Raw genomic sequence first — 144179 nt, forward strand, 5'->3', positions numbered from 1 at the left:
TCAATTGCTGCTGTATTCTGCAAAATTTGCTTGGCCGATTGCCTTATTAATCCTACCTACCTACCCTAACCAATACTTTCTCTGTTGTTAGGTGTAATGAACCAGCGAATGCAGCCACTTAAGCATTATAAATATGAATGGCCCCTGCTGCTTATGCTTGCTGTTACCTAAAATGGAGATCTTGCAATCTGATATGGCTTTATTAATCTTTGAGAAGATCAGGAAGTTGCTGACCTTCTTTGTTGAAACAAGAAACTGTACAAAAGGGTCCTGTAGCATATATACATTATTTCTAGACTGACTTGAAGAACTGTACAAAAGTTTGGGATAGTTATCATGCTTTGAAATTGGTGAATCATCCACAGCTCGATTTTGAGCTTTGCAACCTGCTAGCGGAGAAGAGCAGTGATTTACCTCATCACACAACTTGCCCTCAGATGGGTTGTGCAACACATGGAATGGAACCTATAATTCTTTGAAAGCGTGCTCAGATGGCACCTGACAGATTTGTGCTGACTGTTCTTTTTCTTCTTCAAATATCCGAGATGGCTGAAAATCAACAGGCAGGGAATCCAGTTGGATTTTTTGGTCACATGTTGCCGCTTCTGAGTCTTTTGCAATCTGACACTCACTGGCACTTTGGGGCTGCAAATCTAGTGTTAATGCATTAAGAGTGGGGCCTGGACTCTCCTCTAGCCGGTTAACATCAAAATACGGTGATACTCGATTATAAATGGTATGATGATTTCCCCTAATACACTGAAAAGACTTGAAACAAAATGGTAAAGTTCCTTCGCTGAACTCAGCGCCCTCTGCATTTTCCTCCTTTTCTTCACAGCTAAACTGGGCCCGCTGATCATTGGGTTCAAGCAAATGAGCCTGAACTGTGCTTTCTGCCAAAATAGGCTCTGATTCCTCTGCGAAGCTGATTTGGTCATTAGGTTCATAATCATCGTCATACTGATCATATTTGGGCGGATAGTTGAAAGAAGAGAAGCTATTATATTCATGTGTTATATCAGGAGATTGCTCTATCATGTATGGCTGCATGAATAAGTCATCTGTTTTGTAGTAGGTTTGTTCAGGAACACCATTACTTTCCCTTTGCAAAACAGATCTTTTGTGGTGCTCTAAACCTTCAACTTCTATTGTGAATGTCTGCTTTAGTTCCTCTGCTTTCTTTAGCAAGGTATCCAGTTTACCCTCTTTTTCTGCTTTCAACTTCCTCTCCCTAACTTTCAGATTAACCTCTACATCTACCGCCATGTTCTGCATCTATTGCATAGTAGAGGGGCCCCTTTCTCTCAGATGGAATTCTATTTCTGGATCAAATGCTGCTGGATAATGTAATAGGGCCAAATCAGGGGGAGGTCTTATATTCAATTGTATAGAATGATAAACTTGATTGAATCAGTCAGAAAATTGTTGAACAGATTCAGATGGGATCCTTTTTAACTGTTGATATTCTTCTATGAGCATGAGAAAATTGACTTTGGTCATCCATCTATCAAGGAAGAGTTTGAATAGTTGCTGGAGATTTGAGATGCTTGCCTCAGGAAATGCTTTAAACCAAGTCCTAACTTCACTTTGCAAAGAAAGGGCAAACAGCCTAACACTAACATCCTCATCTTCTACCTCGAAAATGTTTAAATAATCTTCAAAAGCCTGGATATGCTTTTGGGCAGTAACTCCATTCTCTCCATCAAATTTTGGGAGTTTCATGGGATGATTTTTGGGCGAAGGATTAAGCACGGGAGGCAAAATGAGTGGCTCATATCTATCAGGAACCTTACGAGGCACGAGATTGTGTACAGGGGCTAAATGATTGGGTTCGGTATGAATAGGGATAGGATGATTGGATTTGATGGAAGAGTCCCCCTTGACCATGAGGTGAGCATCAACAGCATTGAGAGGTTGTTGTTCTAATGTGCAAGGAGGGCTTTCTTCAACATTTTCTAAAGGAAAAGCATAAAAGTTAAATTTAAACAATATGTACAGCAAAATTTTATGGAAGAGAAAGAACATGACCTCTTGGATCAAAATCCAGGTCAAAAGCCTGATCTGCTCATACATTTCTTTTGGGTTCCTTCCTCCAGTGGAGCCTTTATTATGAGGATGATGTGGAGTCGCCAGGTGGATATATCAACTTTGAGTGCCTAATCTCTGTCCACCATCAACGATCATAACTAAATTTGAAGAATGGTTGTGAAGGTTTGGTTCCTCATAACGGAGCTTTCGAAATTTCTTCGTGAAACTTTGTGAAATTATCTGAGGAAGTTCCCCAGTGGAGTCGCCATTATGTTATCACTCAGGTTGTCCTTAAAGCTCCAGAAAAGGATACGGCCGAGGTAACCACAGACCAACTTTTGGACTGCAGGTTCTAGCCTGCCTGCAGTCAGAGAGGGCTCTCTCTTTTAGATTTAGCTTTGTTTAATGGATGATTTTAGGCTATGTATGATGCACAGGGGTTTTGTATTGTTTTTGGTGGGAAGGAAGACATTTCAAGTAGATAGGCAAGACATAGTCTGGTAAGTTTTCAAACCATTGGGCGTGGAGTCAAGGAGTGGGACTGCTAGTGCGTTTTCTTGGTCACATGAGAAATAAGGAGCAAGGTAGCTTCTCATGAAACAACACTGAAAGCTTATAAGGATGGGATGAGGGATAAGGAATGAGAGGCAACAAAGAATCTCTCATTAAGCTTAAAAGGGGGAAAGTGAATGAACTCTATCTAGGAGTAATTAAGAATTCCTAGACAACTGTCAAAGATGAATGGATTAGGGGAAATATGAGCCGAAGGGAATTCATATTCATGACTGATCCAGAGGAAAACATAAAGAAAGAACAAAAAATGAGCATAGAGGGCAGTTAACCAATTCTATACTATTCTTTCTTTCTGCTATTTAGACGGTATATCAATGAAAAAAAAACAGAGATAGGAAAACTTATTGAGTCATGTTGCAGCACAAGAATTCCAAATTCACTTCTTGAAACCATTAGACACAGAGCAGACAGTCTTTCCTCCAAGCTTTTCAGCAGTCTTTGATTACAGAAAACATGTCAGGTATACAGTGCGAGTCTCTACTGAAAAACTATCAACCAACCAACCCTTAAAACAATACAGAGGGTGGTATATATAGGGAAGATATATCCGAAATTATCTATTACAGCCGACCTAACAGGTCCGACAGAAAATTGATTACTTTAACCTAATCTTATCCAGAAATAAATGCCAGAAAATATCTTTGAGCTGTGCTGGGGGCAGCTGTATCAAAATGAGTTAATATCTGTCCAGGTGGCTCTGTGCTTTTCATCTGTCATAATTGTGCATTGGTCTTTGCACCATTGCTGTTCGACGGTATTGAATGCTTTTGACTGTGATTTGAGAGCTAGGATGGGCCTACTCCTCTTGATTTTACTTTCAGGGGGGCTCATCAATGTTCAAGTGCTTCGAGCCCCTAAAAAATTTTCGGCGGATACTCTTTGGCTCTCCTTCCTCCTCTGATACTCTTTGGCAATAAATTGATGTTGTTCTGCCGTGCTGTGGGTCTTATTCACAATTTAATGGCTGCTGCTCGGCCTCTATTTCTTTCAAAACCGTTTTCTGGTCCTTCCGGCGAGATTCGTGAAGAAAAATGGGTCATTCGGCGCCTTTCGGGCTTGCTGGGCGCCGCAGAATAAAAAGATTCCCTGAAGATTCCCCATTCAGGCCCAAAAAATCTAGCGATTTTCGCTCATCGCTCATCGCAAATTGCCTCAGAATTGGATTCCAGGGCTCCGAAGTGTGATTTTCGCCTCTGCGCGCAAAAAGGTTGATGATGACATCAGCATGACGTGACGCTGACGTGGCAGGGACGTGGCAGGAGGCCACGCAGGTAGGTGACTCGACATGGTGACTGGGCAAAGGGGGTGATGCAAGCGGTGACAGGGCAGAGGGTGACGTGGGATGTGACGTCACGGGAGGTAAGCGGTTTTGTGGCGCACCGCTTATGGGCAAAGGCGGTCTCAGGGGAGGGGGCTCCGCCACACCCCAGAGCCTGACGCGTGGCGGGAGCACGACGGCAAAACCGCCGAACTCTCGGACGCTAAAGCCCGGGCGTGTTGTATATAGAAAAGCCCGCCCACCGTAGATCTGTGGCGGGCCAGATCTAACAGTTGGCGGTAGATGGGTAGCGACGGCGGGTTAGTGGGCGGGGATATTCGTGGGAATATTCCCTTTTGAATATATCGCAGAGGTGGGTTAAAACATAGGGAATGGCGGGATTTGCATGTTGTATGAATATTAGGAGCGCGGGTTGGCATATTTTCACTCGGGTTTTAGGGATAGGGGCGAAATATGGGTTTTTGAAGGTTTTTTAGGGGTTTTGGGGGGAGGTTATTAATCTATCCATGTGTCAGATTAAACCCTGCTATGACTCGGATGGGTTAAAGACAGCCCCAGATGGACTGTGATTCCCCGGACTTATAGGAAATATGGCTATATTGCCAGGGAGGGGTATTTACATAGGGGAGTTTTATATACATGATTTTAATAGTGAAAGGGAAAAACTGATAGGGAGTTACATAATAAAGTTAATAGTTAATATGGAGATGCAAAAAGGGCGCTAAGGTATGAGACCTTAGGCTTTGTTGGGGAAAAGAAGGCTCACAGATGATGAGTGAGCAGTCCTTGAGTAAAGCAGATCCTTACCAAGGCGAATGTCATGGAGATGATGAACCTGAGAGGCTCAAGCAGATCTTGACCTCTTGGGGGATGTTAGTAAGTGACTTGGGGGAAATGAGAAGAAGGGGAGGTTAGTGAATTCCAGCTTGAGTAGCTCCTTTGAATGCAAAACTGCCTGATAACTGTGATAAAAAATGGAATACAGCAGTGGCATTTGGACCAGGATACTTTCATGGCATCTTCATTGGCCTGTTCTGGAAATATGGAACACTGCAGCCTGCAAAGTATGACATATTTGGCATGTTAAAATGTCAATCATGAAAAACGAATACCTGCTGCAGCAGGAGGCTAACAGTAGGAATAGGGACAATTCAGGGAAATTCTTGTCAAATACCCCCACTGCATCCAACAGTCAACCTTCTCTCTTCTTCAGTGACGGTGAATTGGAAGACCCTTTAGGTGAGAAAACTTACATATTTGAGGAACCTACAAGGGAAGAAGAAGAGGAAGAACCCATTCCTACTGAACCAATGGTTGAAAACCAAAATAACAGAGGAAATAGAGAGAGAATTGAGGGTGCCTTCCCCATCAGGGAGACCAATGGGGACACTAAGATGAAGAATATAAACCCCTCTGCTCTACCTCATTTCCATGGCCTTACCACAGAGGACCTTGACACTTTCCTATTTGAGTCTGTTGTTATATGCCGAAACTATGACTATACAGATGATGAGCAAAAGTAAAAACTGTTTCCATCTACTCTCAAGTATGCAACATTGTGCTGGTTCATGGGTTTACCTGGAGATAGCATCACAAATTGGGCTTAGATGCAACAGGATTTTAACAACAAATATAGGGACTACTGTAGGTCAAAGGATACTAAAGAAGAGATTTTCAGGATGACCATAGGCTAGGATGAATCCTTAGAAGACTATGAAGAAATATTCCAGCTCAGTTACAAAAGGGCGAGGTGCACACTTGACCCTGAGTCACTAAAGCTGGTCTTGCTTAGAGGAGTAAGGGAGGATCTTTTGGATACCTTACATACGATAGCAGGAGGAGATATCTACCAATTACCCTATGAGGATATAAAGAATGTCTTTAGAAACCATTCTAGGGCAACCATGAAAAAGGGTAGGGGTAGTCAACTTATGGCCAGTACATCATCCTCCAACTCATCCATCAAGGGTGAAATTGGAAATATGTTGGAATATTTCAAAAGTGATATGTTGCAAACCCTTGCCTTACAATTGGACACCATGAACATCAAAAGGAAGCAAGAGGAAGCATAAAGAGCCCTGGCCATCTTTTGTCCTAGATGCTCCAGGAGGCATCCTAGGAATGAATGTCCATTGAACTGTGTTAAGGTTTGCTCAGTCTGTGAAAAAAATCACTCCATAGACAAGTGCTTTTCTTTACTTGGACTCAAAGTTGTATATCAAGGAGCTGAAGGGGTGACTGAGCAGCTTTGCTACATCAACCAAAGGAGACCTCCTGGGCCTAGACTATACCAGCAGGGTATGCAAGGGTCATCCCATGCATATTACAACCCCAACCAAACCACAACTATACCTTCTTGGGGACCCCCTGCTCATCCTTTCTGGTCTACACCCCCTCCTTGGTCCTATGCATCTCAGTATCATTCCCAGCCAGCCAGCCAGTCATTTCAACCTTATGTTCAACCACAACCTCAGTGGAATACCCCACTCCAGGGGTGGAGGCCCCAATTCAACAATGTTCTAGCCCTATTGCCTCCACCACCTACCCAACCACAACTCCTGCACTTTGCTCCACCTAAGCAACCCCAGATGCCTGCCCAACCAAATCTGAACCTGAACAATAGGCAGGCTCAACAAGTCTATAGTGGCGAGACATCATACCCAGCTTATGTTGTAGAAATCCAGGAGATCAACCTAAGATTTGGGAGAATTCTCCCTGATAACTAACCTCCCTCTCCACACAGGGAGGTTGAGGAAGAAAGAGAGGAAAGTGACCTTAAAGTAAATCCACCCTTTCCTGAGAGATTAGCCCAACCACTCCAGCCTACCCAAGAAGAAACTGAACTTACGAGAGAATTGAAAAATCTATGTGTAAAGATCCCCCTTCTCCAGGCAATCAAGGATGTTCCCATTTACAATAAGTTGATTAAGGAGAAGTGCTTCAAGCATCCATGAAGAAGAAAAAGGGATGCCCCTACCATTAATGTCATTGGGTAGTTGTCTGACTTAATGTTGGGGCAGGTAATATGTCCAAAATGTTTGGACCCTAGAAGCCTTGTAGTAGATGTGCACATCAATGGCACCATTGTCCCACAAACTCTAATTGATCTTGGGGCTATCATTAATGTGATGACCAAGGACACCATGCTCAAGCTCAACCTCCAAGGGTCATTGAGGAAGACCACAACAGTTCTGCAACTTGTAGACCATTCCACAGTCACCCCTGAGGGAATTATGAAGGATATGATGGTCTCCATTGACTCCTGGGAGTACCCTGGAGATTTCCTAGTTCTCCAACCTAAGGCTAAGCTTACTGGTTACCCTCTCATGCTTGGGAGGCTATGGTTGGCCACAGCTGATGCTTACATTAGCTGCAGAGCTGGGAATATGACCATCAAGAATGGACATATGTCCAAATAGTTAGTCTTTTACCCTCCTGCTCAACCTACCTTAGAGCATGATTTACTTCTTCTGCCCAACTTTATGCTTTGGAAGCAACCATAGGAATACAACAAGATGAGGATGACTTAATTGAACACCTGCTCCAAAGTCCAACTCCTAGTTCACTACCATTAGAAGAAGAAGTAAGGGAAACTGAGAACAATCATCCTATTGACTTATGCTTGGCCAATTCCAACCCACTCCATGTTAAAACCATAGAATTTGGCCCAGAGAAAACTTTGAAAATTAATCCATCTCTTTCTGCTTTAGAAGAGGAAAAGTTATGCAACATGTTGAGAGAAAACCTAGAAGCCTTCACTTGGGGTTATAAGGAAATGAAGGGAGTACACCCCTCAGTGTGTACTCACCACATATACATCAAAGAAGGTTGCAAGCCAGTTAGGCAACCACAAAGAAGGATGAATCCAGCTCTTAATGACATAGTCAAAGAAGAACTGCAAAAACTGCTAGATGCATGCTAGATGCAGGATTCATTAACCCTATCTCAGACAGTGAGTGGTTCTCTCCTTTAGTGTTAGTTCCCAAGAAAAATGGTAAGTGGATGATTTGTGTTGATTATAGGGAGTTTAACAAAGCCACAAAGAATGATTATTTTCCCCTACCCTTCATTGACCAAGTGCTAGATAGCCTGGCAGGGAAGAAGTTTTTTTCCTTCCTAGATGGATTCAGTGGGTACAACCAAATCCAAATCTACCTAGAAGACCAGGATAAGACCACATTCACTTGTCCTTAGGGTACTTTTGCCTATATGGTCCTTCCTTTTGGCCTATGCAATGCTCCTGCCACTTTCCAAAGAGCAGCCTTGAGTAATTTTGCTGAATTAGTACATGATGCTGTGGAAATCTATATGGATGACTTTACACCTTATGGTTGTGATTTTCAAGAAACCTTGACTAACCTAGGCAAAATATTTCACAAATGCATTGAAATGAACCTGTCTCTCAATCTAGAAAAATGTGAATTTTTAATGACTGAAGCGACCATGCTAGGTCATTCAATATCTGAGCAAGGGCTATAGGTGGACCCAAACAAAATAGCAATCATCCAAAGGGTCCCACCTCCACAAAAGCAAAGAGATGTCAGGAGTTTCTTAGGGTTAGTTGGATACTACCGAAGGTTCATAAAGGACTTCAACAAGTTGGCCTCTCCTTTGTTTGGGTTGTTGGCCAAAGATTCTAAGTTTATATGGTCAAATAGTTGTCAAGAGGCCTTAGACATTCTAAAGGGTAAGTTAACCACTGCACCAATCCTTAAAGGCCCAAACTAGGCTCCCTTTTCATATTCATGTTGATGTCTCACACAAAGCCATAGAAGCAGCCTTAGGTTAGGAAGAGGAGAAATTGCCCTATGCCATATATTTTATTAGTAAGAACCTCTCAAAGGCTGAGCTAAACTACACTGTGACCGAAAAGGAACTCTTGGCTATTGTGCATTCATTAAACAAATTTAGGCATTACATTACAGGCTATCAAACATTTGTGCATACTAATCATGTTGCAATCAAATATTTAATGAACAAACCAGATGTGAATGCTAGAATTATAAGATGGTTGCTTTTATTACAACAGTTTGATCTAACTATTGTTGATAAGCTTGGTAAGGAAAATGTTGTTGTAGACTTTCTATTTAGGATGAATATACCTGCATGTGAAGAAGGAATGGTGGATGACTAGTTACCATATGAGCATTTGTTTGCCATTTCAGTTCTCTCCCCATGGTTTGTTGATATAACAAACTATTTGGTATCAACACAGTTCCCACCAAACTTGCCCTCCAAATAAAAGAGCAAGATAGTCAGGAAAAGCACCCCCTTCACCTGGATTGGGGGCAATCTGTTCAAACTTGGCCCAGATCAAATCTTGAGAAGGTGTGTAAGGGAAGAGGAAGTTTTTGACATCCTTCTGACCTATCATGATGGGCCTTGTGGAGGTCACTTTGTAGCAAAGAGGACAACATTCAAAGTGTTGCAAGCAGGCTATTATTGGCCTACTCTTCATCAGGGTGTGAAAAAGTACATTAGTCAGTGTGATCGGTGCCAGAGGATGGGAAAACCTACTCTAAGAGATGAAATACCCTTACAACCTCAAGTGACTTTCGAGCCATTTGACAATTGGGGCATGGACTTCATTGGGCCTATCAACCCTCCTTCAAAGAAAAAGTAGTACATTATTGTGTGCACTGATTATTTGACTAAGTGGGCTGAAACCAAGGTGATTAAGGCAGCAACAGAAGAGAAGGTGGTTGAGTTCCTAAGGGAGAATGTATTCTATAAATTTGGGTACCCTAGAGAGCTAATCATAGACCAAGGCAGCCAATTTACCTCCAGCATGATTGAAGAACTGCTTAGCCATCACAAAATCAAGCATAAGACCTCCACTCCTTATCATCCACAAGCTAATGGGCAAGTGGAGGTGACCAACAGGGCACTGGAGAACATCTTAACCAAGGTAGTGAGCAACAACAGGAAGGATTGGGCAAAGAGACTAGTTGAGGCCACCTGGGCCTATAATACAACATGGAAGACCACCACTGGATTTACACCCTATGAGATGGTCTATGGAAAAAATGCTTTGTTGTCCATTGAGTTTGAATATAACACATTGAGGATGGCAGCCCAACTAGATTTGGATCTCAGTCATGCACAAAAAGAAATATTGTTCCATTTGAATGGCTTGGATGAATTCAGAATGCAGGCCCTCCTACATATAGAGATAGTTCAGCTTCAGAGGAAGATCTGGCATGACAAACATATCAAGGAGAAGCAATTTCAAGAGGGAAACTGAGCATTGTTATATGATTCTAGGTATAAAGACTTCAAGGGCAAGCTAAGGACAAGATGGCTCAGACCTTGTGTGGTTGAAAGATGCCATGACAACAAATCAGAACTATAGATGAAGAAGCCATTCCATTTCTTGTTAATGGACATCGATTGAAAATGTACAAGAGGCCTTTATCAAAACAAGAGTTCGTTGATAATATTAATAAGCAATGATGATGGTGGATCAAGTTCCAACTCTTCCCTCATCAGGGCAGTGAAAACCTCCATGAGGTGCCTGAGTCCCATATTTGGGTTGAAAACCTCGTGAGGCGGCCCAAGGATGAGAAAAAATGAAAAAGAGTAAGAAGATCCCTGGGTGAAAACCTTCATTGAGGCGCCCAGGGTAGATATCTAGGGTGAAAACCTCTATGAGGCAGCCTAGGTGTTTTTCAAAAAAATAATAATAATAATAAAAGAAAAAAGAGAAAAAAAAACATAATTTTTATTTGCAGGTGGGTGAGAAAGACAATCAAGGAGCAAAGAGAAGATCCAAAGGGAACCCTGCCTCACATATATTCATCTCCTCCACTCCTTACCATGCATCCCTCCATCAATTCCATTTCTTTTCAATTCACGTAAAGATTGTGTTTTCTATAGGATCCCCTGAATGGTAGATTGGTTAGGTCCCCAAAATTCATACTAGACATGATCTAACCAATCACCTCAACTATTATCATCACCCTATCCCACATAATAGCAATCATCAGCTACAAAGTCTTCACTAGGATGATCCAGGAGATCCACAGCAACAGTAGCAGCATCAGATCTTCAGTCACAGACACCTACAAAAGCTAATAAACCATCAGCAAACAACAAAGGAGGAAGAAGAATGACCATCAGCAACACCTCTGATCTTCAACAACTACAACGTGGCATCGAGACCACAGGTAAGTATCCCACTCACTCACTCATATGCATCATTTGATCAAAAGTTGTAAAGGGTATGAGGTAGTTGGTTTATAAGTGAAAAGGTGGCAAAAAGGAAATTCTTTAATAAGTCAAAAGAGAATGCAAGAGTTCGAAAACAGTGACGTAAGGTGGGGCCCCGACCCATATTAAATTTCGAGCGGTAACACAAGATTTAAGTAAACGTGGGTTCGAGAGGCAGATAAAGTGCTCTACGGGGAGCAACGAGCACGAGTTATAACTCAGGCTCAACCCCCACAGTTGACCATGACGTCACAGTGTTTGACCGAGATCTACGGCCTGAGATTGCTGCGGGGGTTCAAGCCTGATGACCATCCTGTACACTCCCTACCACCGCAGCGGGCCACCACCATCGCTCCACTCCATCTCATCTCCTCCACGTCATCCACCACCCTCATTCATTACCGTCCACCTCATTCACCATACCCTGTCACCTCATCTGTCATTCCATAGATACAGTGTTGTTATGGCAACCATTTGAGAATGCTTGAAGAATTAAGACTTGGGGTAGAAACACCAGTTCACCAAAGACTCAGCATACCCTATTTCTTGATGCAATCACTCATAGACTCCAACAGCAAAGTAAAGGAAGGGAATTCCCAACAGTTGGCTCACCATGGTTTGATCAAAATCCTCATTGAGGATTCCCTCCAAAACCTCAAGATCCCTATAAAATGGTCAATCTTTAGAGACTTACCAGCAGAGGATGACATCAAAACCCTCATCTGTGATGTCAGTCCTTCTGTCAGTGAGGAGGAGGAAAAACAAGAAAAAGAAGATACAAAGCTAGATGGGGATGAGATGGATGAAGAAGAAACTAATCCAGAGGAACATGATGAAAGAGAACACAAGGAGGACGATGTTGAAACAAAGGAGGAAACGAAGGAAGAAACTGATGGAGATGAGAAAGAACAGAAAAAGGAAGAAGATAAGAAAAACAAAGAGGGAAAATGCATGGTTGAGAGGACAACTACAGGAAAATGAAAACCAAATAGCATATATGGCCAACCTCTCCTTGGAGGCCATCCAGTGGAGGATGCTAGCTAAATCCTATGCTATTTACCTCAGAGAACAATCGCTGCAATTTCATATTAAAACACTAGCACAAAGGGGCACAATGCCATTTCAGGAGTGTAGGCAATTTATTGATCTTTGTGATCAAAGTGCACTAGAGGATAGGCCCAAAATGGCTGAGTTTTACTTGCACAACATGGCCCTCACATACATGAATATTTGGGATCCTAATGCATAGCTAGGAGATCTACAATTAATGGCTTTAGCATCATCGATGAACCATGAGAAGTCAAGGGCTGCAGAGATGAAAAGAATATTGGCCAGAGAGCAAAATGAACCTCTTTTCATTAGAGCTGAACAATCAAATCCCATGGCCCTAATCAACACCCATAATCTAATTGAAAATGATCCTCAGTTGGCACCTAGATATCTTGTTGCCCAAGAGCAAGCAATTTCAGATTTTGAGGATATGTTTACGCTGCTAAGAGATGATAATATACATTCCTACTAAAGGAGATGGAAAACACTGCCACATAAGATCAAAGAATATCACTCCCCTCAAAGGTTGAGAGAGGCACTCAACAGGACACCTATGTATAAGCAATCAATGCAAAGGTTGAATGTCAATTGGATAGGCCTAAAACTTAGTCCACCACTACTCCTAGGGATGCTAGAAGGGAGAAAAGAAGAAGAGGAAAAGAGGCAATGGGAAGAAGTAGAAAGGAAAGTAGGCTTCTATAAACAAGAAGAAGAGACCACAACAGAAGCATGGGATGTCAAAGAGGCTACTAGAGCCATGAAGGACATGGACATTGACTAAGTTGCTCAGAGTATGAGAAACACTTTCAGTAGGGGGTGATGATGAACCTCATCATTAGGTAATTATATGGGCCTTAATTCACCTCCTAGCTTAGTCAAGCCAACTATTCTCACAACTTATTGCATACTTTTGATTATATTTTGTTTATGAGATGAGTTAGAGTTGGATATTTTGCTTTGTGGTATGATGTGCATGTAATGCAGGAATAAAGGATAAAAGCAAAGAAAAATGTAGGAATAAAGGATAAAAGCAAGGAACTATGGCAAAGACCTTAGTCAAAACTCGAATGGGACAAGGGAGAGGAATTATAGGAGGTGAATCCTCCTCATTTACTACCCTTCCATTTGAATATTCCTCCATTAGCTAGGAGTGCAAACAACCAAATCGTGAGGACTAAAAGACAGCCGAGCAAGTGAAAGTGACAAAAACCAGTTTATCTTGAGTGGGGAGCCAAGCCTCCCTAAGGGGAAGGAAGTCGTTGGAGACTTTAGAGATATAAGTAGAGAGGCTTAGGACCTCAGTGGGATTTAGATTCTTATTTTAAAACTCTACTTTATTTATGAGCTGCAAGACTTGTGACAGTTTGTTATGTAATCCATGGTTTTTATAATAAAGATGAGTTCTGTTTTGAGCTAGCACTGAGTTAACTCAGAGGGTTGAAGCTCTTGGATTAGGGCCCAACTCGAGCAGCCAAAGCTCCTCTTTATTGTACATGTATGCTAGCATAGATTTCTGGTTCTGTTCATTTGCTTAAGTAGCTTCTTGGTTTTCTGTTCATTTGCTTAAGTAGCTGCATTTTCATTACAACAGTATAGTGTAGATTTATGGTTTTTCTATTCATTTGCTTAAGTAGTTGCATTCCGCTTATAGTAGTATAGAGTAGATCGGTTGTACTTTAGTTTACCTCCATTTGTGCCTTATTTAAGTTCACAGGTTAGCTAGGAGAAAAATATCACCATAAGGTTGTCTACAGGTGTCTCGACCTCACCTCCTCACTCTGGGACCATGACTTGAGGAAGAGACCCTTTAGCAACCCCCAAAACACAGGTTTCTAGTTCTCGCATGAGCTTTGGAGTTTTTTGTTTGGCACAGTTACTTATTTCATTTCACTGTCATCGTTTTCCACCACTCTTGGTCCACCCTCACCCTCACTTGTTTTTCTGTCGTTTTCATTTGAAACCTCCTTCAGCACATTCTTCATGCATCGTTTCTTCACCGTCTGATCCACAACAAACCTGACCAATTGATGAGCCCCGGAAATGGGTAACTATGTGGGCTTATTTTGCCTATTATTCTCATTTAATCCACCATTCTCCAAAGTTTTATGCATGCTTTTGAATATATTTATGTTAATTGAGTGAATGGGAATAATCACTTTACCACAAAGTCTAATACGTGCTCATTGCAGATTTTTGGACATTTTTGGACCAAGATCAGGAATTTATGAGCAGATTGGCAGCCAAACACGAAGAAACAAGGCTGAGGATTTATAGGATGGGTGTCTCCTGCACTAAATTACCCCTTCCTCGAGTTATCCACCATCAGCTCGGAGTTCAACAGCCCACCAAAGATGATTTCAAGGGGCAGCCGAGCAGGTCTAGTGAAGTGGCTGTTAACTGCAGTTTTGGGCAGCCAAGCTCCTAAAGTTAAGGAGGATTGTTGAGAGTCCTCATTGGCATAAATAGGAAGGCTTCAAGCCTTAGTAGTTTAGTCATTTGATAGTCTATTTTCACACTTTAGCGCAGCCCTGTATCCACACATTTTTGAGCTTCTTCTTGTAGACAGTTTTTGTGATGTGACTATTATTTTTTATCAATGAAGATGAATCCAGCTTTGAACCAGCTCTGAGCTTTCTTAGGAGGCTGTAGCTCTTGGGGTTGGGCCCAACCCAAGTGCCAAGTACCTCCTTTGTGTACTTTTATGTGTTTTTCTTGCATTCATAAAATAATTTCTGTTATTTAGGTTAAAATCTTGCTTTGTTACTTAGGTTGTTTTTGATGATTAAGATAGTTGTTCATGCTTCAGGTTGATTTGATAGTTTGATAACAGAAAAGATCCATAAAAAGGCTACCAAGAAATCCTTGATCTCCTTTCTCCCTCCTTGGGACCATGAATTGAGACCAAGGCACACTTGCTGCCACAAAAACACTGTTTTTGCCTTCCAATGCAATTGCTAGTGTTAGATTTTGAGTTGGAAAATTTGATATCAGTTGTGTTTTTATGCTTAGATCTGTTCTTGCTTAGTTTCCATAGCTTTCTTGCATGATTTCATGTCTATAAACTTCTGTTCATCATGTTTCTGGTTTCTAGGTCAGAATTAGGTCAAAGTAGATAAATCTTTGTTTTTTTAGTCTTTACTTGGATTAGTTTTGGAAAGTGGTGTGTAGAACACCTGTAAGACACTCTAGCCTATCCTTCCTCCATCATACAACCTGCTCTAGTCCCTCGCTCAAGATTTCTTTCCCTCATTCACCACACTTTCCCAACTTGCCCTAATTTCCACATTTTTGTGCAACATTGCTTTCCTCATCCTTGAACAAATCCAACCATATTAATCACTCCTGAGCTTCATTTACCATGTCCTAGACCACTTAACATCCTTATCCATCCTTTATTTCCACTTTCCCACCATTTTTCCTCCATCAACCCTCTGAAAGCCACTTTCGGCCTGTTCCTGTAGAATTTCCTGCAGATCCCCTGTAGCCTCCTATAGAAGTTCACGCGAGCGATTTTTTGAGATCTGAGCATGGTGGAAATCTCCAGAAGGGTGCTGGGGACCCCTTAGGTCCTCTCACACCTTCCCAACCTCTTGCAAACGCCCACTCCATTTCCTTTCGCCAATAAACCTTTGCACAGTAAAAAATAGTTAAAACACATGCATAATAATTCTGCATAAAATTACTCAAAAATACAAAAAGATGATTTTTCCATATTTTCCTTCAGAAGTAGCTTAAACACATGCATTTTACCTTTGCAATAGTCAATGGCATCCATTTCAGTAGTTTACATCTCTTTTCTTGCACAAGTAGGGTTAGTCGGTAAAACTAGGGTTTGCTAGGGTTTGCATTTCCTTTAAGCTCTTATCTTCTTTCTGCAAGTAGACTAGCCTCTTTGAGTTAGCTTTCATCCATCACAGTTAAAAGCTTCTTCTAAGAACTCATAGAAGTTGGCTTAAGCTCCTAGCGAACTTGTGCCAGCTGATCAAGTGACAGCCTGCAGTAAGAGCTAGTACTTGTGCATATAGCACCGTCGCTTCCAAGTTTGTTACGAACTACCAGGTTGATAAAAGTAAAGTAGGGAGTCCCAAGAGTTGCAGCATCATTGCTGCAATACTGGAGCTCACCACCAATCACCGTCCAATTCATTAGTTTACCCAACAGCCATGGCACGCGAAGTCTTCCACTTACTTTATGCGCTCTAATCTCTATCGTCGATCTGTGTCTTGATCCAACGGCTATCGCATCACTTGCTTGCCAACTAGCTTGGCTAATCTCCGTCGTCGATCGGTCTAGCCTGATCCAACGGCTATCGCGCAATCTCGCGCGGATTCTTGCATGACTGTTATCTGCTCGAGAGCACGCGATCAAAGTGGTTTTCTCATGCTACGTGTCGCTCAATTAGGCTAATTGCGTGAAATTTAGAAATACAGCTTACAACTTCGAGGGCGTGTGAGAAACTACTTATTGCCTTCGAAACCCGCTCCATCATTTCCGCATGTTTTCTTCCTGCGATACGATCTCTGCCATCCATCCTCCGATTAATCCTGTTCGTCCATCTCTTGACTTAATCTCCACAATAAGATCTCTGCCATTCATCTCCTGTTAACCCTGTTCGTCCATCCATTCACTTAATTCCTCGCGATAAGATCTCCAACGTTCATCTGCTTTGTTACCCAGTTCGTTCACCTATTCACTAAATCGCCCATGATAAGATCTCTGTCATTCATCCTGTTCGTTAACCCTGTTCATCCATCTATTCGCTTAAGCCCCCGCGATAAGATCTCCACCGTCCATCTTCTGGTCGTTGATCGATCCAACGGTCCCTATGCACTACTGCGTCCTTACGTCCTCCTTTCACCAATTTCGATCTCCGACTGCTCTTCTGCTTGAAAACATATTTAGTATAGTTCCTTTGCTTACACCTTAGTATAGTTTAATGCCCTTTACCTCTACAACTTATATAGCAACAGTAGGTTAGTGTTGATTTAGCAATTATGTTTAGCATCGTTGTTTAGATGGTTAGTTAGGTTATGGTGTGGTTTAGCATTACATGTTGTTTTCTTCATCACCGTAGTAGAGTAGCTCTCTCTTAGAATAGATTTTCTCTTATTCCATCAAAGAATTAAGCTTCTTCTGACCCTATAGAAGTCTGGCTTGGAACCCCTGGGGTCTCTTTCCAGATGAGCAGTGACAATAGGAAGCACCTTCACTTTTACTTGTGCATATAGCACTGTCACCTCCAAGTTTGTACGAACCCTGGGTTGATAAGTAAAGCTGGTAGCCCTGGGAGTTGCAACATTCTTGTTGCAATACCTAGGCTTATCAGATACCACACACCTCCCACGGAAGTGTTGGCCATGCATGCAATGATATAGAAATCAAGTTCGAATTGTTAAGCTAGAGCTTCACCTACTGTTGTTATTGTCGGCACCTTCTTGCTTGCTTTCTTCTGTGGGCAATTCTTGGCATAGTGCTTGTGCTCGTGACAATGAAAACAATTGACTTTCATCAAGTCCATCTTCTTTCTGCCCTCCTTGCCTTGGGACTTCTTTCCCTTGGCCCACTTTGCCTTACTCGCCAAGGAAAAATTCTCTTCCACTTCGTTGGAAGAGGTCCCACCTCTGGTGTTCCTCCTGATCTCATCCTTCATCAAATCCAACCATAGCCGTTCCCAATCTGGCAGCTTCTCCCAACCATTGACAGAATCTTGATAACTATACCAACTCTTTGGGAGTCGAAGAAGACCAAGACTCACCATATCCTCCTCGGCAACCGTGATTCCAACACTTCCAAGTTCATCCCTACATTGAGTGAACTTGGTCAAGTAATTTGGAATTGAGTCGCTTGCCTTCATCTTGATTTTTTGAAGTTTATCTTTCAGTGCCAACTTCCTTTGGTCACTGTTACTCTAGAAAAGGTCCTTTAATGCTTTCCACATAGCATGTGGAGTTTCCTTCCCATTGAGACTCAAGACAATGTGGTCTCGAACTCCCTCAAGGATTATCTGTCTCGCCCTTACCACACACTTCTTCCATTCAGCCAGATTCTGAGCATCCGATGTTGGTGGCTTAGGAATGTCGTGACCAATGAATTCCTTCAAGCCATTATCCTCCAACACGACTTCCATCTTGTCCTTCCAGGCTATATACTTCGAGCTGCCATCCAAGGCATACTCGAGTCACAAACAGTAGAAAGCCATCTGTCGATCCTGAAGTATGTATTGCAAATTCGAATTTCACTTGTAACCCATAACTCAAAACTTCGAAATCTTCTCTAGTATATTATTCTCAGCTCCGATACCATGTAGAATTTTCCTATAGATTCACAAGCTCATGCATTTAACTAAAGCACGGGATATGAATCTACTTCTACTTTCAACCAACAAAATCTAATAGATCGATGAAAACAATAATAGCAAGAGGAAGAAAAATCAATGACACATAACACAATAAGTTTTCCCAGGGAAAGCCACAGCTCAAAACCCATTTTATCTCTATTGCATTAATCAGAAATCCAAGATGATAATACAATGCTTGTTCTCACAAGAACAATCCCAACACTCAGTATGATCAATCTCCTAGCTCACAAGCTAGCTCAAGCCAAACCTCATCCTCTTCTGTTGCTCTCCAAGCCCCTATTTCCTTGCGCAATTCCTATGGCTGAATAGCCCATATTAATGGGAATCCAGTGCATCCAAAATTGTGCAATCCAACCTAGGTCGAGTTCCTAATTGCATGCATGATCTGTACAACTCAGTAAATCATACAACTGATAGTGCACTGTCCCTGTACTCTAGTCTCAACTGGATCTTTCTTAAAATCGACATGCATGAGTTTCTGATGAGGGAATCTTTAGTTAACTTGAGTAGCACTAGTGAATGCATTAGTGCATCAATTAAATGTTAACTCTCTATTAGTTCCACAAACATTTTGGAACTAATTTAACTTAACATAACTCAGTAAACTGAGTTATCTAATTACAACTCACAATTAAACTCATACTGGACCCCTAAATTTTAGGGAGAACATATGCATGACTACAGAAAGACTTCCAACTCAAAATTCCTAAGCTAATTAAGTTAATTAAGTAAATCAACTATTTACAAGTTGCTATGAGAATAGAATTTTATTTTAATTCACAATTTAATTCAAGGACAAATTAAATTGGAATTTCTGGATTCTATTTTTAACATTTCTTCTTCTTATTTTCAACACCAAGTGATCAAGTTGCCGCTCAACAGTGTTGTCAATCTTGGAAGATTAAGGAAAAATCACATCTTTAGACAAAAAAAACTTCTTATTTACCTCATGGTAAAGACAACATAATTTGGTGGTACATGAATACCCCAAGAAGATGCATATTCAATTCCTTGCATCAAGATTGCTCCTTTGTTCCTTGGGGATCAAGGAATAACAGGTGGAACCAAAGACCTTGAGATGCCTTACAAAAGGAATATGGTCATACCACATTCCACAAGGAGTCTTATTTCTAAGAGCACGAGATGGACAACTATTTTTGACATATACAACACATAGAACTTCATCAATCGAAAACAACAACCTCACGTTTTTGAAAAACATCATTTCGAAAACCATATTTAGTATATTCTTATTCATTCTTCTGGCTACACCATTTTGTTGAGGATTTTATGGAACAATAGTTTGATGTTGAATACCATTGTCGGTGAAGATAATTTTCAAATTCATTAGAAGTATATTCTTTTCAACCAGAGCAACAATAGATACAAATAATATGAAGCCATGGAAGGGTCGAGTAAATGCTAATTATTTTCAATGTGAGATAGAGAGGGTTTCAACATGAGAGATATCACACAAGAGAGTTTTCTAGGATTTCCGATGGTGTGAATTAGAGAACAAGGGATTATAGCATGACGAGTGATGCAACCAAGGTTTTTCATGCATACACAGAGAGACAAACTTGCATCGTTCATATGTCAAGCAACAGGGACATGATTGTCGGTATGTAGGGAGCATTAAGTTCTATGAACAATCAAAGCAATACCATGGAAACTCACAACAAGAAATGGACATGCGCAAGGGTTTTCTGGGCAGAGGGAATAAATAGCAAACAAGCCAGCATGGCAGAGAAAATAGAGAGATAGGTATGAGCCTAGGGAAATGGAGTTATGTCGAGCAATAGTGATGTCCAAACTTGGCCTTGATACCTTGTCAGGCCAGGAGGGTAACTCCTGAAATTTGGATGTTATTGCATTTATGAGAATTGAATTATATAGCATAAAAGAGCGACCCTTGAGATTCATCTTTCAAGGTCATTTCTTATTTTAACTATTCATATTTCCCTTTATTTACATATTTAAAAGTTATTCACCCAATCCCAAGAGGATTAGGTGTCTAACAACTTCACATAATTATTGCTTACATCCCTTAGAGATCTTAACTTGTCAAAATGCTATGTAATAGGGTCATAGATATAGATTGCTACAATTAAAATAAACATTACAAAAATAATAACTATAAAGAAGAAAGAAAGAAAGAAATTATTTTAACATCCACGAGGCTAAAGATAGCTTGTGGGACATATTGCTTCTTCATTTGGTTGATGTATTTGGCAGTTTTCCTATGAAGCCTCACAATAAACACTCCCAGCTTCTAGACAAACCCCCCACTTAATAGATTATCCCAAGAGCTAGCTGCCAGAATATCTGCATAACTTTCCCTGTTGTTTTTGAAGGCCCCGCTTTCTAAAATGAAATTATTTATTGTTTCCACTTTTTCGGAAGAACAAAAAATACATACTCTTTCCTCCCACACTTCTTTTTGCGTTTTCTAGTGCCCTATTTCACAATGGAGTTGATGAGAATTAGTCCTTAACTTAGCAATAAGAATTTTGGCTCTCGAAGAAATATTGGTCTCTATGTACGTGTTTTGTTGATGATTATGAGTGGGATTAAACACTTCAATAATGTATTTTTTCTTTCTCCCTAGCTCCTTATCCCAGGTACGCTTGTGGAACTTATCCATAACAAAACATTTTATCTCTTTACTGTTTATGGGACACATGTTCAAGCAAATACCCCATTTACTAGACCATTTGTTATTTTGCTGCATCCAAGTTTTCTTTCTTTTGCACATCATGTCATTAAAGACAACCTTAGGCCATCTACCCTCTTCCATTTGCTCATTTTTTTTTAATACCTTATGACTCGCACCATATCAATTGCTTCAATAGAAGAAAACCCCGTTTCACTTAACAAGACAACATAAGGAATTGCACTTTTAAATCTGAATTTGTTTGTAATCAAACGCTTCTGAGCTTTCTCAATTTGTTTCCACTGCATGTCAGATGTACTGTTGGCCCACAATTCACAACCATAGAGAATCACCAAAATCACTAGAAGCCCAAAAAGAGTTTGAGTGGCTTTCCACTCCCATAACTCTGCCTCTGCCTCTGCCTCTCTACACCTATTTTGAAAAACATAAAATGCTTTCCAAGCCCCGGAAGTTTTTTCTTTCTAGAACCATCCTAACTTAGATTTTTGTTGAAGTTAATTCTGAGGTATTTGTAATCCACAACTTCTTCCAGAATGTTGCCTTCAAAGTAGAACTTATGTTGGTTATGTTTTTATTTTTATTTTTATTTTAGAGAAAACCACTACTTTCATTTTGCTAATATTGACTTGCATCCCCACCCTTCTACAAAAATGCTTAAGGGATAGTAAGTTCTATTACAAACCAAGAACAGATTTAGCAATCAGAATAAGGTCACCCGAATACAAAAGAAGCCTTATAACAAACTTACCCAAATGGATACCATCACCCCCTTGCGAATTTAACCACTCCTCAAGCTTGTTGATATATAAACAAAAAACGGTAAGAGACAATGGGCAACCTTGCTTGACCCCGATATTGCTTCTAAAACTTTTAGAAATGCTTGCTAAAGTTCTAATTTTGCTTTTCACCTCTTCATACATCCTATGCACAACTTCTCTCAAATGTTTAGGAACCCCAAGTTTGGCCATTCTGTGCCAAAGCTTATCCCTAGGAACTGTGCCAAACGCTTTTATGAAATCAACAAAGAAACAAAAGACTTCTTCATTTTTCTCCCAAACTTTTTCATTGATGTGCCTTAAAGTTATCCAATGATCAAATGTGGAATGTTTAGGTCTAAAACTTGCTTTCCCTTTAGCACGCATATCTCTTTCTTCTTCCCACTTGCTGATTTTATTTTCTAGCATGCATCGAAATAACTTTGCAAACAAGGGGTTTATCATTATGGTCCTATAATTGGAGGGATTATTGATGTCACCACTCTTGAAAAGAGGTATTTCCAGACTAGTTGTCCAATCTATGGGGAACCCCTGTTGTATGACGTTGTTGAAATTTTTTGTAATGTAAGGTGCAAGAATATTTGAGCCCCACTTTAGATACCCTGCTTGGAGTTCAGCTAAGTCTTTTTATTTTCCAACACCTAACTTCTTGATACCCATCTCTAACTCTTGCACCGTGGAGATTTCAATATCAGTGTTGACCAAGGGGGTAGGGTCAACCTTGGGATCCTGCTCATAGAGTTGTCTTGCATAATCAAACCATTTAGAAGCTGTAATACTATTTTCAGTTTGCATCTTTCTCGGTTGGAGTTCCTTCCAAAATAATTTGGGATTATTTTTCCCAAGGAAGATTAGTTCTTCCCTCCTTGAAACCATGAAATCAATCTTTTTCTTTCTTAATATCTACTTGTAAGCTTTGAGATTTATGTTATCCTTGTTTGACTCTTTCCACATTCTCCTTGCCTTTTTGCATTCCTCGTCAAACCAACCATTAACCAGAAAGAAATTTGTTTTAGACTTAACTTTTGCTCTTTTGCACTCTGCAAGTGTGCTTTGAATTAAATGTGTTAATTAGTGACTATTAAGGTCGTGGCTTGGGATTTTCTCCTTCTCGAAGAGCCTCTCTAGCGTCATTTTGAAGGTATTGCAATTTTTCGGAGTCAAAAGAATTATGCCCTTTGGGAGATTTTGTTGAACACACTGAGTTTTTTGACTCTAATTGCTTCTTTATAGTCCAAGAGAAACTTAAATAAATTGGCTTGTGATATGATTTCAAGTCCCAAAGTTGATCTCCAATCAAAACTTCCTCAATTTTCTCACACAAACCATACAACCAAATTACATAATCTACTACAGTTGCTCCATTGTAAGTATTTCAAGTGAAATTACTGGACTTTGCCCACCTAGTCAAGCCAATAAAAATGAGTAAATCGAAGGCCCCAAATAGAGTAAGCAATTGTTCACCAAAGAGATTGTAGCCCTTATCCTTTGAAATTCCATCCCATTGATGATTACTCTCTTTTGTAAGCCAAATAGGGTCATAGTCTTATTTACATCAAAGAATGCTAGCTTGCTCACTTGTAGTCCCAACATTGAAATCACCCACTATAAGGACTTCACCTAGCTAAGAATATGTTGCAATATATGCTTTTAAGGCTGCAAATGGATCTTTGTGCTTGCCATAACAACTTATCTTTCAAGAAGTCCCTTGCAAGGTCAAGAGTACATTCTTTTTTCCCATAGTCTTTCACCCCTTTAATAATTATGTTTGCTGCTATATTTTGTCTTTCGTTGCTTTCTCAATCTTGCATGTTGTCAACCCGAATGTTTGTTTCTCCTTCCCTATTAGCACAATCGCTAATAACTTGAGCCCAAGTTTTAGAAACTTTTGTGGAATCTCCTTTCCTTTCTTCTCTTGCTTTCTCTTAATGGTTGTCTATTTGGGAAACCACTTTCCCTTTATCATAGGATGGTTTCGCATTCACCAACTCTGTACTTTCCACTACAGATTTCTTTATGTTTTTCACATCCTCCTTCATGCGTTGCCATTTTATCTTCCTTGTCAAGAGAGCTTCCTGTAGCAGTGCCACTTGTTCTTTCAAAAATTTACTGCTTTCTGGTAAAGCCTTGTTTTCAATTATTATTATATGAATTTTATGATCTGTTTCCTGCTCTTTAGCTTCTAAAACCTCCAACCTCTGTTTTGCATTTAACAATTCTTTCACATAAAGATTAGATGACTAGGTGAGAGGTGTGGATGTGGGACTATAGAAGACAGAATCATCAATGACTTTTCCTCTGGACTTGTTGTTTCCACATGCTTGCAGAGGGGACTTGTTTGAATGCTTATTGCGAAGGGCCTGAGTACTTTCCCTTTGAGACCATTTTTTCCCTGTTTACTCCCATTTTAGATGGGCTAGTCTTCGTTTTAAAATGCCCCAATACTGTTTGGCATTGACCCAAACCCACTTCCCAGTTTTGGCGGATGAGGCAATTTTCACTTGTCCTAGATCATTTGTTTCCACAAGTTCTGAAATTTATTGTCCCGTTGTCATGTTTGAATGCATTTCTAGCCAATTTGATTCTCCGATACTTGAAACAATGAATTTTAACCCCCCTGCCCCCCCCGCTAAAAAAAATAAAAAATTGTTGAATGCATAAGCCAGGCAATAAATTTGGCACTACATTTAATGATGCTAACGCTCTATAGAGGACATTTGAGGAACGCAACTTCCTTGTTCTTGAAAGCAGCGAGATTGAGTACCAACTTGGACTGGTTAGCTTCGTAGTGGGAACATAAACCCTTGTTTCTATTAGAGATATTCTAACCCTATGATCAACATAAGGCATTAAACATAAAGTAATATTGACATTAAACTTGAAGGCTACTGGAAGTGGCATTAAATATGTTCGACGAGGGGCATGCAAGAGAAGGGAATTGAAATTGAAAGGAGTTGGGCACTTGGATTTCTGCAACTGGAGGAAGAAGAACACTTAAAAACTTTACGTCGAGTCAGACTATGTGTAATATGATTACAATTTTTTTCTTGAAATACATTTCATGATGAAACTCACTGTAAACTTCTCCTCATTCCAAAAATAATGTTCATAATAAACTAAATTATTTAGAGCTTAAAATCCAATATAATAACATACTCATTAAAAACTCAACCTATAATATACTTAATATTTTATAAAACAATATTACCTTATTATTATTAATCATTACCTCAACATTTGCCCACCAATGATATTGTATGCTATGCTGATTAGTTGATGAATCATTTACTCTCGAAAGGAAGAGGTACAACAACTCATTATGTGAGTAAAAGCCTTGCTATTCATGTGGAAACTCATTAAGGCATATTCATTGAATATAAATTATATAAATATAGTTTCTTGCTGGTTTGGTTTAGCATTATGCATTTCAAATAGGATGCAAATCCTCTCCTTACCATTATGCCCATTTCTATAAATCCTCTCCTCACTTTTCAAGATGGAGAACAGCCACTAATCAAATCCCTTATGATTACCGTACAAAGAAAAGCCGACGGGGTTAAATGGAGGGACACGCGTAACAAGACACTGTTCAAAATTTTTGCAACGCTGACGGGGTTAATGGAGAGGAGGACACGCGTAACAAGACACACAAAATCTGAAGCGTGTCCTGAGAATAAACCTCAGAATAGAAACGCTTAGGCGTAATTACATAAAAGATTATACTAAAATTCATAGTTCATATAGATTAATGAAAAATATGCTTTACGCATATGTGAAACTATCCTCGGGACTGTAGCGAAATTAATGCTTATTTATCAGTTTGGCTCTAGAAGGATCCACGGACTGTAGCGAAATTAATGCTTATTTATCAGTTTGGCTCTAGAAGGATCCATGTGCCCCTTACGGTCTCTGAAAACATTGATCCAAAACCATTTCATTCACTATATACGTCATTTGAATATATTTGTTTCGTGGTTCAGTGGAGATGGAAGCAGAGCTCAATGAGATTAAATATGGAAGCAACAACACCATCACAAGCATCATTCCTCCCAAGCTGGAGGACGCAGGCCTAGAAGACTGTGCACTGTCTGTAGAAGGCATCAAGGAAGCCTTTCTGAAGGCAGCAGAGGCTGTGAAATACAAGGCCTCCCACGTTTTTCATGGCGGGGGATGCGTAGAAGATGCAGGGCCTTCCAACGGGGAATGGACTGATTCCCTGGAAGGCAACTCTCAGATACCCACTGAGCCAGATAAGTCCCAGAGCTGTGTGGGTTCTCGCGTCGGTGGGCTTGTGGAAGAAGGCACGGATAAGCTGGTCGATTTAGGGGATGAAGCGCCCCAGGATGAGGTGATTGATGCACAGTTATCTATTAAACATCCTGGGGAAGATGGGGCATGTGTTCAAGGCCTTGAGGAATTGGAGGAAGATGGCGACCGTGCTGATAACAGGGAAGAAGAGGGTCCAACTCCGATTCTTGCAGAAACATATGTATAGAGGCAAGCAAATTGCTTTGTTTTCTCTGTTAATTTTTCGAAGTGTGTCAATTAGGGTTTGCATCTTGTAAAAAATTGTAGAAGCGGAAATGGCAGAAACACATTTCCATTTACGAAAGACTATTTGGGTTTACGATGGTGGCAACAAGAATGTTATCAATGAGCATTAGTTTATTAGAATGGGATCTTACAGTTTATGCTAAATTTTAGCCATCTTTTCCAATTTTGGACAAAAAGATTTGTCAATTCCAAATGGTACTGGTCGAAAGTCCACTCAATCGCATCACCTTTTTACATAATCATATTATCTTTTAGTCTCAAGTTTCAGGTTCAAATCTGATAGGGGGTTGACGGTTTTTGCAAGGTTTTGGAGGGACTGAGGGGGGAGCCAATTATGGCATCCAGTGGAGATTACACTGTAGTATGTACCAAGGCGGCATCCAGTGTATGGGGTTTACACTGTCCTAAGGGTGGTCCAGTGGGTTTAAACTGTCCTAGCCTAGGGGTGGTTGTCAAGGCTGGACTGAGTCTGTTACAATCTTGTTACAGCATTTTGCTGTTGGACAGATTGTTCTTCCATGGAACAAAACGTCATCATATTATCTGAATTCACCTGAATACCTGAATTCGAAATCGACAATACCTTTTTATACAAATATAAAATTATAAATTCATTGAATATTTATTATAAAATCATTAACAGAGTGATATTTATTAATAAAATTATACATTTATTAAATATTTATTATAAAGTAAATTTCGAGTGATATTCTTACGCTCCTGACTTGACGAGTCCTTAACAGAGCCCAGTTATGCAGTTATAAATGATTGACATGCCAATAAACATTGTAAAATGGTTTGCCACTTTACATTGCTTAAATTTTTTTGATCATTCCATAGGTGCATGTTTTACCTTCCATGCTTCATCTGTTGGCCTTGTTTCGTTATGATCAGCGGCTTGAACAATTTTCAATATCTATTGAAGCCAAGAACTCTGCCGCAGACAGTGGTGTGTCACATTTGATTGCATGTGCTTGAAAATAGTAAGCTTAGAAATTCTGTTTCAATAGTTAGGGAAGATGTCTTTTTAGGATCAGTAAACTGAAGTTTAAGTTACAGAGAATACACCCTGCAACATTGTTGTTAAATTGTCCATTTAACATTCTAGGCATACCAAAGCGTACCACAGTGTGTGCTATCCCTTTGTTGTTATGGATAACACTTTAGGTATTTTATTTGGGGTTTTGTCGGGCTCTGCAAGATCTTAGGCATACCATTCTTAGCTGCTCTTTGCCTCTGCCAATAACGAATGAAAAATGAGAATAGATATTCTATGTTTAAACTTCAGAAGTATTAAGCTTCCACTCTTTGTTTTCATCAAGTAAAGTTTTTCTTCCAGTTAGAGAATGTTGGGAGATTGGATTAATATGATGGTTTGGATGAGTAGGTTTTCATTGCTTTTATGCTTATATGAGCTGTTCAATTTATGTCGAACTTTTGATTCTTTTGTGAGAAAATGATGAGTTTTATGGAAAATTTGGACTTGGCATGTATGGATCTCATATTTATGATTCTGTGCTGGCATTATTCGTGTGTCATTACATTCTAGCAATTGCTGGTTATCATGTGTTCAAACCTGATCTAGCTTTGGAAACCTTTTCCAGACGTGTCATTATAACAGTGATGATAAAAATCTGTATTCAAGTTTTAACTATTTAGATGCCAGGACCTAGGAGATAAAGAACACTATAATAAGCGAATCAATTAGAAGCTATAGCATATAAAGTGAAACAGCATACTATTGATTTAAGCTGTTTATCAACTGTTAATATCTAAATGCAGCAGTCAATTGCTGTTTCAAGATAAGTGATCTGCACTCACGATTACAAACAATTGGTTGGATGGAGGGTAGCCCATAGTTTGACTCTTTCCCAAAGAAAAACCTCGTGGGTAAACCTGGGCACTTCCCCACATTGTGCAAGTAATACCCAGTGTCAACCTGTTAGCATTGATTACAGCTCCGGACATGGTGGGGACATTGGGTTGTGTTATATGTACACAAATACTAATAACTAGGAAATAAAAAAAATTATAAAGTAAATAAAGATTCATAACCCTTCTTGAAAGGGTATCAAGGCGCCCGTTTGGTTTTATTAACACGGGGATCTCTCATGTAAAAATCATCATTTATTATATATATATATATATTATTAAATTTTTATCCAATTTTTGAACTTGAATTTTCTTGAGCTTATCATAGCTGACCGTACAGGTACGTACAAAGTGATTATGCAACCATCTGTATAAGTGGACGTCATCCGCTGTAATCTGTTGTATGCTTCCATACCAATGTTATTGGAACTGAACCAGGGACTGAACCAGAAAACCTTGTGGATTGAGAATCAGTCAGAACTTGACCAGAACCGGTAAAAGAACGGGACCAAAAATCCGGCTGACCAAAAACAAATAAAGTATTCAAATTTTAAAGAAAAACATATATATTCATGTGCATCCATGTGAGGCCAAACCATTTATACACAAATAGGCAAAAATTCTCATTTATATAGCATGTAACCAAAATAGCATTGACTGCAATCTATCTCCCAACCGAAAATACATCAACAAATAAGCTCTAGATGGCCTCTAGCATCCAAAAATAATCATGCTACAACAAATACCTGCTTATCATCAAAATCATTGCCTATATTTGGATCTTATCATCAACATAACCCTTTAAGCATTAAAATAATATAGAAAAAACATAGCATGTCAAGTCGAGATTTTGTTTGAGTGATGGGTACATTTTTAGTAGTCATGATAGAAGGGTTTGACAACCAATGTCACTGACATCAATGTACAGAGAGGGCTTGGTGCTATTGATTAAATACTAGTTTCATATCCTTGTACATGACAAAATCCAATGGAAACATTGCAATCACCCCCCCCCCCCCCATCTTGAAATTTTGAAAAACTGTCAAGTCTACTGGATTTTGAGTGAGATCTAAAATTCTACTTTCTCCATATGAAATCCAATGAGGTTGGAACCACTCTCAAACATCCCGAGTCATTACATGGTAATGTTAAAAATTTACTTTAAGAATTTAACATTACCATGAGTTGCATAGCAATACTAGGGCCATATGCTTGAATATTAGGTTGGCCTAGTGGAAAATTAGAAGTGGGCCAACAAAATGAAAAAAAGTCAATTTTTTAAAGGTGGCCCACGTGGGTATGGACCACAAGGGACCAGTCCTAAACCGGTTGGTTTGGTGAAATAAGTCAGTTCGATACTAAATTTGACGGTTTCGTTACACAATCGGCTAGGTTGGTACAAACCATTCTATTCCGGTTTCAAAGCTTGAATTGGACTTGTTTTGGGCCCAAATCGATTGGACTAGCTAGTTCTGCCGGTTCTGATAACATTGTTCCATACAGGGAGCTGTTGCCGTAATATTGTACTGATCTATCATATGCTGTTGTCGTACATTGCTTCTACTCATGCAACCACCAATATTTTATTTATGTACATTGTATCATTCCCTTAATTGTTCGGACTTCTTGTTACATCTTGTCATACGACTAATCTACACCAGTAAATTTGTATGAATCGTTGCCATCTTAGTCATGCTATCATACCAACCACCATTCTTGCACCTAGGAACAATCCATTTTTTGCAAACACGATTCAACATAGTCACATTTACCTTGTCATATAGCCACCAAAGCATAATGGTTGCCATACAACAACGCAAGGTAATACATAATTGTATGATCGAGTTTGTACATCCATACTACTCTAGTCGGGCCGTACAATTGAAATTTAGTATGTTCTAGTGACCATCACCCAGGAACCATAGTAAAACATATAATATTTCTCCTCCCAAGACCAAAAAATGGTAGATTTTTAATTCCAGGTTGGAGAATTTTGTTTAATTCTTTTTAATACAAAAATGAGTAAGGATTCTATTAAAATTTGTGCCCGAATGCAACAACTACATTGGAAATCAAGTACATTACTTCTTCTTTTAGTGTACTCCAAGGAGGTATTGTTTAGTGTAACGAAAAGACTATCGAAAACAAATTGCTACAATAGATTAGTGTACATAGACTTTGCAGAATTGGTCAAGCAGAAGGGCTCATTTACAATAAGAAAACATATGTAAAGAGGAGAGAAAGCTTCGTCTGGAGGTCTTTTGACGTCTAACTACAATTTGCCTGTGGGTTAGCTAGATGTAGTGCTAGTTATATTTTGGTTTTTGTTTGCTTTGATCTGCTGTTGCAGGGCCTCAATCTACCATTGAAGTGTGTCAATTTCATCATCTTGATGAGTTATCTTGTCTTTCAAGGACTGAATCTCATCCATGAGAGAGATGGAGGATGTCATCTATTGGTGAAGTTTCCAATTAATGTCCATATTCTCCAGCTATAGGGCTTCAATTTGCTGTGAGAATACTTTGCACATGCTATTGTCCCTGACAACAACTAAATCCCCTTGGTCAATATAGTTGGAGTGCTAGGGAAAAGGGGCCAGGTGTCAAAGAAGACAAGGCTCGGAGGGGTTAGAAGGTTGATGACATAGTTGTCAAGAAAAGCACAGAGGTTGTCAATGGTCTCAGAGCAGGCATAAGTCAGATTGAGAGTAGGAGCATTGCCATGGGAGACCAGTATCTTCTCACTGGGAAGATCAAGGCTTCTTCGTAAATTCACAAGATCGAGAACATACAGTGCAAAGAGGACAAAGAGCAAGGGAAAATTCCAAATGAAGGAGAAAGGAAACCAAGAGTGACTAGAGCAGAAACAACAGGAAATTCACAGAAGGGAACAAGAGATACCTGAAAATTAAAGGGCCTAGTTGAGTAAGGTATATCTGCCAAACGAAATGCTCACAAGCTTGGACATCTTGACCATTGGAGCATTCTCAAACTCGATATAAGTAGTTTCCCTAGGCAGATTGTGAGACCTTGCAAGCCCCATAGATGGATGAGGTATCTAATTTGCCCCAATTTACACTATGCTGGCTTAGCCCTTTGCCACAAATGTGTAAGAGTAAGTCATAGTGTTAATTATCACCAAGAAATTCAAAAAATGTACCTCGTCTAGAATTAGCATGCATAAGCCACCATTGGGAGCAATTGAGCAATAACTCCCACTGTATATGCAATTGGGAACTACAGTGGAAAAGCCAAGCGCAGGCCAGAGATCCCACACTTAGTGTGAGTCCTATCACCATTACTTTTCATTATGGCCAACCTTCTTGAGTCCATCACTAAATCAGGGGCAAGGTCAGATCGGGAATGGTTGTGTCGTCTGGTCTTGACTATTAGAGCATGTGGAGTTATTGGGAAGAATTCACATGCATGGGCCATGTTGAGAAATGTAACTAGTATTGGTCTTCATATTTGTATTTGTTGACATGATGTAACTACTTTGTATTTGTCAAAAGAAAGAAAGAGGAAATTTATTGTAAAAGAAAAATATTTTGAGCATGGGTTTCAAGCCTTATTGATTCTATTTCTAGATATTGGCATCCATTGTCTGCCCCTAGGATTTGTGTCTTGGGTCACAGTCTTTGTCATTATATTAGACCCTTCTTGAGGCTTATTAAGTCGAGAAAATAAAATTTATTTTGATGTAATTGGTCATGCAAAAATCCTCCTCCAAGTCGGCCTCAAGTGCAGTCAAGTTAGCTACAATTGGGAGCTCGAACCACTATATAGTAATAACTCATTCAACCTCACTTAGGAGATATTCTACACATTCAATTTGCAATTCAGAAGAAGTACGAAGGCTAGTAAGGAAGATGGAAAGGCTTGTAATGGAAGTGTAAACTCTAGCAAAGAAAAGGAAGAGGTCTAGCAAAGAAAGGAAGGATGCTTTTCTTGTCTTTTTGGCTCACACATGCAAGAAGGAGGACTGGTTAGGTTTTCTGCAGGTTTGAGATACTACAGGTTGAACTTTAGAAGTGAAGAAAGGGTTGAGACCCTAGTTGATCAACTTTTTGGAAGGTTATCTTATGTTGATGTTTGAAGAGTTGGGAGGCTGACTTGGAGGAATGAAGGAGGTCTTGTTGTTAGCCCAAAAGGTCTTGGTTGTCTCGTTTGACTTGGTTCTAGACGAAAAGAAGAGATTTTGTTGGGTTTTCCCCTAGAGAGGGGTTTTGCCCTAGCTGAGAGCCTATATCTTGTGTTTTTGTTGTCTTGATCTTCATTCATTTGATTTTGATATTTACTTGATGATAAGAAGTTAAAGAAGACATAAGAAAGATGAAAGAAGACCTAAAGAAGATAAGAAAAACATAACAAGTAATTACCAAAGATAAGAAAATATTTCTACCTTTTGATTTTCTAAGAGGTTGTGTCGCTCTTAGAGCGACAATGTCCATTTTGGTATGCCCCTTCGTTGGATTATAAAGTATAATGTTTTTGTTCATATTTCTACCAAAACTATAGTTACGTGGCCTTAACATAGGAGATCATTGCATTTTGATTAAACCTAAGGTATTTTTCTTCATCTAGGGGAATCATTTATCTCTGTCTGATCCACTTTTAGAAGGTAGGCCAGATTAGCCTATCTATCTGCTTCCATGTTTTGACTTGTGAGTATATGAAGAAAGGACTTCAAGATGTTGTGTTCCAATGCACATGCAATTCTTTGAAGGAGTTTGAGGTGGTTCTCTTTAGGAGATGAGCCTTTATGCAAGTGTTGAGTAGTGAGGAGAGAGTCTCCTAGGATTACGATCTTTAGAGATTCCCATATCTTTGGCCAATGTTGATCCAAGCATGAGGCCAAACATTTTAGCTTGATTATTGGTCTTCTTTCCGAGTCCCCAAGAGTGCTTAATAACTAGTTTTCCTTTGCCTCACCATCTTTGCTCTAGATCAACCCTTTCTGCTCTTGTTGTCCTAATCATCTCGCAATTCCTTTACCTCCTATACATATAGAGACTATTGTTACTCCAATACCTCTGCCTCAATTGCTCACAAGGTCCTCAATTGCGTCAGATTTGCTTGCACATATCAACTTCAATAGTCAACTTTCTTACAGTGACTATATTGCTCCAAATGTCACTGAATTTAGGCTCTAAAAGTCCGCCTCCACACAATGTCTATGTTGCTCCTTAGATCATTGTTCATGGGCTACAAAGATCAAATCTCAAATATTGGATTGCTTCTCCAAATCTCACTGTACGTAGGGCTTCAACAAACTACCTTCTTGCAATGACTTGTCACACCAAATATCACTGCACATAAGGTATTCATCAAGCTTAGCCTTTCACAGTCCCTTGCTCCATCCAAGTGACTGTACACAACTTCTATATCAAGGTCTACAACATACAACAATTCTACCCTAGAATTTATCGTCAACATAGGCATAAACCATGTTGTCGAAGCACCCTTTGTTGGATAGAGTTCAAACCATCAGTTACAATATTCTTCTTCCATGCATACAAACCACACACCATTGTTTCAAACCTCACTTTTCTTCTAAGGGTTAACGTTGTTCTTGTACAAGATCACAAGTCAGACTAGGTGTCCCTAGAGGTCATGACCTGCCTAGAAATTCCTTACGCTAACATAGAACACTTACGACCTCACGCAATAGGACATCCAAGGCCTATTAGGGCCTCCTTCCAGGGCTCAACCCTCACCCTAACCTTGCTGAATAGAAACCCTGAACTTCAACCTTCTTTTCTCCTTAACGCAACCCTGAAACAATCAACAATAACACAAAGACTTACCTCAGACTTCGTCATAACTTGCTGAGCTAACCTGACCTTCTCTGTTATGTAACTAGATCACAAAACCGAAGAAGTGATAGATAAACGACTTGAAAATAAGACTCTTCAAGGGGGGACCTCCTTTTACATCACATAAATGAACAATTCTTGGATGATATTGTTGAGAAATCAATGCTTATAGGAATTAGGGTTTGATTCCTCTTTCTTGATAATTACTTGTGAATCATGTTGGCTTCTTTCATTCTTTTATTAGTTTATCTTTCATCAAGCAATTACCAAATTATATGTATATGGAGATCACAAAAACAAGAGACACAAGATGTAGGTGCTCAGACAGGGGAAAACCCTTATAAGGGGAAAACCCAGTCAAACTCTTCCTTTAGTAGATTTAAGTCAAGATGAGACACTTCTAGACTTCTTAAACCTAGACCAAGACCTCCTCCAACCGCCAAGTCAGCCCTTCCCTTCAATAAATGATCCCTGTCAAAGTCTCCAAGTAACAACTCCCCAGTAGTAACTTTGATCCAGAATTTGGGCTTCCCAGCAATAAAACTTCGACCCCCCAACAACAAAATTTCGGACTTGCAGTAGACATAGAATTTTGGCCCCAACAATTGCCCATAAACTTCGCACGTGTGAGAGATAGATAGCCCAGAAACTCGAATTAGGTTTGCCCAACAAGTTTTGTCCTTCTCCAACTATTTCGCTCTCTTTTCTGCCTCTCTTCCTTGAAGATCAAACTTGTTGAGTGAATGCTCCAAATAGGTTGAATTGCTTCTCTATATATAGCCTTTCTACTAGGTCGAATTGCTCTAATGTAGGCTGAATTCATGGGGACATAGCTGACTTGGTGTGGAGGTGACAAATAACCTTTTTGACTTAAAAATAATTCTTTGTACATGATACAAAAGCCCAAGAAGGGTCTAATAAAAATGGCAATGACTCTAATGACTCGAGACAAAACCTAGAAGTCTTCAATGGAGGTTTGGAGGCTTTGACCTAGAAAACATTGACCCAAGCATGAAACCCATGCTTTAATAAGTCATTTTCTTTAATAATAAATTTTCTTTTGACAAGTACAATTACACAGACTAACACTAGTTACATTCTTCAACACTCCCTCTTAACTAGGGAGGTATTTATAATTACACACATATATGAGTACATGGAAGATTTCAAAATGAAATGAACTACGAAGAGTTCTAGCACACTTAGTGCTATGGAACAGGGTATCCTATCCCGGTGGGACTAAGGGGACTCAAGCTTTATTCACTCTAGGTACCATCAGGATTTTAAGTTCTACCACCAACCTAGGGATCTAGGTGTGTATCCAAGGTTAGAGCTCCATGACCAAAGCTACCCCCTCCCTCTTCAGGATCTAGACATTAACACATAGGCCGACCAGATGTCCTCCCAAACATCTTGCCATAAGATGCTTCATCTCTCCCTATCAACTAAATCAGATATATCCATTTGTCCAAGCATGCTTCCAGAGTGTTCAACCTTTTTATGGAGAGATTTACCTGTACAAACACAAACCCCAATCAACAATAAACTTTCAAATATAAGTAAACACAAACCTTCAGGGTCCTCAATCATTCTGATGCTACTTTCATCATCAAGTTACAATTTGTTGAAAGCTTTCTTCTTCTTTCATTTCTTCAGCAACACCAAATACATCCTCAAATCTTCTCAAGTATTTTTGTTTGCAACTTTATGAAACATGAACATTCATCTATAATACTTTTTCTTTCTTCAAGGTATTCATTGTCATAATATGCCCTCCCTCTCAACTAGGGAGATATACCCTTTCTTCTATCCAGGCTCCCTCTTAACTTAGGGAGATCAACTACTTCCTTCTTTTATAACATTGGAGAGCCTTTCATGGCTTCATTCCTTCTTACGACATCAAGGTCATCTTGATCATCATCATTCATATAACTTCCTTCATCATGCTTATTATTATCATACGAACATCTTCATCATCTTGAAGATTATGTACCTGCAAAACTTTAATAGTAGGTACAACCAAATACAAACATACAAAAGCATGTGTTAACTATATCAAAATCATATTACTATAATGGAAGCATTTAGAATTTAGACAACAAATACCTAAACTTAGTTAGGTTCAATAAGGGACACATTTTTTTACATACTAGACTTCAACTTTTTGCTAGAGTTTTGTCATAAACCCTAGACTTCATCTTCGAGACACAAAGCCTTAGATATCAACAATTTAATCAAATAACAATTCTACTATACAGCTAAGGTTTCAACAAAACAATATCATCATATTCGAGAATATCAATCTCTAGTAGGGCTTAATTACAAACCCTAGATTTTATTACAAACCCTAGATTTTACAAACTAAAACATGAGCATCAACAATTAGGTTAGCATACTCGCATATACATATCTAGGATGCATTATCATATATTAGATACTTGTATCAATACTTACTTGGGTGAACACTAGATCAAAATTAGATATGCAACAATTTCAATCAAGCTAGGGTTTCGATTATGCGGAAGAATACACACCCAGGGTTTCATTCCTAGGACCTTATTTTAGCTAATACAAGGGTCTTATAAACCTTAATTCATCAAATCCCTAAAATCTAGGATTTCGATTTATTAACAACAAACCTTAACTTATCAAAATCTTAAAGATCTAGGGTTTTAGTTTGTAACTTGGACAATAACAACAATCCCTAAAGACTAGGGTTTCTATCAAAACAATACCGAAACTCTAAACATCAAAAGAATAGGATTTCTAGACTTCATTAACAACTCTAAGTAGACTAGGGCTTCATAATCAATGTTATCATACCCTTAACAACAAGAGCCTAGGGTTTTATAGTGAACCCTTAGAGGTTAGGGTTTCACAAGAATGATCAAAATGATAGTATAACGAGGGTAGATTCAATCTAATGATTAATCATCCTAACAGGAATCTTTAAGATTCAAAACCCTAGACGTAATGAAGTCAATACTGTAGAGCAAATTTCAAAAGAGAATGAACATACCTTTTCTATGAAGATAACTTTGTAACACAACTTGTAGTTTAAGACATACCTTGAATTTTTCTTTAACAAACCTTGTAGGAGATCAATTCTTGACGGGCTTCCGTTGTAACAAATTTCTTCCATGCTTCAAGTCTCCTCCATAACCTTTATGTATTTTGCAACCTTTCCTACCAAGGAAAATATAAAGGAAAGGTTATTAGCATACAATATAAACAAATCAAGATGTGAGGAGGAAACTAAACACGAAAAGATGAAACAAAGAGCAAAATACTTATCTTTTTGGTAAAATGGTGGAGGCTTCCTCTTAATTTAATCTTTCTGAGGGACACCTACAACTTATCAAAATAATTAAAAAATGTGCTAAGAAGACATGTTAGACCTACAAACTTTAGAAATCAAAACATAGAGGAAAACAATACAAGATTAAGAAGGATATGTAGGAGAGGACTTAGTAGTATAAGTCCTTGACTTTTGATTCCTCAATCTTGTTCTTCTTAGGTGGAGCTTCATTAATAATATTTGCTTGTTCCCTATCTCTCTTCTTATTCCTTGGATTCTCAGGACATTGATTCTTGTAATGGCCCATCTTATGACCATTGTAATGTTCAATTTTGGATAGGTCAACTTTCTTCTTTGTTCCTTTGAACTTCTTGAAGGTTCCCTTTTTCTTGTGATGAGCAAAATAGGAATTAGAGGTATTTTCTTCTTCATCTTCCTTCTTGTTGTTTACTAATGATATTCAGGCTTCTGCTTGACTGCATGCATTCCACATTTGTTCAAATATTCGAGTATCCTTCCGACTGTTAATTCCTGATGCAAAAGCACTCCATGTAGTCCTAGAAGAGCAGTAATTATGAGCTCTTTTTCTGATACCACTTCATCTATTGCTTGGAGTTCATATCTGATTCTAGATATCCTTGTAAAGTAGGATGATACTTCTTTCGTCATCTTGATAGTTCTTAATTCATTTCTTGAGGTTTGCTATTTGAGCAGTGTTCTTGATGGTGAATAATTTGAAGAGAGCCTTGTACATTTCTTGAGCGAAATCTATGTTGGATATGTATGGAATTAGGTTGTCTTTTATTCCATCCACTATTACGTTCATGGCCAAGATTTCGGTTGCTTTGAACTTCTCTCTTTGTCTGCTCCATCAATAGGCTTTTTAACTTTTCCTTGAACAAGATTCAAAATTTTGTGCTTTTCGAGGATAAGATCTATCCCCTTTTTCCATGCCTGGTAGTAGGAGGCTCTTTCTAGCTTGTTTTCTCCCTTCATTGAAGTTGACATAGTTCCTGTAGACAATAGGCTTCTCCTCTTATATAATCCTTTTCCTTAATGACCTTTGTTTGATCCCCTTTTCTTCAATAGATCTTCAGTCTGCCTTTTTCCTTCTTGTTCACCTTAGCTCTGACACCATGTTGAGAAATCAATGCTTATAGGAGGGTTTGATTCCTCTTAATTACTTGTGAATTATGTTGGCTTCTTTCACTTCTTTATTAGTTTATCTTTCATCAAGCAATTACCAAATTATATGTATATGAAGATCACAAGAACAAGAGACACAAGATGTAGGCGCTCAGCTAGGGAAAAACCCCTATAAGGGGAAAACCCAATCAAACTCTTCCTTCAGTAGATTCAAATCAAGATGAGACACTTCCAAACTTCTTAGACCTAGACAAAGACCTCCTCCAACCACCAAGTCAACCCTTCCCTTCAATAGATGATCCCTGTCAAAGTCTCCAAGTAACAACTCCCCAACAGCAAATTCGATCCAAAATTTCGGCTTCCCAGCAGCAGAACTTTGACCCCCCAACAACAAAATTTCGGACTTGCAGTAGACACAGAATTTCGGCCCTAGCAATTGCCCACAAACTTTGCACGTGTGAGAGATAGATAGCCCAGAAACTCAAATCAGGTATGCCTGATAAATTTCTTCCTTATCTAGTTATTTTGCGTTCTTTTCTGCCTCTCTTCCTTGAAAATCAAACTTGTTGAGTGAATGCTCCAAATAGTTCGAATTGTCTCTCTATCTTTCTGTTGGGTCAAATTGCCCTAATGTAGGTCAACTTCACGGGGACAGGGCTGACTTGGTGTGGACGTGACAAATAACCTTTTTGACTAAAAAATACTTCTTTTTACGTGATACAAAAGCCCAAGAAGGGTCTAATAAAAATGGCAATGACTCTAATGACTCAAGACAAAACCTAGAAACCTTCAATGAAGGCTTTGACCTAGAACATTGACCCAAGCATGAAACTCGTGCTTTAATAATTCATTTTATCTAATAATAATTTTTTTTTCTTGACAGGTACAATTATGAAGATCGACACTAGTTACATTCTTCAATAGATACAAATGACAAGACCTCTTGGTATATACTATATATAGGAGTCTAAAGGGTCATAATATAATAAGGGCTTACATAACAATAATAATGTAAGGGCACACCAATAACAATAGTGGGCTTCTATGGGACACAACAATAACAATATGGGGGCTACATGGGGCACAACAATAATAATATGGGGGCTACATGAGTATTATAGGGACGTAACATGCCCCTCTCCTTCAAAAAAGTGTTGTCCTCAATGCCTGAGTAGTTCTGGATGCTTCTGTATAAAATACTCATCCTCCCATGTGGAATCTTCAGCAAGTTCTTCCACTTAATGAGATACTATGAAACTGATCAATTCCGTAGCTTCTTGGTTTTTGTTTCCGTGATTGCTTTAGGCTCCAATATGATTCTTCCTTCTTCGTCAAGTTCTAGCAATATTGTTTGAACTAGAAGCTTGTCACTTATAACCTTCTTTAAGCATGAAACATGGAAAACTGCGTGTACTTGAGAAGATATAGGTAGCTCCAATTTGTATGCCATAATACTGATATTTTGTAACACCTTGTAAGGACCATAGTACTTGGGTGATAATTTATTATCCTTCTTAGCTAGCTTGAGGGACATTTGTTTGTATGGTTGTAGCTTTAAAAATACCCAATCGCCTATGTCAAAACTTTTTACTGTGATGCTGATCTACCTGTTGTTTCATTTGATTTCGTGCCAGAGTCAAGTTATCCTTTATCAAATACAAAGCAACAAAGATATCCTTCCAAACATTTGTTCACTATTTCACTTTGCCCGTTAGATCGAGGATGATTAGATGAGTTATGAGCTAATTGAGTACAAAGACAAGAAAATACTTGTGTCCAAAAATTTCTAGTGAAAATGGGATCTTTATCACTTACAATAATCTTTGGGTTTCCATGTAGCTTTTGAACTGTTTCCATAAATGCAGTAACGATTGTATTGGCTTTGAAAGGATGAGATAGTGCACAAAAGTGTGCATACTTGGTTGGTAAGTCTATCAACTACCACCGTGATGACACCAATGTTCCACCAAGGTTTCGGGACGAGGGGGCGAGGGAGCGGCCTATGCAAAAGCTCCCTACCATTTTTTAGGAAACGTGGGGGAGCGTCAGGGTCTTAAAAATTTATAAATATAAAATATAATTTATTAATTGAGTCCACTATGACAATCTGGTTTGAATTGAAAAGCTGCAAAGCATGATCATTGATATGAATATCATTTGACATTCTCCAAATTTATAATATCATATAAAATAATAAATTTAAAATTCTAATTCAGCTTGGTCAAACTCTAATTTAGATTTTGGTCTGACAGAGGGAGAGCTTCAGCTTGATAAGGTAGCCACTGAATTCTGTGAAAAGGTAAATGAACAGATCAGGAACACTGCATTGGCAGTAGAAGGGGCAACTACAATGGGTTTTCCAGCTGTATTGGATCCAACAGCTAGAAAGTTTGTTATATTATATATAATATAAACAGTACACCATATGCTGAAAGAAGAGTTTTAGTTCCAGGAGAGATGAGAAGATCACATGAAAGAGTTTCTGACAGTTTACTATCAAATGACATTGACTGCAGGATGACCATCTACGAACCAACTTGGGTGACCAACGATGGCATGGATAATTTGTCTACCTTATTAGAGCAATGCCATGCAGTTCAAACTTCAAACTAGCAGTGTATTTCAGGGGTGAAAATAATTTTCAGACCTGAGAATTCAAGCTGAGCAACTGTGCTCTGTGTAAATTTTGTAACTGTATAAATTCATATATAACGATAGTTCCTGAGATTTCTTGCTGCCCATAGTATTTTGTCATGCTTGCAGTAAACGCATGTTAGTCTATGGTCCACCCAATTATTTCCCACATGACATAGGTGCTGCTTCCATAGTTTGTATGTCAAATGTCATGCAAATTAAAAACACAAACTGAATGTCTCATATTCTTTGCCTGTCACTCCAGTTATCTCCCCATTGTAATCCAGCCATCACTTGAGAAAAAAAGGAGAAGTTTTAAAAGGGAAAATTCATGTACGTGCTATATGGTCCAGCAAATTTCCATGATACTGACCCTCTAAAATAACGCTTGTTGAAACCAAAAGACAACACAAGACGTTATCCCCATACAGAACATGAGTAGCTTTGTACCACTTTAGGTCTATTAAATCATAAACTATAAGCAAGGCCATTTTTTTGGGAGCGTGGGGAAACGTCCCCTCAGGGAAGGGAAACGTTTCCCTGGCACGTCCCCCCGAGTTTCCTCCATTTTGGGAGCGTGGGGAAACGTCCCCTACTCGTCCCCAAGTCCCCGGAGCGCGGGGGAGCGAGGAAACTAGACCCCTGGGGGGGGCGAGTCCCTGTGGAACACTGGATGACACTCTTTCCTTCGAACTTGGGTAAACTTGTGATAAAATTCATTGAGACCACCTTGTTGCCATAATTTTGCTTTCAACTTTTTTTGCCACCTTGAATGCATTTTCCGATGAATTAGGTTCCTAAAGGCAACCTCATGTTGGATGTTATCCTTAAAAGTCCTTATGATGACATCAATCATATGCTCCTCTGGAATATCAATTACCTTGATATTCAATCATTGGAATTCCTCAATGTGCTCTTCCATTGAACCCTTTGGTTCTATATTTATCAATTGGCTAAAGAATGTATTGTTCTTTGTATCGTCATAATGTGCTATCAATTCCTCCATAAAATTGGCCAAGTGAGTAGTGCTTTACAAGAACAAAGCCATCAATACCATACAAATTGAATGGGTTTTAAATATAAAGATGCAAATGTACCTTTTGTGTGTGTTGCACATCATGTAGATCAAAGAGCTGCTCCATTTATAGTAACCATGTTACTGTATCCTTGCCTTCAACCTTCCTCATATCGATCTTTGAAATGTGGTTGGTCTTCAATCTAGAGTATCTAAAATCATGATTCACAATCTTTTTGTTCTCATCACAAGTTTCATGGAATACCTTGTCGGGATTAGGAAACATTTCTCGTAGCAACTTTGTCAAACCTTCCTTCAAACCTTCCATTTCTGCGTTTAAACCATCCTTCAAACCTTCCATGTCCCTTTTTATTTTTAATTCTAAGCCATCAATGTGTTGAAGGAAATGTAACTACGTTCGATCTTCATAAATATACTTTTGATATTTGTATTTATTGAAGAAAAGAAATCTTATTTTTGTAATATATGTCAATGAGTTTCTTGCTCATTGAAATAAGTCTAGCACTAGTTAAAGTGCTATAGGTGAGTCAAATGGTCAAAAGAAAAGGTTGGAGACCTTGTATGTTTATGTATAAGAGTCAAAGAAGACACCTCCAAGCAAAGTCAAGTCTCCTCCTAGCAAAGACACCATCAAAAGAAGCAATGACACCATTAAAAGCACTTGTTGTAGCAAGAAAATGAAGTCGGCCTCAAAGCTGCAAGTCAGCCTAAAAGGAGGGACAAACCTCTATATATAGAGGCTGTCCACTCCCTCAAAAAGGACAACACATTCCTCTGAAATCTGCAAAGGTACAAGGTAAGTTTAAGGGCACCAAAAAGACAAGAAGAAGGTCTCCAAGGCAATGAAGAAAGGAAGGGTAAATCCAAAGGGCTAAAGGACCAGTTACAGTCACACGTGTGAGGAAAGGAGAGCAGTCCCTGCGGGTATGACAACAAAAAATTACAGTTCACCATATCTCATTGTTTTGGGTGCAAACTAGGCCTACAAGGCCTCTCTCTCAAGCGTGGAAGAAGGGTATGCAAGCGAAGGGTGGATGATAAGTCTAACAGAGTTTTGTGAAGAAAATCTCCCACATGTGCGAAGAATTAGGGCTGCATTGCTGCTGCCCTAAGTCTGCAATAATTGTCAAGAGAAAAGAAGGCTCGGTTGGGAGGCTAGAAGGTCATCATCCTAAGATAGAAAAACTCCATCTCAAGCGAAGTAAGAAAACGACAAGGTTCATCCTAGAACACAATCTAAGGTCTCTACAGTTGCAGGAAGAAGTGCCGAAGGGAGGAAGACAAAGTGCTGGAAGGAAGAGGACGAAGTGTTGCAAGAGGAAGTGATCTTGAAAGGACTTGACTTGTGCTTGGAGGATCTTCTAGTCAAGGGTCTAGGGTTTGACATTGATCAATAGAAGCTTCAATAAGAGAAATTCACTAAAGGGTTTTCCTCTCAAGAGAAGAGAGGTTTTGGCCCTGGCAGAGAGCCAACATCTTGTGTTCTTGTTCTTATGTTTTGGTAGCAGTTTGATGAAGTACACACATATGCACTAATAATAATAAGAAGAAGAATAATAAGGAAAAGTAAAAATACTCCACAAATTGTTATCAAGTAACGAAGAGTCATACTACACTACTTTGCCCTAGATTCTTCAACACAATGTCCCCTTTTAAACCATCCATCTTAACATTCATAATTTGCTTCGAATTCATTTTTGGTTACTCTTTGCGAGAGCGAAATTTGTTGCACTTGGTCTTGTAATTTTGTTATATCATGTTGCATTTTTTCCTCTTCTTCATGTGTCATGGTAGAGCTTCCTATTGGCTTACTGGGTGTATCCATTCTTTTGTTTTGAAGCATTTTAGAATCAAATAATGATAAACTATTCTTCAATATGCCCTTTGAATCACTTCAAACTGTTTTTCAAACAAAAGTTATGCAAATTTTAAAAAATACACACATTTTTCTTGCTTTTAGGAGCTTGATCTTGAAACTCTTGTATCTCTATAATTTCGGCCTCCCAAGGTCTAAAATTTTGTCCTGTGGTAGTTTGAAATGTTGTCTTGCGGTAGCGCTCTGTGTCATCTTTCCAACACCACCGGTTAGACCGAGATTGGCTTCTTCAAGGTAAAGTTAGGCCAAATCTCCCAAGATGACTTGCTTATGGATTGGCTTAGTAGAATTAGCTTGTACAAAATTCTGCGTGTCAATGTTTCAGCCTTCGGCCCTAAAAATGGTACCCAAGAAACTACTGTTTGTGCACTTTGAGTTACTTCTTATGAAATTCAATTTGGATGCCTGAAACGAAAGTTATGATGATTTTCCCCAAGACCCTTGTTTCAAACAAAATTTTGGAGCATACCAAAACCTTAACTTCCTTGAATCATATCTCCTAGAATATAGTGAACCAAGCTCTGCAATTTTTACACGATGTTCACCAAGATTTGGGTTCCACGTGGTTGAAATTTCAACTTCTAAAGCCTTGCAAAATAAAAGTTATAGCGAAAATGCGAAGATGATTTGTTTGAAGTAGCGGAACCCTAGGATACAAAGCTTTGATACCAAATGTTATGTAACCAAATCACAAAACAAAAGAAGAGATGGATCAACGACTTGAAAATAAGCCTCTTCAAGGGGGCAACCTCCTTTTACATCACATAAATGAACAATTCTTGGATGATACAAATGACAAGGCCTCCTTGGTATATATAGGAGTCTAAAAGGTCGCAATATAACAAGGGCCTACATAACAATAATAATGTAACGACACAACAATAAAAATAATGGGCTTCTATGAAACACAACAATAACAATATGGGGGTTACATGGGGCACAATAATAACAATATGGCGGCTACACTAGTATTATAGGGACATAACATTCTCCAATCACTAAAAAAACTAGAAATTTGCTCCTTATTAATTTGACAACTCAGGGACAAATTCCCTCCTTTGGACAACCTTCCTTATCCAAAGAAGACCCTCTTTGCTCTTGGAATAATTTAATTTGGTCAAGGGAAATATTATGTTTAATGGAAAACCCACAGGTACACAAAACTATAGGTCGGCCTAAAGTCATAATTGCGTCTCCAGAGAAGCATATAAATACACTTCAAGGCAACCTCATTTGAATGTCACAACACATCTTCTCTTCTCTCTCCTCTTGTGGTTGGTTCATATAGGTTTGAAGTAAGGAAGCCGAGTTGACACGTGTGAAGGACAGAAGGGCAATTTGAAATTCTACATTGAATTTCACTTTGACTTAGAATTTCGATCTTGGGATGCCAAATTCTTTGGTGAAGAAAGGAATATTTTTGGGTTGTTTGGCTAGGGTTGACTGGAGACCCTTGATTGCAGTTTGACCGCAAATTCTCTCTCCTTTGACTAAGCTGTTTTTGGGGTTGTTTTGATTTGACTTTGACCAATAAAGGAAGGTTGAATTCTTTGACTGCTGACCGAGTTGATTTGGAGCTGATTTGACTATTGATTGTTGGTTGGTTAGGGCATCTTTGATTGTTGTTGACTTTGACAAAAAATTGCAGACTTTGACTTTGGATCAGATTTGACTTTTGGGCTCATCTCTCATTGGATATTTGTTATTTGAATTGGTTGGTCAAAGAATATTGTATCTTTTTGTTGAACATTTGATGGCAATCTAATTGAAGAAGAATTTAAAAGGGTTTTCCCCTTGTGGGTTTTTTCCTTGGTATTTGACCAAATATTATGTCTCTTGTTATTGGTCTTGGCTGTCTTGTATTGTGCATTGCATTTATTATTCTATCTACAATTGCTATTTGACATTGGAAGATTGAATTTGTTTAAAAGTGACTGCTAATTGAAGAAAAAATTGGGCTAAGTGTAGAACAATGGAAAATTAACACTCATCTTCAAGCTTGGCCTCTCTTGAGGTAGTTCTTCCCCTTTCTTGGCTTTTGATTGTCTTGGATGTAACCCTCACGTATACACCACAACAACCCTTTTTGGCCTCTTCTACAGACCTAATCTAGCTCGACCTCTTTTCAGACCACTTGTGGCCTTACAAACTCGACCAATGGTCCTCCTACTAGGTCTGCAACCCTTCATAACTTGGCCTAAGGCTTGTCTAACTCCTGCTGTGAGTCCTGAGGTAGCTTGACCTTCTTATCTGCAACATAACAGGCCTTACAACCCTCCTTTTCCACGGTTCTAGGGCTTCGACCCTCTTCCACATAGCAGATCAGGCTTGGCCTTCTTCTAGGCTTTCCTCGACAGGTTTCTTGGCTCTGTAAGAGCTATAGAACCTTGTTCTCCTTGGCCAAATCTCTCTTTAAGAATGAGTTTCCATCTTGCGTGTTGAGACCTCCTCTTAGGCCCCTCTTTATACTTCTCTTTTGGTCACATAGGAACCTGCTAGATCTAGGGTTTTCGCTTCTTTGATCTTAAAAATAAATAATTAGTTTCTCTTTTGGTCCTAAACCCCATCTTGGGTTCAAAACCCCATTTTGGGTAAATCGCCTAACAAACAACTCTCTCGGAAATACCTTTTGAGCTACCTAAATTTAACATGTATAAGATATCAAGTGGTACATTAGACAGATATTGAATATGATATTCGTCCAAAGTCATAAGGTCTAATGAAATTATACAAAATAATAACAAAACAAAAATAAATGTATCTCATGAGATGAATCACGGCAATGAAAACAACAAATTTCTCCTTGTTTGCTTGATTGGAATGGTCACAACATCCTCAACAATGTTCTCAGAACTGGACCAAAAGATTGGTCAACCAAAAAATACATAAAATATTCAAATTTTGAAAAGAACATTTAATTCATGTGTAGCCACATATGAATCCAAATTATTATACACAAATGTGCAAAATTTCTCATGTATATAGTGAGGGTGCATATAACCAAAATTTCACTGAGTGCAATCCATCTTTGAATCAAAATAGATCAATAATGAGGCTCTAAATGGCCTTCGAAATCCAAAGAAAATCATGCTACAACAAATAGCTACATAACATCAAAATCATTGCCTATATTGGGATCCTCCTCATCAAGATCACCCTTTGAGCATTAAAATAAGATAGAAAAAGCTTAACATCCTAATCAATGATTTTGCTTGAGTGAAGTGTACATTTTTACTAGGGTCATGAATAATTGAGTGAAGTGTACATTTTTACTAGGGTCATGAAGGAGGAGCTCAACAGTTAATGCCACCAACATTGAGGTACATAGAGGGCTTGGTGATCTTGATTAAATGTTAGTTCCATACCCTCGTACATCACAAAATGTAGTAGAAACATTGCAATCCGGCCAATCCTAAAATCCCTGAAACTGTTTAGTCTACTTGATTTTGAATGGGATTTAAAATTCTACTTTCTCCATATGAGATCCAAAGAGGTCGGAACCACTCTCAAACTTCCTAAATCAATTAATGGTAAAAGTGACACTTTAAAAAGTTAATATTACCAATAACTGCTAAGGTATGTATCCCATGGGATGAATCATGGGAAGTGAAAATAACAAATTTCCCCTTGTTACCCTGATGGAAATAGTTAGAGTACCCTCATAGCTCAATCCCCTACCTCACTTATAAAAAATTAAGGTAAAAAAAAAAAATGGTAATAAGTTGAAATTGACAAAAACAAGGCAGTAGTTTCGAAATTATCACGATAATTACATAAATTATCGTGATAAATTCAAAAGGGCAAATTATCGTGATAATTATTGCCGATATTATCCCTGAGGTTGGTTTTGGCGATATTATCACAATAATTCCAACAACATATTGATAAGTGCAACACTCCAAACCATTCTTGGTCATTAGCTGAGTTAGTAGGCAATTTCTTAGTGGCAAGTTCACTTGTGAGTTATGGCCTCTTGGGGTTTGTTCAAAAGCCAATATTTGAATGACTACACTAGTGTTGAGGTTTTCCATCACACCAAAACCCATAGGCATTAGTAAACTTCCAAACCATTATCATTACTTTTTTGAGTGGTCCCATGCTGGATCCCAGAGTGGCGGTTAGTCCACATGATCGATTCCCAATGAGGCAAGTGTGAAAATCCAACACCCCCCTCAAATACAAATTGGGGAATCAAACCTGGGCCAAGACTCTGATGCCATGTTGAGGTTTTCCGTTACACCAAAACCCACATGCAATAGTAAACTTCCAAACCATTATTATTACTTTTTTGAGTGGTCCCAGGGTGGATTCCAGAGTGGCTGTTAGTCCACATGATTGATTCCCAATGAGGTGAGTGTGAAAATCCAACACTCAAGCTCAGTTGCACCAGAGCGCCAATCCCATCATTCCTTGGGCATGCAATTAGAAAAACAATTAGGAGAGGCTTCAAAGCATTCGAACGAAGCAATTCATTAAAATCAAAGTCTTTTATTTTATTCTCCCACTAAACCAAGTGTTGTTGTAAATGTATAATGACATGTTCTTCCCAATGTTTTCCATGAAGCAAGATCGAAGGAAAGAATTTAAAGCACCGAACCAAAGGCAAAATAGGCTGCTATGACTTATACTAATACCTCTTGCAAAACTGCCTTCCCTCTTAATTTTGAGTATGGGGAAATTGCTTGAATGTACAAAGAAGCGACGAGGCAACCACCATTTACCAAGTCAACTGCACAAAATGTCTAGGACGACCATTTACCAACAGAATTGGATAGGATGCTTAGAACCACCATTTACCAACCCAACTGCACAAAGTGTTGTTATGATTACAATATTAGAAGATCTCAATTACACGACATTGTAGCTAGAGGAGTTTTCCCTTGTTTGGTGATTCAATGGCTAGTAGAGCACATATATGTAAGAAGAGCTAGATAATGTCCAAAACTGGGAGTTGTATAGCTTCTTATGAAGCTAGTAATCTCAAATTATATTACAAGTTTCTAAGGGTAGAAAAATACTGGACCAAGGATTTGGTCAATTAGTTTGAGGATTTGGTCAATTAGTTTGAGGACACACTTGTCGATACATATTGTCATGATATCGTGAAGGAAACATATTCAACCACTTCTTAACTAAGGATAGAGAGATGAAAAAATTATCTCAATCATTTACCCACTCCACCTCAACTTAGGAGTAAATCTTGTTATGAGAAAATCTTACATCCAACTAAGATTCAATAATGTCATAAGAAGAGAACTGTTACTTAAAGACGCACTCTAGTTACACAATAACCAGCAATTGAAGCCAAACTATGTGGCTACATAATCTTGAAAGACTAGTAAAATAATACCATATTAATGATAGTAAGGCCATACGAATGCTACTTATCAAGAATAGCGTCATAGGAAATGATTAGATATGTTCAAGAATTGTTGCATAATTGTAAGCTTGTTTGAAATATTCATTAAAGTTCTAAATGTGGTCATTATTCTTCAATTGCATGCAATAATTTCCTCGATGCTCTTCCACGTGTTCAAAATTTTACTCATGCTTAAGTGATCAAACCTTAATTAATAATTAGAACTCTAGATTAAGAACAGACGGGTTTAGGCCTTGGATTTTGTTCAAGCTCAAGCGATCAAGCCTTAATTTACCTCTAGAAGAAAAACTAACAAGCTAAGGTTTCGACCATGGACACTGTGAGAAGTCGCTCCAAAGTTCACATCACACTACAAGAAGAAGGAAAAAAAAATCAAAGAGGAGACTCAGTTAATTGTAAAGAAAATTTCATGTTTTTGAATTTGATTTCGAGATGTCTGTTCATCTTTGCACATGGCTCCATTCTGCTTTGCTTTTCTGTGACATGTACTCTTGCAAGCTAGATATGTTTGAATATGTTTGTGACATGTAAATTCTCTTTTTCCTGTTGGAGATTTTCATACTTTGCAAAGACCATCATTTAAAGAGATAAAGTATGGCTACTAATTTGCAAAATCTTGCGTTCTTTGCAGGTTTCTGTCAAAAAGTTTAAAAAGTAAATTACTCTTAGAAGCATAAGACAATTATTCTCTCAATTATTCTCTACTGTTACTATATTTGTCTTGAAAATTACCATATTTTATTGGATCTATGTATATTATTAATCACCAAGTTCAGATTTATTCTTATAAGCATAAGATGATTATTCTCTCAATTGTCTCTATTGTTATTATATTTGTCTTGTAATTTATTATATTTTGTTTAACCTATTTATATTTTTAATCAGCCAAGATCAGATTTCTTTGTTAAATTCTGTGTTTAAAAAGAATTAGTCTCAGCATTTTTACAGTGTTGGGCTGGAATTTTTTCTGCATTCTATATAGATTTATTGTGATTTATCAACATTCATTTTTTCCCTTCTCATCCCTCGTAAGAATCAGTCCATTAATCATTGAGACAAAATCTAGTGGATTTCACCTTTTCAAGAAAAACAAACCAACCATGCCACATTTCCTCAGCTTCCTGGAGGTAAACCTACTATTGCTTGTGCTCCATGGCTGCTACAATGAATAATTCTTTTCTTGCATGGATGGATGGCTTAGTGTTCTAAAAGCAGTAGGCCGTGTAATTGTTCACAACAACTACCAAAGGAAAGGATTGATTGATACCTTGTTTTCAGGGTAAAGTTTTGTGAAAAAAAAACAAGAAAATCGAAAGTTAAACGGTGATTGAAAATTATTACCTACATGGATAATGATACACCGTTGATTTAACTCGAGAATTGGCTATGGAGGATGGGAGAGTTAACTGATATATATAAACGGAATAGAAAGGCAAATTGGTGGAGCAACAAGTGCTGCCACTTCTGGTAGAACAATACATCCATTAGAGAAAAGGTGGTGATTAAGTTGCTCTTAATGTATATATAATATTGGAGAGAAAACTAGTTGATAAAAAAGTGTGATAGAACACTAGTTGATATAAAAGTGATAATGTGAAAGACTAAAATATAGAATTCATGATACCTTGGAACAGAGGTCATCCCTAACCCTCCAAGCTGCAGTTTTTTATGTAGGTTCAACATTTTATGCTTGTTGGGTGTTTTGTCTTGTGTATAGGTTAGGTTATAATGTTGTTAATTTTTTCTTGAGACTTTGTAACTACTTAGATGAATAACTGAAAACAAGGCAATTGAAAACTGAAACCTAATTTACTTTCACCAAGATACAGTCTCTTAACAATTTATAAGCAGCAGACAATAATTGAGAGATAAAAACACATCACACAAATTAACACGCTTGTTTACTCAGGAAACCCAAAAGAGGAAACCTGCTTTCTTTGTTGTGGTATTTTATTGTTTGTTTTGGAGCAACTGGATCTACGACAAAGCAATTTATCTCTGAGGAAGTCTCAACTGATACAATTGATCATGACTTGCCTTGATCATTGCTTAATCATTGTTAAATTATGGTATGTTCTATGCTTAGAGTAGTTTACTTATTTTTTTTCTTATTAGCCACAGATTAGCAATCACATATACATTAAGTAAAGTGCAGATAGACATTAAATGATCAACAGAAAACAAGCCAAGACAAGAGACACAAGATGTGGCGGCTAGCTAGGGACAAACCCCAATGCAGGGAAACCCTTTGATCAAATCTTCTTTTATCTTCAATAGTTCAGTAGAGAGAAATAGTACAGAATCTGAATTTTGTAATTTTATATCAGCAGCAGCAAACCCTAGATAAGCAAAGTCAAACTTGGTCAAACTAGCTGAAATTGACCTCTAAAATACTTGGTCAATTTCCAGTCAACTTGTCCTCGAACAGCTTGAAGAAACAGTCCTTGAACAGCCCCAAAAGTTCAGTCAATTTGCAGATTTCTGAAGTCAACTTGCAGCCCAAAACTAGGACAATCAACACTGGTCAAACCAGAGGTCAGATCACCTCGATTTTCATGCCAAAAATTGCGGCTTGCCTAGGAGAGGCAACCACACCCAATCCGCACTTCTAGAAGGTCAACCTTGGTCAAAGAGATGACCTGCCTCCCTAGCATCCTTCTTTTTGCTTCTTCCTTGCCCTAGGACGTCTTTCTTTCAGCCACATGTGTGAGAGAGAGGCTCCTTTTATGCGTGTAGGAGAGAGAGAAGATGAGTGAATTGAATTCTCCAAATGAGGAGAATGCTCCTTGTATTTATATGCAAATGTTGAGGTTGAATGGACATGAATGTTGGGCTTCTGAGCTTACAGAAGTTTGTTGGCTGACTTTGACAATTTGTCCATAATCAAAATAAATTCATATCTCGTTAAATACTTATTGGAATCGGATGATCTTTAGATCAATCCTACACCTCTCCATGAGAGGAATCTAGGAAAAATATCAAAAGCCATAAATAAGGCGATCCACATGGAGTTTGGCCCTAGTTGCCAATTTTAACACTTTCACCAAGATACAGTCTCTTAATAATTTATAAGCGGCAGACAATAATCGACAGATAAGAACACATCACACAAATTAACACGCTTGTTTACTCAGGAAACCCAAAAGAGGAAACTTGCTTTCTTTGTTGTGGTATTTTATTGTTTGTTCTTGAGCAATTGGATCTACTACACAACAATTTATCTTTGAGAAAGTGTTTTGCTTTTTCTCGCTAATCTCAACTGATACAATTGATCTCGATTTGCCTTGATCATTGCTTAATCTCAACCCTTTAGCACGCACTTGTTCCTCTGTTGAATACCTTGGCTTGCGTTGCAATCCCTGATCCGTGCTCCTTGATCTTTGTGCACTTGAGCTTCTTATTTCTTTGCACACTAGGTTCCTTGTTTCCTAGCGCACAAGAGGCTCCTAAATCCAATCGAAGATCAACGCCTATAGCGCCTATTTTATAGGGAAAATCCTTATTTCCTAGCGCACTTGTGATCTCCTATTCCTTAGGACATAAGCTCTCTAATCTGCGTGCAATCTGCTAAATCCTTGCACACTTGTGATCTCCTATTTCTTAGGACACAAGCTCTTAATTCTGTGCTCTCCACAATCAAGGAAGATCTCACTCATGAATAAACTTGTGATTTCCTTTGCCTTTGTCCTCCTTTTTATAAACCCAATTCGAGCATGCAAGTGGCTTAGCTCAATTAAGAAGCTCGAGTTCTGATAGCGAGTTATCAGAGAGTGATGCTCTTTCTCTCTTCAATCACCACTTAGAGTCTTAAGTCTTTCTTGCTTCAATCAACACTGATGACTAACTCGCTCTAAGTGAACTTGTTAATTTTAGTTAACAATGTTATGTTCTACGTTTAGCACAATTACTTCAATGTACTTTAGTAGCCCAATGACAATTTCCAATTTCGCTTCCAATAGCAATCACTTTAACCATTAATCACATTGACAGTAAAAGTAGATAAAACATGAAACAAAATGCAGAATGTTAGAATCTGGGTACTAGAGGACAAGTGTTTCCTTAAGGCTTTGATATTTGGCCTAGGGAAAAGTGTCCAAATTTATTTTTTACTTTTCTCTTAAAGTGATTTTACAAGTGTTAAAGTCAATTTAATTTAGAAGTGACTTTATAAGTGGTAAAGTTACATTCTAATTTAAAAGTGATTTTATTAAAGTCAATGAAGAATTAGAAAGTGAAAAAGTGACTATGGAAATAAAAAGCTAAGTGGGTCTTTATTTAAGTGGGTGAGTTAAAAAATAGAAAGTGAGAATTAAATGCACATTTATTCTCATCCCTAGATCTAAATGAATCTCAACCATTAGATCTTAAGGTAACCCAAAAGGTCATTTAGAGAATAAAAGTAGAAGAGAAGAGGAAAAGATCATTCATTCTTTCATGAGCATTTGAGAGAAAGAGGAGAGAGCAAGGAGAAAATTTATGAGCAGTGAGGAAGTGAAGGAGAGCAGCAAGAAGACATTTCAACAAATCTGGGTAGCAACATTTATTGGCACGCATCTCAAGGAAAAATTGTACAAGAGGAAGACACAAAAATCGAGGAAGAGGGACATCAAGTTTTCGGCATGTTTTTCGAGGCTGGCCGTACAACATTTAATGCTATAATTTTTTTTTGTTTTGGCTGTTTGCTAATTGGCACAATTTTCAAGGTGGAGTTCAAGCACGAAAATCGAGATAAGTTGTAATTTGTGGTTGCTAGAATTTTTACTGTGAATTTCAGTTTCTCTATAAAAGCATTTTCAGAAATAAAGAAGAGCTCTCAAACTAGTTTTCCCCAAGAGTTGTAGGGGGGTTTTCTAGGGTCACATTGACAAAAAATCATTGTTATTTTCTTTATGTGACTATCATAATTTTGTTGTGTTTTATCTCCTCTACAATTTCAGCAGTTGTGAAATTTCTAAATGTGTTTTTAGAAAATTATTGTCATTTCCAGATTTTGAATTTTTGTCATGCTTGGATTTAAAACTAAATGCATGGAGTGATAAGGAAAACTGATAACTGGAGTGGGAGTTGAAATTTCTTTATGGTATCAGCGCTTGGTTGGCTGAGAAGTGCAGTTTGGGACAACAAAGTGAAAATTACAGCACACTAATTTTTACACATAAAACAGAATCCTTTACCATAGAGTTGAAAATTTCAGTTACATGTCTTTGGGTTTGAGAGTTGAAGACAGGTTGGATGGGCAGAATAACTACAGTGCATGGAAGGAGAGAATCTAGAGCATCTTTGAGGAAGCAGAAGTCTGGGGCATTATGGTAAATACAACACAGAACCCGGTAGTAGTACCTGCTGACGCTGTATAGTTGGCAGAGTTTAACAAAAAGAATGCTAAGGCAAAAAGATTGATTCTGTAAAGAATCAAAGGCCATGTCATTCCTCATGTGAGAGGAAAGACTTATGCACATGAGATGTGGACAGGCTTGACCAGTGTTTACTAGAGGTCAAATGAAAACAGAAAAATGGTTCTAAAGGAGAAACTGAAGGCCATTAAAATGGCTAAGACTGATAGTGCTACAACATACCTCACAAAGATCACTTTAGTGAGAGATGAGTTGGCAACCGTAGGTGAGATCATTGCACCCACTGAGTTGGTAAGGATTGCTTTTAATGGTCTTCCCAAGACTTGGGGAGAATTTTGTGGATGACATTGTTGCATGGGAAAACCTTCTTGATTGGGAGAGGTTGTGGGATGATTGCATTCAGAATGAGATTAGAAAGAACCATCTTGGGGCTGCCAAACAGGTGGAGGAGGATGAAAATGTGGCATTGTTAGTGAGAGGCAAGAAGGGCAAAGCAAAGAAGCAAGCTTCCAACAGTGGAGGCAAAGGCAAAGGTAAAGGCAAGCAACAAAACAAGGAGAAGGACTATTCCAAAGTCAAATGTTGGAATTGTCAAAAGTTGGGACACTATGCTGTTGTGTGTCCGGAGAAGAAGAACAAGAAAGAGAAAGAGAAACCCATGGTAGCTTTTGCAGAGATAGAGAGCTTCTCAAAGAACTTTGATCGGGAGTTTGGGTTCATAGCTTGTGAGGCCACTAGTGCAGGATCACCTGCCATACAGGTTTAGAGGGAGTGTGCATTCCCCGCTATTAGCAGAGCATCTTTTAGCATTTGGTAGTTGACAGTGGTGCTTCCCGCCACATGACAGAAGTCAGAGTATTTCTCAGAGCTTTCAGAGGGTGATACTAGTATGGAGGTAGTACTTGGTGATGACAACATTGTTAGAGCAGTCGGTGTGGGGACATTGACATTTGATAGGGGACCCAAACCTCTCTTGGAAGTGTCAGATGTTCTATATGCGCTTGGAATGAAGAAGAACCTGATATCTGTCTCAGCACTTGAGGACAGAGGGTATGATGTGTTGTTCAGGAGAGGGCAGGTTCTTATATATCATAGGGAAACTCCAACTTCTTCAGCTAGAGAGATTGGTGTGCACCATGCCAAGGTGTCAAGTTTTCATTCCAACCTCTGATGGCATTGAGTAGCAGCACCCGAGACAGGACCGACTTTAGATCTAGCAGTTCAGATTTGTGTGACATTTGGCACCGCAGGATGGGGCACATGTATCATGGGGCCTTGAGTACATTGCGGGAGATCATCACTAGTGTTCCAGATTTCAGTTCTGATCACCTTGATGTATGGAGAGGATGTGCTATGGGGAAGTTTGCCAGATCCCCTTTTCCCAACAGTGACAACAGAGCGATCGGGATCCTTGACTTGATTCATACAGATGTGAGTGGTCGGATGTCTCATGTATCCTTGAGTGGCTATGAGTACTATGTTTTATTCATTGATGACCATTCCAGGAAGACCTAGATTTATTTCTTGAAGACCAAGAGTGAGGTCTTCAAGCGGTTTCAAGAGTTCAAAGCTCTTGTGGAGACCCAGATAGGTAGGAAGATCAAGGTCCTCACGTCGGACAATGGAGGGGAGTATACGCTTGGTGAGTTTGTTGATTTTTGTGCTCAGGCAGGTATTAGGAGGGAGTTCATAGTTCCTTACTACCCCCAACAGAATGGGGTTGCAGAGAGTTAGAAAAGATCCATTGCAGGGGCTGCCAAAGCCATGCTTCATGATCAGGGGTTACCTTTATTTTTGTGGGCAGAGGCTTGCAACATTGCTGTGTACTTGTAGAACAGGGGTCCACATTGTGCCTTGGGGAATGTGAATGCAGAGGAGGCTTTTTTTGGGAAGAAGTGTGATGTTGGGCACTTTCGTATCTTTGGGTGCCTTACATATGCCTATGTCCCCAAGGAGAACAAGACCAAGCTAGAGCCCACTGCAGACAAGGGCATCTTTGTGGGTTATAGCGAGACCTCGAAAGCTTATCGAATTTATATTCCTGCACAGAGAAAGTGGTTGCTAGGCGGGATGTGAAGTTCGAGGAGGAGAGAGCTTTCAGGAGGTCACGGGAGTTAGAGTATCTAGAGTCACCAGACCCTCAGGAGCAGCTGAGTTTGTCACAGGGATCCAGTGGTCAAGGATCAGGAGGTCATCTGTTAGGTCCATCAGTGAGTGGTGGCTGTCAGAGTCAGGTGGGTGGTTCTTCGGGCAACATGCAAGGCAGTCCGCAGAGCAGTTCATAGGGTAGTCCACTAATGGACAGTTCGCACGGTACTTCAACATCTACAGGCTCAGATTCAGGCATGAGGTTAGTTGGCAGGCCTTCAGGAGTTTAGGCTTCTGATGATGATGAGGATTCTTTCACTCTGGTGGGAGAAGTATGCTCAGGGAAGAGGAAGCCCAAGTGGCATCAAGATACCTTGTGCGAGACCACATCAGTTGCTTGGCGAAAGAGACAGGTTAGAGAGAGTAAACCACCTAAGCGGTTTTGTAGTTACATGGCATTGGTAACAAGCATTATTGACTCCGAGCCTTCTAGTTATGAGGAGGCAGCCAACCAATGTAATATACCTAGGGGGGATAATATGGAGTACCAAGGGAGGTACCCAAGGTAATAATGTAATAATGGGATGGGCCATAGTAATAAATAAGGTGGTGGGAGAGGCCATGATGGAGGAGTATTCTTCTATTATGAAGAATGATGTTTGGGAGGTAGTGCCGAGGCCTGAAGGTAAATCAGTTGTTACTTCCAGATGGCTCTAGAAGATAAAGCATGCTGCAGATGGCAGCATCGAGAAGTTCAAGGCTCGATTTATGGCGAGAGGGTTCTCACAGGTAGAGGGAGTTGACTATGAGGAGACCTTCGCTCCCGTAGCTCGGTATGCATCTATTTGCTCCATTATATCGATTGTAGCTAAGATGGGTTGGAAGATCCACCAGATGGATGTGAAAACCACATTTCTCAATGGCTTCATTCAGGAGGAGGTTTATATTGAGCAGCCGCATGGCTTTGAGGTGTGTGGGAAGGAGTCCCATGTATGTAGATTGAAAAAGGCACTCTATGGCCTGAAGCAAGCTCCTAGAGCTTGGTACTCTAGGATTGATACATACTTGCAGCAGTTGGGTTTCACAAAGAGTGAGGCTGATCCGAACCTATACTTCATTGTGGTGGGTGAGGAGCCTCTCATTCTGGTGTTGTATGTTGATGACTTGGTCATCATTGGTGCAGAGAGACTCATTGAGAGCTGCAAGAGAGATCTTGCTTGAGAGTTTGAGATGAAGGATATCGACTTGATGCATTATTTTCTGGGATTGGAGGTGTGGCAGGAGGAGGGACATTTCTTCCTGGGACAAGGGAAGTACATTGTGGATATTCTTAGCAGATTTCACATGGAGGACTGCAAACCCATGTCTAAACCTATGATCACTAATTGGAAGAAGCTTCACGCTTCTGATTCCGAGTTGGTGGATCCTACTCTATACAGACAGTTGATTGGTTGTTTGATGTATTTGGTCAACACTCGACCAGATGTATGTTTTGCAGTTAACACTATGAGTTAGTTCATGTGTGAGCCCAGGAGAGTGCATTGGGTGGTTGCAAAACACATTCTTCGTTACTTGCAGGGGACTGTGGATTTTGGTCTGGATTATAGATAGGGTGATGGAGTGAGACTGGCAGGGTACACGGATTCAGATTGGGCAGGTTGTGCTTCAGATATGAAGAGTACTTTTGGGTGTTGTTTTGGGTTGGGTTTTGCAGTTGTGTCGTGGATCAGTCGGAAACAATAATCAGTGGCATTGAGTTCAGTTGAGGCAGAGTATATGGCTGCTAGTTTGGCTAGTTTTGAGGCCATATGGCTTCGCAAGATGTTGTTTGGTCTATTTGGTTAGGCATTGAGAGTCGAGACCTTCAATAATTTACTGTGATAATCCAAGTTGCATAAAACTCACAGAGAATCTAGTTTTTCATGACAGGTCAAAGAATATTGAGATCAAGTATCACTTCATTAGAGACTATGTCTAGAAGGCAACTGTCAAGCTTGAGTACATTTCCACAAATGAGCAAGTAGCGGACATTTTCACCAAAGCCTTACCACGGGGCAAGCATGTCTACTTCAGAGACAAGATGGGAGTGGTGAGGAACACTTTCTCAGTAAGAGGGAGTGTTAAAATTTGGGTACCAGAGGACAAGTGGTTCCCTAAGGTTTTGATATTTGGCCTAGGGAAAAGTGTCCAAATTTATTTTTTACTTTTTTGCTAAAGTGACTTTATAAGTGGTAAAGTCAATTTAATTTAAAAGTGACTTTCTAAGTGGTAAAGTTGCATTCTAATTTAAAAGTGACTTTATTAAAGTCAATGAAGAATTAGAAAGTGAAAAGGTGACTATGGAAATGAAAGGCTAAGTGGGTCTTTATTTAAGTGGGTGAGTTGAAAAATAGAAAGTGAGAATTAAATGCACATTTATTCTCATTCCTAGATCTAAATGAATCTCAACCAGATGTTAGGGTAACCCAAAAGGTCATTTAGAGAATAAAAGGAGAAGAGGAGGAAAAGATAATTCATTTTTTCATGAGCATTTGAGAAAGAGAAGAGAGAGCAAGGATAAAATTTCTGAGCAGTGAGGAAGTGAAGGAGAGCAACAAGAAGACATTTCAACAAATCTGGGCACCAACATTTATTGGCACGCATCCCAAGGAAAAACCGTACAACAGCAGAAAGGCACAAAAATTGAGGAAGAGGGATATCAAGTTCTGGGCACATTTTTCGAGGTTGTCCGTACAACATTTAATGTTGTTTTATTGCTGTAAATTTTTTTGTTTTCGCTGTTTGCTGATTGGCATGATTTTCGAGGTGGAGTTCAAGCATGGAAATCGAGATAAGTTGTAATTTGTGGTTGCTGGAATTTTTATTGTATATTTCAGTTTCTATGTAAAAGCATTTTTAGAAATAAAGGAGCTCTCAAACTGGTTTTCCCCAAGAGTTGTAGGGGGTTTTCTCAGGGTCACATTGACCAAAAATCACTGTGTTATTTTCTGTGTGTGGCTGTCATAATTTTGTTGTGTTTTATCTCTGCACTTTCAGCAGTTGTGAAATCTCTAAATTTGTGTTTTCAGAAAATTGTCATTTCCAGATTTTTGAATTTTTATCATGCTTGGATTTAAAAGTAAATGCCTGGAGTGATAAGGAAAACTGATAACCGGAGTGGGAGTTGAAATTTCCTCACAAAAGACAAACGAAGACAAGAGAACACCAGATTTGGCGGATGCTAGGGAAAATCACCATTGTGGGGAAAATCCCCATTGATCAGTTCTTCATATTATTATATCAAATGTTCAACAGAGAGAGAGAGTACAAAAAGTCAAAGTTGACTTGCCAAATCAAAGTGAAAACAACCAAGTCAAATCTGCAATCAATTGCAGTGAAATTTAGCCCTAACCAAAAAGTCAATGGTGGTCAAATCAACAGCAAAATGTCTCCTTTGAAGCTTGGTCAAACCCAATCAAACTTGGCCTGAATAGGAGGTCAAAATCAGCCCAAAATAGTCCATGAATCAACAATCAAACTTGGTCAACTTGTAGTCAAATTTGCAGTCAAACTATTTGTAGTCAATGCAGGTCAAACGAACAAGAATTTCTTGGTTTCTTTGCTAAGAATGCAACTTGCCAAAAACGATTTTTTCCCACAAAAATCACAGTCAAAGTGCTTGGTCAACTTTAGTCAAACCCTACAACAACTTTGAAATTTCAATCTTGTAATCTGCCCAAAAAACTCATCCTTTTTGCCACAGGTGTGATAGAGAAGAGCTATCCAATAACTGTACAAACCAATGAGAGAAGGAGAGAGAAGAATGTGTGAGTGATGATGATGCCAAATGAGGTGAGAGGTCACTTATATTTATACAAGTCACCTAGGGTGAAGTGACATGTCTCTTGGGCTTCATGAGCCTACATGATGATGCGTTCGACCTTGACAATTTACACGTGTGGGCATAAATTGAAAAACACATTTCTGCTTGTCCAAATTTGATGAACTTTAGATTAATTTGTAGAAATTTCTGTTTTCCCACCCTGGTTTTCAGTTTCTCCTTATTTCTCCCATATAGTTAAATGCCCTTTCCCATAACCATACATTTAACAAGCTGGAAAAAATAAATTTGCTGAAAACACAAATTCTGGAAATTTTACAAAATGTTGGAAATTGCAGAAATAAAAATCAGTAGTAATAAACAGCCATTAAAACACATTTAAACACTGAGATTTTTGGTCAATGTGACCCTGGAAAAACCCCCTACAACTCTTGGGGAAAACCAGTTCGAGAGCTCTTCTTTATTTCTGAAAATGCCTTTTTCACAGTGAGAAATATACAGCAAAAAAATTAGCAAGCAAATTTACAACTTGTCTCTTTTCCCATGCTTCACAGCAAACTGGAAATTACAGCAAATAGGACAACAATAAATGCTGTACGGCCTCCTCGCTTTTTTGTGCCCACTTTCAGCATTAAATGCTGCTGTACGACTTGCATTAAATGCACTGTACGGACTGCAATAAATGCGCTGTACGACCCTCGTTTTGCGTGCAGAAAAATCAACAAACTACTCGATTTTTGTGCAAACCACTCGAAAATCGTGCCAAAATCTGCCTTTCACTGTGTGCTAAACCAGCTGTACAAATCTGCTCAATTGCTGCCTTGGAATGTGTGCCAAGCTGCTGTCTCATTCTCCTCCCTGCTCAGAAATCTCTCTTGCTCTCTTGCTCTCCTTCTCTCAATCTGCTCATGAAAGAATTAATGACTTTTTCCTCATTTTCCTCCTTTAATCTAACCCCAAGTGACTTTTGGGTGATCCCTAAATCCAATGGCTGAAATAGATTGAGATCTAAGGCTGAGATTAAATGCTCATTTAAATCTCACTTTTTATTTTTTAATTCACCCCACTTTAATAAAGGCCACTTAGTCATTTATTTCCAAAGTCACTTTTAAATTAGATTTAACTTTATAAAATTATAAAGTCACTTTAGGAGAAAAATTAAATTCTTTTGGACACTTTTCCCTAGGCCAAAGATCAAAGCCTAAGGGAACCACTTGTTCTCCGGTACCAAATTTCAACATAATTTTGGTCTTGTTGAAAAGAGGAATCCAATGCAATCATCATCACCATCAAATGAACTATCTAGAGTGGAATTTGGCTCTACTTGCCAATATAACACTCCTTCTCAACTAGGGAAAATTCGACCTCCCAATCCATCCATCATCATCGATCATCATGTACCATCTCTGTATCTCATCTCTACTCTACTATGCTGAACACTGATATGAATAATGAAGAAGAATCGATCGAGAGAATCACAAGACCTTACCACTCTCCACTGATAAAAGTCAGTCCAGAGGTAGAACCTCAGTCAGAGTTGATTTAGATCAAGTTGTTGAACACCATCCATCCTAGACAAAGGGAGTACGACAGTACACGAGCATCTATCGATAGTGCATGGTCCCTATCCACTTTTCCCAAAACATTGGCCAGATGATAGGTACTTCCCATGAGTTTCGAACTACATGGGTAGGATGTATCTTGGGGTATCTGAAGGAGAAGGTGAACCACTAATTGTGCTCATATGCCATAGGAGAAGGTGAATCACTCATCCTATGCATATGCCAATCGTAGGGGAAGGTGAACCACTAATCGTGCTCATATGACATAAGAGAAGGTGAATCACTCATCCTATGCATATGTCAATCGTAGGGGAAGGTGAACCACTCAACCTACACATGTGTCACCAATCATAGGGGAAGGTGAATCACTCACCCTATACACATGTCAACCATTATGGGGTATCACAAGGGAAGGTGAACCACTCACCCTGTACACAACGCACCAATAGTGGAAGGTGAACGACTCACCCTATGGTCGTTGATAGCTCCAAGAAGTACCCCAAGCCCCTAAGAGCTCCAAGAGCTCAACATCCAACTCAAGCGGGACCCTCATGAGAAGGTCTTTCCACGACTCCAAGTCTCTCTTGGAAGGCTAAGAATTTGACCTTCCCTAAGGGCTTCGTGAGGATGTCTGTGACCTGCTCATCAGTGCTGATGTGTTGGAGCCTTATTGCTCCTCGTTGTACCATATCTCAGATAAAGTGGTACTTGATATGAATGTGCTTGGAGTGGTCGTGGAACACGAGATTCTCTAAAAGGTGAATCCCACTTTGGTTGTCGCAGTAGATCACGACAGTATCGAACACGTGCTCAAATAGCTCACTAAAGAGCTTCCTCAACCAAATAGCCTCACAATAGGCCATACTAGCTGCAATATATTCGACCTCGGCGGTGGTTAGAGCAACCGATTTCTACTTCTTGCTCATCCAAGAAATTGATGCATACCCTAATGAGAAGCAACATCTAGACGTGCTCTTTCGATCCACCACAACATCAGCCTAGTTAGAATTAGTATATCCATGTAGCCTCAGGTTCTCTGAAGTGTATCTTAGTCCATAGTTGATTGTGCTATAGAGATATCTCAAGAGATTCTAAGCAACAATCCAATATATGTGATGAGGCTTGAACATAAATTGACTAAACATATTCACAATGAAGCATATGTGTTAAAATTGGCAACTAGGGCCAAACTCCATGTGGGTCTTCTTATTCATGGCAATTGCTATTTTTCTTGGATTCCTCTCATCGAGAGGTGTAGGATTGATCTAAAGATCATTCGATTCCAATAAATATTCATGGAGATATGAATTTATTTGTGTTATGGGACAGTTCGTCAAGGTCGTCAAACAACCAAATTGCCCCCATCTATCGTCAACCTTTTACTATAAAAGGAGGTGGCTTGCAAGTCATTTGTCACTTATCTCATGTGATCTTTTCCTCTCCACTCGTTTGGGTTTTGGTGAAAGAAAAAGTCACTAAGAGTATAAGCTGCCCTAATGGATGCCCTAGACCCTAACACTGTCATTGAGGAGGCTTTAATGAAGCTACAATAAAGCAACGAGGAGAGATCTAATCGCAGGACTAGGAGAGACCCTATTCGTTGTCCTAAAAGGCTTCCTAACACTGTCCTAAAGGAAGGGATCTTAGCCGCAATAAGGAAGTGTCCTAAACACAGAGATCTAGCCAATGCCCTAACCCTAAATGCAGTATCCTAGCCGCAGCACTTAAGGTTGCCCTAGGCCGCAATACACGCAGCAAGAAGGGACACTTATACTCTGTGAAGGGAAGGCCTTAAACCGCAGTTTGAAGAGGCTTTCATCTAGCCCTATCCGCAATAAAGGAGGTCCACTCTCAGCTGAAGATACGCAGCCCTAGCTGCACTAACCACAGGCCTTATCCGTAGCTATTATACAACCCTCACTCTTAGTCCAAACAGGTTGGCTACAATGCTGTCATATCTGGCCCATCTGTTGTAAGGAACAATGCATAACCTCATCAAGTGAAAGGTCACTTGGCCACAATAAAAGAGGTTTCAATGTTGAAGTGACCTGAGGCCTCAAGGTGTTGTCAAGGGGTTCTAAATTCACAATAGATGACAATGTTGTACCAAGGTAACTAATAAGCTTGTTCCAAGATTTATTTAGGCCTGTTGAAAGAATTTACAAGTTACAACTTGCTGCTTTGCTAGGTTGCAAGCGATAGCAAGCAGCTAACGTTGCCCTGAGGTCTAGCATAGTGCACAGTGATGGGTGCAACAATGAATGGTGCAACATAGTGCACAGTGACAATGGTGTAGCACAGTGATGCATAATGCAACATGATGAATAAGGCAACATAGTGCACAGTGATGGGTACAACAGTGAATGGTGCAACACAGTGCACAGTGATGGGTACAACAACGAATGGTGCAACACAATGCACAATGATGGGTACAACAATGAATGGTGCAACATAGTGCACAGTGACAGTGGTGCAGCACAATGATGCATAATGCAACATGATGATGAAGAGCAACATGTTGGGTATAACTCAGTGATGGTGCAACATGGTGTAGCACAGTGATGACGGGCATGCTATGATGGTGCAACACAATGATAGGTACAATAAGGTGATGGAATCACTTGTGTTCAGATCAGCTACCTCATGTGACATCTTCTTAGAGAAGATCTCTACTCTTATTTTGACAAGTCAAAGTGTTGACTTCTGATGTATATGTACTATCTCTCTCTTTCTGCTGAACTATTGAAGAACATGAGAAGAATTGATCAAGGGTTTCCCCACATTGGGGTTTGTCCCTGGCTGGCGCCACATCCTGTGTCCTCTTGTCTTAGCTTGTCTTATGCGATCTATGTTTATGTTCTATTTGAATTTTACTGTCATGCTAAATGTGATTGCTAATCTGGAATTGATATTGAGCTAATGTGGAAAATTAAAGTAAATTTGCTATTGGCATAGAACATACCTAAAATTAACAATATGTCTGGACGAGAGTTTACAAAGAACATTAGATCCCCCACAAGTTGTCTATATTTAGAAGGGTTTGCCAATTTGGGCCTAGCAACACTTCCATATAGCTTCTCGAATTTGAGTTCCATTAGAGTAGACACGGACTTGCAATCCACCATCCCACATCTCTCGAGCAACTTCACAATGTATTTTCCTTGAGAATGGAAAATCTCACTTGGCTTTTGCCAGAGCTCCAAGCTTAGGAAGTAGTGCATCAGTCTTAGGTCCTTCATCTCGAACTCGAAAGCCAACTCCCTCTTGCATTGATAAATGAGAGGGTTGACACCTATCAGAATGAGGTCATCTACATAAGGGACCAAAATGAGAGGCATGCCCTTTTCAAACTTGAAGTATAGGTTAGGATTAACATTACTTCTTGTAAATCCCAACTTCATAAGATAACTATCAATCTTCTCATACCAAGCCCTAGGGGCTTTCTTCAACCCATAGAGGGATTTCTTCAACCTACATACGTGTGTCCTTCGATCTTGTACTTCAAACCCTTGAGGTTGTTCCAAGTAGACTTCCACCTTAAGTGAACCATGGAAGAAAGAATTTTAACATCCATTTGATGTAGACTCCATTCTTGAGAGGCACCGAGAGCAATAATAGATGAAATAGTGGTATATCGGGCAACCAGTGCAAATATCTCGTCATAGTCCACTCCCTTTTGAGAGAAGCCTCGATCAACGAAGCTGCCCTTATATTTTTCAACACTCCCATCAACTCCATGTTTAATTTTGTATAGCCATTTTGAGGTGACTACAAACTTGTCCTTGGGTCTAGGCACCACTTCCCAGAAATCATTCTTCATGATAGACTCATATTCCTAATTCATCGCATCCTTCTAGACTTGGTGCTTTACGACGTCTTCGAATGTACATGGCTCATCTTGAACATTAATACTCGTAGTAGTTAAGTACCCTCAATACCTGTTCAACCTCTTACTTTCACGAAATGTTCTTCTTGGAGCAATATGTTTTTCAACGTCTTTGAGTGTATCTTTGAGCCACAAAAGTCTTTTCTTTGAGGAAGAGGGATCACCAAGAGATGGATCAGTGGGATCCATCGGACCTTCAACATCGGGCATAGTCTCATCTGTCGGATGTTCATCCTCTTTGAGGAAGAGGGATCACCAAGAGATGGATCAGTGGGATCCATCGGACCTTCAACATCTGGCGTAGTCTCATTTGTCGGATGTTCATTTTGTTTTTCCGCAGCATCATCATTATCCTTCTTTGGGATAGGGAGATCTCTGGCTTTCCCAAGGGCAGTATCTTCATCGAAGGTTACATCATGGCTTACTTCCAAATCCCTTTGACCAGGCACATAGATTCTATATGCCTTTGAATTTTCATTGCAGCCAACAAATATACCTTTCTTCTCAGCTGCTTCCAACTTGTTTCTTTTCTCTTTAGGCACATGAAAATAGATGGGAACCAAATATTCTAAAATGAAAAGCATCAGGTTTCTTACCAGTGAAAACTTTCTTGGGTGTCTTGAAATCCAATGCTTGATGTGGGCTCTTATTTTGAACATACATAAGTTTTGGCAGGTTCTCCCCATAAGAACTTCTATATGCCTTGATCATGGAGCATGGAATGAGTGGTTTCCATGATTGTTTGATTCTTCCTTTCAACAACTCCATTTTGAGAGTGTATGGAACGGTTCTCCCTCTTAATGCCAACCTCTCTGCAAAAATCATTGAATTCATTTTATTCATATTTGGTTCCATTGTCAGTCCTCAATATCTTGATTTTCTTCTTGGTTTGGTTCTTCACCAATTCAGAACAAAACCATTTGACCACTTCATCCTTCTTCTTTAAGAAATATATCCATGTTTTGCGTGAGAAGTCATCCACAAAGATTGCATAGTATAAGTATCCTCCACATGATGTCACGAGCAACATACCAGATAGGTCGAAATGGACCAATTGAAGAACATCGGTAGTTTGGCTTTCATTAGAAGGGAATGGCCCCCTTGTAAGTTTCCCAACTGCACAACCCTGACAAACTCCTTCATGATTCATGTTGAACTCATGCATACTTGTGACCGTTTTCCTTCTAGATTCAGGTAAGGCTTTGTAATGAAGGTGGGCAAATCTCTGGTGCCATAATTTAGATTGAAGAGAAGTGTCGCAAGTGAAGGGCCCAAAAGGAGTTTTTCCAATTTGATATAGACCATCAACCCTAATTCCAAGGGTGAATGCATCTTTAGGGTTTCTTCAGTGTTCCACGGGGACGCGTCCCCCAGGGTGGGGTGCGCGCACCCCTCGCACCCCACGCACCCGGGACGGGGAGACTCTCGGGGGTGCGTTTCCCCACGTCCCCCTTTTGGGGAGACTCGGGGAGACGCAAGGGGGTGCGTTTCCCCAATGTGGGAGACTTGACTCCCCGAAAGGGGTACTTCTGGGCGTCCCCCCCAAAAATGGGGTTCTTCTGGGCGTCCCCCCGAAAATGGGGTTCTTCTAGGCGTCCCCCCTTCATTTTTGTCTAATTACCCTTTATAAACCAAAAAAAAATAAAAAAAAAATTGAAAATTAATTTATTAAAAAAACATAAAAAATAAAAATAAACTAAATTAACAATTACAAATAAAAAATTACATGAACAAGTTAGGGTTAACTCCACTTTTCAAGTTTTCATTCTGCCGCCATTCATTATGCTCTTACCTCAACGCATTTTTTTCTTCCATCTGCTCTCACTGCGCCCACGAGAGCTTCAGCGCATCTCACTCTTCTCCACGCAGCGGCTTGCTGTTAGCACTTAGCAGTGGTTGCAAACTTGCAGTGGCATCCTCCCTCTTGCTCCACGCAGGCGGCAGCATATCAACGATTCAGCGTAATCTTGAATATATTGAAGCTGGGCCTCTTCATTTGACTACCGAATAAGTTAGCAGTCGTTGCAAACTTGCAGTGGCATCCTCCCTCTTGCTCCACGCAGGCGGCAGCATATCAACGATTCAGCGTAATCTTGAATATATTGAAGCTGGGCCTCTTCATTTGACTACCGAATTCAAACAAGAAAAACTCGTTTCTGAGGTGATTTTGTGAAGTAATTTCGTGGATTTTTTGCTATCTCTGAGGTGGTTTCGTTGGGCTTCTCTGGTCACAAGTCTTGCGCTTTTCTGGTCATAATCTCTGGTTTGTTTTTTGGAATGATGTAAATTATAGAATGATGATTGATGAATGATGAATGATATGGATCAATGTACATTGTATTTGAATATTTGAATTTCATATTGAATTTTATTATTGAATCTTATGGTATTGAATCTTGATGAATTAGCATTATTGAACAATGAATATGAACATGAAAATTTCAAAATTATACACATATATATAAATTTATAATATATATAATTAAAAATTATATTATATATACCTCGACGTCTCCCCGTCTCCCCTAAATTTCCCTAAAATTTCAGGGTTCTCCCACACGTCCCCTTTGTGCGCCTCCCCGTCCCGTAGACTTGGTGGAACATTGTTTCTTTGCCAATTACGTACCTTTCCATCAATGAATGCTACCTTGAAGCCTTTATATTCCATCGGAGAAATAGACACCAGGTTCTTCTTCAAATCAAGCACATACAACACTTCTTGTAGATGAATGGTTTGACCTTGATTTAAGTGAAGAGTGACAATACCTATCCCTTTCATGGGGTAGGTGGCATTGTCTCCAAGTATGATCTCCAAATTAGTCTTCTTTTCAACCAAATTTGAGAGGGCCTCCTTGTACCTAGTGAAGTGCCTTTGAGGCTCCACTATCAATCACCCAATGATCCAATGTGTCCAGAGGAGAGGCAGTAGATAGTGCTAAAATAAGATAAATTTCATTTTGTTTTTCTAGAACATTACTTTCCTCATACCTAAAGTTTCTCGTTCTTTTGGGAGGTCAACCATTTCCATATCGAGTAGCGGGAGCATTCTTGTTTCGGAGTTTCCTTTATTGTTGAACCTGTTGTTCTTTGATTGCCATGGCCTTTGAAATTGTTGTGGCTGTTGTTGTCATCATACTTTGGAGAATTTTTTTTGTGAGGACACTCTCTAGCACAGTGGCCAAACCTGTTGCAATTGTAGCACCTTCCTTTTCTTCCTTCTTTGAATATTTGCCTGAATCCTTGACCCTGTCTCTTTGGACCAACATTGTTTTTCCTCTTTGCATGAGCAGGGAAAGCAGTTGGTTCATTTCCATTTGAGGGCTTGTCTCTCTCCATTATCCTTGTTTCCTCTTGAGTGCTTCTAGCCAATAACTCTTAGAAACCTTATCTCCTCTCATTGTTGAGAATGGTGGTGACAAATACCTCCCATGGTCTTGGAAAACCTCCAAGAGCTTTGAGCAAGAGCTCCTTGTCGCAAATAACTTCTCCAATAGATAGCAAGTCATTCTCGATTTGAGTTATTATCATAAAGTAGGGTTGGATAGACTCCACTTTATCCATCTTGATGTCCTTGCAACTTGTTCTTGAGAAAGAGGATTTGATTTGCATTGTTCACTTTGAACATCCCAACAAGCTTTCATACATCTCTTTAGATGTTCCCAAATAAAAAATGTAGGCAACCAAATGCTTTTGAATGGAGTCTTCATAATTTTCATAGCTTTGGCCTCAACTTTCTTATGCTACATCTTTGTTGCAGCAGGTGCATTTGAAGGATGCTCCATCACATTTCCCTGCACATAGTCCATTGCATCATGCTCTTCCAAAGTCAAGTCCAAAGTCATCTTCCATGCATGATAGTCAGATTTGTCATTGAGCTTGTCCTCGGTCTTGAAGTAAGAGGTAGAAGCCATGGGGACCTATCCAATAGATCTCTCTTAGTTATTGCGTTTCTCTCTCTTGCTTGGGCTTTGTCTTCAGCTGAGCTTTGATTCCATGCTAATTTTAGTTAACAATGGTATGTTCTATGCTTAACATAATTACTCCAATGTACTTTAGCAACACAATTTCCAATTTCCAATTTAGTTTCCAGTAATAATCCCTGTAACCATTAATCACAGTGACAGTGAAAGTAGATAGAACATGAAACAAAATGCAGAAGACAAGCCAAGACAAGAGAACACCAGATTTGGCGGATGCCAGGGAAAAAAGCCCCAATGTGGGGAAACCCTTTGATCAGTTCTTCTTATTATTATATCAAATGTTCAATAGAGAGATGGTACAAAAAGTCAAAGTTAACTTGCCAAATCAAAGTCAAAAAACGCTGTCAAATTCAGCCCTACCCAAAAGGTCAATGGGTCAATGGTTGTCAAATCAACAACAAAATATCTCCTTTGAAGCTCGGTCAAATCTAGTCAAACTCGCCCTGAATAGGAGATCAAAATCAACCCAAAATAGTGAATGAATCAATAGTCAAACTTGGTCAAGATGTAGTCAAATTTGCAGTCAAACAAACCTATGGTCAACACATGTCAAACCAGTGATGCGAAAGTTGCGATTTTATCGTATTATTGCGGTTTTTAAAAAACAACGATATAATTGCCCGATTTCTATGCGTACTTTTTTTTATTCGCTATTTTTTTTCGGGAAAAATCGTGATAATTTAAAAAAATTGCGATAATTTCGTTTTTATTGTGATTCGATATCGTTTTTATCGTCGGGTCGACGAACAATGGGTTATAAACACCACAAAAATTGATTTTTTTTATTCATTTCTACAGATAGTGGCAGTGGTGGATTGGGAGTGACCTAGGAGAAAAACCTTGGTCGATTGGGCGCTGATTGGAGGAGAAAACAACTCAAAACCCTGGTGGATTAAGCGCTGAGGAGGAGAGGATCAATTTTCTTTGACAAACCGGTATGGGCACCAAATTTATGTGTTTTGTTTTGTTTTGTTTTTGGTTGGGTTTAGATAACCCATTGGTTTATTAAATATTTGAGTTGATTTGATGGTGTTTTTGTTTGTTAAATTGTGAAAAATTCAATGTGTTTTGTCGTGTTACTCATGTATGTAATTTTTTTTTTTTTAATTTTTTAACTTGCAATCTCTATTTTGCTATAGGTTCACCATTCAAGTTCAGAGTTCAAAGTTCAAACTTCATCTTACAAATTTAAAACTCAAAAGTCAAGAGTTCAACCAAGTTATAAACATGTCAAGGAAATTGGACCTTTTGTGAGAATTTGATGAATCTGATGGAGGGTTTGATAGAATAAACTTGAGTTGCAAATTGTGTAGGCATCATATGTCAGGGGGGGTTTATAGATTGAAGTATTACCTTGTACAAATCCCTGGATTTGATGTCGGGCCTTTCTCAAATACAAATCCGGAAATCAACGAAAGAGCCATGAGATCATTGGAAAATTTAGAACACAATAGAGAGGCCAAAGCAGAAATGAAGAAACAACTAGCAAAGAGGGTGTTAGGCTCAGGTGAACAAGGAAGTGACACTGGTTCTACTTCAGCATCAATATCTACAACTAACCCGGTAGTTGTCTCATCATTTTTTGTTCTTAGAACCACGCTTGGTTTACAACCATCTATCATTTCAATGTTTAAAAAAACTGAGAAAAAACAAGCTGACAAGTTGTTGGTCAAATTTTTCCTTTGGAGTGATATTCCTTTCAGCGTTGCAAGGAATAATCCATTTTTTCAGCCTGCTGTTGATGCTATTGCAACTGTTGGCTCAGGGTACAAAATCCCTTTTTATGATGAATTTAGAGGCCAGATTCTTCAAAATAAAAAGGTTGACTGCACCAAAAGATTGGAGGAGTTTAGGGCATCATGGGCACAAACAAGATGCATTGTGATGTTAGAGGGTTGGATCGACCAAAAGGGGAGAACCCTTATAAACTTCTTGGTTAGTTGTCGCAAGGGGACAATGTTTATGAAATCTATTGATGCATCTTCACATATCAAAGATGCAAAAACTTTATGTGATTTGCTGGATGTATTTATTTTGGAGGTGCGTGCAGAACATGTTGTCCAAGTCATAACGGACGATGCTGCAAATTATGTTGCTGCTGGCAGGATGCTTATGGAGGGACATCCTACTTTATTTTGGACACCTTGTGCTGCATATTGTATTGATTTGATGTTGGAGGGCATAGGGAAAATTTCTTTTGTCAAAGATATTGTTGAGTCATCAAAAAGCATGACAAAATTTATATATAATCATACATCTGTGCTTAGCTTGATGAGAAAATTCACCAACAACAAAGAGTTGGTGCGCCCCGCCATTACACGGTTTGCCACCAGTGTCATATCTCTTCAATCCCTCTTGAATTCTCCGTGGGATGTGAAGAGAATGTTTCTTTCAGAGGAGTGGCGTACTTTGACAATAAGCCACAAACCAGAGGGAGAGACCATATGCAGATTAGTTTCATACCAGGAAGACTTTTGGGCGGGAGTGTAGGAGGTGTGAACCGTTATTGAACCTTTGGTAAAGGTTCTTTGTTAAAATTGGCAACTAGAGCCAAACTTCATGTGGGTCACCTTATTCATGGATGATAATATTTTTGCTAGATTCCTCTCGTCGAGAGGTGTAGGATTGATCTAAAGATCATCCGATTCCCATAAATATTTATGGAGATATGAATTTATTTTGATTATGGACTAATTGTCAAAGTTGGCCAGCAACTTATGTAGGCTCAGAAGTCCAACAGTCGCATCTATTCAACCCCAACGTTTTGCATATAAATACAAGGAGTATTTTCCTCATTTGCACACTTCACTCTCATCACATCTCTCTCTCTCTCTCTCTCCTGCCCAGAAAAGAGTCTCTTTTCTCTCTTGTGCAGAAAAGACTCTTCTCTTACACGTGTGAAAGGAAGGACGCAGATTTTAGGGCTGCAACTGCAGATTGGAAGTTTGACCAGCGTTGACCATCATTCTCTCTCTCTCGACTGCACAGTAGGTGAACCTGACTCTCCTTGGAAGGCTGCATTTTTTGGTGAAGGAATCAAGGAGATCCGACCACCGGTTTGACAAATATCGATTGCCCTAGTTTAGGGCTGATTTAGGGTTTCCTGCTGCTGATGTAAATCAGATTTTTGTACTATTTCTCTCTGCTGAATTATTGAAGATAAAAGAAGATTTGATCAAAGGGTTCCCCATATTGGGGTTTGTCCCTAGCTAGCCGCCACATCTTGTGTCTTTTGTCTTGGCTTTTTTTTTGTCGATCGTTTACTGTTCTATCTGCGCTTTACTTAATGTACATGTGATTGCTAATTTGTGGATAATACTAAGAAAAATAAGTAAATTGCTCTAAGCATAGAACATACCATAAATTAACATGGTATCAGAGCTGAGGTGAAGACAAAGCTTGAGCAAGAGCAATCATTGAAGAGAAGATTGGCAAGGCTCCTAAAAAAACTATGGGGTCCTCAACACTCTTCCCCGCTGAAGACAAGCTTCGTGAGAAGTTTGACTATCACGGATGGAAGATGTCTTTTGATCTGACTTTAGAAGATTAGAGAGTGTTGGACCATGTGAGAGGCAATATTGTTGAGCCTCCATCAAATGCACCTGCTGCTGCCAGGAACAAATGGAAATCCGGAGAAGTCAAAGCAAAGAAGATCATCCGAGACTCTATCGACAAGCGCTTGGTGGCCTATGTTTCTGAGTAAACACCTCCAAGGAAATCTACGATAGACTGGTGAGTTTATTTAAAGTTAATGATGCAAATCAAGATTGTTTCTTAAAAATAAGCTGAAGGAAATTAAGAAGGGCAAAGATGAAAATATGCAACCATATTTCTTAAGAATCAAAGAGATCAAGAACGATCTCGTATCTATTGGGGAAGTAATTCTTGACATGGAAATGGCACTCACAACTCTTGGAGGACTACCATCTGAATGGTATATATTCAGGGCTACTCTCCTCAACAATAATGTAATTCCTGGATTTGAGAAATTAATGGCTAGATGCATTCAAGAAGAAGCAAGAATGGAAGAATAGGAAATGCCCACACTTAAAGGTCATCACGTTGCCTTTTCTTCTCATGCTAAAAGAAGAAACCATTCGAAAACGAAGAATGGACCAAAGGGTAGAAAAGGACAATGTTATCATTGCATTAAACCAGGTCATTATGCAAGGGAGTGTCCTGATAAAAGGAACTCACACCGGGATGATGATCAAAATCTCTCTCAAGGCAATCAAAGAAATGGCAGGTCAAATGGCCGAGGTAAAAGAAGTGTTGGAAATCAAGGAAGAGGACAACCATTTAAGAAGGCAAGAAATTCCAGGTATGAATCTAACACTGTTGACAATAAGCAGGATGAATATTATCTACGAGCCACTCTATCTACCTTTGCTCCTCCGGACTCGCTAGGAAATTGGCTTATTGATAGTGGTGCCTCAAGGCACTTCACTGGTTACAAAGAAGTTCTCCATAATCTGATGGAGAAAGAAACCAACCTGGAAATTGTCCTTGGAGATAATATGAAATATCCCGTGAAAGGTGTAGGTAGTGTCTCTCTTAAATTGAATCAAGGTAATACAATCCACCTACAGGATGTATGTATTATATGTACCTGATCTCAAAAAGAACTTGGTGTCCATTTCGGCAATGGAAGACAAAGGCTACAAGGTGGCTTTTAGCGATGGCAAGGTACGTGCCTTGAAAAACAATATTAAATATGCCTTCACTCTTGGGTTTCGAGTTGATTCATTATATCAGGTCGGAGGACGTCCGCTAGGTGTCATGTCTTGTGACACATCTCTTCAGTCCGAACTATGGCATCGGAGGTTTGCTCACCTTCATTATAAAGCTCTACTTGATGTAAGAAAAATGGTGATCGGGATGCTTGAGTTCAGATCAGAGCAAGAAGGTGTATGTCCTGGATGTGCTGAAGGAAAGCTAAAAAGGGGACCATTCCCTTCGAGCCAAAGCAAGATTTCCGATATATTGCAATTAGTTCACTCAAACATATTTCGTATGATGCTTGTGAACTCCTTGGGAGGATATTCATATTACCTCACTTTTACAGATGACTATTCTCGCAAGACTTGGATATACTTCTTGAAAAAGAAGGTGAAGTGTTCTCCTGGTTTTGACACTTCAAAGCCTTGATCGAGAATCAAACCGAAAAAAATATCAAAGATATTAAGGTTTGATAATGGGACTGAATATGAATCTAATGGGTTTCATGACTTTTGTAAAGAGGTTGGCATTAAGAGGTAGACTACTACACTGTACACTCTTGAATAGAATGGTGTGGCGGAAAGGAAGAACTGTACGATTGTGGAAGCTGTTTGTGCTATGCTCCATGATCAAAGATTTCCGAAGTTTCTATGGGTCAAAGCCACAAATACCGCTGTATATGTACAAAACCGATGCCCCCAACAAACATTGGGTTCCAAGACTCCCGAAGAAATGTTCATCGGTAAGAAACTTTACGTATCTCATTTTAGAATTTTTGGAAGCCCTGTATATTTTCATGTGCCGAAAGAAGAAAGGAACAAATTGAGTGCATCTGGAAAGAAAGGAATCTTCGTGGGCTATAGTGAAAATACTAAGGGCTATAGAATCTATGTAGTTGGTATCTATGTAGTCGGTCAAAGGGAAGTCGTGATTAGTCATGATGTCATCTTTGACGAAGATATGGCTCTCAGCAAGGTGAACAATCTTCCTACTGTGAGGAGCTCTCAAGAAGCTAACACCAGGGAATCGAAAGAAAAAGATGATGAAACAATACCCGATGTGGAAGAACCCATGGACCCTATTCATCCTCCTCCACCTGAGCCTTCCTCTTTTAGGAAGAGGCCTTCATGGCTTAGGGTGACACTTGATGATGCTGAAGGACACACTGTACCCCAAAGAACCTCCCGTGAAAGTAAGAAACCAAACAGGTATTAGGGATACCTGACCATCACGAGCACGATCATTCAAAATGAGCCTTCATCATTCTCAGATGTCGTCAAGCATCAAGTATGGAAGGATGCTATGACAAAAGAATATGAGTCTATTATGAAGAATGATGTTTGGGAAGTAGTTCCCAGACCCCTGGACAAGATAATTGTCACTCTAAATGGCTTTACAAGATAAAGCATGCAACTGATGGAAGTATTGAAAAGTATAAGGCTCGTTTTGTTGCTCGTGGCTTCTCCTAGAAGGAAGGTATAGACTATGATGAGATATTTGCACTCGTTGCTAGATCTACCACTATCTGCCCAATCATAGCCCTTGCGGCTTCACAAGGATGGAAACTCATCAGATGGATGTTAAGACCGCGTTCTTGCATGGTTCAATCAAAGAAGAGGTCTACGTGGAGCAACCCGAAGGATTTGAGATTTATGATAGAAAATCTCATGTGTGCAGGTTGAAGAAGGCCCTTTGTGGGCTGAAACAAGCACCCTGAGCATGGTATGAGAAGATCAATAGCTACTTGATGAAGCTAGGATTCACTAGGAGTGAAGCCGATCCCAACCTTTACTTCAAGGTTGAAGATGACAAACCTCTCATATTGGTGCTGTATGTTGATGACCTCTTTCTAACGGGTGCATACCCTCTCATTCACAAATGTAAGAGGGAGTCGGCTTCTGAATTTGAAATGAAGGACCTAGGACTGATGCACTATTTCCTAGGACTCGAAGTTTGGCAGAAGCTAGGGGAAATTTTCCTATCTCAAGGAAAATATGTGGTCAAGATTTTGGAAAGACTCGATATGGTGGATTACAAGCCCGTAACTACCCCGATGGAGCTTGAATTCAAAAAGATAAGCGGTAGTGCTGTTGGTTCTGTTTTATGAAATGCCACTGAGTATAGTCAACTCGTCGAAGCATTAATGTTCTTAGTGAACTTCCGTCCAGACATATGCTTTGTAGTCAACACATTGAGTCCACATATGGTTGAACGTCACCGCATACATTGGATTGTTGCCAAGAATCTGTTGAGATATCTTCGTGGCACAATTATTTATGGGTTAAGATACATTGCCGGAGATGTGAGACTACTTGGATATACTGACGCTGATTGGGCAGGCAGTGTGGTGGACCATAAGAGCACTTCCGAGTGCTGTTTTTCCTTGGAATCTGCTTCAATATCTTGGATGAGTAGGAAGCAGAAGTCTGTGGCTTTGAGCACTGCTAAGGCAGAGTATATTGCTGCTAGCATGGCCTCTTGTGAGGCAGTTTGGTTGCCAAATCTCTTCAGTGAGCTATTTGGATTTACATTGGATACCACCGTGATTCTATGTGACAACCAGAGCGGGATTGGTTTATCAGAAAATCCCGTATTTCATTATCGCTCCAAGCATATTGATATCAGGTACCACTATATTTGAGATATGGTGCAGCGAGGAGCAATAAGGCTCCAACATATCGGTATAGATGAACAGGTTGTCGACATTTTGACAAAGCCCTAGGAAAGGTCAAATTCCTGACTTTCCGAGAACGATTTGGTGTCATTTAGAGACCCTATGACGAGGGTCAAGTATGATGTACTGAGCTCTGGGAGCTCCAGGGCGGTGCGAGGTACTTCTTGGGATGACACATGAACAAAGGGTGACTCACCATCCCCTGTTGATGCACTCGGTACAGGTTAAAAAGGTTCAACCTTTCCTTGTGACAGCCCCTGGCGACGATGGAACAGGATGATTAGTTCTCCTGTGGGCCTGGATGATGTGTTCTCAATGGAGATTGAGGACAGGATGATTCGCTCTCCTGTGGACAAGTTCGCTCTCTTGTGGGACAGGATGATTCGTTCTCCTGTGGACAGGATGATTAGTTCTCCTGTCGAGGCATCCTACCCATGCAGTCTGGGACTCATGGGAAGTACCTCTCATTTGATCAATGAGCAGGGAAATGAGGATAGGGACCATAGTAGTACTGATGGACGCATCGTTGTATCTACCGTACTGCCTATGCTAGGATGACCTTCATTGATCTGGGATCAATGATATTGGTCTGGGACCAGTGAGAGTCGTACACACTCTGAGATTGACTTCGGTCAGTGGAGGATGGTATGATACATCCTCGATCATTTCTTCTTCTTCACAATTCGAGCAAAGTAGAGCAGAACCAAGCAGTGCAAAGCAGAGCAGAGCAAGAAGGGTCAGGCCATATAGGACAGTGCATTTGATGACGGTCCGACAGATTGCAGATGAAGTTTTCCCTAGTTGAGAGGGAGTGTTAAAGTTGGCAACTAGGGCCAAACTTCATGTGGGTCACCTTATTCATGGATGATAATATTTTTACTAATTCCTCTCATCGAGAGGTGTAGGATTGATCTAAAGATCATCTGATTCCGATAAGTATTTATGGAGATATGAATTTATTTTGATTATGGACTAATTGTCAAAGTTGGCCAGCAACTTATGTAGGGTCAGAAGCCCAACAATCGCATCTATTCAACCCCAACGTTTTGCATATAAATACAAGGAGTATTCTCCTTATTTGCACACTTCACTCTCATCACATCTCTCTCTCTCTCTCCTGCGCCGAGAAGAGTCCCTTTTCTCTCTTACGCAGAAAAGACTTTTCTCTCACACGTGTGAAAGGAATGACACAGATTTTAGGGCTGCAACTGCAGATCGGAAGTTTGACCAACGTTGACCATCATTCTCTCTCTCTGGACTGCGCAGTGGGTGAACCTAACTCTCCTTGGAAGGTTGCATTTTCTGGTGAAGGAATCAAGGAGATCCGACTACCGGTTTGACAGATATCGACTGCCCTAGTTTAGGGCTGATCTAGGGTTTGTTGCTGCTGATGTAAATCAGATTTTTGTACTCTCTCTTTGCTGAATTATTGAAGATAAAATAAGATTTGATCAAAGGGTTTCCCCATATTAGGGTTTGTCCCTGGCTAGCCGCCACATCTTGTGTCTCTTGTTTTGGCTTGTTTTCTGTCGATCGTTTAATGTTCTATCTGCACTCTACTTAATGTACATGTGATTGCTAATCTATGGATAATAATAAGAAAAATAAGTAAACTGCTCTAAGCATAGAACATACCATAAATTTACATTCTTTGATTAGTTGATGGTGAGAATTCCGCAATGGGCTATTGGTATGAGGCCATGGACAGGGCCAAAGAATCCATTTGGGCCTACTATGATGATAAGGGAGATGAGCGGTTTTAGAGACAACTCCTCTTATGGGAAGTGATTGATGAACGATGGAACAACACACTCCATTGTCCCATTCATGCTGCATGGATCCACCTGAACCCCATATTTTCTTACCCACGTGGGTTCGTATTTGATGCTGAGATCATGGATGGATTCTTAACATGTGTTCAGAGGATGGTGCGATCTCCAGCAGAACGTACATGAATCTTTAAAGAAATTGAGACATATAGGATGGCAGGTGGCACATTTGGCTTTGACATGGCTGTGACTGATAGGACGACTAAAATGCCAGGTATTTTTTAGTTTGTTTCAAATTTCATTGTCTCTTCAAGTACATAACTTCATACTTTGCTTTAACTTTCAAATTTCATTTTTTATTTTTTATTTTTTATTTTTTTATTTTTCTGATGTTTATTTAAAATTTTATTTGTAATTTTGTTGTAGATGCATGGTGGAGAATGTATGGTGCCAGGGTACCCCTTTTGCAAAAGATTGCCATTCGAATCCTCAGCTGAACATGTAGCTCCGCAGGATGCGAGCACAACAAGAGTGTATTTGAAAAAATACACAACAAGAAGCGCAACAAGTTAAACTTAAAACTTAAAATACTGCAAATTTTCAAATAATTTTTTGAATTCATTAAACAATATTTTTTTTTATAATTATTGTTTCATGATCTTTGTACCGGTTGGAGTCCCAACGACTTAATGACATTGTCTACGTCTACTACAATCTTCGATTGTGGGTGAGGAAACTTGAGAGGATACCTGATATGGAGGCCATCTCATTGGATGGGATTGACACCACTGTTGCATGGAGGGTTGAGGCCGAGAGGCCTCTCATGGAGTCTGCCAATGATTGGTAGAGCAGGAGGTAGTGGAGGAGGAGGAGGAGGTGACACCACCTACCCGGGCTACCCCTGCTACTGTAAAGGACGTGGTCTACCTCTTATAGCTCCTAGTTCTTTAGCTTCTAGAGCACAACAGAGTCCACTGCCAACTCCACCGACATCTACATCTAGAGGGAAAGGGAAAGCTATTGCATTTTCTCGTAAGAGGAAATTAGTAGTATTAGACTTTAGTTATTTGGTTCATTTCATTGTATATGACATTATGACTGGTGATATGAGATACATTATTATTTTTTTTGTTGATATTTTGAGGATGAGTTGGGACTCAGGAGTCATGACTTACTATTCAGGGCATGATTCACTGTTATGTGTGATGTAGCACTAGAAATGATATTACACATCTTATATATTAGTTCTTTTATCATATTTATGTGTCAATATATTTATTTTATGTTGTAGATGCTTTAGATGTTAAAAAAATTGAAAAAAAATGAATATTTTTGTATTTTACATTTCTTTTTTCAATTATTTCTTGATTTTTACGATTTTTTTCCGATTTTTCCCCTCGCCGATAATATCCTGATAACGATAACTGCAACATTGTGTCAAACAACCCAAAATTTCTCGGTTTCTGTGCCAAACAATATGGTCTGCTAAAAACGATTTTTTCCCACAAAAATCATAGTCAAAGGATGAGTCAAAGTACCTGGTCAACATTGGTCAAACCTTGCAACAACTTTGAAATTTCGGCCCTATAATCAGAAAACTTGTCCTCCTTGCCACGTGTGAGAAAGTAGAGCTGCCCATTAGTTGTACGAACCATTGAGAGAAGGAGAGAAAATAATGTGTGAGTGATGATGATGCCAAATGAGGTGAGAAGTCACTTGTATTTATACAAGTCGTTGAGGGTGAAGTGACACGTCTCTTGGGCTTCAGGAGCCTACATGATGCTGTGGCCAACCTTGACAATTTACACGTGTGGGCATAAATTCAAAAACACATTTATGCTTGTCCAAATTTGGTGATCTTTAGATCAATTTTGGTCCTCTCGTAAAGAGGAATTTAATGCAATCATTATCTCCATCAAATGAGTTGTCTAAAGTGGAATTTGGCCCTAGTTGCCAATTTTAACAGAACTTGTAACTGGCCCCTTGTTTTGTAGTCAAAATGATGAAGACTCCACTTAATTGATGCTCCAATTCTATGCATGCCATCTTGATGATTATTTCAGTAAACTGGAAATAAACTCAACCTAACTGAAATCTAACTCATGAGCTCGCACTCACACTGAGAGAAGGACAAATTGAGGTCTTCAATGGTTAAGGCACAACCCAAAAGACCTTTACTCGCTACATTTCAACACTCTATTATGAATTAAAAAATATAAAATAATAATAATAATAATAATAATAATAATCATAAATAATGATTAAATTAAACAATAATTAGTTATTGAAGAGGCTTGTCTCTAAGGACATGACCATTCACGAAGGGGCACTTGCCTAGGTATATGAGCAAACCCTCATTTGTAAACATATCTCATATCAAATATTTTATTACACTATTCAATATAAATATTCTTATCCTCGATGGATGTCTTTAGTTTCCAATTATTTTGGATTACTTAACCAATATACATATTCTATTTGTTACATTGGTATTAGAGTGTAAACAAAGTTGTTCGTTACATTGATATCAAAACCTTGTTCTCCGATTCCGGTCTTTGGCCATCAACTCTTCGTCAACTTTGATGTTGTTGCGATTAAAGTGTTTTGCTACATAGTTTTTGGAGTTTCTCCATTTTTCCAGTGTTGTCATTCAAGCCTTTGGCTATATATATATATATAGAGAGAGAGAGAGAAAAAAATTGGAAAAAAAGAGAATATATTAAAAAAATAAATAAATAAATAAATAAATATATATATATATATATATATATAACAAAAACATAAAGACAATTCGACTGCCAAAGCCTCTGGCCAGTTGCTATATGCTGCCACAGCCTGCCGCCGCTGCCTCCGATCAGCCATAAACAATTGCCTCGACCTAAGTCGCCACCACTACTCGATTCTCTTGCAGCCTCCACCATAGTTGTAGTTGACGTCAACTATTCTGCGATATCCCCAATCTGCTGCCATCTCCCATGCCAACTCTGTTTGCGAGCTGCCACACACAATGTGATTGACGACAACCACTGTTGGCCATCAGCCAGTCGCCTACCCCTCCACAGTGTTGACTTGTCGTCTGCATCAACCTTAAACCGATGCGCCACCAATTGACTTGCCAATAACCTGTCCCATGACGTCCCCTGAAACAGGGAAATAATTGTTCCAGTGGTGTCTATTAGATTCACTGCCTAAACAAATCAATCCACTGATCCATTCAAGCCGCCACTATTGGCATAAGATTTGTGTGATGTGAAAAGGTGTCAATTAAACAATTGAAGGGACGTGACTCACCATATTATTAATTGACACGACAGGACTAATTCAAATTATAATAAAGATTATCATATATATCCTATAGTCAATTGAGAAAATATTTAAATACTCTATATTAGAGTATAAAGAGATTATAAAAGTGAAACAATTGAAGGGACATGACTCACCATATTATTAATTGACATGAGAGGACTAATTCAAATTATAAACAAGTCGAGCTGCGAAGCAGCAAGTCCCTGCAAATGTACTTGAAGTGAACTCTACTTATGCCATGTTGACATGATCATTAGTGTCAGTATCACTTGGTGCATGCCGAGGGCAGCTTAAATACAGTTACAACATTTGACCTTCATGACTGTCTTAGGTGCTTCTCTACATAGTTTAATAAAAGGTTCATTTCTAAGGTTGCAGGGAATTACATTATCAAGACAACATGCCAACGCATATATTAAGAACAAAGGCAGCTGCAGAATAGAAATGATTAGGAGCCCTTCGGGCATAAACAGGAATAGTGAAAAACTCCAAGAACATAAATCGCCACTTGCAGAATTTTCAAGTACAACCCAGTAACAAGAGCTCCAGATTATACAATTGTATCCAAATAACATACATAGTTCATAACATGTTGAAAATGCTGCAATAAGTCAAGTCTGCCAAAGTAATATTTCAAATCATAAACAAAAAACAAATTTTATAATCATAAAAGTTCACAGCTAGTTAGAACCACTCATAATTTTTTCAAATCGCAACTACTGTAAGTTTCTGCAATAAATGTCTTGACTAGTGCTATCTCTGCCATGGTCCTTGACAAAGTGCTTATGAATTTCTCAATGAGCACTCTGCAAGTTTGCAAAACTGATATCTGGAAATTTGGAATATTTGTATGGATTATTCATGGGAGGAACTTGCTCACACTGCAAATGAGCAAGCACTCAATTTCATTGATGCCTTTAAATCATATAATTATGATAAAGAGCAAACATACAAACAACGAAGACAATTGCAGAATAGAAATGATTAGGAGCCCAATGGATGTCAACAAACAATGAAGAGAGCTGCAGAATAGAAATGATTAGGAGCCCAATGGCCTGTTTAAGAACATAAATCATTATTTGCGAACAACCAAAAGCTGCAGTAAAAAAAACCTCAGAGATCAACATATAGTATTGCTTAAAGATAAAATTAAAAATAAACATGAACCTATCAAAATTACAATTCTATTCTAATATCTTGAAATTAATGTACACCGTTCATAACATGTTGAAAATGCTGCAAATTTGCAAAAGCTTAAAAATCAAAAGAGCAGTGTCATTCTCGAGCAGAAAATATTTAAACAAAAGACATGCCAACTTGAATCTGCCAAGGGATACATCTTTTCTTAACCTCTAAGAAAAGATCTAAACAAAACACTTTTTTAAGCCTCTAAGAGACGTTTGCAGCAGATTTTGGCAATAGGGTACAATATCACAACAACAACATATTACTGCAGCATAGAATTAAACATGGAAATTCAAATTAGTGCAACATTTACAAGATCGACAGAGATTTAATTTCTGAAGCAATTATCTATTTCATGTAACTAGACATATATCCAGTAAGGAGAGCATTTGAGAGAATAAAATTGAGTGTTGCAGAGACGATATTTTGCAAGATTGAAATTCTCGTTGTAACTCATGGTGAAGTTGCCAAAATGCTATTATTCAATGTCTACCTACAAGGAATGCCATAACCTTTTTTAGATTACCTGTCACTTTGGTGGTTTTGTAGTGCAAGATGTAGTCAAAGAATGGACACATGTTGAAGTAGAAATGCAAGCAAGCCATGAGGTTCTTAAGCCCAATGATTTCCTCTACAAATAAGGTGTGGTAGAAGTGTGCATGCCTAGGCTAGCTCTGTTTGGTGTAGTTAGTAGCTCTGTCCCCTGTCTCCGTTTCTTTTGCCTCTACTCCTCTTTAGGATGTTTAGGCAGCAGTTTCCTGCAGTGGGCTCTATCCTTATTTGGGTAAAGAGTCGTACATTTTCTGTTTTATATAGCATTGTTAACAAAAAGCATTGTTTCCTGTGATGGATCATAAAGTGCCTTAATGTATTTTGTAAAGCTTAAAGCGAGTTTCTCCATCATGAAAAAACAACACTCCTTGAAGCTTTACCTTGGATTCAAACTAAAGTTTGTATAATATGAGGATATGCACCAGCTTTATTTGTTCCTGAAAGGCTTTACTAGGTTGCTCCCAGGTCTTGAACCTGAGTTTTCAATGGCTTCTAAGGAATATAAGGACTTGTACCTTATTTAGGAGGAGAACCAACGTAAATGGTACCATGAGAGGTTGGAAATTGAAGTAGAGAAGATTCTCTGCATCAATATATCTTCTGGTAGAGAAATCATCAATACCTTCTTTGAATCTTCAGTTCTACAACTTTGTGACATAAACTTCTTCTTCTATGTCACCAATCTGGGGTATGTGAGGTTGCCCAAGGCTGAGCAGTGTTTCCAGGAACAGGGCAGTGAAGATAAGCATAGGTGAAGAGGACACTAGAAAAAAAGAGCCGAGGATAAACAACATACAATAGCCCAAAACAAAAGAGCATAGATGAGATTATCGGATGTTTGGGAGCAAATGTGTACAAAACACCGAGAATATAACGATACCATTCTTTAGAACACAAACTCTTTGAATTCGATGCCAAAGAGGCTGCCTTAGTTGAATCCAATGCCAAGTGGGTTGTTTTCTTTGAATTCAAAGCCATATTGTCCTCTCGGATCAACTTCTACCAATAACACAGATGTTGAATTCCAATTCCACCCTAATTCTGTTAGTTTGACCTTCACCTTCACCTACAACTATTTCTATGAGGATTATTGCTCTGTGCAACTTAAAAAACACAGTTGCCTCACTACCAGACATAAGAAAATTTGCCCAAGTGCTGAGAAACGCCAATAAGCAAAACAAAAACTTGGATTCTTTCACTGCACCTCTGTCCGATCCTGGCTGCAGCAAAACTAATCCCTCTGTGCAGATAAGATCATAAATAATCTGGATCAATCTCCAATAACAGAGAAAACTAAATTCCACAACACCAAATTACAGATATATGTCTATCTGTATGTATGTCTTCAGCAAATTTTGGATGGTCGGTCAAGAAACTTGGTTTGCCTGTGGGCCAAGAGCATTAATGCATTGAAGTGGCTGAGATCATTTACAGTTCTATAATATCATCATCCTCAATATAGGACATCACATGGCCATGACCAACTATATTGATTGCAAAAGCTGTCAGAGAAGGAAAACCTTTTAAGCAAGTTAAGGCATCATGCATGTGGAGCCATTAATAGCAGTTGGACCTTTTACAACTCAAAAGATTATCAATTTTATTGCTGTGGGGAGATGGAGACTGTGACAACAAGTGTAAACAAGAAGGCTAATTATTCCTCCTCCTCCAGCAATTATGGCGCCATAAAATATAATTTTTTTTGGGTCACAGGAACTCCCCGTCTTCTCTCTGTGTGAAAATCTTGTTGGATTCCCTTGCTTTGCTTTATGATTCATTCCTTTCGTATCGGGAATTCCACAAGCCCTTAGTGAAAAGGTCCCTGGGCGCTGCTACTGTCTCATTGGCATGACAGGGAGAAAGTGAGAAATTTCAAAGTTGGGTAGGTATGGTCAGCTGGGGCATAAAGGAGGAACTTGGAAAATTATTGGAAAATTATTCTCTGTGGGACTTTAAAGAAATTGGTTCGCAACTGCTGCCAAATAAGATTAGGGTAACAACTAATAATCAGGCGATTATATGGTATAGTGGTTAGGATTGATGTCACTATTTAAATTATAATAAATAGAATAAAATGCAAATGGAAGTGGAAACAAAATTGAAACAATAAAAAGCGCACTGATGGCTAAAAACAAGCATTATAATGGAGAGATAGGCTAAAAACAAAGAGAAAGAAGATACAGTGTCTTTTTTCATTGAACAACAAAACTCTGAAGACATATACAAAATTTTTCATATTTACAACTGTTAAGATGCATGTTACAAAACTGAGGCTTAATAGAACTGTCAACATGCATATTACAAAACTTAAGCTTAACAAAGTAATTGAAGATATCAAATCTTCTTGATATCGAGAATGATATTGTCCATCGAAATTGTGAAGGTTCCCTTGAGTGAAAATGCACGTAACATGAAAACAGTTGTAGAGATGTTTTGTTTATATTATGCAAAGGATATTTGCAGAAGACTTGGAAAGAAGATTTGAAGGTGGTCTTTTGAAAGGATGCTTAAGGATGCAATCTAGCTTGCCATCTGCATCTTTTATTGTACATTGTAGATTGTGTTCATAAGACAATAGCTTTTTGTCACCACAGTTTGTGCAATAAAGCAAGTTATCAACTGGACAGTCCTCCGTTGTTCTAATTAGCTGTTTACACTCGCCGCTGAATGGCTTGTATGGCAGGCAAAACAGATAACTATTTTGAGAATTCCAATAATCTGCAGTAGTTCAATTGGGAATACAAATATTTTTGTTAGGTTTATAGTAGATGAATAATGTAAGGAAAAGAAAAAACAGTAGGAGAAAAAGCGAATAATTCAAGAAGAAATAAAGAAATGCTTATAAAAAGTTCAAATGCAACTGAAAACTTTGTTGAACATTTGTTTTTGGTAGAGTCTATAAATAAGAAGTAGTTGAAATGCAATTGAAAACTTGCCTAGAGCTTTGTTTTGGCAAGAGTCTATAGATAAGATTTTGTCAATTCATCATTAAGTGGCTTAAGTGGCTTAAAAAACCCTGACAAACATGTATGTATGGTATGCGATTCTCTTGGTTCGAAGTCTCTTGGTCCACTTCGAACCAGAGTCTATAGATAAGATTTTGTCAATTCATCATTAAGTGGCTTATGTGGCTTAAAAAACCCTGATAAACATGTATGTATGGTATGCGATTCTCTTGGTTCGAAGTCTCTTGGTCCACTTCGAACCATGTATGTATGGTATGCGATTCTCTTGGTTCGAAGTCTCTTGGTTCGAAGTGTATGGTATGCGATTCTCTTGGTTAGACTCTTGGTCCACTTCGAACCGTGTTTTTGAAAAGAAGCAAGACTGTCTTTCCCCTTACTATATCTTATTGCAGTTCAACACATTTTTGTTTGTGCTGTTTGGTCAAATACACTTAATACACCTGAAAAAAATTCAAGTGAAAATTTTGAGTAGCTGTAACAAAAAAAACATCAAGTGAAAATTTTGAGTAGCTGTAACAAAAAAAACATCAAAACATAAATTCTTTTAGCAAGAAAAAGCAAAAATGGACACCATAAAAGCAAAGCATAATAAAACAGAAAATCTGACACGAAAATGTGGCAAAGTCACTGTTTGTTTCACCGTCTTTGACATATATTTCAAATTCGACAATTGTTTTGCTGGCATCCTATGACAAGTGTTGTGAAGCTTCCAACTGAATAATCTATATTTGCTTCTAAAAGCATAGCAATCGTAGTGTCTAGAGTAAGCCGACGTTCAGAACAAAGCATGGGTATTGTCTCAACGACAGATGTTGAAGTCAACGAGATGCAGTGGCTAGCATCACCTTTTTTATATTTGCTTCTCTCAACGAGACGCAGTGCCTCTTTCATATTTGCTTTTCTCAGTGACGTTGAATCTTGTTATGCGAACACTTTTGCCGGCAGAGAAGAACACTTTTGCCGGCAGAGGCTAGCATCACCTCTTTCATATTTGCTTTTCTCAGTGACGTTGAATCTTGTTATGCGAACACTTTTGCCGGCAGAGAAGAACACTTTTGCCGGCAGAGAAATACGAGGCAAATTGAGAGATTAGTTTATCACTTATGTTGATGGTTATTGTAAGCTGTCCATGCACATCAACAAGGTCGGCGTGTACAACTTGTGCCTTCGGTGGTGAGGAGGGTACTGGAGTAGAAGCAGGACCATATAACACTAACACATCACCTTCAAAAATAGTTTTTAAGTTGTGCCTTCGGTGGTGAGGAGGGTACTGGAGTAGAAGCAGGACCATATAACACTAACACATCACCTTCAAAAATAGTTGTTAAACTTCCCATGCAAATGTCCATTATGGACGATGCTACTATTTCTCGCTTTGTTGTTTTTTCTTTTGCTTGCTTGCTATTTTAGAAAGAGTAAAATGACAAAAGAAAAAGCGAAATTGATTAGTGTATAAATACAAAGACTAAAAACACTAAAATGGCAAAAGAAAATGTAAAAATTAATTAATGTATAAATGCAAAGACTGGTTGGTTTGTTCTTGATTGTGAAAGGAAAAAGAGTGAACCGTTTGTCCAAATGGCTAGATTCATTTCTGCTTGTTGCACTATCTGCTTTATGACTATTCGTTTCTGCTTGTTGCACTATCTGCTTAATGACTCTATCTGCTTTATGACTATTCGTTTCTGCTTGTTGCACCATCTGCTTAATGACTCTATTCATTTGTGCAACAACTTGTTGCACTATCTGCTTTACAAGTTGACATTTTTTCTATTGGTACATGTATGAAAACACAACAAGGAAACAAATATATTGTAAATCAGTTATTGAAAACATTTCACAAGAGTTAGATGTTTGAAACACTAGTTGTGTAACTTAAACATATTTCAGTTTTGACACAGCAAATTTCCTAATGAAAATAGAAAGCTATGAAATCAGAAGACAAAGAACAAATTAGATGCACTGACGATTCTAAGGCAAGGCACATTATTGTACCTGGATTGTTGCAAACGAGGGATGCACACAAATTTAGCTTTTGTTGTGATCAGAAATGCAACAAAGCATATACCATGTTTTGATTATAGTTGTAGCAAAGCATAAATTATGCTACAATCATGCATTTGCAAGATTGATTTCACATTGCTCAATAGGAAAATTTGTCTAGATATGATTTATCGTTGTTTTTGATCGTGGACATAACTTGTTATTTCTTGCAAGTTCCTAGTTTTCATATATTATGTAAGAGCTCAACTGCGAGCTGTTTTTAATTGAATATCAATGTTAAAATCACCGTTGATTAAGAAGACACAATTAACATATGTAGTTTGTGAGTTGTTTCTAATTGAATATCAATGTTAAAATCACTACTGATTAAGAAGACACAATTAACATATGTGGTTTGTGATTTTTCTTTTGTAATCATTTCTATTATTATAGACACTTGTTCAAATGGCGCTTCATAAATGTTGATTAAGCAAATTGGTTGTTGGAAGTAGATGTCAATTAGTGTGAGTTCAATTTTGTTGTTACAAAATGTTTTTGTTGCTTTGATCAATATCTTCTTCTCTACACAAGTAAGGATGCCATGCATGTAATTTGCTATGGCAAAGTTGAATGGTAGGAATTGTTTGTTTTTGGGTGGAATGTACAAGTGTGTTTCTTGAAAACATAGAATCATATTGTCCAATAAGTCTGTGTCATGGACGATGTCACTAAGATGTGCATGTAGACTACATGTATTTAAAGTTGCAATTGATAAAACATTTGGGTTGCTAGGCTTTTTTTTTTTTGGTAAATTCCAGTTTCCATGAAGCAATTGTTTCTAGTCGTTTCATTTCATCTAATATCTTGTTCTGTACATGAAATTTTTGGGGTGTTAGTTTGTTAATCAAGTATAATGAGTCAATGGTTTTAACACGTGATAGTGCAGTATAGACTAGCCCATGTTTGGTGACACCAGTTGGGTCAAATGCAAGTTGATCCAATGTTAGTCCTTGTGTTCGGTGTATTGTTCGTGCACAAGCTAATTGTATTGGGAATTGTTTTCACAAGCTAATTGTATTGGGAATTATTTTCGTATTGTGATTTGCGATTTGTTGTGAGACATTGCTAATGCTTTTGCAATTCGAAAAATTGGTGTCCAAGTTGACAATATATTTATCTCATATAGCTCCTTGTATTGGGAATTGTTTATATTATCTCATATAGCTCCTTGTATTGGGAATTGTTTTCGTATTGTGATTTGCGATTTGTTGTGAGACATTGCTAATGCTTTTGCAATTCGAAAAATTGGTGTCCAAGTTGACAAGATATTTATCTCATATAGCTCCTTGAATTTGTTTCTTTGATGCTTTCCAATGTTTACATCTAGAAATTCTATCCAAACAATGTCAGTTCCATTGTTATTGAATGAATAACCTTTGAAAATGCCTTCAACACCGTTGACTAATACATCAATTGCTATTGTAGTTTCCTACATATAACTCAACTAACATGTTTTTTATTTTTTATTTTTTTATTTTTTTTATTTTTTATTTTTTATTTTTTATTCTTCGACTATTATTGTTGATGAAAATGCTATTATCTTTTCAAAAGCAAAATAATTTGATCCAACAATTTCATGCGCATTAATAACATTCAATGTTATTTGTTGTCCATGTGTTAGTGATTTTTTTTTTTGTATTATGATTATGAACATCCTTGTTTCAGTACAAAACGTACAAAATGTAATGGAAAGTGGATTTAAAGGTTGCAACTTATGACAATTGTCATTAATGTATGCAATATTTTTATCAGTTTGCGTGTTTAATCTCATCCTATTTAAGACATTGATGAAGATTGGGCCTTTTTGACGCGTTGATGTATATAGTTGATAAAATTTTATTTTCTCTATCCAAAAGCCATATGGAATTATGTTTTTGTTGATTCTTGGGTTTTCAAATATAAGAGAGTCTCTTCAGGGCTTACTTGGTAGAGATCACCAGAGAATATCATGTCAACATTAGCAAAATATGAAGTTGGTGTATGCAAGATTTGGCGGAGTCACTTATCAATCTGATAAAGCGTTGTTGCACCAACAAGTGATGCCTCATATATAAGATCAATCCGATAAAGCGTTGTTACACCAACAAGTGATGCCTCATATATAAGAACTACACGAAGTTGTTCAAAGTGCTTTGATAATGTATCTAACTTTTCATTGTTTAGTGAAGAACAATCATTGTTGTTAAAGGGTAAATAGAATGCATAATGCAATGTGACATCGCCTGCATTGAATGCAACTTTTCCTGTATGCGTTGTGATTATTCCTTTTAGCTGTGATGGATTATAAGCCAATGTGCCATTATGTATGCGTACTAAGGACTGGAAAATTGCTAGTGCTGTAAATGTTTTTCCTCTTCTTGCACCTCTTATCAAGAACAAATGAATTGGTTCATCTGGCCTATAGAGTTTTCTTGCTATCACGTCAACTACTAATTTTGCTTGTTTTGGGTTTAATTGTCACATTAACTTATAATACTCTATGTCTTCTAGTATATTTGGTTGTTTGACAATTTCATATGGCCTTGTAGATAGTAGAGTCAAGTTCTTTGTATGTTGAAAATGTTGCAAATCACTTTGGAAATCATAGGTTTCGTATTTTTCATTGATGGATTTATCAAATCTTGTATTCTCTGTTTCATTTGGTTTTAGACTATCTATGTCAAATAATTGTTCAGTTTGTATTTCTATTGCATTGATTGCATCATCTATGTCACCCCATGTAGGTCTTGTAACAAATCTAATTTTTTGTTCATTTTTCCTAATTGTTTTTTCCAATGCAACATATGCAGATTGCCAACTTGGGTGATGTTGCTTGATCGTAGTCCCATTGACCCGATACGAATAGTATAACATTAATTGGATAGTATAACATTAATTATTCTCTACAAAAAATTTCAATGTCTTTGTATTTGTTATATCTCACGCACCTAATGACATATGGCTTATTTGCTTGTTTGCGTTTTTGTCCTTTGTTTATATAACTAGATGCAAATTTTGCTAAACATATAGCATTAATAGCTATAGGTCGTAGAATATAATAGTCAATAATTTATGGTTACATTATGTCTTCATAGTCATCTCGTTCCCTTTGCAAGTCTTTTTTCCCTTTCAAAACAAATGCACTTTCCTCTATGGGATATATGTTAATGAAAATACATTTTAGTGAACTATAGTTTAATGGAAGCAATAACACTTTCCTCTATGGGATATGTGTTAATGAAAATACATTTTCGTGAACTATAGTTTTAATGGAAGCAATGGGATATGTGTTAATGAAAATACATTTTCGTGAACTATAGTTTAATGGAAGCAATAGCACAATGTGCAGTGCTTCTTGTGCAAACATTTGTTGCATGTTTACTAAAACTTTTCCAAAACAGTTAATAGTATTCATGATATCATATTTTGTTTTAAGGTGATTTTCACGTATGTTCTTGAATGTTGATGTAAGTGTTTTATCTTCTTTTGTCATATAGGAACTAGTACATCACGACGACATATGAATCAAGTACAAAGTGGAGTCAATGTTTGCAATCCAAATTGTTGGGATGTGTTGAGCAAAGCTATTTGTCAAAGTGTCAACCATCTTTTTTTGTAGCAGTGAAGTGCGATTTAGTGTACACTATCAGGTTGTGTTGAGCAAAGCTATTTGTCCAAGTGTTCGCTGGCTTTCTTTGTAGCAGTAAAGTTGGGCGATTTAGTGTACACTGGACAACATGTATGTATTCATCATTTGTTAATTCAATGCTATGGAAGAAGCTATCAAATGTATCATTTTCTGTTAGTTTGACAACGAATTAGGTAAAATTGTAAATAGACGGTTGTATACCGAATAGTTAGTTATATAACAGTAGTTGGTGACATAAAACTATCGAATGCTCATGAAATGTAAGACGGAGAATCATTGTTTAATAAAGTCCGATCCAAATTCAGTTTCGTATCTCTTGGTCATTCTGTTGTGTTTTCTTCTCCTATTTTTCCTGTTGTTCTTTCTACAATTGGTATCAGAGCTATGAGGTTGCTGTGGGAGGTCTTGAAGAGCGCTAATCCAGAGGAGGCGGTTTGAACGTAGTGTGCGGGTGACTCTGGAGAGGTGGAGACCCCTGCGTGTCGGTGCAGAGGAGGCCGGTTTGAACGTAGTGTGCGGGTGACTCTGGAGAGGTGGAGACCCCTGCGTGTCGGTGCAGAGGAGGCCGGTTTGAACGTAGTGTGCGGGTGACTCTGGAGAGGTGGAGACCCCTGCGTATCGGTGCAGAGGAGGCCGGTGCATCGTTGTGGATAACTGTCTACCTTTATGATGCAGAGGTGAAAGACATAAACGTTCGATATCGCTGTTTTGTCCCAGAACTTTGTAAGCATGGAGCGGAATTCTCTGCGTGAAGGGTTGATGCAGAGGTGAAAGACCTCGCACTGGTGGAAAAAAAAATAAAGTTGATATTGTGGAAGATTTCTCTGCGTGAAGGATCGTTTCATGTGTTGCCTGAACCAGTTCTGCGTGTTGCCTGAACCAGCGCTAGACCTGCGTGTATTTGCTATCTGAGTGGTGAGTGTTCGTTGGTCGAGGAGGAGGCGTGTTTGCTGCCAGATTTGCGCATACAAGAGTGACTTGCCTGTGTGCAAAGCCAGAGCCACGTGAAGAGGAACCCCATCAAGCTGCTGTTGCCTGTTGAACCCGGGTATTTATTAAAATTTCCAGAACGTTTTTTATTTTCAGCAGAACTTTTGTTTTGAAACAAAACAACAGATTGAAATATTGAAATCAAGTCAAGTTTTTTAAAAAAAGTGGTGGTTTTTTATACAAATTGGAGGAAAAGAAAGGATTCAGGAAGGGTTTCATTGTTTGTTTAAATCACCAGAGGTTAAGATTATTTTTTTTTTAAAGCAAAAACCCTAGAAAGACTGAAACTCTAGGAAGGAGGAAAATGGCCAAGATGTCAAATGCAAGATTCGAGGTGGAGAAATTCACCGGAAAGAGCAATTTTTCTCTTTGGAAATTGAAGGTTAAGGATCTGCTTGTGCAACAAGGGTTGCACAAGGCATTGGATGGGGTAACTAAGAAACCTACAACCATGACTACTTCAGACTGGGAGGACTTGGATGCCCGAGCTCTCAGTACCATCCGGTTATGCCTAGGGGATGAAGTTCTCTTCAACATTGTTGAAGAGACTACGACGTCAGGATTGTGGGAAAAACTTGAAAAACTCTATATGACAAAATCGTTAACCAACATAATTTATCTGAAACGACAGTTATACAGTCTTCGAATGAAAGAAGGTTCAAACGTTGCAGAACATTTGAATGTTTTTAATACACTAATTTGTCAATTAACAGATATGGAAGTCAAGATACAAGAAGAAGATAAAGCCATAACCTTGTTGTGTTCTCTGCCTGAATCATGGGATCACTTCGTAACTTCAATCAGTTTCAGCTCTGTTGATTCTTTGAAGTTTGAATCAGTCGTGGGAGCTCTTCTGTCTGAAGAAGTACGAAGGAAATCTAGCACTGAAACAGCTGCATCAGAAGCCATGGTCGCTAGAGGACGCTCAAAGGAAAGAGGAGAAAAACCAAGGGGGTCTTCCAGGTCGAAATCGAAGGGCAAGAAGTGTAAGGCAAAATGTTGGAACTGCGGTAAAGTTGGACACTTGAAGAAGGACTGTTGGAAACGGAAGGAATCCGAAAACCCGAAGAACGAAGCGAATCAGGCTGATTCAGGTATGGTAGACGAAGTTTTATCTGCTGAAGAATTGTGTATGATAGATGAAACTTCACCTGAATGTAATGTCTCTCAGAGTTTTGATAGCTGGCTGTTAGACTCTGGTGCTTTGCATCACATGTGCCCACATAGAAATTGGTTTACTTCGTATGAAAATGTAAACGGTAGTTCTGTGTTTATGGGTAACAATATGTCATGTCAGACTGTTGGGATGGGAGATATCAGGATTAAGATGTATGATAACACAGTTAGGACATTAACTAGTGTTAGACATGTACCTGATTTGAAGAAAAATTTAATCTCTTTGGGAGTGTTGGATTCAGATGGTTATAAGTTTACAGGTCAGATGGTGTCTTGAAAGTTTTCAAAGGTGCCCTGGTTATGAAGGCAGAAAAGGTCGGAAATCTTTACAGGTTAAAAGGAAGTACTCAGGTCGGTGAAGCAACGGTTGCGTCAGAAAAGGAAGAAGCAGGTACTCGTCTATGGCATCAGCGTTTGGGTCATATGAGCGAGAAAGGTCTTCACATACTGATGAAACGTAAATCTCTTCCCGGTCTGAAATCCTTGAGTTTAGATTTCTGTAAACATTGTGTGTATGGAAAACAATGTAAACAGAGATTTAAAGTTGGCAATCATAATAGTAAAGATGTTTTAGACTACATTCATTCTGATCTGTGGGGGCCTTCCCCTGTTGTGTCATATGGAGGTGCATTGTATTTTTTAACGTTCATTGATGATTACTCTCGTAGAGTTTGGGTCTATATGCTAAAAAGGAAAGCTGATGTATTAAATGTCTTTAAACAATTTAAAGTAATGGTAGAGAAAAGAACAGGCAAATCTATTAAATGTCTAAGAACTGACAATGGTGGTGAGTTCACTTCTGTTGAATTTGAACAATACTGTAAGGATGAGGGCATTGTTAGACACAAAACTGCTGTTTATACTCCTCAACAAAATGGTGTTGCTGAGCGTATGAATTGGACTCTTATGGAAAGAGCCAGAAGCATGATCAACAATGCTAACTTGCAAAAGGAGTTGTGGGCAGAAGCAGTATCTACTGCTTGTTATTTAGTTAACAGGTCACCTTCAGTAGCAATTGATTGTAAAATTCCTGAAGAAGTTTGGACAGGTCAGTCTTGTGACTGTTCTCATTTGAGGATATTTGGCTGTGATGCTTATTCTCTTATTCCGAAAAATCAGCGTTCAAAATTAGATCCAAAGTCGAAATGTTATGTCTTTGTTGGGTATGACTATGCAGTGAAAGGATATAGGTTGTGGGATCCTACATTGCAGAAGATAGTCATCAGTAGAGATGTAACATTTGATGAATCCTCTTTGTTAAAATCAAATGTTGAAAGAATTGAACAGGAACAGGTATCGCCGAGTCAACAAGTTTAGTTGGAGGCTAGATCTTTCGGTGACAGTCGAAAGGAAGGAGGGACTTCTGGAGACAAAGGTGTTGAAGACACAAAGGAAGCCGTTGAAGCTTCTGAACCAGTGCAAGTTTCTGAACCAGTTCAACAACTAGTTGCTCTGAGAAGGTCTACAAGGGAAAGGAAAACTCCCGAAAGGTATGAAGATTCTGCTTCATCTGTTGCTTTGGTTACTGAAGATGGGGAACCTTCTTGTTATCAGGAAGCAGTAGATGATACAGATAGCGAGAAATGGAAAATGGCTATGGAAGAAGAAATGGACTCCTTAGCCAAAAACAATACCTGGGATCTTGTAGAGCTTCCTGAAGGGAGAAGTGTTGTTGGACGTAAATGGGTCTTCAAGCTGAAACGGAAAGTTGATGGTAGTATTGAAAGGTATAAGGCGCGACTGGTAGCAAAAGGGTATTCTCAGGTTGAAGGTATAGACTTTCATGAGATTTTTTCTCCAGTTGTAAAACTTGTCTCTATACGTTCTGTGTTGGCACTAACTGTGTTGCTTAATCTTGAGTTAGAACAGTTAGATGTTAAAACAGCTTTTCTACATGGTGATTTGAACGAAGAGATATATATGGAACAACCAGAAGGTTTTGTACAAGGTCGCAGCAGAAGATTAGTTTGCAAGCTCAGGAAGTCATTGTATGGTCTGAGGCAGTCTCCCAGACAATGGTACAAGAAGTTTGATTCCTTCATGGTGAGCCAGAACTTTATAAGAAGTGAGTATGATCATTGTGTGTACTTCAAAAGTTTCAATGGCATATTCATTATCTTAGCTTTGTATGTTGACGATATGCTTATTGCAAGCAAAAGCATGGAAGAGATCAACAGGTTAAAGGCTCAACTCTCTAGGACATTTGATATGAAGGATCTTGGAGCAACAAAACATATCTTGGGCATGGAGATACACAGAGACAGGAAAAATGGTAAGCTTTGGTTGTCACAGCAGAAGTATGTGGAGAAGGTACTTGAAAAGTTCTCTATGAATAATGTGAAACCTGTTAATGTTCCTTTAGCTTCCCATTTTAAGCTTTCTTCGGTTTTGAGTCCTAGAGCTGATAAAGAAAAGCAGTATACGTCTCATGTACCATATGCAAACGCTGTAGGAAACTTAATGTATGCGATGGTATCTACAAGACCTGACATTTCACATGTAGTTGGAGTTGTTAGCAGGTTCATGGCAAATCCAGGTAAAGAACATTGGCAAGCAGTGAAATGGGTGCTTCGATATCTAAGAGGCACAAGTGCTTAATGGTAGTGAAGGATTAGTTTGCGGATATGTAGATGCTGACTATGCAGGTGATTTGGACAAAAGAAGATCTACTACAGGTTATGTCTTTACTCTTGCAGGTGGAGCAATTAGTTGGATGTTAAAGCTTCAAGAAACAGTTGCGTTGTCCACTACCGAAGCTGAATATATAGCTGCTTCAGATGCCAGTAAAGAAGCAATTTGGTTAAAGGGTCTGCTCGATGAGATTGGAAGGATGCAAAAAAAAGTGAATGTACTTTGTGACAGTCAAAGCGCTATTCACTTGGCTACAAACCCTGCCTATCATAGCAGAACCAAGCACATTGATGTAAGGTATCATTTTCTGAGACATGTGATCGATGGCGGAAAAGTAGCTCTTAAAAAGGTCCATACACGAGAGAATTGTGCAGACATATTCACAAAGCCAGTTACAGTAGAGAAGCTGCGGTGGTGTTTAGCTTCTCTTGGCTTGCATGAAAGATGATGAATGGGAAAATTGTTGTCAAGGTGGAGTTTGTTAGTTTGACAACGAATTAGGTAAAATTGTAAATAGACGGTTGTATACCGAATAGTTAGTTATATAACAGTAGTTGGTGACATAAAACTATCGAATGCTCATGAAATGTAAGACGGAGAATCATTGTTTAATAAAGTCCGATCCAAATTCAGTTTCGTATCTCTTGGTCATTCTGTTGTGTTTTCTTCTCCTATTTTTCCTGCTGTTCTTTCTACATTTTCATCATAATTGACATCGTTTATTGTGTCAAATATTAGCTTTGGATTTGTTTTCGTTTTAACGATATCAAATTCAAGAGGTTCAAGTATTTTTGTTGTTTTCATTGGAGGTATTGGGAAATTAAATCTGTAATTAGAATTTTTATGTTCCCTACAGGTTTTTGTGTGACAATGATGTTGGTTGGTTCTAAGGTCTTTTTTTAGAACCGATGAATTCGTGGACAAGTATTTATGAACAAAATTTTCAACATTAATGTTTGTCTTTACCATAGATTGGTGTAGATTCTATCCATAATAAGCTAATAAGCCATGTTCATGCTTACTTCTTTTGTTTTAAAATTCCGTGATGTAGAAGTAGTCATCAATTTCTCCATAATACTTATAATCGTGAGCTATTAATTGACACAAAGAATCCATCCTAGATCTATAATAACATGCACAAGTTACATGGTCATTTCTTATTAACGAGTGTTGCTCATTTTCTTCTAATTCATTTTTGTTTGGTCTTGTAGTGTTTTTCCTTATATGTTTTAATGCATTCATCAAAGGCTCCCAAAGATGCTCTATGCTACTAAAGGACACGAAGAAAGTAGGTGGACCTAGTTGTCGAATCATTGCATATAGTTTTTTATGTATTTTTTGATGGTAGTCTGGTGAAGTGCGAATTTTTTTTAAGTCCATGTACCCAATGTCAGATTTCAAAATGAAATCCAAATTTGGTTTGGATTTGACATCTTTTGCAAGTAGTTTTCTTCCTTTCAACTGACCTTTTCTAATTCTAATCCACATAACATTCAATACTTGGTTTATGATAATGCGAATTGCTTTATAAAATAGGTTAGTTTTATGGTAAGAAAAGTCATGATTTTTATGCAGGACTTCCCATTATAGATTTTTTGATATGTAAAGTTTTTCAACAGATCACTTGGGTGTTTGTTTCCATAGAATAATGATGAAAACTCATTTCTTCGAGTATTTATCTTGGAAAATTCCTAATGGCACATAGCCTGCAACAGGTGCAATATTAATTTGCCTATTTACAAGGTCATGGATAGTATGTGGATCAGTGAAACCATGAACCAATGTTTTTGTGATCGGTTCATCAATATCTTGATTATCATTTTCACTATTTTCAATATCAGATGTATTGTCATATGCTCCTTGGTTTTCTATGAACACTTGTTTCCAATTGTCGTCTATCTTGGCATTTTCTAACTTGTAAAGCGTTGTTTTGCATAATTGTTTTAATGCTTTCATGACTATGTGAACTCGAACCCGACCAAATGCATAGGCACTTTTGAATTTTAAATGCTTTTTTAGCACAACTGCCATTGTGTTAGTGTCTTTTATGTTTCGAGGCAACGCAAATTGAATTCTACATTTGTTAGTTGGGACATTGATGACTCCTCCAGTTAAACCTAGTTGTGGTTTTTTATGTCGATGGCTCATTTCGTTTATTTGCAAAAAGGGAAATCGTAATGCCACTAGTCTTTCTTCTAGTTCAGTAAGTTGACTAAGTGTTCTAGTGCCTTTATTTCTTCTTATTTTTGCAGGAACTGCATATTTAGGAATTGTGTCATCTGAAAATGTTTTTTTTGCAAAGCCTACAAATGAAGCAACTGTTATTTTTGACATTTTCAAAACTAGGTTTTTCAAATTCATGGAAACAAGCTAGTGGTTTGCTAATGTTCTTTGCATGTGTTTTTTGGTTCACTTGTTTCATCGGCAAAACATCTCTTCTAAAGAAAGTTCTTTGACATATTGAACAATGAAAGATAGGTGTATCATTTATTTGTGCTCGATATTTTTGTTCAGACATTGATAATTTTGTTGACTTGTTCCTTAATCTTTTTCTTGATCTTGACTGACACAAATCTTCTAGTACTACTTGTTGTTTCATTGTTGTTGTATTATATGCAAGCTTTATTTTATGTGTTTTCGAGTTTCTTCGAATAACGTCTTTAAGCAGATGCAAAGACAAGTTTTTCTTCTTGTTTAAGGAAGAAGATGGTTTGAATTTGCCTGCATTTAGTTGATCTATTGCTTCAGACTTGTTCGCAACACTGTTTTTCAAACACTGCATTGATTCAAAGATGACATTATCCTCAGTGTTAATGTCAATTGGAACATGAGATGTTTTTGTGCACTGATGCTCTAAATCTTCTAGCACTATGTGTTGTTTCATTGTTGTTGTGTTATAGGCAAGTTTGATTTTCTGTGTTTTCAACTTCCTTCGAATAATGTCTTTAACAAGATGCAAAGATAAACTTTTGTTGTACTTGTTTAAGCTACAAGATGCTTTGAATTGGGTTGCACCAAGATCAGCTATTGCTTCAGATGCTTTGAATTCGGTTGCACCAAGTTCACCTATTATTTGACTTTCAATTTTGCCTATTTGTTGTAAAGGTTCATAGTAGACATGACCTATACTTGTTTCAAATTGCAATATGTTCAAAGTTCTAAGTATTGTTTTTGAATTACATATTTTCCTGAATATGGACATTGTAACTGTAGACCAAATGACAAAATGTATGTTTAGCATTTTGCTTAACCAAGCAAAGACAAATAGATCACCTTCAATATTTCCTTTGTTATAGGGCAATGCTAATTGTTTTATGTATTCCTTCCAAGTAGTTATTGTTTTGTACTTTTCTATACAACTAAAGTATATATGCTCTGCTATGCATCTAATTGCAAATGGGTCATTTTGAACAACTGCATTGCAAAATGTTTGTGCAATGATAAGTCGAAGGCATGGCACACTATATTCATTATCTAAAAGATAACAATATGTTTCAAATGCAGTCTCAACATATATGCTATTGAACATGGGCACTCTACTGAGGTTGGTTATGACCCTAAATGTTCGATGTTCAAAGATGGATAAGTTAATTTTTTCATACACAGTGTTGGTTTGCTACTAGAAGTGGCAGAATCCATGATAGGGTCTTTTTTGCAAAGCAATGGCTCAAAGTGGCCATTTATAGGATCTTCATCATGAAATAGTATGTCATAAGTATTTGTTGCAATTGTTGAATTAAAGTGCAAATACATTTTCATTTTTGTTTTGGACCAAATTCTAATTGGAATTTTCAACCAATTTGATAACCAATGTATACAAAAAATGTCTCCCCATAGTCCTCGAGATTCTAGAGGTATATCAATTGAAGTTGATCTAGACATTTTTGCTAAATACAAATCGTGATCATTGATGTTGTGCATTTTTGTTAATGACTCTTCGTGGAGTTCATGTTGATAAGACATAATTGCTTCCTTATCTTTTTCTGCTAAACATTTTCTAAAATACTTCACTGTTCCTTTTCTTAATTCTATTGATGTATATGTACAATGTAGTAAAAGTTGTAAACTATCAAACAAACATTGTCCAATCACACATGAGAATATTTTCTAAGACAAATGCCAATTTATGTTTTTGAGATGATGTACACATGGCGATGTTTATTATGTCAATGTAATTGTAAATGGTGGCATGTATATTGTGTACCTATTAAATTGCAAGTGTCAATGTCTTCTAACCTGTTCCAACGAATCTTCAGCAAGTGTCTATTGAGTTGTTCTAGTAGAAAGACATGCAAAAACAAAAAATATGATTTATTAGTATATAAATCTAAGAATAAGATGCATGCTTGTTAAAAAAATGATGTTATTGCCATTTTTTTGCATATAAATTTGTATTAGAAATAGTTATTTAACACGTCTTAGTATACCATAACCAAAAAGAGGACAAAATCCTAGAAAATTAAACTAAATTTTGGAGGAGCGAAAAGATATACTGATGCGAAAGGGGGCTGAATTATGGAGGGGTGATCCAAATATACTGATGGGGAATTTTGAAGGCTACTGATTCATCATCCATAGAAACAATTGGCCAAGTTCAATTAAATTTCCATAGTGGAGGATAGTTGCGTCGCCATTTGGGCAAAACGTATTTGGAGATATTAAAATTGTGTTGTAGTTCAGACGTCTCTAGAGCAGAAGGCATGCCTCCTCCTACCAACTCGGAGTTTGTTGGCAAGCCATGTTTGTCAACAGTACAATGGCAAGAAGACCCGTCACTTCACACTCAATAACCGCTTGCAGAAAATGATCCTGTAAGAGCCATAACAATGGAAGGCTTCACGTGAATAGGCCCTAAGATCCCAGCCATTAACAACTCCCGTGACTAACCATTAACACTTTCATACTTTACCATATCTGCCACACTAGTGAGGTAGGACAACCAATACTTCCTATGATAATCATCTTAAAGAGAGCCACCATTCCTTTTGTCGATCAATTGCAGAAAATGATCTCGTAAGAGCCATAACAATGGAAGGCCTCACGTGAAGTAGCCCTAAGATCCAAGCCATTAACAACTCCCATGACTAACCATTAACACTTTCATACTTTACCATATCTGCCACACTAGTGAGGTAGGAAAACTAATACTTCTTATGATAATCATCTTAAAGAGAGCCACCATTCCTTTTGCCGATCAAATCCACGAGGTGATTGTCCAAGTGCACAGGTTGTAAGAGTATTGAAATACCCATAATATTGTGTTAATGTACATAGAGAGCCTCCATCATATAACAATGGAGGAAGCCCAGTGCTGGATAAATATAACTACGACAATTGGGTAAATACAAGTCCCTGTGTGAGCTTACAGCTAAATATACTTAGCTCATAGGTAAATGAAGCGTTGGAAAAATCAACTCTAACTCACCTCTTAACTGAAACTTAGGGAGTAACTAAAGAAAAACCAAAGAATGGGTCCTAACAACAAGGCCTAATTAGGTACCCATGTACAAACTCTCATAAGCGGAGATAGAAAAACTCGTAGGAAAAAACTCCTCCCCAAAAGAGAGGAAGATGCCAGTGCTCAAATTATCATGGAGTTGAAATTCTAGATCCCATAACGATCCATTGAATGAAAAGAACACAGGTCCACTCCAATCAAGAAGTACATAATGCTGAAGTACTAAAACTCTGAAGATGAGAGCCATGATACCTCAATGAGGTCGGTCGATCTCTGGGGTAGGATTGTTGCAGAGACACAAGGGTGGCAAACACTGTCAACTTCTCCCAAAAAACTTAAGAAAAAATAAGGGTCGGTAAAGAACCAGGACAAAGGCTTCAAACAAAAGCAACACCATCAACCAACAAACAAACAATGAGGCCTGTATGTATAGCAAATGTCGTACAAAAACACTCCTGAAGTTGTCTGAACACTGTCACCATCACATTGATCAAACACAAAAGATGACAATTGTCAACAAGGAAATGACAACAATATTTGTCAACATCTAACTGCCCCCCTAAAACACAACTGCGAAAGGCGTAAAAATCAACAATCTTCATGGTCAGCAAATTCCCCTCCTGGAGCACGATTAAGGGAACAATGGCAATCAACAATGAACCACTGATCTAACATGACACTATGAGGCAAGCATTGATTCAAATGACGCCATGACCATCCATCAATCCATCCATAGTCGATCCTGATGGTTGGCAGTGGTCTGCGATTCATTCTTTCACATCTCTTTTGTAACGATCTGAATGCGGGACTAGTAGTTGACCAAGAATGTTGGGGCCTGAATGATTTCCTTTGATGAGGATGTGAAGATGCCTTAGTCTTTATTTTTGCAGACTGAAAGTTGGGTGTCACAACATTTTCATCTTGAAGCACCTCACAGTTGGATGTAGCTGATGAGGTAGTAGCAGTATCATATCCCAGACCTGCTCTTGATGTCTGCACTACATGGTTAATAGGAGCAATAATTCCCTGTCCATTCTTCCCAAGTCCTCAGGTATATCCCATTTTACTCGGTAATAGAGATCTAATATAAATAGCATGGTTTTCAAAACCAGGGGTGACAAAGGCATGTGATGATTCATGATCATCGACATTAGGCCTCTGGCATTCAACATCATCAAGTGTGGAAGAAGGAGAGCTTGATAGCTCAACATCAAGTGTCTTCATCTCAAATTTCTGAAGAGGACTAACTTCCAATTCAAGTTCCTGCTTAGACTTTTGCAGTTGTTGAATAACCTCATCCTTCTCAATTAGCTGTTGAGATAAGGCATCATAATCTTGCCTCAAAAGTTGATATTGCTCCAACATTGTTTTTTTTAAACAATCAATCTCCCTAACATGTTGATTGTTTTTCTCTTTTAGCTACGTTTTCAAATTTGAGTCGGAAAGAGACTCATCTTCCTCCTGCAAGTCATCAAGGAGATCAATCTTCTCTTGACATTCATTTGCAAGCATTTGGAAGTATTTTCCCATGGTTGATTACAAATGGTCAACCTTTTGGTTTTTTTCAACTACTAATGTTTGCAACCTATTTTTAAGTGTTGCATTTTCTGCTTGCAAGATAACTATCACAAACTGCAATTGAAGAACCTCTTTACGAAGTTCATCTGCTGCTTTCTTCTCATGAAGCTCTTGCAATTTTTTACCCATCTTGAAAAGCCCAAGTTGGCAAATTAAAAATTGCTAAAAAAGAGGATTGATGATGACAACAATAGCTTGAAGCTTCTAATTACAAGGCAAATAAAAGAAATTCACCTAAATTTGGATGACTAGCCAACAAGAAGTTTTTTTATAACCACCAAATACATCAACCAAATAGGTATATGGTCATTTTCCAAAAAAAACCATCACAATTTGAAAATTTTAGGGATTAATATCTCTTTAAAACCTTTAGCCCAATTATTTTTTTGAAGAAACTTGAAAACCTTCAAAAGATTTTATTTTTAATCAAAATGTGACTTTTTCTTCCATTGAAAACTAATGATGCACATGGTTCTTCATAAAATAATCTAGTCGGGAAATTAAATAGTTCCTCTTTTAGGAGGTTCTTGTTTTACTTTTTAATAGGTTTTCTCTCCCCTTTTGAAATTAAAAAAAAACTTTAATTAAGTCCTTTTCTCCATTTTTAAATATACACCTTTCTCCATTTAGGATTTATAAGCCACACCGCTCACTTGGTCATTTGATCTTTATGTGAAAGAATTGTTAAATGCAAAACATAATTTGAAGGTTGTAGAAGTTAAAGAGCAGGAAAGAGATCATAAAATGTTGACACCTAATCCTTGTGATTGGGTGAAGATATGTAAATAGATAAATAAGGAATATGAATAGTCGTCAAGAGATGAACTGAACAGTCTCTCCCTCATGTATATAATGAAGACCTACCTAATGGAATAATATGCGAATCATTTTTGCCTTATGGAGTTACTGCCTGGCCTAACATGGTATCAAAGCCAACTCTTTTTTTTAGCTTTTATGCCCTTTGTAACTCTTTATTTTGCTCCTCTGCTCCTTTGCTCTCCATTCAAAATAGCCTTCCATACAAAGCACTATTTTTCCATTTTAAACGTTGCTTGTTCATAAATGTTGGTAGTTTGCTCCACACAGTCACCTTAACGCTGCTGCGACAGTCACCTGAACGTTGTTGCCACAGTCACCAAAACACTGCTCCATGCAGGTTATCAGGTTCCTTTGTTGAATATTCCAAAACCAATTTTAGTTCCAATGCTGAGACGGTTTCGATTTCTCTGTCATTTTTCTCTGTCACGGCATCTTCCACCTTTTTCCATTGATGTCCGATGAACCTTCTCCTATAAACTCTGGAAACTCTGTGTTAATTCTTTGAAAGAAAATTTCTGAAATGTATGAAGTCGATTGTTGCCCTGAGTAATGAGTTGAAGCTGCCATAACAATCGTGCACAGTCGTGGGGGTGAAGATCATTTTATTTTATTGAATGAATGCTGGTCGAAACTCCTGCTTTGGTTTGTATGTGCTGAAGAGAGCAAATGTATGATGGAATGCTTCTTCTTTGAAATGGAACGGTTCGTTCAAATCACTGTGTGAATCCTGCGTTAATGTTATGTTGGGAAATTTTAAATGATATGCTGCATGAATCCTTGAAAGCCATATGATAGCTGCAATCCTTTTATACATGGTCGTTGTGTGCTGGTGTTCCTTTCTTTCTTGAAGGTCGTTCTGTGAGTGAAGTGGGTATGTTGTATGGTATTCAATATATATTGCAGCAAAACATATTCGATATATATTGTGCGTTGAATATTTTTAAAAGGGTCCATATGGTAGCTGCAATCTTCCACCTTTTTCTGTTGCCTTTTCATGTAAAACAATTCAAGAACGTTGCAGAAAAATGATGAGGATGAAATTTGAAAATTTTCTGAGAATGCATAACTGATCTAAGTTTTATATTTTCATGAAAGACAAACACTATGCATGGAGAAAATGCCCTTTTGAAATGTAAAAAAAAAATTACCACCAGAAGTACAATTTTACTATATATTGCAGAAGTATTTTTCTATCAGAAAAAGTTTTTTTTTACAGAATGCATTCAATCATATCCATGGTGGGAATAGTTTTCACTGGCAAAGAAAACTATCTTGAATGGTCCCGGATGATAAAGCACACCCTCATTTTCAATGAGTTGTGGAAAGGAGTGTGTGTCGGAGACAGAGACAATGAACTAGTACAGCCTACCTCAGACAAAGAACTCGTCATTTGGGAAAACAAGAACAACAAAGCTTATGCATTAAGCGCAACATCTGTAAATAAGAGGTGAATCGCCATATTGCGTCATATTCAATTGCCTTTGAAGCCTTACAAAAGCTAAAAGAACTCTATGACTCACATTTTGCACTTGAAGTTGTTCACTATTGAACTGCAAAATAATGATCCTCCTGCTCTTGCATCTGAAGTAAAGTCTATAATGCATGATATCAAATCCACTAAGGTTGAATTGGATATTCCTCTTATTGCTTTTCTCAATGCACTTTTCCTACTTACTCCAATTATTTTGAGTCATTGCAAGCAAATGGAAATTTCAAAGATATAACCTTTGAATCTCTTGTGAAAAAGTTTGCCGAAAGAGAGAAAGCTTTTGGAAAGAAGATAGCCCCTGAATCTTTTGAAGAGACTGTGTGCCTTGTCCATAAAGAAAATCATCCTGCTCAAGATTCTACAAGAGGGAGAGGAATATATTTCAGAGGCAGGGGGGCAGACATTCTCAAGGAGAAAAGGTAGATTTGCATTGCATACGCTGCAAAAGAAATGGATCACATGATGCCTCTACATGCAAGCTACCATGGGATAAAATTGAGCAGAAAAGAAACCAACAGAAAGGTAAAACTGATGATACAGATAAAGGTAAAACACCTGAATCTGCTCACTATGTTGTGGCACAATGTAACATTGGAGTAAATGAAGATTTATTTAATGCTTCACTTGCTTCTTGGAAAAATGATTGGTTGCTTGATTCAGGAGCAACTTGCCACATGACTCAGAAAAGATTTTTTTTGGAAGATTTCACTGATAATGTTGATGGAGCAGTATACTTTGCAGACCAATAAAAAATCAAGCCATCAGGGCTTGGCACAATCAGGGTTAAACTGCCTGGTCTTCCATATTTTCTTCTGCATCATGTTCTATATTTCCCACAGCTCGAGAAACTTGCTGTCCTTGGTCCACATCCGCTAGCAAGGTCACTCCATTCATATGTTTGATGGTAAGCTTGAGGTAAGAAAAGCATCTGACCACTCACTTGTCATGAGGGGAATAGAAGAAGAAAGACTTCTCAAGCTACAATGAACCTCTGCTCATACACAACATTTATCATACAATTCTCATCATGAAGAAGGTACACTTCGATCAAGTTTATTATGGCATGCTAGATTTGGACATTTGAACTATGACAGTCTCTGCTTATTGAAGAAAAATGGTGTTGTTGGTTTGCCTACAATTCCTAGGAAACTTAAGCAATGTGATGCTTGCATTCTAAGAAAGCATAGCAAACAGGGTTTTCATGATTCACATTCAAGAGCACAAAGAAAACTTGAACTCATTCATTCAGATTTATGTGGTCCAATCCCTGTTCCTTCTGCAAATGAAAATAAATATATCATGAGATTTATTGATGACTACACCAGAATGTGTTGGGTTTATTTATTGAAGAACAAATCTGATGCTTTTCAAACATTCAAGAATTTTCATAAATGGATTGAAATGATGCACAATCTCATATTGGGTCTACTCGCACTGATAATGGAAAATAATACACATCAAATGAATTTGAAAATTATCTTCACCAACATGGGATCAAACATAAACAAACATGCCTAATAATCCCCAACAGAATGGTGTAGCTGAAAGAATGAATAGGACAATCTTAAATATGGTACGATTCATGCTCTTCTTCAAAAATGTAAAGATAATGTTTTGGGCTGATGCTGTTATATGCGCTGCATATATAAAGAATAGATGTCCATCTAATGCTATAAGAAACAAGACTCTATATAAAATGTGGTATGGACATGTTCTTTTGGTAAAACATCTCAGGGTCTTTGATTCCACCTATTATGCCTTGATACCAAAGGTACATAGAAACAATTTGGTGCTAGAAGTCGTAAGTGTATCCTTTTGGGGTATTCAAACACCTCCAAAGCATACTGCCTCTATGATGAAGTAAATAAGAAGTTTGTTGTATTTAGAGATGTAATGTTTCTTGAATCATCCAAAACTGACAATGTTGTTGAGCGGCAACTTGATCGCTTGGATAGATTCGCAAAAGCAAAATCATTTCAAGAATTTGATAATCAGATTCTACATCTTGAAGGAGGGATTCCTATACTAGATCAACATGTGGAATCTTCTTCTGAAGAACACTCTCCCCCGCATGAAACTCCAACAACGGATGATGCTTTAAGTGATGTGATTGATAGAATTGGGAGACTCAGCCTGGACCATCTGAAAAAGGTTCCCCAAAGTGGCTGACAAAGACACTTGAAAGTGTTCATCCTGATGAGGTTGGAAGATAGGAACTAGAAATTCAAACCGACAAAATGGAGGTGATGTGGATGATTCTAATTCACCTGTTGATATGGATGTTTCTTATGATTGTGAATTGAACTTTTCTACAGATTTTGAACCAACTTCCTTCAAAGTGTTGGGTATACGAACAATGTCCCACATTGATTAGAAGTAGTAGAAGTGGGAAGGATCATGGGTACATAAGGATGAACAAATATCTCCATTGGTATGAGGCCTTTTGGGGTAAAACCCAAAAACAAACCCATAAGGGCTTAGGCCCAAATTGGACAATATCATACCATTGTGGAGATATGTGGTGTCCATAGTCCCAACAAGTGGTATCGGAGCCATGTTCGAGGTTACCCAAGTGGATGAATCCTCGGAATGCCGAACAAAGATGGTGAGCCCCCATAAGCCTGTGGATGAGCTCGGTTAAACAGGCTGTGTGCTTCGGATTCTTCATGGACGTGTTGGGGAACACACGGTGAAGAGGAGTTGACCTGGGATGGAGCAAGCTCTCGAGACAGGTGGTGCTACCATGTAAGGCGTGTGCTTCCAACGCATTGGAGCGGAGAATCCTGGTTGGTGTAGAGGGGAGAATCCTGCGTATGGTTTGAGGGGAGGCTCGATGGTCCTTTGTTCGAGGGGAGGATTGTTGGGTATACGAACAATGTCCCACATTGATTAGAAGTAGTAGAAGTGGGAAGGATCATGGGTACATAAGGATGAACAAATATCTCCATTGGTATGAGGCCTTTTGGGGTAAAACCCAAAAACAAACCCATAAGGGCTTAGGCCCAAATTGGACAATATCATACCATTGTGGAGATATGTGGTGTCCATAGTCCCAACACAAAGAAGCTGCTTCTCATAATGAATGGAAAGAAGCAATGCAAAAGGAGTATGATGCCCTTATAAAGAATGACACTTGGAAGCTGGTTGATCCTCCATTAGGAACCAAACCAATTGGCTGCAAGTGGGTCTACAAGAATAAGTATAAAGCTGATGGCTCACTTGACAAGCACAAAGCTAGGCTTGTGGAAAAAGGTTTTGCACAGAAGGAAGGGGTCGATTATGAGGAGACTTTTGCCCCCACAGCAAAATGGGTTACCATCCGGACATTCTTTGCACTAGTAGCTCAGAACGATTGGAAAGTCCGCCAAATGGATGTAAAAATTGATTTCTTAAATGGAGATCTAAAAGAGAATGTTTTTATGTCCCAGCTTGAAGGATTTGCTGTAAAAGGACACAAACATAAAGTATGCACACTAGTGAAGTCTTTGTATGGCCTTAAACAAGCACTGCGAGTCTGGTATGAAAAATTAACTGAGCATCTTCTGAAACTCAATTTCAAACATTGTGATCTCGATGATGAAACTTTATTTGTCCAGAAAGTTGGCAAAATAGTTGTATATCTTGTGGTATATGTAGATGATCTTTTGATGACAGGGAACAATAAAAGCTACATTGCATCCATAAAGAAGGAAGTGGGGAAAAGTTTTGAAATGACTATTTTGGGCTATGTTCATTACTATCTTGGCATTGAAGTAACCCAACATCCGAAGTCCATATTTCTTTCTCAAAAGAAATACATTGGAGATCTGTTGAATAGGTTTGGCATGACAGAATGCAATCCTCTTACTACTACAATGGAACAAAACTTAAAGCTCACATCTATTGAAGGAAAATAATTTGAGAATGCAACAAAGTATAGACAATTTGTAGGAAGTCTCAACTACCTAACTACTACCAGGCCAGACATTTCGTTATGCAAAAGCCTTGTGAGTGACATTGGTCTGCTGCAAAAAGAGTTCTACGGTACTTGAAGAGAACTCAAGATTTTGGAATCAAGTATACACAGGTGGACGACTTCAGCTTGATGGGATACTCTGATTCAGATTTCGATGGAGACAAAGAAACTGGGGTATCTACTTCAGGATATGCTATGAGTCTTGGATCAACAGATTACACAGCAGAAGCAGAATACGTGGCAGTCGCTGAAGCAACAAAATAAATTGTGTGGCTCAGGAAAATTCTTGAAGATTTGCAGGTAAGACAAGTACAATCAACTCCACTCATGATTGACAATACCTCTGCAATAAAGTTGGCCAAGAACCTAAAGTTCTATGATCGAATGAAGCACATCAATATTAAATATTATCTAATTCGACATCATGTTGAGGCCAAAACAATCCATCTCCATCATTGTTCCACAAATGAGCAAATTACAGACATCTTCACCAAAGCACTTGGAAGAGAAAAGCTTGAACGATTCAGAATGATGCTTGGACTCACCAACATCCCTTCAGATTAAGGGGGAGATTGTTGACACCTAATCCTTGTGATTGAGTGAATATATGTAAATAGATAAATAAGAAATATGAATAGTCATCGGGAGATGAACTAAATAGTCTCTTTCTCATGTATATAATGAAGACCTACCTGATGGAATAATAGACGAATCATTTTTGCCTTATGAAGTTACTGCATGGCCTAGCAAATAACAACTAAAAACAAGGCTTTAGCAGAAAGCAATAAAGTTTTGAAAGAACAATTGACATTGCTGCAGGAAGCTCTTTTGATAGGGGAGAAAGAATGACATCGCATGGAGGTGGATGTGCAAAACATAAAGAAATCTGTAGTGGACAATACGAAGGTGGTGAATGTGGAACAATCCCAGGATAAAGGAAAAGCGGTTGCCCAAATAAACAACCATGAAGAGAAAGCTAGAGAAGAAAGGAAAGGAGATTAACAATGCTACTAATAGGGAAGGAGAAACAAACATTCAAGTTGACAACATGCAAGATAGAGAAATGAAGGAAAGACAAAATAAAGCAGCGAACAAAATTATTAAAGGGGTGAAAGACTATGGAAAAAATGAATGTACTTTTGACCTTGCAAGGGATTTCTTGAAAGGCAAGTTGCTATGGCAAGGAAAAATATGCCAAGCATGGAGGGTGGGTAATATTAACTGCGAGAAAGAAAGGCCCATAAAAGTCATCATGCCTAGTTTGCATGATAAATATATCATTTTAAGCAAAAAGCATTTCTAGAGGGGTTCTTGCTTTTTTCTAGAAGAATATTTAACTGTAAGACAACAAGAGGAAAGGAGAGAGGAAATGTCAAAGGTTAGGGCAACAAGAGATGGAGGAAAGAGAGCATGGATTTATAAAGGTAAAGTTATGATGGTGCGATTTGGACCTCCTTCCAAAATAGAACAACAAGATGGTAATAAAGAAGAAGAAACAAACTCTTCAACAGGAAACCGTGAAGCAAGGTGAGTATGGGAAAGCAAGGACAAAGACTCAACTGTGAGTTTTGCATGTCAAAATAAATAGCAATCAAGTCATACCCAAGTTTCCTTGAGATTATGGAACTGCAGAGGTTACCCATGGAGACAAGGCCCTGGGTTGGGGCCTATTGCGGAAGATAGAGACATTATTTGCATCATAGAAAAACATGCGCATGAAGGGTGAAAGACACCTTTCTTTGAAGGACATTGGAAGATGACAGTGTGGAATAAGGCAGCAGGGAATAATGACACGTGGGTATCATGGTATTAGTGAGGGAAAAAGAAGGCTATCTTATTCAGTTAGAAAAAGAAGACTCAAATAAACAATTCATTTGGTTTAAAATATCAGAAAATGGAAATCACATTAGAATTGCAGCATGCTATTTTGCGCTGCAAGCTTCAAAAATATACAAAAGTAAAGGGTTTGACCACAAATATCCCTTTGCATCCTTAAAAACAGATATTGCAACATATTCTCAGCTAGGTGAAGTGCTTATAGTGGGTGATTTCAATGCTAGGACTGCAAATGAGCAAGCTAGCATTCTTTGTTTTAAAAAAGATTGCGACCCTATTTGGCTTACAAAAGAGAGTGATCATCAGTGGGAAGAATTTCAAAGGAAAAGGGCTGCAATATTTTTGGTGAACAATTGCTTACTTTATGTGGGGCTTTTGATTTAATCATTTGTAATGGCTTGACTATATGGACAAAGTCCAGTAATTTCACTTGCAATACTTACAATGGAGCAAGTGTAGTAGATTATGTAATGTGCTAGCATGGTTTGTGTGAGAAAATGAAGAAAGTTTTGATTGGAGATCAACGTTGAGATTTAAAATCAGATCACAAGCCAATTTATTTAAGTTTCTGTTGGACTGAAAAAACATTTAGAGTAAAAAACAAAGTGTGTTCAACAAAATCTCTCAAAGGGCAGAATTCTTTCGACTCCAAAAAATTGCAATACCTTTAAGATGACGCTAGAGAGTATCTTCGAGAAGGAGAAAATCCCGATTCACGACCTTCATAGCCACGAATTAAAACATTTAATTCAAAGCGCACTTACAGAATGCAAAAAGCAAAAATTAAGAAGTCTGAATCAAATTGCTTTTGAGTTAATGCTTGGTTTGACAAGGAATGCAAAAAGGAAAGGAGAATGTGGAAATAGTCAAACAAGGATAACATAAAGCTCAAGGCTTACAAACAGAGCTTAAGAAAGAAAAATGTCGATTTCATGGTTTCAAGGAGGGAAGAACTAATCTTCATTGGGAAAAATAATTCCAAATTATTTTGGAAGGAGCTCCAACTAAGAAAGATGCAAACTGAAAATAATGATACAACTTCTAAGTGGTTTGACTATGCAAGACAACTATATGAGCAAGATCCCAATGTTGACCCTCCCGTCTTGGTCAACACTAATACTGAACTCTTCACGGTGCAAGAGGTAGAGATGGGTATCAAGAAGTTGGGTGTTGGAAAAGAAAAATACTTATCTAAACTCCAAGCAAAGTATCTAAAGTGGGGCTCAAAAATTCTTTCACCTCACATTACAAAAAATTTCAATAAAATTATACAATAGGGGTTCCCCACAGATTGGACAACTAGTTTGGCAATACCTCTTTTCAAGAGTGGTGACGTCAATAATACCTCCAATTATAGGACTCTAATGATAAACCTTTTGTTTGCAAAATTATTTGGAAGCATGCTAGAAAATAAAATCATCAAGTGGGAAGAAAAAAGAGATAAGCGTGCTAAAGGGAAAGCAGGTTTTAGACCTAAACATTCCACAATTGATCATTGCATAACTTTAAGGCACATCATTGAAAAAGTTTGGGAGATAACAAATTTTTTGTTGTTGTTGTTGCTTTGTTGATTTTAGAAAAGCATTTGACACGGTTCTTAGGGATAAGCTTTGGCACATAATGGAGGAACTTGGGGTTCCTAAACATTTGAGAGCAGTGGTGCATAGGATGTATGAAAAGGTGAAAGTCAAAATTAGGACTTCAACAGAGATTTCTGAAAGTTTTAGAAGCGATATCGGGGTCAAGCAAGGTTGCCCACTGTCTCCTACATTTTTTGGTTTATATATCTACAAGCTTGAGGAGTGGTTAATTTCACAAGGGGGTGATGGTATCCATTTGGGCAAGTTTGTTATAAGACTTCTTTTGTATGCAGATGACCTTATTCTGATTGCTAAAGCTACTCTTGGTTTGCAAGAACATTTACTATCCCTTGAACATTTTTGTAGTAGGGTGGGGATGCAAATTAATATTAGCAAAACAAAAGTAGTGGTTCTCTAAAAATAGAAAACATAACCAACATAAGTTCTATTTTGAAGACAACATTTTGAAAGAAGTTGCGGATTACAAATACTTCGGAATTGACTTCAACAAAAATTTAAGTTAGGAAGGCTGTAGAAAGAAATGAATTTTGGGGGGTTGAAAGCATTTTATGCTTTTCAAAATAGGTGTAGAGAGACAAAGTTATGGGACTGGAAAACCACTCAAACTCTTTTTGGGCTTCTAGTGATTCCATTGATTCTCTATGATTGTGAAATGTGGGCCAGCAGTACATCCGACACGCTGTGGAAACAAATTGAGAAAATTCAGAAGCGTTTGATTACAAACAAATTCAAAATTAAAAGTGCAGTTCCTCATGCTATATTGTTAAGTGAGACAAGGGTTGTTCTTATTGAAGCAATTGTTATGGTGCGAGTCATAAGGTATTTAAAAAAAATTGAGCAAATGGAAGAGGGCAGATGGCCTAAGGTTGTCTTTAATGACATATTGTGCAAAAAAAAGAAGACTTGGATGCAACAAAATAACAAATGGTTTTGTAAACGGGGTATTTGCTTGAACACGTGTTCCATAAATAATAAAGAGAAAAAAAACTTTTGTTATGGATAAGTTCCACAAGCATACTTGGAATAAGGAGTTAGGGGGGAAGAAAAAATACTAAATAGAAGTGTTTAATCCCATTCATAATCATAAAAAAAAAGCGTACATAGAGGCCAATATTTTTTGTGAGCCAAAATTCTTATTGCTCAGTTAAAGACTAATTCTCATCAACTCCATTGAAACACAACACTAGAAAAGGCCAAAAGAAATGTGGGATGAAATAATATGTATTTTTTGTTCTTCTGGAAAAGTGGAAATAAAAAATACTTCATTTGAGAGTTATTATTATGAGGTTTCACAAGAAAAAGGTCGAATACATCAACTAGATAAAGAAACAATTTGTCCCATAAGCGTTTTTTAACATGGTAGACGTTAAAATAATTTTCTTTTCTTTGTTTTCTTTATGTGGGTGAATTAAAATTTGCCTCACACTTTTCAATCCACTTCCCCTTTTATGAAATCCAAAAGAAAATATTTTTATAAAGTGCATACGACCTTTCTCTTAAAAAGAAATATGTGGGCAAATTAAAAAATGGCCAGAACTTCATACAAACGTGCTGTGCCAAATTCTAGAATTACAGCGCCTTCCAAACTTAGAGTGTTGTGATTTGAATCTTCATTGTAGATTCATAGAGGACGAAATCACATACTAGACTGGTCCAATAGATGTTGGAGAAGAGGTTGTGCACAATATATGCCAGAAAAGAGTTAAAACGAAGACAAAATTTAGGTTGAAGAAGCGCAATACCAATATACCCAACATGGTGATTCCTTGTATGGAGAAGGTCTCCTTGCAAGGAAAGTGATGTTAGCAGAACGTTGTTTGGTTGAACCTAGAGACGCTTGTGGGCGCGTGCTTTGCTTCAGGATGCTCAAAGCTTCCACTGCGCAGGGTTACAGATTTTCTCCACCGAGAATAGATTTGAGGGGCAGCACATTGCCCACGGTGATGAGCTAAATACTCCAATTGAAACCATTCAAAGAGAGAATGAAAGAGAGTGACCAAATTGAATCCCCTTACGACCTCATGAGTGCTCAACAAATCTGCAGGCCGAGAGAGCTGTCGTTGCCACGCCTTTGACTGTCAGCTGAGAACTTGATGGCCTTGGCCACCAGACGGTTGCTTGCTGCCAGAAAGAAGGTGTCCAGTGCGTGGCAGTTTTGGAGGAGTGCATAACCGATCTGGAGTCTTTGGTGCGGAAATACGATGATCCTCTCCAGAATTTAATGGGTTTGATTTTCCAGAGTGATTCTTAGATTCATCGCCAAATTTGACGACCTCACATTTAATGAAGGGCGCTGCACGATCTCAACGCCATCGGAAAAGACACCGCCATTATAGTACCAAGCGGTGTGAAATATGTGTTATCGACGCTTGTCCAAGATTCTCATCACCCGCGATTTGAAACATAACCTCGATGTCTCTCTAAAAACTACGAACTTATCACAACAACGATAATTCATATTACATCAAAACCATTATCACTTAAACATATTTGTAATAATTTTTTTTGGAGAAGACACTAAAACTAAAACCCCATTCAGATCATTAAAAAACTCAAAAAAGAATTCAGTAGAATAGGTATCGCCCTCAATGATACCACGTAAGAGTATTGAAATATTCACAATATTGTGTTAATCTATATAAAGCTTCCATTGTTAATGTATATAGAAAGCCTCTATATATAACAATGGAAGAAGCCTAGGATAACTACGAAAATTGGGTAAATACAAGTCCTTATGTGAGCTTACAACTCACCATACTTAGCTCATAGGGAAATAAAGTGTTGGAAAAACCAATTCTAGCCTAGGATAACTACGAAAGTTGGGTAAATACAAGTTCTTATGTGAGCTTACAACTCACCATACTTAGCTCATAGGGAAATAAAGTGTTGGAAAAACCAATTCTAACACAGGGGATGTCCAATAATAAAATCATTTGTTATGACAAAACTTGCTAATTTAGTGGCAAGGTTGCATAAGTTTGACTTTCCACCTGACATGCAAAGAAGTATGTGAGCCAATTATAAATGCTTAAGACATGGAAGGAGCACACCTCTTAGATAAAGGCCAGGGAAGTTCAAATTATTCAATAGATGGACTAGAGTTTCAAATCAAGCCAGTTCAAATTCTTCAATAGATGGACTGAAGGTTTGGATCCTTGGGAGAAGTGCCTAGATACACATGCTAGATGGTGTTATTAGAGTCCCAAAGGATGATGCAAACTTCTAACAAGGTCAATCCATATGAATAATGCATCAAGCTCCGCTTGGCTATTAGAATATGTGCCCAAACTCCAAGAAAACATTAATTTTGATTTGTACTTTGGGGTGAAACAATGCCCCCATGCACCTATTATGCTCGAATTTTTTTTGGATGCCCTATCAAAGCATAGTACATATAATTCTTGTGATTACAACTACGGTTGAAGTTCTTCCTTGAAAAAGTAGAGTTGTTGGCTTTTCTTATGTGGAAAGGAGCCTTTAACAGATGGCTGGATATTGACCTGCAAAAGCCATCTTTTTTCAAAATAATCCAAGAATTTTGGCCTTGAAGGTGTGGAATTCCTTGATTGGATATGCTTTTCCAATAACAATTTGGCATGCTCTACGATAATTAAAGGCTAGGATTAAGGATTATTAAATAGCCTTATTTTATGCCAAGCAAATCTTACGAAAATCAGATTTAGGGAGGACTAACCAATAATGATTATGCAATGGATGGAGATTGAACTACAAAAACCATCCTTTTTCAAAAGAATTGAGGACTTTTGACCTTGATGGATTGGACTTCCTTGATGGGATATGCTATGCCAATAGAAATTTGGCATGTTCTATGATGATTAAAGGCTAAGACTTTTGACCTTGATGGCTTGGACTTCCTTGATTGGATATGCTATGCCAATAGCATTTGTCATGTTCTGCGATGATTAAAGGCTGGGATTAAGAATTATTAATTAGTCCTATTTCATGCCAAACATATCTTCCAACAGTCGTATCTAGGGAGGGCTAACCAAATCTATTTGAGTAGTGGATTTCCTTTAAAGCAATCAAGGTAGTGCTTTTACCATGATTAAAATAGTTGAAAGGCACTTATTTATCGTAAAATGTGAATGGAAATGCCTCAGAAATCACTGAAATAATACTAGTATTCACACTATCATAAAGGTGAATCCAATTTACTTCATTGGCTGAGAAAATGATTGTTCTTTTCACAACTAAGTTGAGCCATCTTCACCCAAGCTCGCAAGGGAACACTCTACGGATTCTTATCATAGCTAATTCTAGGTGCCTATGCAATAGTTGCATGAAAAATTAAACAATTCCTCTTCCTCTTTGATTTGCCTCCCTATTGACAGTCCATGAAACAATGATGCAAATCATTTAATTTCTCAAGGTGAAAGAAACAAAATACCAAACCTAGGTAGTGGAATTACTTCCTTGCCATTCTCAATATTATCATGGAGGCCTTTGAGAGATGACATGGTTCCTTTCTTGAGACTACCCAATGCAGAAGAGGTAGATTCTGTATTGGCATCATTAGCAACATGTGCTATCCATTTTCTAGATTGTAAGTTATCATAGACATTCTCCTATCCCCCCTCTACCTCTTGGCCAAAAGGTTTTCTTGCTTTCTTCTATTCTGAAGCCATTTATCTCAACCTTGAAAATTAAATTATCATACTAGCTATTCCACAACTCCAAAACATCAATTCGAATGAATTAAAATAATTATGTTCAACGCGTAATACAAGTAGAGACCTAGTAACAAGTACATGGTGGTCGAATTCTACATATGTTAGTTGGGACCTTTTACAACTCAATTCTATTCTCGTGGGGAGATGGATACTGTTATTGGCCTCATTCCAAGTTTCTTTTCAATGTAATGTCATCAATGGATATTTGTGTTATGAAAGACTGTCTTCTAGAAGCCTTGATCAATCAGGAAAAACATCATTAATTATCAACATGCATGGTCCAATCGTACCCTACCAAGATGCGATTAGGTTGTTCAATCATTGAAAAGTATATAAGATGAGTATGATTAAAATGAATCTCTCTAGTCACATTGACTACATCCTTAATCTATAAGAATAGTCTATAGTCAATAGAAAAATAAAATCAAGTTAAATGTTTGCTTATAAATATGTAGAGACACCCCATTCAAAAACATACAAGTAGATATATATAAATCTATTTGTGTTTGTGTGGTATATCTAGAGAAACAATGAGTAGATCAGATCATCCTAGAGTATAGGAGGCGGTGTTGTGTTTCTGGTGGAGACGAGACGACAATGTCCTCGTATAACTTGGTCACTCATTTCGCTTGAGATGAAGAAGGAATAGATGTATGGCAGGGTTATCTCTTTGCACCTGAAGCCCCCTATTCCTATATAGCTATTATATTTATTATTTTTGAGAGCAATCTTCATATCCTTAGAGTTGTTAGTATATTTCCTATATCTCTGGATTCCATTAGTAAATATGCTCTGTGTACTTGTAATAACAAAATTGTTAGTTTCATTGGTTTGATATCGTTACATTTAGTTCTTCTTAAAGTAAGTGGTAGTCGTGAAACTCAAATTCCGTGTTAGCAGTACTTTACATTCATTAAAATTTTGATTCATATCTAATCAGCGATACTGGTGACTAAAAGTAATTTTAGGGGCAGATTGAGAACATTTGTTTTGCTTTGTAAAAGTATTACGTTTAAATGTTGAGAACTACATTCAAGACTGTATGTTAGCAACTACCTGTCTTCTCTTTTTGCGTGAAAATCTTGTTGGATTCTCTTGCTTTGCTTTACTTTTTGTTCCATTCCTTTCGTACATGGAATCCCACAAGCCCTCATTGAAAAGGGTCCTCGGTGCTGTTGCTGTCTCATTGCCATGACAAGGAGAAAGTGAGAAACAAGAAATTTCAAAGTTGGGTAGGTATGGTTAGTTGGGGCATATAAATTTAAATAGGACATGGAGGTTCCATGTCATTACATGTTCACTCTGTGATTTATACTACGCCAGCAAGACATATAATCAAATTTCTAATGAAAATGAAAGGTTACAAACTAGCGTGTGTTATGAACATAAATTATGTGAAAATAAATAAAAATAGATAATAAATAATAATCATAATAATATAGAAAACGATAATAAATAATAAGTAAATTAACTAATGATTGGTTAGTTAATTATGAAAAAGCATGTCTTAGAGACATGCTTGCTCGTGAAAGGGTACTTACTTGGATATATATACGAGACATTCATTCTCATTTGTAATCATCCTATATCAATTCTTATAGAATATACAATTTACAATTACTATCCTATGATAGATGTTTTTGTCTATGAAGTATTGTAAATATTTCCACTGCGTATATGACTTTTGGTTGTTACATTGGTATCAGAGGTGTTTGATCCTCTAGACACTCCACTGTTGAAGAAAATCAGTCTGATCCAACTTTTGGCCATTAATCATTCGTCAACCTTGTCGTTGTCACAATTTAAGCATTTCACTACACAAAGTCGGAGTTCTCTGTTTTGCTAGTTTAGTCATTCAACGTTTTGGCCATTAAACAAAAAAAAAGGAAGAAAAAAATAAGATAGTTGAAGAAAAAAGAAAATAAAAAAAGTACATATAACAATTTAAAAAAAAATATAGTCTGATGTAAATTTTGAAGGAGAACATTCATATATATATAAATGTTATACATTATTGATAAAAAGTGCATGATAAAGTTAAGAGAGAATATTTCCAAATATCTTTAAAACTATACATAAGAGAATGAAGAGTATATGATATTATCTTGATTATTCATTAAGTAGTTTACAAGCCCGTGGTTTTAGCAACCCATGGTAATTGTCCATGGTATTTTCAAAGTAAAAGAAAAACAAAAAGAATATAAAAACTCTATATGTGAATGATAAGTTTTATTTTTTACATAGAGAAAATTAACCAAGTCAAACACACATAAGTGGACATATATTTTATATTATACTCCAAAGAGGTGAATAGCCATGTTTCACTAGGGTTGTAACTTTTAAAAAAGAAAAAAAAAAGATTATAAATAAAAGATATGTAAGAGAAGCTTTATATTATATAAGGGGTATTTCAACTCATAAAATTATTAAAAATATATATTAGTACAAAGTGGATATTATTATAAAAGGTTACTTAAAAGATCCATATATTAAAGTATATAAAGGATTATATCTAGAACTATAAAGAGACATAAGGATAACAAGTTATGAAAAATGAAGAATGTTTTTTAAAAGCATTATAATAAATATAAGATGCAGTTTATTTAAATAATGGAGTTATATTAACTTATTTTAAAGGGGGAAAAAATATATAATTGAGGAAAATAAAAGTTAAAGGAATTTATAAAGGTGTTCAAGTTTATCAAACAAAATGACACCTATTTTAAAGAAGAAATATAGAGTCTAATTCAAAAATGAACGAAGAAATTATGAAATCCATACATAACACTACATTTTGGATTAGATGTCCATTTTGTGGAACAGAAGATCAATATTTATCGATTTATGAAAATCACACAATACCTTGTCCCAAATGTCAAAGATTGTTTACTTTATAAAAATATCAATATAGTGCCTAGACGCAAATTAAATAATTAAAAGAAAAAATCGCAAAACTTCAACAAAAGAGCGAAACTTCAGAGAAGAAATATAAGGATCTCGTAGAGCAGTTTCATGCAAAATCAATAGAATGCAATGAAGGAATTTGCATCTGACGAACCACAATGAGAAACTTCTTGCACAAGGCAAAAACTGTAATAAAACTAAGAAGCACAAGTTATACCAAGAAAAATAAAGTTTTGACGATAAATTCAACGAAAGTCTATCAAAGAAAGAAGAGGAGAATTTATGCTTAAAAAACCTTAAGAAAAAATTATTAGAACAAATCAAGTGTTTAAAAGGGAAGAAGTTTGAAGGCCAAAATAAAGTTGACTCAGAAAATGAGGAATTCTTACGTCTCAAAAATCATAACCAAAACCTGCTCAAATAGATTAAAAAACTTAAGGATGATAAGAAATCATTGACGAATAAGTTCGAAAAACTTGTCGCAAAGGAAGCATCAAAATTTCCAGATGTAGTAGTCCAAGCTGAAGAAACAAACATCGATTTTACTAATCTCATAGTTCAGAAAAATCCAAATTCTACTGAACTAAAAACTAACACAGAGGTTTTTCTTCAAACAAAGAACATTCCAAGTAATGATTCAGTCGCCAAATCAACAACAAAAGCACTTGAAGAAAATTAGGAATCAACCACTAACATGATAAGGGAAAGTCCAACCAAAAGACCTATGTACCGATATCCGAATCACAAGAGTAGACTCTCCCATCAATCTACGTACTAATATCACTCAAAAAATAAACGACAAGTTTATGTTTCTAGGAATACTGAAGTTTGCAGAATCCAGTCCCACGATAATGATTCTTCACAAAAGTTGATTCTGCAGAAGATCAATCTAGGATGGTCCGATCCGTTCTTAGTACAACAATTTAATATATCACTCCAATGATTATATCAACTTGTATCAACAAAGATGTTTGTTCTGAAATGAGAAGACATTCGTAGCAGAAAAATAGATAAAGTAGAAGACATTTATAGCAGAAAAAAGTTTGTTAAACACACATATGGCAGCAACAAAATATTAAAGATAAGCAGGAGAGTACATCTATTATTTGACAATGATATACATTTATAGTACATTTGTGTGACCACTGGGTTTCACATCCCAAGGTCTCTTGGACTCTCATGGTTGTACACATTCTACACCAACCCATAGAGGATTAGGTGTCCAACATTCCCCCCTTAATCCGAAGGGGTATGTATGAGTCCAAGAAGAGAGTTGTAATACAAAATGTGCAAAAACATGGCAACACTACGCTGAATGTGCTCTCTGAAATGTTGGTATAAAGGGCAGTGGTTTAAGGATGACCACCAACACTGGAACGCTTAGTGCAGTTCCCAGAACTCTTCCAAGTTTGGCGTGAAGCTCAGGTCTTCTGCTAGAGGAAGTTCTTTTGATTTTTTGAAGAGGGAAACCATCAACCAATAAAGGGAGGTCTCACCCCACATAAAAGGGAGAACCTCAACCTGAAAAGGGAGGTTTCAACCTGTGATGGTTTAAGGATGACCAACAACTCTGGAATGCTTAATGCAATTCCTAGAACTCTTCCAAAACCGGCAAGAAGCTGAAGTCTTTTGCTAGAGGAAGTGTCCCCAATTCTTTGAAGAGGTATCACCGACTGAAGGCATGCTTAGGGGCATCTTTATCTCTAGCTGCAACTCTGAAATTGGTATGGCAGGTTGTGGCTCAGGCTTGCTTGATGTGGCTTTGAAGCTTGTAGATGACCATCACTTCCCCCCCTGTCAGATACAAGGTGACATGATGGAGGAAACTCAACTGCAAGAATGTTCAATACTCTAGAACAAGTTCGGACATATGACTGAAATATCTTCTTGGCTATTGATGCCCATTGCTAAGAAGCGATCCATCCAAGATGAATTTTTGTTCTTGCAGGAGGTTTGTTTCTGAAGCATATGTTTGAAGAATGACTAGTTTTATGACAGTGCTTACATGGACGAAGATCAAAACAATAATATTTCATATGGCCAACTTGGTCACAGTGTTGGCATTTCACAATCTGTTGTTGTTGCTGTGGAAGAAGAGTAGATTCTGGAACAGCTGAAGGTGAACTGTCATGAAGGAATCCATCGCTCTGAAATTGAATGGGCTTTGAGTAATCTGGAATATGAAGGGACACACGTCCTTGTCATATCTAAGGCCACTTCTGTGTTTGTTGTGGACAAGCTCTTCCCAAGGTCTGATGATGGGCTTGGGAAGTGTAGACTGAATTTCTGCATCTGCATGTACAACTGCTGCTTTATTGGGTACTAAATCTAAATGAACTGTAACATTATTGACTTGCTGCTGATGGGTCGTTGTCTCAATGTTCTAAATAGAAACAGGTTCAGAATGGCGACTCCATTGTTGTAACTCTGCTCGCTGTAGCTGAGAATCAAGCTGCAAAAAGTCAATTTTCTCTTGTGCATTTTGTGGACAGACCTGAATGTCTGTGAGAGAAACTTCGCTGACTTTCAATGTATCATGAGTAATAGACAATATCAGAGTTTCGAGGAACTCTAATACTTCATTGATTATGGCCATTTTCTCCAATGACAAACTTACACTTTAAAATTTGTTCACAACTATGAACCAATTTCACTGTAAGGTATTCTCAAAATTTGTTCTCCCAGAAAACTACAACAATCAAGTGATATTCTTCCTTGAGGAATGAACCAAAAGCAAGATTTTAACTCTACAATTATTCTCCAAATCCACACACAATGATGGTTGGTTGCATTCATATACAAGGAAAAGTATATTGTGCATTCCCAAACGATGAGACTCAAAACAGGAAATAGGTCAGTATCAAATCTGGTTACATAGACCTCGGTCCAACATCATGGTGAGGATAAAAATCTTGTGCAAAAATCGTTACAACCCTACTTTCTCCTTAGGGCATATTGTGGCATTCAAGTAGTTGAATATTATAAAATAAACATTTTCTCGTACCTTTTCAACTTCTCATGGCATTGACTTGCTCCATATGACTAATGGAATGGCAAGGGTGTAATGCATTCAGGAGTTGAACTCATTGCAGATGAAGTCAGATGCTTTGCCATCAAACATATGAATAGAGCGACCTTGCTGGAATCTTTCAAGCTCTATTTAGGAATAATCAGTTGTGGCAACAATCATTGTTAAGCTATAGGTGACCATTCTGTGCAAAAGAAGACTTGGGTTGGCCCAGAAATGAACAAGTGCAGCTATAGTCTGGTTAACCTCTAGCGTGGGCTAGCTCAATCTTGTATTGTGCTCCTTTCAACGAATGTCCAGGAGAGGCTCTCGGTTTTGCCTTACAAGCACAACAAGGAGGATACATATGTGTACGTTCAACCGACAATTTCCATATAGAACTCGTGCCCAAATGATAAATCTGCCCATAGTTGATATATCCTTTTAGTAGTGAATCTTGGCTTCCTGAAGTGGCCTCTGACAGATGCAACAAGATTCGTCTTTTTCCATAACTCTGAATGTGAACCGTCTGATGTTAAACTCGGTTTCAAATTGAGGATGTTTGGCCAAAAAGAAGAATTACGCGCAACAATGCGCCTTCCAATTTCAAATTGGCCCTCTCATAAATTGAATAATTCGGCATGAACCTTGGTAGTTATTTAATGGGCAACTTCAGCCACTAGAATTTTCTCCTGGATATATAATTTGTGGAGAGACCTCATCTCAGAAATTGACTCAGAAATACATCAACGACACCAATAAATGCTTTGAATCCAGCATACAAAGATGACCCATGACCTATATTCTGTCCAATAATAAGGAGCTCAGGGTCCCCACTGCTAAAACTTCAACGCAGATGAAGTAAGTCCCAACTTCGACCAACAAGAGTAATACGGTCTCAACAGGCCCAAAACGTCCTCCAACGAGACATAGAAATAAATACACACAGGGAATAGTAGAACCAACTCTCATGTCTAGCAAGAAAAGGTTCAGGGTCTGTGTGTGACTGATAGTAACTTCCAACAATAGGCTACGCTCAACCCACCAAGCAAATACGTGGTCCTAATGAAGTACGTTGTCCAACAATGCACAAAGAGAGTGGCCCTCACCCAACAGAGAAACACAACCTCAAGAGGGAATTCAATGCACAAAGGTTTTGCAAACACAGAAGGACATCTGCCTCCACGAAAATCTGGCGAAGCAACCAGTAGCTCTGCTGAAGTCCCTACCAAAAAGGTGAAGACAACCCGCAGCAAGAGCGATGAAAGGTCTGAAAAGAGACAACAATGGTGGGCAGACCATGGATTGGTTATTTCCAAGTCAATTGCAAGATTTGCAAAACCTGACCAGAAGGCTGAGATTCAACCGAAGTGGGCAAACCATTCAATGGCTATTGAGCTTGGCCACCAATGATTTTTTTTTTTTAAATGTCAGCTATTTGGGGTTCCAGTTTAATGGCGCAGACACTATAAATTGGTTATTACAGAGAAACGACTGAGCACATTCAAAATGGGAGGACAGAAATGGCACCAATAACGCTGAGTGAAGGAGTGTTTCTTTGCGTAACAATGAAATAGGAGAATATATGGACCAGAAGGTCAGAACTGATCGACAGTGTGGTAGAGAAGGCACAAATAGGTTATGCAAAGGATTGTCAGACCTAGGTTATATCAGAAAACACCTCTATTAAAGTGGCGCAACTCCTTCAACGTAGAGCTCAAGCGCAGAATTTCAGGGAATTAACTGCAGACTACAGAGTTTTTGTAAAGGAAATGCTTCTGACATAGAGTAGAAATGGAAAAACTGACATGCACAGAGAGGCCACAAACCCTGTGGCTTAAATATTAGCAGGATAGGAAATCACCTGCTTTGATACCATGTTAAATACACGCATGGCAGCAACAGAATATTAAAGATAAGTAGGAGAGTACATCTATTATTTGACAATGATATACATTTATAGTACATTCGTGTGACTGTTGGGTTTCACATTCCAAGGTCTCTTGGACTCTCATGGCTATTCACATTCTACGCCAACCCATAGAGGATTAGGTGTCCAACAGAGTTCAAGTCCTTTCATCAATAAGCTTTGAGGAAAAAACTTTTTGAAGGCGAAGACAATATTATGAACATAAATTATGTAAAAATAAATAAAAATAGATAATAAATAATAAGTAAATTAACTAATAATTAGTTAGTTAATTATGAAAAGACATGTCTTAAAAACATGCATGTTCATGAAAAGGTACTTATCTGGTTATATATACAGGACCCTCATTCTCATTTTTAATTATCTTACATCAATTCTTATACAATATACAATTTACAATTACTATTCTACGATGGATGTCTTTGTCTATAGAGTATTTAAATATTTCTGTTGCTTATACGAATTTTGGTCGTTACATGGTGTCCCTCATCTCTGGTCGTATTGAAAAAATTCAAATGAAGTTTGTAAGGTGACATGTAACAAGTAACATATTAGAAAAATATGTTTTTTTAAAGACTGTTATAAATATGTTGGTATTTTTTTTATGGTTTACATTTAATTGACTTGCATAAACCCTATATCCCTAGCTAAGTCACGCATAATCAAATAAATTAGCATAATTGAATAAATTTGCAAGAAGGGACTTGTTCCTCCTACGGGGCAAAAACTACAGTTGCTATAGGGCAGGAACTTGTTGCTCCTACAGGGCAAGGACTTGTGTAAAAGGAGATGTGGAAATCGTGAACTCTGAGAAGCGGGGGCTTGAAGAAATGATTCAACATCACTGTGGATCTTTTAATTAATACCAAATCCAGCTCTTTTAATTAATTCCAAACCAGGACTCATCAGAATCGATTCCATATGTTCATGATGCTTTTGATTTTATACTGAATTATTGAAGAAATGATTCAACATCACTATGGCTCTTTTAATTAATTCCAAACCCAGGCTCATCTGAATTGATTCCACACGTTCATGATGGTTTTGATTTTATATTGAATTCCATGTGATTCCATGATGCTTTTCATTTTATATTGAATTCGATGTGAATCTAAGCACAAACTCTCTTGAATCACTAGATTCCATGAGTTCATGACACCTTTGATTTTATACACGCTCACTTGCAAATTCATAGCACCATTTCTCTTCAATAAGATCACTAGAAACCTTAGAAAACATCTCTCAGTGTTACATGTCAATGTTATTGTACACCTTGTGTTGGTTATCAAAGTTCTACGAAGTCCTGAGATTGAAATATTTTCGTTCCAACGGTATTACAGCTGCATCCTAAGCTTTTAGACTTCAGACTCAAAGGGACAGTGAGTAAATTTGTAGCTTATTTGGTTAGTATTGGAGAAACCCAGAACTGTTGAATCTGCGGCCTGCAATTAGGAGCAACCCTCTCCAAAAAAAGGAAAAAAAGGTATTGTAGTATAGTTAAAAAAGAAACAGAATTGAACACATAGGGAAACTAGATTTCTATGCTTTTTTTATCATACCTGAATGATTTTAAGAAGAGATGAATGTAGTTATTGTGTAAAAGTAAATTTATTGCCTGAGAAAACTGCATTTTATCGTTGGGAAAGTAGAAAGAACTAGAGCACTATGATCAAGTTGAACTTCATCAAACCACTAATGTCAATCAATAATTGGGAGAAGGACAAGATGATAAGAGCTACCCCCTCCCATTACTGGTCACCAAGCTGAGGAACTTGTTCATCCTTCTGTAGGCAATAGTAAATATTTAATAAAATCCACTTCATTTGGATGCGGGAGGTGCTTATAAACCAAAGAAGCTGCACCTCGATGCCCAATGGCTTCCCTCTAGGTTTAGCAATTTCCTGTACAGAATTAGGTCAAGGTACGCTTAAATTAACCTTTCAATTATTCAAGACATCAATAAATTTGTTTTAATTAATTAAAACTAGTTTCATTGAAATTGTGGCACCAACCATTTGATTTCTCATGCCTCCCACTTTCTTGAGTCTACTTTTCTTTTCATCTTCATGCCAATGTCATGCTAATAAGACATTCTTTCAGATGAGATGGGAATCGACATCACCGCATATTTGTTTCTAGGTTAAATTTCTATTTACTACATGCCATCTACGTAGATCTACAAAACTGAATCTGAATCGACATCCATTGCTTATGGTCAGCTATGTCTCCTTGGATTGCCAAAATGGGATCTACGATGAACCTTATATGGCCTCTTCTGGCTGCAATAATTTGCATCATAAAAGCATTATGATTTGCAATCCTAGAGCCATAGATTATGATAATAATTCATCATCAAATAAGGTATGGTAAAAGTATCCATGCCTAGGCTAATTCTGTCCCTTGCCTATGCTCCTCTGCCTCTGCTCCTCTTTAGGATGTTTAGGCACTGGTTTCCTGCAGGCAACTCTACCCTTATTTCGCTGAAGAGTCTTATGTAATCATAGTTTTTTTGTTTTATATAGCATTGTTAACAAAAAGCACTGTTAGCCAAATCTTCCTCTCTTTGCTGTTTTGAAGAGTACACTAATAAAATTTTACACTGCGATCAATGACACTTAAGAAGATACTGCCAAAGAGAAAAAAAATTGATGTACAATGTGCATGGGACCATTGATGACATCGACCTAAAGCTTTTCTGTGATGGATCATAATTTGTATGCATAAAGACATACACATATAGCTAGATAGACAGATAGTTCAAACAAAAAGTGCCTTAATGTATTTTGTAAAGCTTAAAGCAAGTTTTTCCATCATGAAAAAACAACCCTTCTTCCTAAAGCCATGTGTTTCTAAGATTTTCATTTCTTTTTAAGTTTCTATAATATATCACAAATAATTTGATTGAAGCTTTTCGCTTGGATTCAAACTAAAATTTGTATATATGGATAGCAATCCTCCGACTGCCCATCCCTTTAATATAAAATTATGCACCAGCTTTATTTGTTCCTGAAAAGCTTTACTAGGCTTCTCCCAGGTCATGGACCGGAGATTTCAATGCATTCTAAGGAAGATAAGGACCCACACCTTATTTAGGAGGAGAACCAACGTAAATGCCACCATGAGAGAAGTTGGCAATTGAAATAGGCTATTAAGGTGTTTTCTATAATGAATGTTCAAGTTATTGAAAACCCTCCAGTATGACCACTACGGTAATACTACGATGCTACTGTATCCATCCCCAAAATTTTCTACGGGAAGAATTGCGAGGTATTTCAACTGACCATTGCGCCAAGCATGGGTAGTGTAACTTAAGGGAGAGCGGGCCAAACAAATTCAGCCTCATACAGAGAGGGCACATGTGGTGAGGACGACAAAAATTCAGGACAACCAACAACACTGCCCCAAGCAACATAATGGAAACACGGGAGGAAATGCTTCAGATGAAGAAAATGCCTCAGGTACCCCAATTTTTTACCTACTTAGCTAAATTTTAAACTTCAAATTTTCAATATGATATCTCTATTTTAGTATTTTAGTCTACTGCAACATGGTTATTGAAGACGAAAGAAACTGTAAATATAACAATTCTTTACACTTCCATAAGAGGTGTTTGAATGCTTACATATATATAAGAATAGGATTTGTCACACCCCACAACTCGTTGGGTCCAGGCATGGCATAACTACTTCAGATGAGACAACAACCTGCTCCCATTCTCCCACCTTTTCGACGATTGAGGTTGTGGCTCGTGGCATTTTTATAGATCAGTGAGATTTTTTTTTTTTTATTGGTCATCGCAAAAATTCCTCTGCTTTAAATATATGCACTACCTCTACGTTTGTGGCTCTAGACCATACCTGCAAAAGGACACCCTATTGTCTCCCTCGAGTTCTCCTTTGTTCAGTGTGGTAGAGCTTCCACGAGTGGAAAAATATGCTCCTCATTTGAACTCATGCTCCTTTGAGGATGTGTTTAATCAATCTAGAGCTCCCGCTTTGAAAAGAAAGGCCTCACAACTACGCAACTTTTGTGGAGAAATCTAATTCCACCCTCGTTCTTTGAAATCCTCCAAAAGAGATCAATGCATATATCAATGACTAAAGAAAAATATTTTGATATATATAATCAATGTGCTATGGTTAAAAACTTCATTCATACCTACACAATAAGTTTTTGTTCTGAAGGTTGCTTTATTGTTTATTTTTAGAACTGTGAAGATTGTAGAAAGATCATGGATGAGACATGGTTTGGGGAAGAGTTGACATCTTTTAAAACCCATAGTTCAATAAATTCAATCCATCCCTGAGCTCAGTTTGGCTAATATTGCAAACCTCCCCCTTTACAGTGGGAAAAAGGAACATTCCAAGAAATCCAATACTTTGGGTAAAATCATGAAGTCTGATCTGAGTGAAGAGAAGGGAATTTTCACTTATACCAAAATATATGTTGAGCTTGACATTATCAAAGGCCTTCCAAACAAGATGATTCTACATTGTCAGTCTTTCAAGTGGGATAAGAAGTTATACTATGAGCGCTGTTTAGAGGCAGACCACTTGAAGGAAGCTTATCCAAAAAGGTAAGTATCAGGAGGAAATTTGCGATCTATCAAAATAGGTGATCACTCGGCCTTTTTTTATTTTAAATGGGGGGCGACCCCTTGAAGAAGCGTGGATCATATAAGTCCCATAGGTGATCGCTCGGCCTTGTTAATTCAAAATCAGTTGATTCATGCCCATTAGACGACGAAGAAGAGATTGTTAACTGCACTCAAATGCAAAATCCTGCAGCTGGGCAACAGATAACTGAACTATAGCAAAGTTGGAAAAATAAGGAGTTTCTTGCACCATGATTCCACTTTCGAAACACATTTCTCATAGCTGGACTCTGAGAGAAACCTAATTCAAATAAGAGATAAGGAAATATTTGTTTTTTCAAATTATCCCTTCAGTTCTTGCCACCCAAGTCTCGTTGTGCAGCTTTGGGCCAAGTACCTGTAGCCCTTTTATCTATTTTAATAAAGAAAAATGCATTAATTTGTTGTTAATATACATCTATACATCCATTAAACGCCCTAATTGCCGACTGTAAGAATGAATTGAGGTTTTTAACCCACTTCCCAAGAAACAAAAAAATGTGGCTACTTCGTCATTCGAGAATTCTAAGAAACATCAAAAGCTGAGTTCATTAATTTTTCTCTACACACGGCAATTGCCAATAAGCACAAGAATCCATTAAAGTAAATGGGAATGAATGAATCAATGAAATAAATCAATCATACTGTCCTTTAAAGGAACCAGACACTCGTATGAAATCTCAAACTGAAATGGGTTGAGAAACGCAGCAGGATTGTCCAACACAGTCACATTGGTTATGTTCATTGCACTCATCCTCCCTCTTTTCTTTCAACACGCCACTCCGATTTATTGATTGAATGAACTAATAAGACAAAGCCCAAACTACGAATAGTTAACAATCGAATCCAAAATCACTGAAGCCTTGAGCGCGGTTCGAGTGGTCGTTTGGTTAAGATAATATTTGATTTGCCCTGCATTATTTTCACGAAAAACACGATAGCAGGGCTCGGTCTGATTCATATCCCTCTCATTGGTCCTGATCCATGATCCATATGTTTCGATACTCCACTTTTTTCTTTGAACACCCAGAGACATTTATCCAAGCCCCTAAAAAACAATTGAGGAATTGGCAATTAGAAATATTAAATATATTAAATATGTTTTATAAAAGATACGAGGTCCTGATGGAAGAAAAGGACCGTGGCCACCATTCTAAGGATCCACTTGCATGCATTACACGTGCATTACCCATTCTTCCCATATTACATGTTCTCACAACTCACTTATAAAATCAGTTCTCACGCGGAATCGCCTTATCCCTCAAAACACTGAACCGACTCCTTATTGTAATGAAGCCACCACCTTGTAAGTTTTGAATCCCCTACATAGTTGCGCTCACGCTCACGCACACTTATAGTAACATTCACTTTGCTTATGAATCTGCCTCTGCGGTGGTAGAAACAGAGTCTGTAACCTTAATCAACCTAGAGGAGCCCAAAAAATTCAAGAAAAATCCCACTCTGGGCCATGGCAGAGTGATTTCCCATGCAATAACAGAGGAAGAGGCAAGGGTTAAAGCGATATCCAAGATAGTCAAAGCGATGGTGGAAGGTTGTCGGAAGGGCGAGGACGTCGACCTGAACGCCCTCGAGGAAGTAACATGTCGACGCTACGAGCTATCGAGGGCGCTGAAGCTGGTGGAGATGATCGCAACTCTGCCCGATCGCGAGAGGGCAGTGGTGCTTCCCAAGCTCAAGGCCAATGGCTGTGATGTCGAAGTCGCATCGTTGTTCGCACATTGCCACCACTCGATTCATATTTCAAATATAGCACACAATCTTATACTGGCTACGAGCAACCCAACCTCCTATCCGATTCATTAATTTTGGTCTTAATGAAATTGCTAAATTGGGGGTTCTCAGAGCGTTATTTTTCCAGAATATGAATTGGTTTTCATTTAACATTGCCTCTGTACCCTGAAATTTTAGAATAGGTGGAATGAGATTCTAGCACGAGGAGGTTATAGTTTGCTTCTAAGTCACCTTGTTGGTGTTTAGGTACAATGAAATTCAGGAAAAAATTACCCTGGCCTTTCTTTCTCAATCCACGCAGGTTCAGGAATTAGTGTGCATTGGGGGAGGACAACCCGATGCTGGCAAAATCGTTGTTTTATCTGGTTTGGCTTTTGTTTTTTGCATAGAAATAATGAACAGTAAATATCTAAATTTTTTCCTACCAAGAAAAAGCACAATATAGCATAAACATTTTTGCAGATAGTAATTACTGAATAGCATAAGATTCCCATTAACAATTTTCCTCATTTGTCCGGCTAGAGAATAGTATTAAACCAGAGTATTGTCTTGCCAGAGAATAGCAAACCAGAGTATTATTACAAAATAGTAGCAATGTAGAGTAGGGGACAGATGTCTATGTCGTGCAGGGATCAGTAATTGATATCGCACCGGTCCTACCAAACCACCAGAGATTGAGACTTTTGCAATCAATATTTAAACAAAGATAAATAACATCAAGTATAAATAAGTATTCATTTATGTCTAAAATTTCCCAATACATTGACTGGGACCACGAGTGTCCATAAACAGTATCTTTATACTTAAGAGTGCAAACCATATTGACCCAACTAGAAAACAGATAAAACCATAAATGCTTCCAAAATGGTCTATTCTAGAAGTACAAAGTAGCAGTCACTTCAACCCCCATTCATCAGAACTGAAACTTTGTTCCCAAATAAATATCCATACCTGCACATAATAAAAGTGAATGTATGTCAGCCATAACTGTTGTGTTGTTCAACAACTAAACCCCCTATGTTCAATAAATGACCCCCATTCATCAGAACTGAAGCTTTGTTCCCAAATAAATATCCATACCTGCACATAATAAAAGTGAATGTATGTCAGCCATAACTGTTGTGTTGTTCAACAACTAAACCCCCTATGTTCAATAAATGACACCCAACTCAATAACATTTAAACCCACTTTGTTCAATAAATGACACCAACCAAATAACTACAATAAATGACACCCAACTCATTTTATTTCTCATTAAAACAAATTAAAGCACATGGATCAACAAATAACAAATTCCCAACCATTAGTTCACATCAAATTAAATCCAGACCACACATTCAAAATGAAGTCATTTCAATCCATGTCCACCAATTAAATTCAAGTGCCAAAAACTATAAAAGAAGTTCAACCACTGTTGAAGTTGCATGTTATGCTTTCAAACTATTCAGCAACCCTGAAGACAAAACATCACAAAACAGTTGCTAATATATCTAGGTTAGTTATATCAATTACAACACATTTTTTTTACAGTTATGTTTTCATTTATCAGAGTTCTTGCAGTTTCAGTTCTTATAGATTTAGTTTCACTTTCATGAAAATCAACATAACCTACAGTTCTATTTCACAATTCACCTATTTCTATATTCAGACTTACAGACGTATTGGTGTGCCCTGGCTATGAACCATCTCGATTAGTAGGAAGTCCTAAATATCTCAAGGGTTCGGGTTCTCATATCTCGCTTCGTGTCTTGCATTATCCTTGTTTGTAGGCGTTCTTCAAGTGTTGCTAGGAAGATATTCCAAGCTGTCTCCTGATATAGTCTTTCAAACTAGGAGAAATATGGGGTTGTAACGGACATCAAGGTCGGTCATATACCTTGTTAATCCAACAAGAGTATATCAGCGAGCTTAAGGTGGTGGAAAGGAAGGGATCAGAGTGCCTTAGCGAGCCGAACTGTAATAATCAGAGAATGAGGGGCAATGCCATATAAATCTGTTAAAATTGGCAACCAGGGCAAAACTTCATGTGGGTCATCTTATTCATGGCTAATAATATTTTTATTAGATTCCTCTCGTCAAGAGGTGTAGGATTGATATAAAGATCATCCAATTCCGATAAGTATTCATGGAGATATGAATTTATTTTGATTATGGAATTATTATCAAGCCGACCTACAACTCATGTAGGCTTAGAAGCCCAACATTCGCATCTATTCACCCACCAACGTTGTGTATAAATATAAGAGGACTTTTCCTCATTTGGACTCACTCATCTCATCACATCTCTCTCTCTCTCTACTGCGCAGATATGAGTCTCTTCTCTACTGCGCTGAAATGGGTCTCTCTCTCTCACACATGTGAAGCCGGAAGCTGTTGAATTTGAAGCTGCAACTGCAGAAGTAAAGATTGACTTGCGTGGCCTAGAAGATCTCCTCTTTGGAACTGCGCTGTAGGTTCATCTAAACCTCCTTTGAAAGCCGCAACTTTTGGTGGTGGAATGAAGTCAATCCGACGAATAGTTTGCAAGATATTGACTGCCCTAGTTTGAAGCCGGAAACTGCTGAAACTGAAGCTGCAACTGCAGAAGTAAAGATTGACTTGCGTGGCCTAGAAGATCTCCTATTTGGAACTGCGCTGTAGGTTCATCTGAACCTCCTTTGAAAGCTGCAACTTTTGGTGGTGGAATGAAGTCAATCCGACTGTCGGTTTGTGAGATATGGTCTGCCCTATTTTGATAATGAAGCCGCTAATGCTGATGCTACTGATCTAGGGTTTGCTACTACTAATATGAATCAGATTTATTGTACTATTTCTCTCTGCTGAATTATTGAAGATAAAAGAAGATTTGATCAAAGGGTTCCCCACACATTGTGGGGTTTGTCCCTGGCTAGTCGCCACATCTTGTGTCTCTTGTCTTGGCTTGTTTTCTGTCGATCGTTTAATGTTTTATCTGCACTTTACTTTATGTACATGTGATTGCTAATCAGTGGAATATAATAAGAAAAAGAAGTAAACTGTTATAAGCATAGAACATACCATAATTTAACATGGTACCGGAGCTGAGGTGAAGACAAAGCCCGAGCAAGAGCAAGAGCAATCATTGAAGAGAAGATTGGCAAGGCTATCCTAAAAGAACTATGGGGTCCTCAACACTCTTTCCTGCCGAAGACAAGCTCCGTGAGACTATCACGGATGGAAGATGTCTATCGATCTAACCCTTGAAGATCAAGGAGTGCTGGACCATGTAAGAGGCAATATTGTTGAGCCTTCATCAAATGCATCTGTTGCTGCCTGGAACAAATGGAAAAATGGAGAAGTCAAAACAAAGAAGATCATCCGGGACTCTATCGACAAGCGCTTGGTGGCCTACATCTCTGATCTAGACACCTCCAAGGAAATCTACGACAGACTGGTGAGTTTATTTAAAGTTAATGATGCAAATCAAGTTTTGTTTCTTAGAAATAAGTTGAGGGAAATCAAGAAGGGTAAAGATGAAAGTATGCAAGCATACTTCTTAAGAATCACCGAGATCAAGAACAATCTCCTATCTATTGGGGAAACCATTACTGACAGAGAAATGGCACTCACAACTCTCGGAGGATTACCATCTGAATGGTATGTGTTCAGGACTACTCTTCTGAACAATAATGTAATTCCTAGTTTCGAGGAATTAATGGCTAGATGCATTCAAGAACAAACAAGGGTAGAAGAGCAGGAAATGCCCTTGCCTAAAGGTCCTCCTGCTGCTTTTTCTTCTCATGCTAAGAAAAGAAATAATTATGGGTCTAAATCGAAAAGAAAGGCTGGATTTAAGGGTGGAAGAAAATGACGATGTTTCATTTGCAATAAAGCAGGTCACTATGCAAGGGAATGCCATGATAGAAAGGACTCTCATCGTGACGATGATCAAAATCCCTCTCATGGTAATCGAAGGAATGGAAAATTCAACAACAAAGGAAAAAGGAATGCAGGAAATCAAGGAATAGGGCAACCATTCAAGAAGGCTACAAATTCCAGGTATGAATCTAACATTGTTGACGATAAGCAGGCTGAATATTATCTACCAGCTGCTCTATCTACCTCCGCTCCTTCGGACTTAATGGGAATTTGGCTCATTGATAGTGGTGCCTCAAGACACTTCACTGGTTACAAAGAAGTACTCTATGATCTGGTAGAGAAAGAAACTAACCTGGAAATTGTCCTTGGAGATGACATGAAATACCCAGTGAAAGGTGTAGGCAATGTTTCTCTTAAACTGAATCAAGGTAATACGATTCACTTACAAGATGTATTATATGTACCTGATCTCAAAAAGAACCTGGTATCCATCTCGGCAATGGAAGACAAAGGCTATAAGGTAACCTTCAGCGATGGTAAGGTACGCATATGGAAAAATAATGTTAAAAATGCTTTCACTCTTGGGTTTCGAGTTGATTCTTTATATCAAGTCGGTGGAAGTCCGCTAGGTGTCATGTCTTGTGACACAACGCTTCAGTCCGAACTTTGGCATCGAAGGTTTGCCCACCTTCATTACAAAGCTCTACCCGATGTAAGACAGATGGTAACAGGGATGCCTGAATTCCAAGTAGAGAAAGAAGGTGTATGTCCGGGATGTGCCGAAGGAAAGCTCAAAAGGGGACCATTCCCTTCAAGTCAAAGCAAGACCTTTGATATATTACAACTAGTTCACTCAGACATATCAGGTATGATGCTTGTGAACTCCTTGGGAGGATACTCATATTATCTTACTTTTACAGATGACCATTCTCGAAAGACCTGGATATACTTCTTGAAAAAGAAGGATGAAGTGTTCCCTTGGTTCCGACACTTCAAAGCCCTAATCGAGAATCAAACCGAAAAGAAGATCAAGATCTTAAGAACTGACAATGGGACTGAATATGAATCTAATGAGTTCCATGATTTTTGTAAAGAGGCTGGCATCAAGAGGGAGACTACTACACCATATACTCCTGAACAAAATGGTGTGGCAGAAAGGAAGAACCGCACAATTATGGAAGCTGTCCGGGCCATGCTACATGATCAAAGTCTTCCTAAGTTTCTATGGGCTGAAGCTGCAAACACTGCCGTATATGTACAAAATCGATGCCCTCATCAAGCATTGGGTTCCAAGACTCCTGAAGAAAAATTCACCGGTAAGAAACTTGATGTTTCTCATTTTAAAATTTTTGGAAGCCCTGTATACTTTCATGTGCCGAAAGAGAAAATAAATAAATTGGGAGCATATGGAAAGAAGGGAATTTTCGTGGGCTATGGTGAAAATACTAAAGGCTATAAAATCTATGTAGCCGGTCAAAGGGAAGTCATAATCAGTCATGATGTCACCTTTGACGAAGATATGGCTCTCAGCAAGGTGATCAATCTTCCGACTTTGAGGAGCTCTCAAGAAGCCGACAGCAGGGAACCGAAAGAAAGGATGATGAATCAATGCCTGATGTAGAAGAACCCATGGATCCAATTGATCCTCCTCCATATGAGCCTTCCTCTTCTAGGAAGAGGCCTTGATGGCTTAAGGGGTTACTTGATGATGCTGAAGGACATGCTGCACCCCGAGGAACCTTTCGTGAAAGTAAGAAACCTAATAGGTATCAAGGATACCTGACCATCATGAGCACGATCATACAAAATGAGCCTTCGTCATTCTCAGATGCCGTCAAGCATCAAGTATGGAAGGATGCTATGATCGAAGAATATGAGTCTATCATAAAGAATGATGTTTGGGAAGTATTTCTCAGACCCCAGGACAAGACTGTTGTTACTTCCAAATGACTTTACAAGATAAAGAATTCAGCAAATGGAAGCACGGAAAAGTATAAGGCTCGTTTTGTTGCTCGAGGTTTCTCCCAAAAGGAAGGTATAGACTATGATGAGATATTTGCACCTGTTGCCAGATATACGACCATTCGCTTGATCATAGCCCTTGCCGCTTCACAACGATGGAACCTACATCAGATGAATGTCAAGACTGCGTTCTTGCATGGCTCGATCAAAGAAGAGGTCTACGTGGAGCAACCCGAAGGATTTGAGATTTATGATCGAAAATCTCATGTATGCAGGTTGAAGAAAGCTCTCTATGGGCTGAAGCAAGCACCCCGAGCATGGTATGAGTGGATCGATAGCTACTTGATGAAGCTTGGATTCACTAGGAGTGAAGCCGATCCTAACCTTTACTTTAAGGTTGAAGATGACAAGCCTCTCATACTGGTGTTGTATGTGGATGACCTCTTTCTAACAGGTGCAGACCCTCTCATTCACAAATGTAAGAGTGAGCTGGCCTCTGAATTTGAAATGAAAGACCTAGGACTGATGCAGTACTTCCTAGGACTTGAAGTGTGGCAAAAGCCAGGAGAAATTTTCCTATCTCAAGGAAAATATGTGGTGAAGATATTGGAAAGATTTGGAATGGTGGACTGCAAGCCTGTAACTACTCCGATGGCGCTTGACTTCAAGAAGTTAAGCGGTAGTGCTGCTGGATCTGTTTTACGAAATGCTACCGAGTATCGGCAACTCGTCGGAGCATTAATGTTCTTAGTGAACTCCCGTCTAGATATATGCTTTGCAGTCAACACGTTGAGCCAGCATATGGTTGAACCCCACCACATACACTGGATTGGTGCCAAGAATCTGCTGAGATATCTTCGTGGCACTATCACTTATGGGTTAAGATACATTGCCAGAGATGTGAGACTATTTGGATACACAGATGCTGACTGGGTAGGAAATGTGGAGGACTGTAAGAGCACTTCCGGGTGTTGTTTCTCCTTGGGATCTGCTTTGATATCCTGGATGAGCAGGAAACAAAAGTCGGTGGCTTTGAGCACCGCCGAAGCAGAGTATATTGCTGCTAGCATGGATTCTTGTGAGGCAGTTTGGTTGCGAAAGCTCTTCAGTGAGTTGTTTGGATTCACATTGGATATCACTATGATCCTTTGTGACAACCAAAGTGGGATTCGTTTGTCAGAGAATCCCGTATTCCATGATCGCTCCAAGCATATTGATATCAGATACCATTATATTCGAGATATGGTGCAACGGGGAGCTATAAGGCTCCATCATATCGGTACAGATGAACAGGTCGCCGACATTCTGACAAAACCCCTTGGGAAAGTAAAATTTCTGACTTTTCATGAACAACTTGGAGTTGTTCAAAGACCCTCCAATGAGGGTCATGTATGATGCATTGAGCTCTGAAAGCTCCAGGGGGGTGCGGGGTGCTTCTTGGAGCAACATATGACCACAGGATTATTCACTATCCCCTGGTGGTATACATGTACACCCCGTGGCGACATTGTAGCAGGATTGATGTGTTCTCCTGTGAGGCCTGGATTGATGTGTTCTCCATGGCAGCTTGGATTGATGTGTTCTCCATGGCAATTGTAGCAGGATTGATGTGTTCTCCTGTGAGGACATGATTGATTAGTTCTCCTGTCGAGGCATCCTACCCATGTAGTCTGGGACTCATGGGAAGTACCTCTCATCTGATCAATGAGTAGGGAAATGAAGTTAGGGACCATAGTAGTACCGATGGACGCATCGTTGTAACTACCGTACTCCCTACGCTAGGATGACCTCCATTGATCTGGGATCAATGATACTGGTCTGGGACCAGTGGTAGGAGTTGTACCATACTATGACGCTGACTTCGGGTCGGTTGAGACTGGTCTGGGATCAGTGGTACATACTCTGAGACTGACTTTGAGTCAGTGGAGGATGATATTGGTCTGGGACCATTGGAGTTGTACTCACTATGACGCTGACTTTGGGTTGGTTGAGACTGGTTTGGGACCAGTGGTACATACTCTGAGACTGACTTTGAGTCAGTATGATACATCCTCGATCATTTCTTCTTCTTCATAATTCAGACAAAAGTAGAGTAGAACAGAACAATGCAAGACCAGAGCAGAACAGAACAAAACAATACAGATCAGTGCAAGGCAGAACAAGACAAAGCAGAACAAGACAAAGCAGAACAGGCAAAATAGAGCAGAGCAGGGCAAGGGTCAGGCTGTACAAGGCAGTGCATTTGATGGATGAATAGTAACGACCGATAGACAGATTGCAGATGAAGTTCTCCATGGTTGAGAGGGAGTGTTAAAATTGACAACCAGGGAAAAACGTCATGTGGGTCATCTTATTCATGGCTAATAATATTTTTATTAGATTCCTCTCGTCGAGAGGTGTAGGATTGATATAAAGATCATCCAATTCCGATAAGTATTCATGGAGATATGAATTTATTTTGATTATGGAATTATTATCAAGCCGACCTACAACTCATGTAGGCTCAGAAGCCCAACAGTCGCATCTATTCACCCACCAACGTTGTGTATAAATATAAGAGGACTTTTCCTCATTTGGACTCACTCATCTCATCACATCTCTCTCTCTCTACTGCGCAGATATGAGTCTCTTCTCTATTGCGCTGAAATGGGTCTCTCTCTCTCACACATGTGAAGCCGGAAGCTGTTGAATTTGACGCTGCAACTGCAGAAGTAAAGATTGACTTGCGTGGCCTAGAAGATCTCCTCTTTGGAACTGCGCTGTAGGTTCATCTAAACCTCCTTTGAAAGCCGCAACTTTTGGTGGTGGAATGAAGTCAATCTGACGAACGGTTTGCAAGATATCGACTGCCCTAGTTTGAAGCCGGAAACTGCTGAAACTGAAGCTGCAACTGCAGAAGTAAATATTGACTTGTGTGGCCTAGAAGATCTCCTCTTTGGAACTGCGCTGTAGGTTCATCTGAACCTCCTTTGAAAGCCGCAACTTTTGGTGGTGGAATGAAGTCAATCCGACTGTCGGTTTGTGAGATATGGTCTACCCTAGTTTGATAATGAAGCCGCTAATGCTGATGCTATTGATCTAGGGTTTGCTACTGCTGATATGAATCAGATTTATTGTACTATTTCTCTCTGCTGAATTATTGAAGATAAAAGAAAATTTGATCAAAGGGTTTCCCCACACATTGTGGGGTTTGTCCCTGGCTAGCCGCCACATTTTGTGTCTCTTGTCTTGGCTTGTTTTCTGTCGATCGTTTAATGTTCTATCTGCACTTTACTTTATGTACATGTGATTGCTAATCGGTGGAATATAATAAGAAAAAGAAGTAAACTGTTATAAGCATAGAACATACCATAATTTAACAAAATCAAATCAAATTAAAGCAACAATGAAATCAAATCAGGCATGTCCTGAATTGCTGCAGGTCATCTGATGACCGAAAGTGTCCCATCAAAAGAAATAAATTAATATCAAACCAAACCAAACCAAGAACAATTCCTCAACAATCAAGAATAAATCAATATCAACATACAAGGACATAGAAGATGAAGATAAATGTTTTCTACAGGTTCAATTTCCCCATTCATCTAATGAGAAAAACAACAATACTTGAACAAATAGAGTGCAACAACGACACCTTGAAAATAAATGCAAAATGAGATTTTAAATACTAGAACATGGAAATTACAGTGAGATATACATATTTGATGGGTTTTTAGAAAACTTGATACATCAATGAAATTAGTAATTTAAATCAACTTACACTTTTACAAGAGAGAAGGCCAATATATGTGGTCTAATAGCCGGCTATTGTCATATGCTAATAATTTGGAATGCAAATCCAAATTCTCAATTCATGCTTGATTCATATGCATCAGTGACATATTGTATTTCTTACATGATGAAACTCAATAAAACAATGACAAATACATTTAAGGATGTATGAGAAAAGCAACAAAACAAATTCCAATTTTGTGCAAACCACAAGTAGTCTTGGAAAATCCTTCCAATACTTGTAGAAAATGTCTACACAAATATAGACATCATGCAAAAAATATGTAGGAACATGATGATCAACTCAATTGAAATTTGTTTAACCATAATTTCACAAGGCAATTTATTTCTGAGAATCATTTTTAACAAAATCTTAATGAAATTTTATAATAAAAAAAAAAGTATGGCCCAATTGGAAGATAAGCATAGATTTATTGTCCTTGTGTTGGTTGTAATATAGATCAGAAGCTTCAGATGAGTTGCTTAATTAGTGGTCAAGTATTGCAATACAACTTTCGGTGTTGAAACCGAAAACCTTGTATGAGGCCAACAATAAACATCATCAAGACTAATGGTAGCATAAACAAGACCTGCAAAATAAATTGAAGAAAAAGTTGAAAGGAGAAAAGGAAAAGGGGGTTTAGATCATTCTTGAAATATGATCAGAAAGTAAACAAAACAATGTAAAAGGAAGAAAATAACATAAACAAATGAACAAGAAGCAGTGGAAGGGCCTTATTGGAAGGTTGTTGTACACAAGGGGAAACCTATCAGAATGAAGGACCACAAAGAAGGCACAACCAGCCTCAAACTATTGCAAATATGGCAAACTGCACCCTCATTCTGATTTGATATATGAGGTCAATAATTACTCAAAACTTTACAAATTGATAATATGCTTTCCTGATTTAAGAAAAAGGCATGGCCTCTCTTATATATGTAGACAAGATGCAAATAAGAGTTGTAGTTGAAATGAATGTTTACATGACTAGAAACTTCAACCGTAAGTGACATGAGGAAAAAATTTGTTATGGTGGCAAAGTTGTGATCAAGAGTGCTTCAGGGGGT

The 144179-nt window shown here is 38.3% G+C and overlaps 1 protein-coding gene across 3 annotated transcripts; it reads left to right on the top strand.

Moving 5' to 3' along the window:
• Nucleotides 1-25875: 25875 nt before the first annotated feature.
• Nucleotides 25876-93236, top strand: LOC149258788 (uncharacterized). 3 transcript variants are annotated; one of them, XR_016256957.1, is made up of 3 exons: nucleotides 25876-26444; nucleotides 71047-71183; nucleotides 92939-93236. XR_016256957.1 is itself a non-coding variant. In XM_089416210.1 (2 exons), the coding sequence occupies exon 1, from the start codon at nucleotides 25933-25935 to the stop codon at nucleotides 26440-26442; it is 510 nt and encodes a 169-aa protein (XP_089272336.1). In that variant the 5' UTR covers nucleotides 25876-25932; the 3' UTR covers nucleotides 26443-26444; nucleotides 92939-93236. The 3 variants fall into 3 exon arrangements, 2 of the variants coding, with proteins under 2 accessions (XP_089272336.1, XP_089272344.1); XM_089416210.1 differs by lacking the exon at nucleotides 71047-71183; XM_089416218.1 differs by lacking the exons at nucleotides 71047-71183; nucleotides 92939-93236 and adding an exon at nucleotides 50190-50371.
• The last annotated feature ends 50943 nt before the right edge of the window (nucleotides 93237-144179 follow it).

Source organism: Pinus tabuliformis, chromosome 6, assembly GCF_031772625.1.
Source record: "Pinus tabuliformis cultivar Carrire ecotype Pingquan chromosome 6, CPIR1, whole genome shotgun sequence".
NCBI classification, from domain to species: Eukaryota; Viridiplantae; Streptophyta; class Pinopsida; order Pinales; family Pinaceae; genus Pinus; species Pinus tabuliformis.

Excerpts from the sequence above, each read along its gene's own strand:
- LOC149258788 (XM_089416210.1), top strand. The coding sequence starts at position 25,933 with ATGGAAGCAGAGCTCAATGAGATTAAATATGGAAGCAACAACACCATC.